At 44.4% G+C, this 141,960-nt stretch overlaps 4 protein-coding genes across 13 annotated transcripts in view; 3 read left to right on the top strand and 1 right to left on the bottom strand.

Moving 5' to 3' along the window:
* WIPF2 (WAS/WASL interacting protein family member 2) overlaps nucleotides 1-40,289 on the top strand; it is a 62,790-nt gene extending 22,501 nt beyond the window's left edge. For all 5 annotated transcript variants that reach the window (XM_051994567.1, XM_051994564.1, XM_051994566.1 and 2 more), the window contains 7 exons: nucleotides 12,348-12,470; nucleotides 14,827-14,959; nucleotides 17,187-17,303; nucleotides 17,539-18,201; nucleotides 35,556-35,768; nucleotides 36,598-36,699; nucleotides 37,029-40,289. In XM_051994567.1, the coding sequence (XP_051850527.1) occupies nucleotides 12,411-12,470; nucleotides 14,827-14,959; nucleotides 17,187-17,303; nucleotides 17,539-18,201; nucleotides 35,556-35,768; nucleotides 36,598-36,699; nucleotides 37,029-37,069 (1,329 nt within the window). In that variant the 5' untranslated portion in view covers nucleotides 12,348-12,410 and the 3' untranslated portion in view covers nucleotides 37,070-40,289. The remainder of the gene's footprint in view (nucleotides 1-12,347; nucleotides 12,471-14,826; nucleotides 14,960-17,186; nucleotides 17,304-17,538; nucleotides 18,202-35,555; nucleotides 35,769-36,597; nucleotides 36,700-37,028) is intronic.
* A 1,928-nt stretch (nucleotides 40,290-42,217) lies between these two features.
* On the top strand, nucleotides 42,218-57,318 carry CDC6 (cell division cycle 6). Its single transcript, XM_051994555.1, has 12 exons — nucleotides 42,218-43,844; nucleotides 44,499-44,680; nucleotides 46,613-46,882; nucleotides 47,010-47,209; nucleotides 47,450-47,625; nucleotides 48,271-48,377; nucleotides 49,408-49,547; nucleotides 50,020-50,120; nucleotides 51,144-51,208; nucleotides 55,184-55,395; nucleotides 55,841-55,981; nucleotides 56,327-57,318. The coding sequence occupies exons 2-12, from the start codon at nucleotides 44,518-44,520 to the stop codon at nucleotides 56,414-56,416; spliced, it is 1,665 nt and encodes a 554-aa protein (XP_051850515.1). The 5' UTR covers nucleotides 42,218-43,844; nucleotides 44,499-44,517; the 3' UTR covers nucleotides 56,417-57,318.
* Nucleotides 57,319-61,994: 4,676 nt separating this feature from the next.
* On the top strand, nucleotides 61,995-118,613 carry RARA (retinoic acid receptor alpha). 6 transcript variants are annotated; one of them, XM_051994557.1, is made up of 9 exons: nucleotides 61,995-62,110; nucleotides 88,648-89,189; nucleotides 106,455-106,603; nucleotides 108,401-108,542; nucleotides 111,191-111,351; nucleotides 113,967-114,143; nucleotides 114,522-114,726; nucleotides 116,024-116,182; nucleotides 116,475-118,613. In XM_051994557.1, exons 2-9 carry the CDS (start codon nucleotides 89,012-89,014, stop codon nucleotides 116,696-116,698), a joined length of 1,395 nt encoding a protein of 464 aa, XP_051850517.1. In that variant the 5' UTR covers nucleotides 61,995-62,110; nucleotides 88,648-89,011; the 3' UTR covers nucleotides 116,699-118,613. The 6 variants fall into 6 exon arrangements, with proteins under 6 accessions (XP_051850517.1, XP_051850516.1, XP_051850518.1 ...); XM_051994556.1 differs by lacking the exon at nucleotides 61,995-62,110 and adding an exon at nucleotides 72,337-72,558; XM_051994558.1 differs by lacking the exon at nucleotides 61,995-62,110 and adding an exon at nucleotides 86,200-86,278.
* Nucleotides 118,614-120,812: 2,199 nt separating this feature from the next.
* GJD3 (gap junction protein delta 3) lies at nucleotides 120,813-122,740 on the bottom strand. Its single transcript, XM_051994568.1, has one exon. It carries the CDS (start codon nucleotides 122,664-122,666, stop codon nucleotides 121,764-121,766), a length of 903 nt encoding a protein of 300 aa, XP_051850528.1. The 5' UTR covers nucleotides 122,667-122,740; the 3' UTR covers nucleotides 120,813-121,763.
* Nucleotides 122,741-141,960: the final 19,220 nt, after the last annotated feature.

Genomic DNA, 141,960 nt, shown 5'->3' with positions numbered 1-141,960 from the left:
AATTGGATTCAGAAGGTAAAAATAACTTGGGAAGAAAATCAAAAATGCAAATAGTTCATATTCGTTTCCCAGTGTTCTTTCTTTGGGTGTAGCTGTTTCTGTCCATCATTTATCCATTGAAACTCAGTTAGGTCTCTTTGTCAAAGAGATCCACTTCCATCAGAATACATCCTCATACAATATCATTGTCGAAGTGTATAATGATCTCCTGGTTCTGCCCATTTCACTTAGCATCAGTTCATGTGGGTCTCTCCAAGCCTCTCTGTATTCATCCTGCTGGTCATTTCTTACAGAACAATAATATTCTATAACGTTCATATACCACAATTTACCCAGCCATTCTCCAATTGATGGGCATCCATTCATTTTCCAGTTTCTAGCCACTACAAACAGGGCTGCCACAAACATTTTGGCACATACAGTTCCCTTTCCCTTCTTTAGTATCTCTTTGGGGTATAAGCCCAGTAGTAGCACTGCTGGATCAAAGGGTATGCACAGTTTGATAACTTTTTGGGCATAATTCCAGATTGCTCTCCAGAATGGTTGGATTCGTTCACAACTCCACCAACAATGCATCAGTGTCCCAGTTTTCCCGCATCCCTTCCAACATTCATCATTATTTTTTCCTGTCATCTTTGTTTTTTCTTTAAAGAAACAGTGGTGCTGTACTCTTGATTTGCTTTGTATAAACCAGACAGATATCTGTAGTTGGTAAAAAGTTCAGTAGATGCTAATTGTACTTTCTTGCTTTTCTTATGTTGGAAAGAAGTTGAATTGGATTCTACATAATTTGATATGTGTTAGTGAGGAGAACTGAACTATAATCAGTAGTTTTCTACAATTGATTTTTGTAATTGATTATCATAAAACTTAGGAACTTGTTTTCTAAGCTTTTGAAATGAGGATTGCCTGCTTTTTGGGGTCAGGTTCCTTGGCTCCCCCACAGTCTTAATTTGAGTCAGGATCCCCCTTGTTTTTGGAGGGGAATAAAGGCCTCTTGAAGAATTAAAGCAGAGATCAAAGCAAAAACAGTTGAACTAAGGACATCTAGTAAGTATAAGAAGATGGTTTTAGCTGTGTTAGGGTTTTATCTTTTAATTAACTTTATAAGCTCTTATTTTATAGACATGTTACTTGGTTAAAAGCTTAAAATTAATTATGGTATCTAAAGTACTTTCTAGTCTATTTTGGTTGATTTATATTATCAAAAAGACTCTTTGGAACCTAGCAGCATTGGGGAGTAAGCCTGGGATGAGCTGCACTTGCAAGCTAGTCCAGGAGTAATGTTACTATTGATCTTTTAGAATGAGAGAAGAGCCCTTTATTCAAGGATTCTCATGAGAAGGGGGCTTGCTCACCGGCAGGACACACAGAATACAAAAGTGGGAGCAGGCTTTATACTGTTAGTTCTGTTCTTTACCCTTCCCTTCAAGAATTGGATTGGTTGCATTTACAATCAGAGTTAGTTACAATTGGTAGGATTTACTATCAGAGTTGGTTACAATTGCTTGGATTTGCAATTAGAGTTATAATCCTCCTCAGTGCTCTGTCATTGACCCTAGCTGGTTTAGGCCTGGCCCCTTTATCAGGAACTTTGTTGTTGAGCCAGTTTCTTGCCTCACCAGGTTATTGGTTGGAGATATCTTAACAAGATATTTCACCCCTCTCTTCATCCTGTTTTGACAATATCTGTGAAAACCTAATTTTATATACTTCTTACATTTAAAATAAGTCAGGTTCTCAGTTATTTAAATACAATCAGCTTAATGCCTTTGTGTTGAGAAGCATAGAGAAAAAAGTTATGAAAAACTATTTCCCAGAACTGCGTTCTGAAAAATGAATTTATGTCAGGAATTTTGGCACAAGATATTAGGAAATTGAATTAAAGAAACAAGATTTAATAATTGGGAAGCATTTATTAGGTACCTACTAAGTACTGGGACAGTTAGATGGGACAGTTAGATGGCACAGTATATGGAGTACTAGACCTGGACTCAGGAAGATTCATCTTTCCCAGTTCAAGTCTGGTCTCAGACTTAACTAGCTATGTGACCCTAGGAAAGTCACTTAATCCTTTTAGCCTCAGTTTCTTCGTCTATCTAAGAATTGGAGAAGAAATTGACAAAACATTTCAGTGTCTTGCCAAGACGACCTCAGATGGGATCATGAAGAGTAGGACATGACTAAAAGAATTGAACATTTGCTGAGTACTGCTAGGTACTGAAGATAAAAAGACAAATATGAATAATCCCTCTCCTTAAAGACATTGTCTCTTTTGTCAGGACATTGGCTCTTTTGTGGAAGGAAGAAGGTCACTGATTAGAACTAGAGGAGATTCTTAGGAGGCCTTTTATAGATATATAGATATATATGTAGAAATAGTCTATAGAAATATAACTTTCGAAAGCTTATGTGACTTATTTTAGTCATCCAAGTAGATTGGAAGGTTAAAGGTTCAAACCAAAATCCTCTGACTCAGAATCCAGTGGGATACATTTCTCTTCAGTATGTGCCATGCTGGTTATAAGATTTCTGAAGACATGTCACAGATCAGTTAAGCAAAGCATGAGCATAAATTTATCATGCTGCACAAGAAAAATCAGAAAAAACAAGCAAGCAAACAGCAACAATAAAAAAAAAAAGTGAAAAATACTATGTTGTGATCCATATTCAGTCTTCATAGTTCTCTTTCTGGGTGCAGATGGCTCTTTCTATCTCAAGTCTTATTAGAATAATTAGAATTATATAGAATTAAAATTAGAATTGCCTTGAATCACCTCATAGTTGGAAAGAGCTATGCCTATCAGAATTGATCATTGAAGAATCTTGCTGTTGCCATGTATAATGATCTCCTGGTTCTGCTCACTTCACTTCACATATGTTTATGTATGTTTCTCCAGACCTCTCTGAAATCATCCTGCTGGTCGTTTCTTATAGAACAATAATATTCCATAACATTCATATACCATAAATTACTCACCCATTCTCCATCTGATGAGCATCTGATCAGTTTCCAGTTCCTTGCCACTACAAAAAGGGCTGCTACAAACATTTTTGCACATGTGGGTCTCTTTTCCTTTTTTATGATCTCTTTGGGGTATAGGCCCAGTACAGATACTGTATGGACAGTTTAATAGCCCTTTTGGGCACTTACTTTAAAATTCTTTAGAAGACTAACTTTTTTCCCCCTATTCTTTACAACATTGTCTATTGAGAAGGTATATTTAAATGAGGACACCCAAGAACCAGTATAGGGAATATTATTTTGTGGTCAGAATATACTGTAGGACTGAAGCAGATAAAAGGAAATAGTTGAATTCAGGGAGTAGATCGCAACCTAGGTAAAGAGGTTTAATGTAATAGTAATAGGAGAACTCAATTACACAGACATCTAATGGCACTCTCTTCTCTTTACTCTGACTTCTTGTTTTGCCTTAATGATAATTTGATCCTTCAAAAGGCAGAGGACCAACAAAAGGAAATTTTATCCTGGATCTGATTCTCACTAACTAGTTGCTTAAGTGGAAATGATAGGAAGCCTCCCTCTTAGAATCTGTGATAGAGAAGAGGAAAGCTGAGCATAGTGTTGTATGTATTCTTTATTTTTGAAAAGCATATTTCAAAGGAATGGTAGATAGGATTCCATGAACTAAAATTCCACAGGGGAAGTTTTCAGATTGAAATTTAACTAGGAAACTTAAGGGGAAAAAAATTGAAATTACAAAAGGAACAATTGAATGAGGAAAAAATGGGAATTGTCTGAAGAGACTGATGAAGATATGCAGGGAATTCACACTTATCTTATCCCCAATTTAGAGTTTAGAAAGATGAAAGCAAGTAAAAAAAAATATGAACGTGCCATTAAAAATAGTGTAGAGTGCTAAAGCTCAGAGCTGAAGCTGGCAAATAAGCTAAAAGTAACAGAAAAAGGTGTGTGTGTTTTTTAAAAACTATTGTTGGGGTGGGAGGAAGGAAGATAGAACTCAAGAAAAATGAGGCTATATCAGTAAAAATGGTAGAACTTGAGGGCAGATGGGATCATAACTGACCACAGAAAGAAGGGAGAATTTCTCTGATCTTGATTTGGTTCTGTTTTCTGTGCCAAGGAGAGTGTTATTTATTTTTTTTTAATTGTAAATGGCCATAGGGAAATGATACCCAAAATAAATAAGGAAGTAGTCAGAATTCATCTATTTAGGGTTCACTTTTTTTGTGTGTGTGTGTAAGGGACTTTTTTACTAGGTGGGTGAAGCCAGAATGATTTGTCACTTATCTTTATAATTGAAGAAAATGTTGAATTTCAATTAGAGGTTAGTTAAAATAAAGATAATAAGTTTTTCCTATCCAAGCTTTTCGACTCTCTGTAATCTATCCATGGAATTCTTAAGTAAAGAATCCTTTATCTTGGGGCAGCTAGATAGGCTCAGTGATAGAGCACCAGCCCTGAAGTCAGGAGGACCTGAATTCAAATCCGGTCTCAGACCCTTAACACTTCCTGTGTGACTCTGAGCAAGTCACTTAACTCCCAAAAAAAAAAAAATCCCTGATCTAGTTTGCTCTTGATGAATTAATTGTCCCAAATGAACTATATCCTTTGGGTATTGATAGAACTGATGGATGTGATTATTGACTTAGTGGTATTTGAAAAGTTGAAGAATTTGAGAGGTTCCATAGTACTGAAGAAAGGTCCATGCCCCAATTTTCGAAAGGAAGAGAATGGAGCATGCAAACTGTAGTTTCTGAGCTTGACTTCAACAAGAGACATTTATTATGTGTCAGTGTACTAAATGTACTAAGCACTGGGAATATACATTCATTGAAAAAGAAAGACAATCCAGCCATTCTTCATTTTTGGTACTTTAATACCATGCCTCAGCTGTTTTCTTTCTCTGATCCTTCAGCCCCCTTCAACTTGTGGGTTCCTCCTGGTACCTTCATTTTGAGAAAGAGCCTGGGCTATCCAGATTTCCCCCAACCATTATGTCATTGCCCAGCTACCAGATCCCTCTCCCCTTTTTCCTTTTCATTTCCCTTTTATGTGTCATCTCTTTGCATTCTCTAGGGCAGAGACTATCTATCCATTATTTAGTACAGTACTTGGCAAGAAAGTCAGATTCTGTCCTCAAGGAGCTTCTGTTCTAATGGGGAAGACCCTACAGAAAAGGAAGCTGCACCTTATTTGATGGGCGAGGGCATAATGAAGAGCATCCAGAGACCTGAAGAGGAATGAAGACCTGGCTGGCCTTGCATATCCTCTTAAAAATGGAGATTCTGGGAAGCAGCAGCCAGAGGAAGAAGCCACAAATGTGGAAGTGAAGTGGTTCTGGGATCTTGGACCTCCCTATGCCTTTCAAATAGATTTGTAGATAAAACTGGGTTGGAGATAATTGGATTTCAAAAAAATGCTAAAGGCTTGGATGGGATTGAATCCTCTACGATGAACTTCATGTAAGAATGTAAGCTCTTTGAAGACAAATGTATTTCCAGTGCTTATAGCAATGTTTGGCTTAAAAAGGCCAAAGTCTTCCACAATATCCAGGACCATGCTAAGCTGTATCTTGCCCCTGGATCCAGATGGTTCTTGAAGAGAAAGCGAAGCAAGTGACTTTGCACAGCTCTTCCTCATTTAAATCCATTTCATTTGCAAATAATGGTATCGAATTCCTGATGTCATGTTCCTCATTGTGAAAGGACAAAACAACAGTGTTTGGCACATAGCAGGAACTTTAATAAATTATAATATATGAGTGCAAAGGAATATTATACTCTTAAAATGATGAAAGGATAAAGTCAAAGAAACTTTAGAGGATTTAATTGAATTGATCTGGGTGAAATAAGCAGCAGCAAGAGAATTTATGCCATTACTATAGCATGGTAAAGGAAAACAACTTTAAAAGATTTAAGAATTGTAATAAATGCAGTAACCCATCATAACTATAGAAGATTTATGGATGAATCTATTGTCTCCCAAATACAATGCTTGTTTTATTCTTACTTCCTCTTTCCTTCTAAGGAAGAAATCTGTCTTTTTAGATGCAGACAAAGACCTAACTGCTTCAAGAGTAGTAGAAAATTATTGGAGGTTTTATATCCTTTACACAGATTCTGATTCTCACTACTAGACCAACATTGGGATCATTATATGAGACAAATTTTTATTTTTGGTCAGGATGTGGGGTGGTATAGGGAGGAATTGAAGGCATAATAGTAGTGATCCCAAAAAAGGATCAGTGACTTTTCAGTAAATAAATAGAAATGAGTAATTGTCATTTCAGAAGGGAACTTGAGCAGGCAGGGCAGTGGTAGAAATGGCATGTTAAATTTTAAATCTAAAACATTTAAGCTCTACTTTTGTATGGTTAGATGTTTGTATTGGTTGATACTAGGTTTTTAATAATAAAAATTAAAATTTATTTTTAAAAAGTGAGTTTTAAAAATAGCTCCTTAACTTGGGGAGAGTTTTTATATTGTTATTAAAAGTACTTGAATTATCCATATTCCAGATAACTATTTATATAGCATAGCTTATTTTCTCTGACTGAAAATGAGCTTTCATTCCAGTATGTGGAGTTTGATTCTCTGTTAAAAAGTTTTGTTGTGCTTGGAATGGAATTAACAGACTTTGGGGGGAATTTTTGAGTTTTTAATATAGTTGGTCTTGGCATCTTTTCTTGGGAACTCCACTCTCCCATTATGTCATTGTGATAAATGTTTTGCTTTCTAATTGGTACTTTAGCTTTTGAACTTGGTTGTGTTCTAGTTTCTAGTTGCAACTCAGTAGTATTAAAAAACAGACTGGAAAACAAGATATTCTTCTCTCCCCCATCTATCTTCTTGAAGAGCCTGTTCTTGCAGAAGGAGCAGCCTTTTCTGGGTTAGAATTTTGAATTGGCTATGACTTCATCATTGCCAAATTCACTGACCTTTTAAAATTCTCTGACGCTTACTAGTCATTAGAACATAGGCAAGTCACTGATTACTTCTGAGCCTCTGGTTTCTCAGTTGTGAAATAGGGGTCATAGTTTCCCCATATTACTTCTTCAGAATTGTTGGAAGGATCACAGAAGAAAGTCTGTAGAAATCAGTTGTTATTCTTGATTGTTCTGAACAGTTTTATACTCACCACCTTCTGAATGGGACACTTAATTATCTGTGTTTCTTTTCTGCCTTTACTATTTTCATTGGGAGTTGGGGTAGGAATGAGTTTGGAGGTCTGTTTAATGATTTAAATTATCAAATCAACAAAGGTCAAATTTTGTGAGTATCTGATATTGATTAAAGATTATGTATGTTGTGTGAGAAAGGAGGGGAAATTTTCTTGAGGATGGGCTTTTCTTTACTATAGGAGAACAAATGACCAGTAATTCAAAAGATGGGAATGGGAAGAGGCAAAGCAGATACAGGAAACGGCATGAAATTAAAGTCTTGGGGTTGGGAGAGAAACAGACAGGAAGAACAGGTTTATTCACTTTATTCACAAATAAATTTTTAGTCTTGTTAATTTGATAATTTCCTCAAATGATTTATATCACTGATCATGTCTGTCTGTCCAGTGATTCGTTCATCCATAATTTCCCAAGATTTCACTACAGTGAATTCACCAGTGAACTGTAGGTTTCCTCTATTTCCTCTGAAATTATGAATCTTCCAGTGGATCAGTCTTGCTGTTCACTTATCATCCCTTACTCTTTGTCTTTTCCTGTCATGTTCTTGATGATGTCCTTTATGCATCCTCTTAATAGTTCTGTGTTATTTGTATGTAGTAACCTGCTCATACCCACTATATGTTTCTCTGTTGCTTTCTTTGTGATATTCTTGATTTCTTTAGTGGCAGTGGTTGTCTGATTGCTCTGTACCAATACCAATAAAATATTAATATTGAAAAAATGACCTTTAATGGGAAGCTTGGGATTACTGAAAGAACTTTGCCATTTCCTTGAAAAATGATACAATTTGTTTTTCTCTAGCTGCTCAACTCTGAGTTCAGTTCAGTCTTCATCTGTATTGTTTCCTTCTGTTGTATATGCTGTTGGACAAGCTCTATAGGGTGTTCTTCCAATTACATATTAAATCCAGGCAATAGAAAATCTTTACTTGTTTTTTTCCTGTAAATATAGACAGGCCAAACTCCTTTGAATGGTTTTAAGACTTTTGCAGGTGATTTTGTGATTCTGCATTCTTCTGCAGTGATTATAATGTCATCAGCAAATAAGGACATACCTGTTAGCCATAGGGAATCCCTCTTTAATCTGGACTCTGTGTTGGCTTCCCTCTTTTTCCCTCTTACCCTAGCACAGTGGCTTTAGTGAGCAAATATCTTCCCTATTTTGTGCTTTGCTTTTGTGATATATGTTATCAGAGGGTTACTGAAATAAAGGTGACTGAGAGAAAATCATTAACTAATGACCTATATGTCTCTTTTTCCAGCCATATAAAATCTTTGAGAATCAGCTGTGTACAAATCAATGGCAGATCTTTTTTTTTCCGTTAAAAAACATTATTTACTTTTAACATTCTTTTTGAATTTAGAATTTCAGATTCTCCCTCCTACTTCTTCCCCGCTTAGAGAGAAAGAAAACAATATTCTATCACCTTATACATGTGAAATCATGGGAAACATTTCCATATTAGCGATATTGTGAAAAGAAGCAAAAACTAAATAAATTATGAAAATTGTTCTTGAATTTGCAGAACTCATTAGTTCTGTCTCTGGAGATGGATAGCATTTTTTCATCATGAGTTCTTTGGACTTCGCTTGGATCATTGTATTGTTTAGAGTAGCCAAGTCTTTCTTTGCTGACCATCATTACAACAAAGCTGTTAACTACTAGGCTTATACCCCAAAGAGATACTAAAGAAGGGAAAGGGACCTATATGTGCCAAAATGTTTGTGGCAGCCCTATTTGTAGTGGCTAGAAACTGGAAAATGAATGGATGCCCATCACTTGGAGAATGGCTGGGTAAATTGTGGTATATGAATGTTATGGAATATTATTATTCTGTAAGAAATGACCAGCAGGATGAATACAGAGAGGCTTGGAGAGATTTACATGAACTGATGCTAAGTGAAATGAGCAGAACCAGGAGATCATTATACACTTCGACAACGATATTGTATGAGGATGTATTCTGATGGAAGTGGATTTCTTTGACAAAGAGACCTAACTGAGTTTCAATTGATAAATGATGGACAGAAGCAGCTACACCCAAAGAAAGAACACTGGGAAACAAATGTGAACTATTTGCATTTTTGTTTTTCTTCCCGGGTTATTTTTACCTTCTGAATCCAATTCTCCCCGTGCAACAAGAGAACTGTTCGGTTCTGCAAACATATATTGTATCTAGGATATACTGCAACATATCTAACATATATAGGACTGCTTGCCGTCTGGGGTGGGGTGGAGGAAGGGAGGGGAAAAATTGGAACAGAAACAAGTGCAAGGGATAATGTTGCAAAAAAATTACCCTAGCATGGATTCTGTCAATATAAAGTTATTATAAAATAAAATAAAATATATTAAAAAAAAAAACAAAGCTGTTACTGTACAAAATGATTTTTTGGTTCTCCTTACTGTTCACTTTCATTAGTCTATGTAGGTCTTGGCATGCTTTTTTTTCCCCCTGAAATCGTCCCCTCACTATTTTCCACAGCATAATAGTATTCTATATTCTATCAGAACTTGTTCTGCCATTCCATAATAAATGAGCATCCCCTCAATTTCCAATTCTTTCCCATTACAAAAAGAATTTCTACAAATATTTTTGTATATTTAGGTTTTTTTATTTTTTTATTTCTATCTCTTTAGGATACAGACTTAGTAGTGGTACTGTAGGGTTAAAGGGTATGTATGGTTTTATAGACCTTTAAGTCTAATTTCAGGTTATTTTCCAAAATGGTCAGACCAGTTCACTGCTATACCAACAGTTCATCATTTTTTTGTCATTTTTGATAAGTGTGGTGGATACTTCAGAGTTGTTTAAATTTATCTTTCTCTAATCAATATTTATTTATATAATTTTTTTCATGAACTATAGATAGCTTTGTTTTCTTTTTCTGAAAACTGCCTATTCATATCCTTTGACCATTTATCACTTGGGGAATGGCTCTTAGCTTTTAAAATTTGATTTATTTTTCTACTCAGTATGTATTTGAGTAATGAGGCCTTCATCAGAGAAACTTGCTGTAAACATTTTTTATATTACTTCATTGTCAGTGGTTTTTGTTTTTGCTTTGTCTGAGAACATGATTGCTACCATCATAAGCAGGCTTTTTGTAAGCAATATTTTAGAGATCATGTGATGAAGACTATCATGGCCAATGCCACTCACTATCAAATGAATTATTGTTTCTATCAGGAATGGCTGAGGTAGAAGAAACACTTAAAGCAAATTCAGGGTCAAAGAGAGTCAAGAAATTGTTATGATCAGTGGAAAACATCTCATCAAAAATATCACTGACAGGATAAGAGGACAGCTAAGATAACAGGAAAAAATAATGATAAATGTTGGAAGGCATGTAGGAAGGCCAGGATACTACTACATTGTTGGAATAATTGTGAATGGATTCAACCATTCTGTAGAGTAATTTGGAACTGTGCCCAAAGGGCAATCAAACTGTGCATACCCTTTGATCCAGGAGCATCACTACTTGCTCTGTATCCCAAAGAGATCATAAAAAAGGGAAAGAGACCCACAGATGCAAAAACATTTGTAGCAGCTCTTTTTGTAGTGACAAGAAACTGGAAACTGAGTGGATGCCCATCAATTGGGAGAATGGCTGAATAAATTGTGGTATATGAGTGTTATAGAATACTATTGTTCTGTAAGAATTGACCAGCAGGATGATTTCAGAGAGACCTGGAGAAACTTACATGAATTGATGCTGAGTGAAGTGAATAGAACCAAGAGAACATTGGACACAGCAACAACATAATGTGCTAATCAACTTTGATGGATGTAGCTCTTTCCACAATGAGGTGATTCAGGCCAATTCAAACAGACTTGTGATAGAGAGAGCCATTTGCACCCAAAAAGAGGATTGTTGGGACTGAATGTAGATCACAACATAGTATTTTCACTTTTTCCCCTCCAAGGCAATTGGGGTTGAGTGACTTGCCCAGGGTTCACACAGCTAAGAAGTGTTAAGTGTCTGAGTCAAATTTGAACTCAGGTCCTCCTGACTTCAGGGCTAGTGCTCTATCCACTATGCCAACTAACTGCCCCCTATTTTCACTTTTTTTGTGGTGGTTTGATTGCTTTTTGTTTTCTTTCTAATTTTTTTCCCTTTTCAATCTGATTTTTCTTGTGCAGCATGATAAATGTGAAAATATGTGTAGAAGAATAGTGTGTGTTTAATATATATTGGATTGTTTGCTGTCTGTGGGGAGGAGTGAGGGAAGAGAAGGAGAAAAATTTGGAACACAAGATTTTACAAGGGTGAATGTTGAAAACTATCTTTAAATATATTTTGAAAATAAAAAGCTGCTAAAAAAAACAAACAAAAAACCTCATTACTGACAATTATGCCGCAGTGCAGTATGCCAGTATACTTTACAACTTAATCCTGCAGATCTAGGGCACAGCATTGATCACTTAACATTTTTCCAAACTTGCTTGAAGAAAAATGAGATTTTGGTGCTCTAGATAAAGGTTATTTTCTGATTGTGGTTAAGAATCCAGGATAATAATTTACTTTCATGATGCCAATCCCTTCCTCCCCCAATTTAATAACCCCATTTAATAAAAGAAGCATTAGTGTTAATTTTCTTTTGCCACCAAATTTTTGTGTGGAAAATAAGACCATTTCTAACTATTTTTGCAGAGGTCATGTGTCTCAAGGAATTTTCTTATCTTTCATTTACTATCTTTAGTCTTTCATGACTAGAACTAGAATCTTTAGCCATCAGTAGGACTTTCCTCTGAAATGAAGTTTGTTGGAATATGCCAAGTGGAGTCTGACTCTCCTGTGCCTAGGACGTCATACCTCAGATCCCTGAGGCCAACTACTGAATATTAAGGAAGGGTCTTGGTTTTAACTCTGTTGGGTAACTTTGCATAAATCAGTTTTTCTTTTTTCTTTCTGAATTGTAAAATGATGACTGCAATGAAGCACCAAACTAGAGGTTTTTTTTTTTTTTTTTTTTTTTAGTAAAGTTCTCTGAGATACTTTTAGTGACTAAAATTAAAATTAAAAGGTATTATTAATGCTATGGTCAGGTATCAGAGAGGTGGATGTGTTGTGTACACTGCTTTAGCTGGAATGGCACCTAACATAGTAAGTGGTTCTTTTAACTATCTAATTTTAGTGTGAAGAAGTATTTTTATGCACAGATTAATTTTATTTGCAGGTATATGAGTGGCCCAACGCTTCCAACCGTTAAAAGACAGCACCAACTGGGAGCAAGGCAAGGATGCCGATTCCGCCTCCTCCACCTCCACCTGGTCCACCTCCACCTCCCACTTTTAACCAGGTAGCTTTCTATTCACTAAAGCATTAGACTCAAAATCAAAATGCTGCTGTAAATTTCTCTCATTAATATACTTGTACAGCCACTATCTTAAGTATTTGTTTCTCTTCAAAAATTCTTGTCATTTATTCATTCAGTTCATTCCTTCAGAAATACTAATTAAGCATCTATTCTATGCATACCTGTTAGATCTGGGGTCCTTTTCCTTACTGGGCAGAAGAAATAACCACAGATATATAGTGTTATGTGACAGATGCATTAGAAAATTGTAAAACAGTACTATGCGAATTCAGACATTATGTACTTATCAAGAAAATCTTCATGTAGTAGATGGCATTTGAGTTAAGTTTTAAACAATGAATAGAAATTTAACAAAAAAAGAGAAGGACCTAAGAGGCCAACTAGTTGATCCTATACCTGATCAGGAATCTTAACATGTCTCTTTCATGTGGTCATCTACTTAGTTTTCCTTGAAGACCTTTTGTGAAGAAGCCTCTTCTACTTCTTCCTGTGACAATTCATTCCACTTTCAGTTTACTTTAATTAAGTTACAGAACTCAAATCTGTCTTTGCGCAGCTTCTATTACAGCTTTTGCCCATTGTCTGTAGTTCTTTCATCCATGGCCAAGCAGAATAAAACTAATCTTTCCACATAACAATCCTTCAGCTACTTGAAGACAGCTATTATGTCCTTCTGGATCTCCAGATTAAACCACATTTCTCTGAACTGATTTGGATGTGACTGGAGACCTTTTACTATTCTTGTTGCCCTCCTATGGACATTTTTCAGGTTGTTTATGTCCTTCCTGTAATGTGGGGTACAGAATACAGTACTCTTGACAAATCAGAGCTGGATATTTTTTCTGTTTGTGAATATTTTTGCCATTCTTGTTTTAATTGAACATCCAGTTTAGATTTTTTGATTGCCATCTCCCACGGTTGATTCAAGTTGAAGTCGTTCTCTACTGAAATTCCTAGATTTTTTTTTAATAGGATAGGGTAGGAGAAACTGTTGTTTCACTATAAAAGTATTTGTCCTACACATGTGAATGTGTCATTCCTTTGGTCATCATGAGAAAGAGGATGGGCATTCTTAGTACTTGGTAATTGTTCAGTGTGCCTCTTCTCTTTGGTCAATTCCTGTCAAAGGTAGATCTAGCCATAGTTGGCATTGCTCATATATAAAGAAAAGTATAGAAAGCTTATGGAATATATTGTTAAAAAGCAGCCACTATCGCCAAAGGTTTTGGTTGTAAACTCTTAAAGGTCCAAGACCAGGTTCTTATAACTGACTTTATGGAAATATAGATTGTTACATTTAGTGTTAATCTAGCCTGAGCTTCTCATTTTACAGATGAATAAACATAGAGATTTGCCTTAAGTTATTACACAGTTGTCTATTAGGCAACTAATAGATCAAAACCTAAGGCTTTTTGTCTTGGAGTTCAGTGTTCATTTCATCATATACTATACTGCTGTAACTAATATTTCCCAAAAGTTTTGAGGTGTTAAGTTTTAAAAGAACACTTAAGATTTTGGGGGCACCCTGTTCAGTGCTTTAAGGTTAGCAATGTGCTTTATATACATTTGATCCTTATAATTCTGTGTAGTAGATGCTATAATTCCTGTTTTAGAGATGAGAAGACTTCAGATAATTGAAGTTAAGTGACTGACCCCATGGATATAGATATATATATATGGCTCAGGTGTAGTTGGAGAATGGGTCTTCCTGCCCCAAGTCTAGTAGTGTATCACTATGTCATGCTACTGTATACCACAGAACTGTGTTTGCCTTGGGCATTGACATTTTTGGTCACTACCCAGCTATTTACCACTGACCCAGCTATTGTTTGAATCATTTTGGGTTTGACTGTTGCCAAGGCAGTGAATTCTCTTTCCTCTTGTTCTCCCTTTCCTTCCTTCTATTTCTTCCACTGGACCCCTAAACTTTAACAGTAGGTGATGGCCTACAATATCCTGACTAGGACAAATGGAAGAGAAATATGAGTGTTTGGGAACAGGTTTCTTTCTACTTACTAGCTCATTGGAAATTTCCTGAGATGAAGGTTAGTTAGCCTTTTCCACCTTTCTAGAGGATAGTTTGAAGGGAGATGAATTGAAGTGGAAGTAAATTAAATTTAAACTAGATTTCAGTAGGAAAGTTTAGAGAAAGATTGTTGAGTACTAAGAACAACCAAGAGACTGAGGAAGGCTGTGGATCTTCCCCCTTAGATGGGTGTGTGGTCTTTAAAAGTAGAGATTACAATCTGTTTCATAATATGTAGGCCAGTACAACCTGTAGGAGGGCATTTGGACCTTATTTATGGTGATGTCGACTTTCTGGTATGAACTCTTTTAGGCAAACACAGAACCGCCCAAGCTGAGTAGGGATGAACAGCGGGGCCGAGGTGCGCTATTACAGGACATCTGCAAAGGGACTCGGCTGAAAAAAGTGACTCATATCAATGATCGGAGTGCTCCAGTCCTTGAGAGTAAGTGACAAATTATATCTTCTCATCTACTGTCATAAAGACATTAATTCTTAGCCTTCCAGGACTGGCTCTGAAATTTGCCTGATGTTTCTCAATCCAGTGATAAATGTCTTAGAGTGGCTCTTAATTTCTTTTTGGCCAAGTCTGGGAAGAATTTGAGTCCTTTATGGTCAGTGCTGTCTTTTTTTCTATTTTATTTGTTGCTAACCAGAGCTGACAGGTTTCATACCAATTTTTTGGAGAGGGGTCCCAGTTTTCTTTGCCAGGATCCCATCTGCCATAGCTCTTGTGCATGCTGTACATATTAGGGACAAATCTTTGTCTTCTTCCAGAGGAAATCCCTCAATTCCCATAAATTTCTCAGATTTCATAGATGTTGCCATGGGCCAACTTTGTACACCTGTGTAAAGATCCTTCATATCTGACTCTTCTATTTGTGGTATCCTTTGACATTAGGGACTTGGAAGAGTAATGTTACTTTGAATTGAGGATGCAAGATTTTTTTTTTTAATTTAAATTTTATTTTATTTAATAATAACTTTGTATTGACAGAATCCATGCCAGGGTAATTTTTTACAACATTATCCCTTGCACTCGCTTATGCCCCGCTTTTTCCCCTTCCTCCCTCCACCCCCCCCTCCCCCAAGATGGCAAGCAGTCCTATATATGTTAAATATGTTGCAGTATATCCTAGAAACAATACATATTTGCAGGACCGAACAGTTCTGTTGCACAGGGAGAATTGGATTCAGAAGGTAAAAATAACTCGGGAAGAAAATCAAAAATGCAAATAGTTCACATTCGTTTCCCAGTGTTCCTTCTTTGGGTGTAGCTGTTTCTGTCCATCATTTATCCATTGAAACTCAGTTAGGTCTCTTTGTCATAGAAATCCACTTCCATCAGAATACATCCTCATACAATATCGTTGTCGAAGTGTATAATGATCTCCTGGTTCTGCTCATCTCACTTAGCATCAGTCCATGTAGGTCTCTCCAAGCCTCTCTGTATTCATCCTGCTGGTCATTCCTTACAGAGCAATAATATTCCATAACATTCATATACCACAATTTACCCAGCCATTCTCCAATTGATGGGCATCCATTCATTTTCCAGCTTCTAGCCACTACAAACAGGGCTGCTACAAACATTTTGGCACATACAGGTCCCTTTCCCTTTTTTAGTATCTCTTTGGGGTATAAGCCCAATAGAAACACTGCTGGATCAAAGGGTATGCACAGTTTGATAACTTTTTGGGCATAATTCCAGATTGCTCTCCAGAATGGTTGGATTCGTTCACAACTCTACCAACAATGCATCAGTGTCCCCTTTTTCCCGCATCCCCTCCAACATTCATCATTATTTTTTCCTGTCATCTTAGCCAATCTGACAGGTGTGTAGTGATATCTCAGAGTTGTCTTAATTTGCATTTCTCTGATCAATAGTGATTTGGAACACTCTTTCATGTGAGTGGTAATAGTTTCAATTTCATCATCTGAAAATTGCCTGTTCATATCCTTTGACCATTTATCAATTGGAGAATGGCTTGATTTTTTTATAAATTTGAGTCAGTTCTCTATATATTTTGGAAATGAGGTCTTTATCAGAACCTTTAAAGATGTTTTCCCAGTTTGTTGCTTCCCTACTAATCTTGTTTGCATTCGTTCTGTTTGTACAAAGGCTTTTTAATTTGATATAATCAAAATTTTCTATTTTGTGATCAGTAATGGTCTCTAGTTCATCTTTGGTCACAAATTTCTTTCTCCTCCACAAGTCTGAGAGATAAACTATCCTATGTTCCTCTAATTTATTTATAATCTCATTCTTTATGTCTAGGTCATGGACCCATTTTGATCTTATCTTGGTATATGGTGTTAAGTGTGGGTCCTTGCCTAATTTCTGCCATACTAATTTCCAGTTATCCCAGCAGTTTTTATCAAATAATGAAATCTTAGAGGATGCAAGATTAAGAGAGAGTTCTTGGATGTTCTTGAACTGGTAGGGAGCTCCTTGCCAAATCAGGAGTAGTTTTATTCCCTTTGAAAAGCTGTGAAACAAGGCCCATCCTCTGTTCCTTCAATGAGGAAAATGGATGTATTTTTTTCTTTTGCTAGGGTGTTTGCTTATTGTGGACAGGACTGAGGAAGGGGGATTCTTTCTAGGGATTGTACTTTGACATCAAGTGATCTTAGACTTGGTAATAACTTAGAAATGGTTGTATGTTTTGCAGAACCCAAAGGAGGTAGTGGGGGTTATAGTTCTGGAGTAAATGCCCTGCAGCCTAAGGGAGGTCTATTCCAAGGAGGAGTGCCAAAACTCAGACCTGTTGGAACAAAGGACATTTCAGGTATCTGGTCAGTTTCTTCTTCCCTAAATGAGGCATATAGGGGTAATGATGGTGGCTGATAGCAAATTTACTACATAATATTATTTTTTTGTAACTGATATTTCCAATTAGAGTGAATAAGAACTCTGAACTAAAATTTTCTTTCTTGTGTGTATGAAGCAATACAAATTATAAGGTCTAATATCTAGTCACATACTTGTTTTTGCTGATTCTATTATTTCTGGTTTCTTTGCAGAGAACCTAACTGGCAAGACAGTTTTACAGGTCTCTGGTTCCCGTGCTTCTGCCCCAAGGCCCCCAGTGTCCACAGGCAGTAGTCGTCCCCAAGATGATTCAGACAGTAGTCGGGCATCCCCCCCAGAGCTTCCACGGATGCAGAGACCCTCTTTACCGGACCTATCCCGACCCAACTCCACCAGCAGCACGGGCATGAAACATAGTTCTTCGGCTCCCCCGCCACCACCCCCTGGGCGGCGTGCCAATGCACCCCCTGCACCTTTGCCTATGCACAGCAACAAAGCCCCGGCTTACAACAGAGAGAAGCCTTTGCCACCAACCCCTGGGCAGAGGCCTCCTCCTGGCCGAGAGGGGCCTCCTGCTCCGCCTCCAATTAAGCCACCTCCTTCCCCTGTGAATATTAGGACAGGACCAAGTGGGCATAACCAGTCTTTGGCTCCCCCTCCACCGCCTTACCGGCAGCCCCCTGGTGTCCCCAATGGGCCCTCAAGCCCCACTAATGAGTCAGCCCCTGAGCTGCCACAGAGACACAATTCTTTACATAGGAAGACACCAGGGCTCGTTAGAGGCCTGGCACCTCCCCCACCCACCTCAGTCTCACCTTCTTTACAGAGTAATAGACCACCTCCCCCTGCTCGAGAACCTCCCAGTCGGGGAGCAGGTAAGTGCTTTTGAAAGTTTCTTTCTCACTATATTATTGTTTATCCAGAATGTCTTAGCCAGTGCCTGAAAAATGAAGATACCTGGCTTAACTTTTGAAAAAAATCTTTTCTTTCTTTTTTTTTAATAGCTTTTTATTTTTTTCAAAATGCATGCAAATAGTATTCAACATTCACCCTTGTAAAATCTTGAGTTCCAAATTTTTCTCTCTCCTTCCTTCCCTTTTCTCTTCCCTTGACTGCAAGTAAACCAATACAGGTTAAACGTGCAATTTTTCTAAACATATTTTAGGAAAATCTTCTTGACAATTGACTGAGAACACTCTTTGTAGAGACAACTAAAGATAGTTACGCAATTTCCTTTAAGGATAATTTCTAAGCAGGTTAGAAGTTGAGATATGAACTGGACAGAATCACTATTCTTGGGGCCTTTTTCAAGCAATATTGGATCTTCACATGTTGTTAGTGAACTTGTGCATAGAACTCTCCAATACCAATTCTTAAAAGAATGGCTTATGAAAGTTGGCCAAGTAATTATTGTCCTCATAAAACACTACTCATAAAATTAAAACTATTTTAGATAGGATAAATTAGTAAGCAGCGTAAGATGCTTCCTTCTAGGAGTTTATAATCTCAGGTAGATACACTGTCTTAAAGCATGCAGCAGCCTTGTTTATTCTAGATTCTGTATCTATATCTTAAATGTAAGTAGGAATTGATTTGTATGAAAGATTTTCCTTCATAAAAACCTAAGCTAAAGGGCTAAAATACCTGAGGAAGCCATGGCATATCTTGACTCGGAGTTTAAGTTTTTAAACTTTTTTAAACTTAAACTTTTCTCAGGTCTACTTTTTAAAAAATTATCTCTCTTTTTTTTTTATAAACTTACCTTTTTTTTTTTTTTTTTTTTTTTGGGGGGTTAAGTGATTTACCTAGAATCACACAAAGTTAGTTAAGTTGTCTGAGGCCAAATTTGAACTCAGGTCCTCCTGACTTCAGAGCTGGTGCTCTATCCACTACACCACCTAGCTGCCCCTTATGAACTTTTTTATGAACAAAACAAAAGATTTTCTATGAAAAGAACAGAAAAGGGAATTGTATATTAAAACTATTCCTGTTATGTACAATTTTTTAAAAATTAATTTAAAAAAACTATTAAATTTTATACACATTGGTTACAACTTTGTCCTGCATGTCTCTACCTCTTTCTGGATTTCTTTTTCCTTCCCTCTTCTGTGTTATTTTTTAATGTTAAATTGATTTTCCTTTTTTCCCCCAAATATTGTTACTAATTTCTAACTTCCTCCTTTGTCAAATAGAAATCTATTTTTGTAACCAATAAATATAATCAGGCAAGATAAAAGATTTGTAAATATATGTCTCACAATTATCCCATGACATTTCTGTTAAAAATTGGAAAGCATGCTTCATCATTAGTCTTCTAGTCTTAATTGGTTACTGCATGGATCAGAACTTTGAAATCATTTTGGTGATTTTCTTTAACATTATGTAGTCATCATGTAAATTGTTCTCCTGTTTGTGCTCATTTAACTCAGTCACTTTATATGGGTCTTCCCAGGTTTCTCTCAGTCACTCATAGTCATTGTTTTTTTATGGTACAATAATAATCTATTATCTTCATCTCAGTTTTTTAGGCATTCCTCAGTTGATTGGCATCTATTTTGCTACGACAAAAAGTGATGCTATAAATATTCCTGTACATGTGGACTCCTTCCCTCTCTCTTGACTTTTAGGGAAGGGTTATTGCCTAACTAATGGTATCACTGATTAAAGCAGTTGCTTGGTTTGGTGACTTTGGGAATAGATCCAAATTGGTACTAAAATAGACAAATTCATAGCTCCACCAAGAATGGATTAGTATGCCTTTCCTTCAGCAATTCTTTCATCAACAGTTGTAATTTTCCTCTTCTCATCTTTGGATATGAGGTAGAACTACAGTTTTAATGTGCATTTTTTATGATTAATGATTTGAATTTTTTTTCATGTGGTTATTGATAACTTTCACTTGTTTAAGAAACTATAAATCGGAACAGAAGTGAATGCAAGGGATAATGCTGTAAAAAATTACCCTGGCATGGGTTCTATCAATAAAAAGTTATTAAAAAAAAAAAAGAAACTATAAGTATATTATTCTTTGACTATTTACCTTTTGGGGGATGGAACTTGTTCTTTTAAATTTCATATCACGGTTCCATTCTCTGGACAGATTCTTTACCTTTTCTGTCAAGCTCCAGCAGTAAGTAGAAAGAGAGGAGTAGTTTCTGCAAAACTGTACCTGGTGATCAGAAATGTCTGCTTATTTTGGGGATTTTTCTTGGGAAGTTCTAGAGAAGTAATTCTCTTATTTCTATTTACTAATATTGCCAGTTAACTACTGTATAGTCTGGCAGAGACTGTAGCCTATTTTGTGTTTCAGAAGAATGGTTTCTTGTATGGTGATGGCAAAGATTTATAGGTGGTCTATGGGATAGCCTTGGATAGGCTTTGTGTTATTCATTTCTGGAATTTCCGTGTGTGTGTGTGTGTTGTGTGTGTGTGTGTGTGTGTGTGTGTGTGTGTGTAAGTAATGTCTCTTCAAAAGAACTGTGCTTTTGAGTTTTTTTGTTTTTTCCCAAAATGGCAAACAAAAAAGAAGAGTTGGTCTGTGGGGTCTTTTGTTTTCCTGTACAATCTATTGGCTAAGAAGTTTGACAACTATTGGCAGTATGAGAAATCCTCCTTTTTGCCAAACTTCCTTCCTAAAGGATCTGTATTTCCTAAATATTGACATTTGGAATAGGATTCTCCTTACTTGAAGAAGGAAAAAAAATCTGAGTACCACCTATTCTCTATGTCCCCTACCTGGGGTAGCGCTGTTGGGCAAACAAGATTCCCATTTCTTCTCAATCTGGGTTCTGACTTGAGCTGGTTCATTCTATTTTGTTTTATTTTAGTTTTAGTTTTCTTTTGAGCCAGTTTAAAAGTATATTGGACAGAATGCTAGGAAGCTTAGGTACCTGCCAGTGTGCTAGCTCAGCTCTCTTTACACTTGTTAGCTTTGGAAATTCCTTTTTGTCTTGATGATGTTATAGTTGATTGTGTTTTTCTGGAAACGTCAGTGAATAAACAGTATGTGTAAAATGCCTACTGTGTGCCATAGTGATTACTGGGTATTCAAATGCCAAGTGTAAAACAAACCCAGCTCTCAAGTAATCTTACATTCTGGTAGGAAAGACGATGAATAAATCTCTCCTAATACAGAATAAATAGAAGATGACTAAGTGCAAAGGAATTAATTTCAGAATAGTTGGAGGCGGGGGGTGTCTTTGCATTGGGAGGAGATGATTAAACATTTCAAAAGGAAGAGAAAGGTGTTTATGAAGTCGAGGTGAGCAATGAATACATTCCAGCTATGGAGGAAGACCAATGCAAAAGACATGTAGACAGGTATAAGTGACATTTTTATAGTGTTTTTAAAACTTGCTAAGCCCTTCACATATATTCGCATTTGAACTTCATAATGTAAAAACCTTATGAAGTAGGGACTACAGGTATTATAATCCCATTTTACAGATGAAGAAATTGAATTTTCTGAGCGGTTGTCCAGGACCTTATAAGTGTCAGAAGAGAGAGATTTGAATGCAGGTGTATTATTTTATCTTTTACTATGATGCCTTATATATCAGAAGAAAGGGTATTTATTCTCCCCCTCCCTCAAAGTCTATTTTTTAAAATTGTTCTTTTTTTTAGTAGTATTTTATTTTTTCCAATTACATGTAAAAACAAGTTTTAACATTTATTTTTTAAAAATTTTACTTCTAAATTTTCTCCCTCCCTCCCCAAGATGACAAGCAATTTGATAGAGGTTATTTATGTGCAATTCTATATAAGTTTCCATATTAGTCATGTTATGATTGAAGAAATAGATGACAAGGGGACAAAACATGGTAAAAATAAAGTGAGGATAGTATGTTTTGAGTCCTTTCTCTAAAAATTAATAGCATTTTTTCATCACATGTCTTTTGGAATTGTCTTGGATTTTGTATTGTTGAGAATAGCTGTCATTCATGGTTATTCATGTCATTCATTGTACAGTTTGCTGCTACCATGTATAATGTTCTTCAGGTTCTGCGTCTTTCAACTTGACGTCGTGTATCACTCGATTTAGCGGGAAATCATGCTGATATATTTGCTGTTGGGAGAAGACGGGTTATCAGTTCATTGTTATTTAACTGCAGCTTGAGGAAGGAAAATAACTTTTCTTCAGTAAGGTAGTGCTATCTGTTTCTTTCATATTAAGATTGTTTCTTCTGCAAAATATGTATGTGTTTCTTTTTTGTGAACTTAAATAGAAAGGAGGAAAAGAAAAAAAAAACATTGCCATGTACACAGCAGAATGTAAAGAGGTTTCAGAATATAAAACAATTGATTTCCATTTCAGGAAAACATATGTAATAAATATACAATGTGTTGAGAGCTATTTTGTTTTTTGGTTTTTTTGGGTTTTTTGCTTCCTTGTAAGTTTTCTTTTGTTCTCTGCAGTATACTTTTTTACTTTATTCTTTTTTTCCCTTTTCCTATTCCCCTCCATCAAGAAGCCTAGAGCTAAGTTACACGCACATACATAAGCGCACATACACACATACATATAGATAACTAGTCATATACACACATACATATCCATATGTATCTATGTAAGCTCATACTATGCTTGTTTTTCCTTTCTTTGAAGGTGGATAACTCCACTAACAATGTATTAGTGTTCCAATTTTCCCACATCCCCTCCAACATTTATCATTATCTTTTCCTGTCATCTTAGTCACTGAGAAATGGAAGGTGGTACCTCAAGAGTTGTTTTGATTTGCATTTCTCTAATCAATAGTGATTTAAGCTCCCATGAATTTAATTACCTTCTCTATGCTGATGATTCTCAAATCTACTGTCTTGTCCTAATCTCTCTGATGATGTCTCATATCTTGAACTGGATGTCCAGTAGTTATCATCAACTCAAAATGTCCAAAACTGAACTCATCTTTTCCCCTAAATCTTCCCTACCTTCTGTTTTGCCTATTACACTAGAGGGCAATACCATCTCCCAATCACTCTGGCTCGTAACTTACATGCCATGATCAACTCCCTTCTCTTGCCTTTCTCCCTTTTCTCCCCCTTCTACACCTCCCCTCCTCTGTATACCTCATCTCTTGCCAAAGCCCGTCATTTTCATCTCTGTGACATCTCTTGAATATGCTCCTTTTTCTCCTCCTATTTTCGACTTTGGATTACTCTGGTTCAGGCCCTCATCACTTCATAGACTATTTCAGTAGACTGCTGCCTTAAATCTCTCCCCCCTCTAACTCATCCTTTATTCAGCTATCAAAGTGATTTTTCTAAAGTACAGGTCCAACCATGTTACCCCTTAGTATGTACTTACTATTGCCTTCGGGAGCTAATACAAAAGTATTCTACTTGACTTTCAAAGCTTTTCTTTACCTAATCCCTTCCTAGCTTTCCAGTCTACATCTAGCACAGAAGATCCAGTGACACCAATCACCTTGCTGTACCTTAAACAAGATACTCCATCTCTCAGCCCTCATACCTGGAATACTGTCCTTTTTTTGTTTAGTGCCTTCTCTGGTTTTCTGTAAGACTCAACTAAAATTTCATCTTCTCCCCAGTTAGTGTCAAACTCAAGTGGAAGTGAGACCACTAATCTGTACATGATGATCTCTATGAGACATATTGACTTAGTTTTAAAAAATGTAATATTATCTGTGTTTTTATCAGGTATTTTACTTTGTTAAATATTTTCCAATTAACATTTTAATCTAGTTCTCCACAGTAGGGAATTTTGCACAACTTTGTGTTTGATAAACTGTGTTCTATAGGAAGTCTTTCCCAACTCATCTTAATTCTAATGTCTTCCCTCTCTTATTTAGTTCCTCTTTATCTTATATATAGGTTATTGTACATAGTTATTTGCTTGTTCTCTCTCCCTCCTTAGATTGTGAGTTCTTCGAGGGCAAGGACTGTCTTTTGCCTTTTTTTGTATTCTCAGTGCTTAATTTTTTTGAATTGCTTATTTCATGTTGCATCAGTTTCTAGAAATCTTTGCATGCTCACTTATCTTTATCTTTGTCTTTTCTTTCATTGTAGTCATAATTATCCATTAACATTCATGTAACTATTCCCCATTTGGTGAGTTCTATTTTATTTCCAGTTCTTGGCTGCTACCAAAAAAAAATGCATCTTTAAATATTCTGATATATTTAGAATCTACCTTTTCCCCTTTCTATTCCACTTTTCTTTCCCCACCATTCTTGACCTAAAGGGATCTCTCACCTCACAGGGTATAGGTATTTTAAGCACTTTATTAATTTAATTCTAAATTATTTTTCCAGATTGGCAAAATGAAGTAAACATTCATTATGTTTACTAGATGCCAGGCATTGTGCTAGTAACTAGCACAGGAATATAGAGAAAGGAAGAAATAATCTATGCTCTTCAAGGCGTTCACATTCTAAAATTCTCTAATTTATTTGGAATAGTTCACAGCTTCACCAAATTATTTGCTTGTTTTTCTTCCCATAATCTTTTCATTTTTAACCATCCCATGTTTTTTCATCATTACCAAAACTTGGTATGGGGTGAAACTTTAAAGTTTAGGTTGGCATTTAATTCTCTTCATTGTAATATGTTGATTTCATGTCACCTAATTTCTCCTTCATTCCTCCCCTCTTCCCAGGGAGCCATTCCTTATAACAAAACATTTTATTAAAAAATAATAAAAAGAGAAAGGGGGGTGGAGGGAATAAATAAAAATAATCCCTAACACGGGAAAAAATGGGATAGTATATATGTTCTATATTTTTAGAAAAAGTTGAGACAAATTCTCCAATTAATAAATGGTCAAAGGATGTGAACAATTTTCACAAAGAAATTAAAACCATTTGAAAAAAATGCTCTAAATCATTATTAATCAAAGAAATGCAAATTAAGACAACTCTTGGGGTACTACTACATATCTTTCAAATTAGCTAAAATGACAGAAAGATAATGTTGAATGTTGGAGTGGATATGGGTAAACTGGCGCACATTGTTGATGGAATTGTGAACTGATCCAACCATTCTAGAGTGCAAGATGAAATTGTCCAAAGGACTATCAAAATATGCACACTCTTTGATTTGGCAGTGTGTCTGCTGGACCTACATCCCAAGAGATCATTAAAAAAGGGAAAAGGATCCATATGCAAACATGTTTGTAGCAGATTTTTTTATAGTGGTAAAGAATTGGAAATTGAGTGAGTGTCCATCATTTGGGGAATTTGTCGTTTGTGATAAGTATGATGTGATAGTTCAGAAGTGTTTTAATTTGTCTTTCTCTAGTCACTAGTCATTTAAAGCATTTTTTTCTAGTATAGGTAGCTTTGATTTTTCAGAAAATTGCCAGTTCATATCTTGACCATTTGTCAATTGAGGTATAGGATATAACAGTGGGATATTATTTTTATAAATTTTACTCAGTTCTCTACTCAGTATGTACTTGAGTAACGAAGCCTAATTTATCAGAGAAGCTTGTTGTAAAAATGTTTTACATTACTTCATTGTCTGTGGTACCTTTTAACAAAATGTAGTTTCTTTGATTATCCCTTTTAATCAAATGTTTTTGCTTTTGCTTTGACTGAGATCATTGTTCTTACCACTGCCTTTTTTATTTTAGCTGAAGAATATTAGATTCTTCTGTAATCCTTTATTTAAATTCTTTGTGTTTCTTTCTGTTTTAAGTATGTATATTTTAAAAGTCTATTTTGCTTCTAACTGCTGCCTTTTATCATCCCTTCCCCCTTTTCTCATCCCATTCCCCTCCTATTTACCTACTGGGTTAATTATATTTCTATACGTGTGTGTGTGTGTGTGTGTGTGTGTGTGTGTGTGTGTGTATTTCCTTCTCTCTTTGAACTAATTCTGAGAACACTGAGGTTCAAGCATTGTCCACTTACCCTTCCTCTCACTTTCCCTTTTCTTGCAAAGCTGTTCTTTATTGCCCTTCTTTTAGATGAGTAAAATTTCCCCACCCTACCTCTCCTTCCCTCCCCCCCTTTCTTATTGCATCCTTCTTATTACTCCATTTTTTAAAAGATTATTCCAACATAATTGACTCATATCCATGCCTTTGTTTATGTAATAGTGATACAGTTCTTAGAAGTTATCTCATCTTCTCATATAGGAATATTTAACTTTATTGAGAACATTAAGATTATATTTACCTTTATGTATTTCCCTTGAGTATTTTTCTTTCTTTCTTTCCCACCCCTCCCATTTCCCCCTCCCCCATCACATTTTCTATTCAGCACTGGTCTTTTCATCAGCAATGCCTAAAAATTCCTCTATTTCATTAAGTGACTATTTTTCCCCCCTGGAGAATTATACTCCAAGTTTTGTTGATTAGGTTATTCTTAATTTAGAAACTGATAAGTCTTGTGTGAAACCTGATTGTAATTCCACAATATTTGAATTGTTTCTTTCCATCTGCATGAAATATTTTCTCTTTGATCTGAAATTTGGTTATAATATTCCTGGGAGTTTTTAGTTTTCTTTCAGGAATCGATAAGTTCCATTTTATTGTCTGGTTTTAAGATGTTAGAGCTTTCATGACCTTTAGGTAGCCTTACTAATTCTTTTTTTTTTTTTTTCTGAAGCATTTGGAGTTAAGTGATTTGCTCAGGGGTCACATAGCTAGGAAATATTAAGTGTCTGAGGTTAGATTTGAACTCAAGTCCTCCTGACTTCAGGACTGGTGCTCTATCCACTGTGCCACCTAACTGTCCCCAGCCTTAATAATTCTTTTTTTTTGTTTGTTTTTTAGCCTCAATAATGCTTAAGTGATTTCTCAGATCTGTTTTCTGTGTCAGTTTTTTTGTTAAAGCATTTCATGTTTTTTTTTTTCTATTTTTAAAATTATTTTGACTTGGTTTTATTGATTCTTAGTATCTCTTGAAATCATTAGCTTCTGCTGGCCCAATTCTAATTTGTAAAAAATTGTTTTCTTCAATGAGATTTTGTACTTTTTTCTATTTAGCCAATTTATTTTTTAAGTAGTTATTTTCTTTAGTGAATTTTCATACCTCATTTTCCTATTTTGTTTTTTAAGGAGGTCTTTTCATGAGTGAATTTTGTACCTCTTATTATTAGGCCGCTTTTTAAGGTGTTGTTTTCTTCATTATTTTTTGTGCCTCTTTTACGAAGCTGCAAATTTTCACAATTTTTTTTGCATTCCTCTCATTTTTTTTCCCTCTGCCACTCTGATCTGTTTCTTTAACTCTTACAGGAATTCTTGTTGTTTCAAATTTGCATTTTTTGTTTGTAGCTATTTTCACTTATTGTCTTCTTCTGACCTTTGTCTCGGTCTTCCCTGCCACCATGTAGCTTTTTATGATCAAATTCTTTTTTGTTCTTTGCTCCCTTTTCCAGCCCATTTATTGACTTTGAACTTTGTTAAAAGTTTAGGTTCTGCTCACCTGAACAATGGGAAGGTAAACTGACTTTTTTTGTGTTGCTATTTTCAAAGATAATTTTGAGAATCGGCAAATTTTTGGTTCTTACAAGGTAAATGATACTGAAAAAGGTATTGTTACCACACTTCTACTCTGAGCTCTGGTCTTTATCCAGAAGGGGCCTCTGGTCCTCTGAAATTACAGGTATTAGGCTCTCTTTGCCTTGGAACTGAGATGCTAGCCAGTTCCTTTGTGCCCATCCATCAGTGTTCCTTTGTACCCTCAAACTGTGACCCAGAACTATGTAAGGGCAGTAGAATTGCCAATCAGTGCCAGCTGTACCCAGTGCCAGCAAAGGATCTCCTGTAATCTCTATTTGACCAGTTGTCCAACCTCTTCCTGTCTCTGGACTGAGAACTTCTGAATCTGGTGCTACAGCTACTATTGTTTCCACTGTGTATGTGGGCTCCAGACAGGCTTCCACCCTGGTGTCACAAAGTTCTGCTCACCTCCCAAGTTTTCTTAGACCATAAAAATCACTCACTTTGATTCCTTGTTGGCTCTGTCACTCCAAAATTTGATTTTAGGCTTTATTTTAAAGTTGTGTGGAAGAGAGATTTGAAAGAGTTGAGTTAGATTGTATCTCATCTGCCATCTTGACTCCTCTTCAACACAGTATTAATTTTTTATTGTCTTTTAGTGTTTCTTTCCATATACATTGTTGCAGTTGTATATGTTGTTTCTTGGTTCTGCTTCATTTTGATCAGTTCATATAAGCCTTTTTTTTATTCTCTGTATTCATATTTTTCTTATAGGATAGTATCTTCCTGTCCATTTTTGTACCACAGTTGGTTTAGCCATTCCCTTTTGGATAGCATCTACTTTTGTTCTATAAGTATTTTTGGCATATATGCAGTTTTTATTTTTCTTGTTAATCAGTTACCTTCTTGAGTTATAATATCCTTGACAGTAGAATCTATCTGTATTAGAATGTGTAAACCTTTTAGCCACTTTATAATTTTATAGAATGATTGAATTAATTCATAGCTCCACTGAATAATTCATTATTTTTTTTGGTAATTTTGAAATTTGACAATGTCAGTTATTTTTTTTTATAATTACTTTATTTCAAAATATATGCAAAGATAGTTTTCAACATTCATCCTTGCAAAACCTTGTGTTGCAAATTTTTCTCCCTCCCTGACCCCAACCCCTAGACAGCAAGTAATCTAATATATGTTAAACATGTACAGTTTTTCTATATATATTTCCACAATTATACTGCACAAGAAAAATCAGATCAAAAAGGAAAAAAAGAGAAAGAAAACAAAAAGAAAGCAAACAACAACTAAAAAGGGTGAAAATACTATGTTGTGATCCACATTCAGTCCCCACTGACCTCTTTATGGATGCACATGGCTTTCTTTGTCATAAGACCATTGGAATGGACCTGAATCACCTTATTGAAAAGAGCCACATCCATCAGAATTCATTATCATGTAATCTTGTTGCTATGTACAATGTTCTCTTGGTTCTAATTACTTCATGTAACATCACTTCATATAAGTTCCTCCAGGCCTTTCTGAAATCATCCTGCTGATCATTTCTTATAGGACACATATATATTCATATACCATAACTTATTCAGCCATTTGCAACTGATGAGCATCCATTCAGTTTCCAGTTTCTTATGGTTTATGGGTTTTTAATTTATTAATTAATTTTTAAATTTAATTAAAGCTTTTTATTTACTAAATGTATGCATGGATAATTTTTCAACACTGACTCTTGCAAAATCTTCTGTTCCAAATTTTCCCCTTCCTCCCCTCACCCCCTCTCCTAGATGGCAGGTAGTCTAATACATATTAAATATGTTAAAATATATGTTAAATCCAATATATGTATACATAGTTATACAGTTATCTTGCTGCACAAGAAAAATTGGATTAAGAAGAAAAAAAACTGAGAAAGAAAACAAAATGCAAGAAAACAACAACAATAAAAGTGAAAATGCTATTTTATGGTCCACACTCTGTTCCCACAGTCCTCTCTCTGGGTGTAGATGGCTCTCCTCATCACTGAACAATTGGAACTGGTTTGAATCATCTCATTGTTGAAGAGAGCCGTGTTATGGCTTGTATTCTTATAAGTTTGAGTCAGTTCTCTATATTTTAGAAATAAGACCTTTATCAGAACCTTTGGATGTAAAATTTTTTTCCCCAATTTTCTGCTTCCCTCCTAATCTTGGCTGCATTGATTTTATTTGTACAAAATCTTTTTAATTCAGTAATTCATTATTAATGTCCTTTCTTAATATGTTTTCCTTAATCCTTCCAATATTGACTATTCCCATATTTTGTTATCTTTGCTGATTTTCTGGATATTAGATGACATTTCAGGTTTATAAGTAGTGATTTGAAACATTCTTTCATATGATTGTTAATAGTTTGCCATTTTTATTCTGACAACTCTTTTAATATCCTTTGAACATTTATCTGGTTTTATTTCTTACAAATTCCTTCAAGTCTTATTAGAGATATTTGATACAAAGATTTTCTTTCTCCCAGTTGACTATATTTCTTCTCTAATTTCATCAATTTTGTTCACAGAAAAGTTTTTAATTTTCTGTGACCTTTTTGTGATTGCCTTTATTCCTTTGGAGGAATGGAAAATATCTAATCTGATTCTCTAATTTTTTAATAGTATGGTAATATTTTATGATATTCAGGTTATATCAAATTTGAGCTTAGCATAGCATGTGGTATAAGGCTAAACCCTTTGTGGAGGTTTTGGATGCAGGAGCTTTGACTTTGTTGTCTTAGTGTGTATTTTGATCTTGTCACCACAGTAATTTTCTATGGTCATAATCTTTTTCTGTTGTTTGTTCATTTTGTCCCAGCCCTATTACTTGACTTTTAACTGTTCAAGTAGTGCTCTGCTTCTAGAGTGATGGTACACTGTTCCAAACATAAGGGGCTTGGTTATTTTCAGAGATACTTCTAGGGAGCTGTAAGTTTTCAGTTCTTCCTATGTGGTATAATCTTAGGAGAGATATGTTTATTACTTTCTTGACTTTTGCTCTGATTTGTGAGCAACCACAAGCAGTGTTTTCTGCCTGGAAACTGTGAGGAGGGTCCTTGCTCCACTGTGGCTGGAAGCTCTGGTATTCTGGTGCTGCTTTTTCTTCGCCTTAGGATTGCCACGCAGCACTGAGACCAGGATCAGAATACGGGCAAAACAAGAGTCCCGTCTCAGTGCCAGCAAAGTGACATCTGTCATCTCCTTCTGACCAGTTACAGTCTGTGGACTGAGAGCTCGGAAAACTGCTGCTGATGATTCAGTGGCTCCCAAGATCTGCTCCTGGTTTCCTGGAGCTGGAGCCAGGCTGGCACAGTGGAACTGTGCTCCCCTATTAGCTAGGTGCGACAAATCTTTCCTGCTAACTTTCTGAGTAGACTTTGGCATCTGTGAGTTGAGTGATCTAGAACCCATTATTGATTCAATCACCCTAAGGCCTGTTCCTGGTCTGCTGGGCCTTGGGGCTGTGCTGGCATGACCTGGTTCACACTGTTCTCCACTCTCACCCCTGTGTGACAGACCTTGTCTCCTGACCTTCCAAGCTCCTGGACTGGAAAGTTTTATCTAATTCCATCTTTTTATGGGTTTTGACATTTTTATTTAGCATTATTATTTAAAGGTATTTGGAGGGATTTGGGGGAGAGCTCAAGAGAGACCCTGCCTTTACTCTGCCATTTCCTAAAGATTAAACCCAATTTTTACCCAAGTGCTTTCCAATTTTCCAGCAACTTTTATTGAATAGTAGGGAGTTCTTATCAAACACTGGAATTCTAAGTTCACTTTCTGATTCTTTTTTGGCTCTTTGATCTGCTTCCATTTTTTAACCAGAACCAAATAGTTTGGATGATTTTGCTTTTTACTATAAATTGAAGTCCCGAAGAATTATTCCTTCTTGATGCCAACTTTGTTTTTTCACTTTGAGGTGTTAGATTTTTTTATTCCTTTAAATTAAGCTTGTTTTTGTTTTCTTTTGTTCTATATTAGCTCCTTTGTTAAATCACTAAATGTCTTAATTTAGGCAGAAGAGTAATTGTTAGCATGTTGGCATGACCTACTCATGAGCAGTGAATATTTCTCTAGTTAAGTTTTTTAATTTTGAAGAAAAAATTTTTAATTGTACCCATACAGATCTTGAGTATGCCTTTGGTGTAGATTGATTCCCACATATTTTATGCATTTTGTAGTTATTTTGAATGAGATTTCCCTTTCTGTTATATCTTGCTTTTTATGCATGTCATAGAGAAATGTTGATCTTTGCCAATTTATTTTTTATAGTGCTACTATTCTGTAGTTACTGTTTTAGTAAGGTATTAGTAAGTTTGTTACTGTTATTGTTTTGTTGATTCAATAGGATTTTCTGAGTAAAGTGTCATGTCAACAAATAGGAATAGTTTTGTCTACTCTACCTCCCTTTTAGCCTACTGCAAATATTTACAGAATGTGTACTTTATTCATAGCTCTGCACTAAGCCCTGTAAATTTTTTCTATGTAGAAATTTACAGTCTACTTGATATAAAAGCACATTTATGTGAAATTATGTTAGTTTAGGCAAACTATATTTTTGGAGGTATTCTTCTATTTCATTTAAGTTGTCGAATTTATTGGCGTAAAGTTGGGCAAAGTAACTCCTAATTATTGCTCTAATTTCCTCTTCGTTAGTGGTGAGTTCTCCCTTCTCATTTTTAAGACTAACAATTTGATTTTCCTCTTTCCTTTTTTTAATCAGATTTACTAAGGGTTTGTCTATTTTGTTGGTTTTTTCATAGAACCAACTCTTAGTTTTATTAATTAATTCAATAGTTTTTTTACTTTCAATTTTATTGATCTCTCCTTTTATTTTTTGAATTTCAAGTTTAGTGTTTGATTGGGGGTTTTTAATTTGTTCCTTTTCTAGCATTTTTAGTTGCAAGCCCAATTCATTGACCTTCTCTTTCTCTATTTTATACAAATAGGCCTCTAGAGATATGAGATTTCCCCTTATTACCGCTTTGGCTGCATCCCATACATTTTGGTATGATGTCTCATTATTGTCGTTTTCTTGGATGAAGTTATTAATTATGTCTATAATTTGCGGTTTCACCCAATCATTCTTTAGTATTTATGTGAAATTATGAAGAAAAAAATAAAATTCAACAAAGTATAAAAGTCTAGTGACCGAACTGAAAAAAGAAAATGTATACATTTTAATGATGATCTATCTCCTAGTCATCTAAGAATCTTAAGGGAAAAAAAAGAAAATCAAACAAACTCATTGCTAGCTCAAAGAGCTTACATTTTACTGAGGGAAACAATGTATATATAGATAAGTAAATACAAACTGTGTAAAACATACATATGGGATAATTTCAGATAAGAGGGCACTAACAAGTGTGGGAGGAATCTGAAGGAAGTGGGGGAAAGAGCAGGAAAAATGGCATATGAACTAAGCCTTGCAGGAAGCTAGGATTTCTACAAGGTAGAAGTAAGGAGAGGATAGGCATTTCAAGAATTCTGAAACCTGTACAAAAGCAGGAAATAGTATGTGGAAATGAAGGAAGAGTTGATATTCAGTCTTATTTTGATAGATTAGACAATGAGTGGTATAGGAGAGAGAATACAGAGACATAATGTGAACTATAATTGGAAAAATAATAAAAGTGAGATTGAAATTTCAGGCCGAAAATTTTGTATTGAATTACAGAGAGGAGGTATTGTGAATGAAGATGTGCTGGAAGTGACAGAATGTTGGAGAAGGCATACTCTTAAAAAATGACTTCCCCAAAACAAAATAGAAAACCAAATTTCATTATTTTAGGTATTCTTCTTGTGCTCCAGTGTTAAAACAAGTCTTAGTGCAAGTAGAAATGAAAGGGGAGTCAGTTTGAGATCCATTTGTGCTTCTCAGACATGTGGGAGTTGGTCCTTAAAATATCGTTATGAGAAGAAAAGTGTCATCAAGAATAGGCATAGTAAATTCATGAGATATTGAACTCAGCCTAATTGGGTTTTGTAGCAGAAGAAGGGAGAAATTTAGATGCATTTTCGAGCCAAAATTTTGAAAGTCCTAAAGTGCCAAGCTGAGGTGTTTGTTTAAGGGAATGAGAAGCCTAATTTTTTTCATTGATCTCGTTTTATTGGGAAACATTTCTGTTTCCCAATTTTCCTTATCTAGAAAGCCATTTCTTATAGCAAAGAATTTAAAAAAAAAAAAGAGGGGGAAAAGAAAAGTAGTAAGAGCAAAACCAATCAAATCATCAGTACTTCCCTACATTATATGTAAATTGTTCCCACCACTCCAAAGAAGGGAGGTGAGTTATACTCCCAAATCTTTTATTTAGGACCAAGCTCTTCATCACTAAAATTTTACATCATGCAGTTCTCTGAAGATTTTGAGATAGGGACTGACAGTGGAGTGCTATCATTTTTTTACTTCATGAGCATTGGGAATAGCCTTGAACAGCCATAGCCCTTGGATTTAAATCCTGGCTCTTTTATTTAATGCCTGTGTGAATTTGGACAAATTATCTAATCACTCTGGGCTTTGTTTTTTTCACCTATAAAATGAAATGATGGACTAGGGTGCCCTTTGAAATTCCACTTTATATTGGTGACCTATGATTCCTTTGATGGGAACAAGTGTTTTAGGAATCTTATTCTGGTAATGGTGTGGGGGAAATTTAAAAGGTTTTTAAGAGACTGAAGGCAGAGAAGAGTTGGAGGCTGCAGTAGTGTTCTGGGTGAGAAGGAATAGCTTGAATAAAATTTTAGTACCAAGTGAAAATGGACAGGAAAGGACAAATTAAGATATTTTGGAGACAGAATCATCTGGACTAGATGAATGATTATTAAATGTCAAATGTCAAAAATGATGAAGACACCACAGGTTTGAGTGAATAAGTGGACTTTAGTGATGCTATTCAATCCAACAGGGAGGCCATTTTGGCTAGACTGGTGACCATATAAAGAGGATTAATGTGCAGGAAGTTTGGAAAGGTTGAGTTGGAGCCAGGTTCTGAAGTATAACAGTTTTGAATGAGATGTAGTTGGTTTGTAGAAAGATGGGTCTAGTTGGGGAAGATCCATTTTTGTCTTTTGTTGTGTTCTTTGAGACAAATTTAAAGCCATTTCTAGTCACATGAAAAACTAGTTTAAATCACTTTTGATTAGAGAAATGCATATTGAGACAACTAATTCTGAAGTACCACTATACATCTTTCAGATTGACTAAATTGACAGAAAAAGATAATAAATGTTGGAGGGGATGTGGGAAAACTGGAATACTAATGTTGGTGGAATTGTCAACGGATCCAACCACTCTGGAGAGTGTTTGTGCCTATGCCGAAGGGCTATCAAACTGTGCACACCCTTGATCTAGCAGTGTTTCTATTGGGCTTATATCCCCAAGAGATCTTAAAGGAGGGAAAAGAACAAACATGTGCAAAAACGTTTGTGGTGGCAAGAAACTGAAAACTGAGTGTATGCCCATCAATGGGGGAATGGCTAAATAAGTTATGGTGTATGAATATTATGGAATATTATTGTTCTGTAAGAATTGACCAGCAGGATGATTTCAGAGAGGCCTGGAGAGACTTACATGAACTGATGCTGAGTGAAATGAGCAGAACCGGAGATCATTATACATGCAGCAGCAAGATAATATGAGGATTGTTGTGTTCCCAGCTTAGCCTGTTTTAGAAATGCTTGGGGAGATTGTGTCTAGGTTGTATCCAAGGAAGTATTAAAACACGTCCCCAAATTTACCTACCTTTTATTAATTCAGTTTTCTAAATGTCTCTGGGTTTTTGTAGCACCTCCACCCCCACCACCCTTAATTCGAAATGGTGCCCGGGATGCCCCACCCCCACCCCCACCATACCGAATGCATGGTTCTACGGAGCCCCTGAGCAGAGGAAAGCCCCCCCCTCCACCTTCAAGGACACCAGCTGGGCCTCCTCCACCACCTCCACCACCCCTGAGGAACGGCCACAGAGATTCCATCGCAACAGTCCGATCTTTCTTGGGTATGTATGTTATCTCTTGAGAAGACCTCATTCACAAGCATGACATATCCAGCTTGCATTTCAGATTTGTTGGCCTCTTAGCAGTGTTTTGTAATCTCTCTCTCTCTCTCTCTTTCTCTCTCTCTCTCTCTCTCTCTCTCTCTCTCTCTCTCTCTCTCTTTTCTCCCAAGCTTTTGAGGAGTTTTATATGGTGAATTTTTATTGATTTTCATGGTATAACAGTTGATTGTTTTGGTATCTTCTCCAGCAAGACAGTCTATATTGGGTTACTGGTTTGTGGTTGAGATTAAACATCCTTCTCTTTCCTGATCTTTGCCTAATTGTCCTTTTATAAGATTTTGTTCCTAGTGAACTATTATGTCTTCCTTTGTTTTAGAGATGTTTCTTTGATCAGAACCAAAACAGATGCTCTAATTCCCTTTAGACCAGACTTCTTGGGAATGCTTAAGCCGTTCTATGTGGAAAGTGTGGTGGAAGGAAGTGGTATGGGCGAAGAGTCATGTGATTTTCTTCCACAACTCAATTGATAATAAGGTTCCTGGTTAGGAAAGAAAGTCTTAGGCTTAATCAGGCACTAGTTGGAGACAAAATTCCTCTTCTAGGTTAGCTTATATCAGTTTATAGATCCGGTTTACTTGTCCTCTATCTGGATCCTAGAGGACCTAAGATAATTTTGTCCTTGGAACATAAGAGTAGTATTTCTCTGTACTACAGAATAGTAATGAAAACCAAGCTGTAATACTTTATTAGTAGGTTTGGTTTTTTTTTTTTTTTAGTTCTCTGGAAAATGTAAAGAAGTAGTTTAAAGTCACTTATTTTTTCTCTGCAGATGATTTTGAGTCCAAGTATTCCTTCCATCCAGTTGAAGACTTCCCTGCTCCAGAAGAATATAAACATTTTCAGAGGATTTACCCTAGCAAAACAAACCGAGGTGAGGAAAGTATTTTTATACTTTGCACAGATTATAGAAATTTAGCTAAATGGGCATTATTGGGGCAGCCAGTTGGCGCAGTGGATAGAGTACCAGCCCTGAACTCAGGAGGACCTGAGTTCAAATCTGGCGAACAGTTCACGCTTCTTAGCTGTGTAACCCTGGGCAAGTCACTTAACCCCAATTGCCCCAGCTAAATAAATAAATAAATGGGCATTATTTTTTACGTTTCATTTTCGGACCAATTATGAAATATCCAACATGTAATAAATGACTTCAGATTTACTGATTGACATTTGCTTTCTGGTTGTGTTTTTTTTTTTCCCCAGCCACCCGTGGGGCTCCACCCCTGCCACCTGTCCTCAGGTGAAGCCCAAGTGGATCCTGTTCCTCAACAAAAGGATGGATCTCCTCCAGTTCTCAAATGGTCCCTACTGCTTTCTCAAAACTTGCATGAGAGTTCTCATTGTGTTCTTCCAGTGCGACCAGTCACTCAGAATTCAGCATCCCTCCCAGCTCATCTTCATCTATGCATCTCCTCACTGGACTTGATTGGACTGTCTTATTTTGGCAGTGGGTTCCCTGTTTCTTCATTTCCCTTTGTTTAGTGAACCCTGCTAGCTGTTCAAGGAAATAGCTTCTGTCTCCTGTTCTCTCTTTGGAGAGAGGTGCCTTGTAATGAATTCAATAATCATAACAGGGTGAAGAGAGAGTATCCTTCTTGTTTCCACATAAAATCCTTTTCTCCCCTCCTCCCCCCCACTCCTGGGAAATCAAATGGGTGTATAATGGACTTCAAGCCATTAGGGAGCTTGACATAGCCATTACCACTTCTGTTTTTTGTGGGGAGAGTGCCATCTTCAGTAAAATAGGAAAGAATTATTCAGAGATGTTATCTGCTTCAAAGGTCACAGTTGCAGAGTGGGACAGGAAAGGGATATGCTTTCTTCTTAGAGTATCTTTTTTTTTTAAATACAGGGTTAAAGTTCTAGATTACCTTTGGGTTTAAATACTACATACTAATCAGTTAAGCTTAAAGCATATACTAAATGGCAGAATGGGCTCAAGCTAAGGGCTTCTCAGCTCTAGTCAATTTCTCTATAACAAAGGGACCAAAAGAGAATTGAGTCCTCAAGGCCTCAATTACCCAAGATTCTGGGTGGCCATGTAGGCTCATTTGAAGAACCCTTCTAATCTCTTGGATCACATGCTAAGGAACTGTAACTGATGCAGTTCCATAGTAGTCCTTGTGAGAAAAGATGGAACTGAATTGCATATGTGTATATGACCAGAACTTCCTTGATATACCCCAGACCAAACCTAGTGCTGGTCATTTGTAGGTAAACTTTTTCTAACTATTCTTATTTTAAAACCTGGTAGGGGTTATCCTCCATAGATGCCCTCAGCATCTGGGATTGGGAAGAAATGGAAAGGCTTCCCTGGCAAGGAGCTGTAGACTGGGGAAGGGAAGGAGGAAAGCTTGATATTTAATCATACTGATCATTTACTTAGTCCTGACTGTGAAGTCTTCAGATCATTGTTGAAATGGAAATTGGCAACTTTTACACAATGTTCTGTGATGGTGTTTTTCTTTAAATTATTCAAACATAGAAAAGCCAAATCTTACCTTTCTTGTGGGGTTGGCACCTTTCTTCCCATTACTTCCTCCTTTGGATTTTGGATAGTCACATTGGCATCCATTGTACTTTTACTGTTTTGCCTCCTGAAAGATGGTTAAACTCAAATCAGATGGATTTTTCTTTGGAGTCTGTTGATAATCCATCATGTATTTGAACGTCTGCCTTATACACTACTCTGTCCCATTGGTGGTACTAGATTTATTATCATGACACAACCAGAACAGTAATTCATTCAACAAATTTATTAAGAGCCTATTCTTGAGTAAAGGGAATGTGATTCATAGTTACTGATCTATTTTGTATGTTAAAAAAAAAAACACAAAAACTTGTAATATAGGTTTAAGGTGGGCTGGCTGCAACGGCACTAAAACTTCTCACCTTTGAACTCCTCTTTTCTCTGCTTGTGGGAATGTTGTTACCTCTTTAGTTAAAAGATTGGGTGGGTCTCATGTTGAGGCTATTCCCAGTCACCAAACCCTTATGTCCCCTCTCTGAAGGAAGAGACAATGCCCAGCTCTGCTCATCAAAAAGCTGAGTTCAAAGCCCCCTGGTTGGGTTTGTTTTTTTTTTCCCTAATGGGAAAAACTTAATATTTTTTTCCTATTGCCCTGGCTGCAAAGCAGATGGGTACTCTCAGGCCTAAATGAGCGCAGTGCCCCTCTACTTCTGCCAATCTCCCCAGATCAGAGCACTTTGACATAGTGTGTGATTCTGTGTATTGTGGGTTGGAATGCTGCTCAAGCTTCAAACCCTTACTTTTCCCGAAACCAGGTCTCTTGGGCTACTAGAGTGGCTGTAGGATTCCCTAGGAATACATCCCAGCCCTCTTCATTTGGCAACAGGCAAGGGAGGACCTGCTTTGGCCTTCCAACTTGAAGCTCTCTCTTCTAGGGAGAGGTGAGAAGAAAAAAGTGTAAATAGATTTAAGCATTGCTACAGAGTAACTCAGGGCTGGGGTATATTTTAATTATCCTGATCACTTGAAATAACTCATAGATTAAGTGAATTTTGGAATGGGGGAGGAGATGTGTCCCCATAGTTCTTGAATCCTGAGGGGCTGAAGGGGAGGTAAATAAGGGTCGTCTGAGGCTCTTTTTATTTTTAATGGCACTACACTGAGTTGTCTGTACTGGAAACCCAACCTGGGATCAATGGCAAACCAAATTCCTCACATTCCAGTCTTGGTCTTTCTTTCCCAGTTACATCCCAGCCCCTGGCTCTAAGGTCAGGGTGGCTCCCTGCCAGTCGCTCCTTGGAATTGGGAATGTGGGAGAGTTGGCCCACTGCAACATTGCCTTTGAAATTCATCTGCTTTAAAACAACAAAAGCAAGAATGTGCAAAAACAAAACATGTAAACTGTTTTTAATAGAAGGAAGTATTTGGATCCATTCAACTCCACATTCATTGTGCCTTTACCCTATGTCAGGCATCTGTGCTCCGTATTCCTCTTGGACTGAAGCAGTTTAAATCTTCCTTGTCTACTGCTGTTCCCTTCTTCCTCTGCACATCTTTGTAGACCTGGTAGGCTTCTTTTCTAATTCTCCTCTCATTCCACCAGTGGCAGAGGATAGCTTCTCTTTCTTCCCCAGAGTGACAAGCATGGTTGTCACAGTAATCAACACTGTATAAATACACCCAGAAAGATGAGAGAGGATATGTGCACAAGTACACTTGTGAGAGAGAGCGTGTGTGTGTGTGCGCGTGTGTATGCGTGTGTGTGTGTGGGTAGTCTGCATGTAGGTGGATTTTTAAAAATAATTTATTGTATGAATATACGGATGTTTTTGTTTTAATCCATGATTCTTCTTACCTAGTTGTATTGACTTTCTCCCCTTCTCCTAAGATGTACAGTCTGGTCTCAGGTTGGATTCTTTGGTACACTTCTCCCTTCTGGGTGCCATGCAGCTATTTAATTAAACCTCATTTTACAAACCAAATCAAACTGAAAATCTGTGTGCTATGTCTGGAATCCCACTCCAGGGCAATGGATTTGGGGGAGGGCAGGGAGGAAGATCTTCCCACCTCTTGAATTTCTGGTTTTGTCTATAGAATGGACAGAGGCACCTGCAGCTCTCCAAGGATCTTCTACTTTTCCCTTAAGTCAGTATGCTAATGTGAAAAGAACATAGAAAAAAAGTTACTGAAAAAGTTGAATCTTGAATCAGAAAATCTGTTATTTGAGTCTTAGCTCTGCCTCCTAGCCATTAGGCCTGAGTGGAGCAAATCATTTTAACCTCATGTGAAATAGGATATGATGACGTACCTTAGCTATCTCATAGAATTGTGAGTCAAAAGAGCTCATGTATGTGTAAGTTGTGATTTAGTAAGGCTCGGATATTGATAGGAGGTATGTATTATTATTCCTTCCCCTCCTCCTTTTGACTAAATCATGTTCTAAAGTTGTACACTGGCTTAGTGTAACCTGATATTTGAGACCTTTGTTAATTCCTACTTGCACCTGACTGCCATTTTCGGACTTTAGGAACTTTTTAGTTCTTTTAAATCTGTCTCCTAAGATCCTGGTGTGAGCCCTTAAAACATTTCTTGGTTCTCCAGGTTGTGTTTGATGGCAGAATACTTAGGGAATGAAAGAAAGTTAAGTGGGGGGGAAAAGTATGTAATCTTTTTGTATGTGCATAATATGTGGGGGATGTAGTTCTCAGGTTTTAGTTCAAATAAGATGTGACCTGAAATTTGATTTAAGGCATGAAAATTTAATTAAATTAGACCTGTACCAGATAGTCTAAACCAAAGTATATTTTCTGAACAAAAGCCAAGATTTGAAGGATGAATTTTAGTCATTCACTGTGTGGTATGTATATGAGTCACTTACATATAAAAATCTATTAAGTGTGAGTGGAAGGAGCAGAGCTGAAGAACAGGCCTGTTTGGGTTATGAGGCAGAATCTCTAGTTCCTTAAGCCTTTTAACCTGAATAAGCAACTTGCAACATATTTCCTGCCTCTGGTCCTTTCTAGTTGACCTCATACAGTCCACCAAAAGAGGCTTGCTGAAATACTCCCTAACTTGTTAACCCTAGGAGTTCCTTTGTCTAGAGGAAATGGTCTTCTCTCCTGGTGGGTCCAAAAGGATTCAGACAGGTCCTTCCTGTATGATTTTATTCTCTCATGATGCCATGCAGGAGGCATTAGGAGATGGGCCACAAGTCTGCTTACTGTAATTATGATTGAGGCACAGCTGCTAGGAGCCAAAGATAGCTTTTTTTTTTTTTTTTTTTTTAAAGTCCAGGTATTCTATTAACTGTGAAACACCTTTCCTGAACAAACTCCTTTTCTCTGGTATCCTGCCTTTGAGTAAGGAATTGCTTTTTCAGCACCTTTTAGGCAAAAATTTTGGAAACCTGAACACCTACTTCATGTCTGCCTTCTCCAGAGGAAAGTTGTAGAGGAATGCCTTTTTATTTTGTTTTCTTTTTTCCAATTACATGCAAAAATAGTTTTTAGCATTTATTTTTGTAAGATTTTGAGTTTCATATTTTTCCTCCCTCTTTAACCTCCCTCCTCCCCAAAATGGCAGACAAGCATTTAAAATATGTTGTGAAAGAAAAATCAGAACAAAAGGGAAGAAATATGAGAAAAAACACCAAAAAATGAAAGAAGTATGCTTTGATCTGTTCTTTCTCCAGATATGGATGGCATTTTCAAACCCAAGTCTATTGTCTTAGATCATTGTATTGCTGCTAAGGACTAAATTTATTATAGTTGAATCACATAATCTTGCTGTTCCTGTGCACAGTGGTTCTGCTCACTTCATTCAGCATCAATTCACATTTGTATTCTATTACGTTCATATACCATAACTTTTTCAGCCATTCACCAATGGATGGGCATTCATTCAGTAGGAGTATCTTTTCTTTAGTAGGTCATTGATTTGGATAGTCTCACATCTGTGTTTATCCTAAGTTTCAGGGCCTGAGGTAGAAGTATTGGGATGTTTTTAAGAATCTTGTATATTTTTGTGGTGATCTTTTAGACTATGGGTGAAGAACATCCAACCCAAGGGCAGTTCAAGATCAGTGAAATCAGTTGGTATGGCCCTGCCAAGGTAAGTGCAGGTGATGATGAGTTAGGTACAACAGTCTCCTGCTACTTTAATTTTAAATGTGCTCATTTTGAATGGCTCTCAAATGATGATATAAATATCCAAAGAGTCCTTGCACCCTCTCCCTCCAAAAAAGGTTGCTCATCCTTGCTTTAGACATTTAGACATGCTCAGTCCTTGCATTTAGACAGAGGCCTTCATTTACACATTGGTTGGCCCATGATTTTTCCATTTGATGGCTGGTTGAAACATATCCATTGGTCGAACGATTCATTTGAAAAGCTAGTTTATCACCTCCTCACTCATTGGGTTTTGCCCATCTACTTCCCCAAACTAAATGCAGACCCCTCTTTGGGAGGCTGTGCAAGTAACTCCCTTAGTTCTTCACTCCTCTTTAGAGGGGCACATTATTGAGATTTGTGTTTTACTCTTTGTCCTCTCAATACTAGCTACAGTCACAATCTGGATTTCTTGTGACAGTTTTCAACTTTCTCAGAGTTCAAGGGTTGAAAGATCATTCTGGCTGTTGATGATTAAACGGAACCTGCCCATGGGTTTTGGTCTTACTGGAACCCATGGGTCTGTGTGGGATGATTCTTGGGTGTTCCAGAGTTAGCCTGTAGAGCTGGGTGTTACCCGTTTATACCTATTACAAGCTTAATATATACGGGGAAAAAAAGACTAATAAATAGTGTCCAAACCACCCTGATGTTTGGTATAGATGTTCGGAAAACGGAACTTTCCTTAAAAGGAAAAGAAATTGACTTCCCTCCTAACTAGAGGTTCAGGGGAATTCTGGGGCCACTTCAGAAAATCCCTCCGTTCTTGCCTTTAGGCTGAGGGGAGACTTTTTGTTTACGAGTCTGTCGTTTCCTGGAGGAAGAGATTTGAGATTTTGCAGTACAAAAAATAAAATCTTATGTGCATTTCCTCGCATACCTTACATCCTAATAAAGGTAGCTGATGTCCACATTCGGGGTAATTTTCCTTAAGGGGAGAATTCTTAATATTTAGAAACCGAATTGTGAGCAGACTTTCAGTGGGGAGATGGGTTGTGTTCATCGTAGTTAGACTACGATTCCCAGAGACCTTTGCGGCCCCTCCCGACTACCGTAGTCTGCCGACCCTCTACGTCCATGACTTTCCGTTTAGAAGCCGGATGTTGATATGGCCCACACCCAGAGGATGCGGCCTTGCGGCGCGCCGGAAACTTGGGGATTTTCTATTGGTTCAATGACGGTAGGTGTGGAGCGGGGGGAAAGAGCCTCAGCTAGGAAGCCTTTCCCCGCCCCCCTCAGGACACCAACCAATCAGCGGTGAAATCCGACTCTGGCGGGAAACGGGAAGCTCCCAGCTGAGAGGAATTGGCGCGAGCTGCGCAGAGAGCTTGCGAGCTGTGTGGCGGGAGTAACTGAGTTGAGCTGATTCTTACGTGAGGAGAGGTGAGGAGGCTAGCAAAGAGAGGAACCGGAGCGGGCGGAGGGCGACCACAGCTCAGGCTCCTGTCCAGATTTGGGGGGTGGTGGTGACGAGAATAGTTCTAGGGGCGCGGGGCAAAAGCCGGGCACACCTAGAAATAGGGGTGAATTAGAGTCTTTAAACCCGGGTTGGGAGTGGAAGGCGTGTGTGTGTGTGTGTGTGTGTGTGTGTGTGTGTGTGTGTGTGTGTGTGTGTGTGTGTGTGTGTCACCCTTCAGCTGACAATTACTATACGTAAAGGCCTTCGCCAACCTTAAAAGTGCTATTATTGTTAATTCTCAGGCTATCTTGTATTTAAGTTTAAATGGTGCATCTCCTAGTACAGCGGCTCTCAAACTTTTTGGTCTAAGGACTTTTATTCGCAGAAAAGTTATCAGACCTCTCCCAAATAATTTTTATTTATGGTTCATGTCTCTAGCTATTCACCCTATTCGAAATTGAAAGTCTTAGCCTTTTAGTTTTGACTGGGTAACTCCCGAGAATTTTGAGAACCAACCGCCTTAATAGAACAGAAGCTCCTTGAGAGCAGACTCCTTTTCTCCCCTTATTTGTCCTTTCACCCATCTTGTTCCACTCCGGGCACTTATTAAATGTTTGTCGAATCTATTTACTTTCCAGCCTTGAGTGAATTGCCACCATGCCCAGCACCAGATCCCAATCGCAGGCCACTATTGACTTTCCCAAGAAGAAAACGTGCAAGACCTCCAGCAGAGGAAAAATCCGGGGAGATATCCGGTCGCCGAATGTGCCGACCCCCACCAAGGTTAAAATCCTGCCTCTCAGTCCCAGGAAGCGGCTAGGTAACTGTAAATGCAACTCTTTGACTTGCATGTGACTTTTCCCTTCTTTTTTACTTCCAGGACTTTGCAGCAGTTTCCAAAATTCAGCTGAAGTTTTCCTTAAGTGTCTGCAAAACTGCCCGAAGGGATTTTAGAGGTCATATTCTGAATTAGATTTTTTTTAATGCAATTTTTCCCAATTAACTATAGTTTACATTCTTCCTGTCCAACTTTCCCTATCCAATTTAAAAAAGGAAGAAAAACAAAGTCCTTGTAAATACATGGATATAATGAAACATGCATTAATCATGTCCCAAAATGTATATGTATTTGCACTGATGAGCCTGTCATCTTTGTCCTGAAGTGAGTAGCATATTTCATCATGAGTCCTCTGGAATAATGGAGCGTTTAGGTGATCAGTTTTTCTTTAAGTCTTTCAGAGTTGTTGTTTTTGTTGTTGTTTTTACAATATTGTTATTATATAAAATTTTAAACCAGATGGAATACTTGAGCCCTGACTTCTAGTTCTCCAGAATCTCACTAGTTCTTGAGATTAATTTTAGTGTTAAATAACCTTGTGATTATTATTACAGAAAAGAACAAGTGGATTCTTTCTAATGAACACACTTTTAGAATAGCTCTCCTCACCAACTTTTATATTTTGTATAACCCTTCTGAGAGTTACAGTAGGTTGTTAAAACAAGATGATGAACTGGCGCCATCTGGTGGGGCAGAGTGTGACAGGTAGTTACCTTGCTTAAAACATTTTTAGCTTTAGGGTGGGTAAGCAATCTGTTTCCTAAGTAGTGATTTCTCATTTTTTTCCATGGATTTTAAATCTGCTTTTTAGTAAGTCCTGACAATGAAGTGGAAAATTCATCTCTTGCTGGGTTGAGCCAGATGGCAGTATGTTTCATAAATTGCTTTGGGGATCTATTTACCATTCACTGCAAGTAATTCCCTATTGCTGGTAAAATAGAATACAAATTTCCCAGCCTAGCATTTGAGATCCAACACAATCTGACTCCATCCTACCTTCTTGGAATTATCATATGATACTTTTCATTATACATTCCAATTAAGCTAACTAACTAGTTGTTTTTAAAACTTAGCATTCTAGCTCTTATCTCCATGCCTTTGCAAAGCTATCTCCTGTTACTTCCTTATTTCCACCTATATATAGAATCTTTAACTTTCTTAAATAATCAGACTTGAGGTACAATTTTTATGCAAAGTCTAATTCCCCTAATTATTAGTTCTCTCATCAAATTACTTTGTTTTACCCATCTGTTATATTTACTTTTATTCCTTAGTGATATTTAGACTTTTCTCTTTTTATTCTTTCTTTGAAATTACATTTTATTTTCAAATGCAATATGCCTACCTCCCCCATTTAGAAAACAGGAAGGACAAAACCTAATTTAAAACATGTATCATCAAACAAAAAAAATTAACTTACTGGCTATATTTAAAAAAAAAATTCTCAATCTATATTCTGAGTCCATCACTTCCCTATCAAGGAAGTGGCCAGTATGTTTCAGCATGAGTCTCTGGAACTGTAATTGATCATTGGGTTCATTTGAATTCTAAATTCCAAATTGTTTGTCTTTGTAATATTGTTGCTATTTAATAAATGTTCTGATTCTACCCACCTCACTTTTAATCAGTTGATAATTCTTTCCAGTTTTCTCGAAAATGGTCCTCTTTGTCATTTCTTACAGCATAATAATATTCCTTTACATTGACACATCATAACTTATTCATCAAAATGATGAACATGCACCCCCTCAGTTTCCAACCTTTGCCTCTATAAAAAGAAGTGCTGTAAATATTTTATACCAATAGCTCCTTTTCCTTTTTTTATTCTTTATATTCATAATATCTTACATATAAGAAGGGCTTAGTAATTATTGGATTGTGTAATAAATTTTGATCTTAATATATATGTTTCAGGAGATGACAACTTATGCAATACTCCCCATGTGCTCACCTGTTCACCTTCAAAACAGAGTAAGAAAGAGAATGGTCCTGTTCTTCCACTTGCCTTGAAGAAGCGTGGACTAGTATTTGACAATCAGTTGAAAAGTAGTTCTCCCAGCAAAAGTGATCCAGTAGTCAAGGAACTTTCTCCAGTTCAAAAAGGTCAAGGGACATCAAGGAATTCTAAACACAGTTGCCCAGTAGAGAAAGAATCTGTGTGTGTTGGGCTATTCAAGCAAGAAGGTTAGTGTCTATGACAGCTGTTAGTGCAGCCTCATAAACAAGGCTGATGACTTACTCTGAATAAAACCCAGTGGGTCTTCTCACTCACCTTCTGTTGTGTCTAATTGTTCCTTTATGTGTGGAATAGGCACTTGTTACCAACAAGCAAAGCTGGTCCTGAATACAGCTGTCCCAGATAGGCTGCCTGCCAGGGAGAAAGAGATGGATGTCATCAGGCATTTCCTAAAGGAACACATCAGTGGGAAAAAAGCTGGGAGCCTTTATGTTTCTGGTGCTCCTGGAACTGGCAAAACAGCATGCTTAAATCGGATTCTGCAGGATGTTAAGGTATTTCGTGGGTTTTTAAGATACGCCCTTCATGCCATAGTTATCAATACCTTGTAATCATTTCATTTGAATGTGGAAGATTATGAGAGTAGAAATGAATAGAGGATATTAAATTTCTCTTTATTTTGAATGCTATTGGAACCTTGGACTTATTTTTCCCATTGATTCTGTAGTTAGTGCTAAAGATATTCTGTTAAAAAAGAAAGAAAGAAAAAAGATTCTCCTGTGTTTGCATTTTAGGAAGAGCTGAAAGATATTAAAATTGTAATGCTAAATTGCATGTCCTTGAGGACCTCCCAGGCTGTATTCCCAGCTATTGCTCAGGAGATCTGTCAGGAAAGAGTATCCAAGTCATCTGGGAAAGACTTGATGAGGAAATTGGAAAAGTATATGACTTCAGAGAATACCTCCATGATGTAAGTATCACCTGGCTTTTGGTTGCTCTGTTTAAATCTGGAAATATCTCTGCACACCCACATTCTAGATTTCCATGAAGGGTATTATTTTGGTTAGTATTGCTCAACATTGAATGATATCCAAGTCTGAGTGAACAGTAATGACAGTTTTATAATTATAAATCCTTTTTATTCATAAAATAATTCATTCATGTATTGAATAAGAAATAATTTGGGGATAGGAGCCCAAGAGGGAAGGAGGAAAATAAAATGCAATGTCTTCTTGTGTAAGTTGGAAAGTAATTTCAAGAATCATTAAAATGGGGCAGCTAAGTGGTGCAGTGGAGAGTACTGACACCAGAGTCAGAAGAACCTGAGTTCAAATCCAGCTTCAGAGACTTAATAATTGTGTGTCTCTGGACAGGTCAATTAAACCTGATTGCCCCCCCCCCCAAAAAAAAAAAAATCATTAAATTTACTTTTAGAGCATCTAGATTTTGCTGATTCTTGGGAGGAAAATAAATTTTAACAGTGGTTGGATTAAAGGGCATTGTGAGCCTCCAAACAGCTTAGCCTTAAATGGATGCAGAAAGCTTGAGATTTGACTCAATTCAAAGTTTCTGTTAAAAGATTAACATAGACACTGATTTCTTTTTGTCTATGTAGCTTATTGGTGTTGGATGAAATGGATCAGTTGGACAGCAAAGGACAGGATGTGTTGTACACACTGTTTGAATGGCCTTGGCTGAAGAATTCCCGATTGGTGTTGATTGGTTAGTTGTCATTGTTTGTTAACTTTTTAGTTTACGAATTTGTGAGTGCTCTACCATTATTGTTTTAGAACAAAATCAAATTAGTTTTTCTTTTTCCAATTTTTTAACTTAATGAACAAATTAATGTGGAATGCTGGTTTGACAATATTTGATAATGGAACCTATTATATATTTCTTATAACCAATAAGCATATCTAAGACATGACATATACTATGTACACACACACACACACACACACACGTATGTTCTGCTAAAACAAACCATACATTGTCATTTTATGTATATTGCAAAAGTTTTAAATGAAAACAGGCAGAATTATAAAATACATCACCAAATCCCTTGTTTTTATTGAATGAACTCAAATACAACACTTTTATCAATTTCTTAGCTATAATCAAGCAAAAACTAACACTGCTGAACACTGTAGGATAAAGACAAAGAGCAAGGGAGTTCCTCCACTCAAAAAGCTTATCTTCTAGGCAGGAAAGAGGTGTCTTATGTACCCAGAAAAACAAATACAAAGTAAAAGAGAAAGACAACTGAGGGATTAGGCAAGCTTTATATTTTAGGTAGTATCTGATTTGAACCCTAATAAGAATATGAGTATTCCAAGAGATAGAGCCCTCTATCTTGTAGTTTGTTTCTAAGTTTCCTGCTCCTGCCTTGCCAAGAGAGTGCTCTGAGAAGGCAAGTTAATACTGATGGTAGCTTAAGTTAGCTATAATCAGGACCTAAATCTGCATAAAAATGATGTGTAATTTCAGAGATAACATAAATTATTTGGGGATTACATGATCTTTTCTAGTAGTGCAGATAATTGAGTGTCAATATTTTCTCTTATCCTACAAATAATTTCCTTTAGGGTGATGAAATCCCAGTCTTCCCAATGAATAGAAGAGACCAAGTAGGAAATTGTCACTTGAGATACTTGATTGGGAGAGTAGGTGGTACTGAATATGAAAACTTGAGGCTTTTCCGGGGTCTAGAAGTGACAACTTGACTAACTGGTACCTTTAACAACTTCTGCAGGTATTGCTAATTCTTTGGATCTTACTGATAGAATCCTGCCTAGACTTCAAGCTAAAGCAAAGTGCAGGCCACAGCTGGTGAACTTTCCACCTTACACCAAAGAACAGATAGCTACCATCTTAGAGGACCGACTTAAGCAGGTGAGCAGCAGTCTGCAGATTATTTTCTTGACAGAATTCAGGGTATTTTGATGTAACAAAAAATAGGAGCGTCTAATAAAACAGTTCTTTTTTAAACTTGTTTTTATTCTTTCTAAAATGATACTCTGGGTTATAATGAGAAGAGAATCATTGAGTCAGAGGAGAAACTAGATTCAGTCAGATATTTTCCTCATACTCATACCTTGAAAAATCAAACCTGTGGAAAACTTTCATTTAGAAGAATGGTTTGCTATGTTGTTCTCATCCCATGAAACTATATTCGGTCTTTCTGAAAAACAGTTAAATTTGTGAAAATTAGCTCTCTGGAAACCTTATTCTTTTTGACCAGAAAAAATGTTTCATAGAATACACTGGGAGACCTATCAGCTTGAGATTTCCATATGAAGATATTTGTGTAACTGGGGCCTAGAATTTAGAAGTGGCCCTAATTTGTGCTTTGTCTTATTTAAAGGTATCCAGTGATCAGGTCCTGGACAATGCTGCAATTCAGTTCTGTGCTAGAAAAATCTCTGCTGTGTCAGGAGATGCTCGCAAAGCACTAGATGTTTGCAGGTAATTTATAGCGCTGTTGGCTGCTTTTATTAAAAAAAGAAAAAAATGCTGTTAATTGTCTCTTGTAACTCAAGTGAATGTGACTTAAGAGGCTCCATTCTGCTGCTTTTTATGCTCGGAAAGGAGGACTTGTTTCTCAGTGGGGAGCTCTGCATTTCGACCGTGTTAATGTCTGAAACATTATCAGTCCATTACCTACAGAGGGAGAAACAAATGAGATGTTGCTGGCACTCCCTGTGGTGATTATAGATTGGTTAATTACATTTGTATTAAAAAAGACTCCAGTTTACTTTTCCATTAGCTGGTCTCAAGCAGGTTTATTTATGGACCTGAACATCTTTGCCTTTAGACTTTTTTTCTTCACTCAATTTTGTGAGTACCCCTTTCCTCCAGTTTGTGTTCTCTCACACTTGTGCCCTAGACCACTTTTTCTCTTTTCCCAACCCCCATTCCCTCCTGCCGGGGAAATCCTCTGTGCTGGCTGATGAAATTACTTCCTTCCCAGTAGGGACACTGGGTCCATTAAAATGATACTTGCTGAGCTGGCCCACTGGTCCAGGCTCCCCCCATTGCCATGCAAGAGGTACAGGTCTGGCTTATGGTTTCCTGTGGTCAAAGTACTTTGGAGAGAGTATTGAATAGTAAGCCCTTCATAGTACTAAATTGCATGGTCCTGAATTTGAGCATCTCCCCTAGTCAGCAAAGGTGGTAGGGTTTGGGCAGTAAAAGAGTACTGCTTTTTGATTTGCTTCTGAAACACTAGTATTGACTCATTCTTCTTGTGTATGATGACCTACTTGGCATCCATTTAAGGGAACTGCATGGTGTTGAAGTATCTCATTCCCTGGTACTTTCATTATTTCAGGTCAGGGAACACTTTGTTAGCTGAGACATAACCCAATTTTTGTCTTTCAAAAAACTGTATAAAACCCATTGTTTTCTGTTAAAGGGTTTACTTTCAAATATTTAGTGGTGTTTGGTTTGGCTCAGCAAAAATTAATTTTAGAAATATCTGTCCTACAGGAGAGCTGTTGAAATTGTAGAGTCAGATGTCAGAAACCAGACTGTCCTCAAACCACTGTCTGAATGTAAGTGGCTTATCTTCCCTGCTGTCTTCCTTCTTAACTAAAAGCTTGACTTTTCTGAGGAAGGAGGTGGGAGGGAGGATATGTTGTGCAAAGTGAAATATACGTGTGTGTGTGTGTGTGTGTGTGTGTGTGTGTGTTTTGGTCAATTTAGCCTACCCTGATTGCTGTCTTGCCTGCCAGTAGTATATTTCATGCATTACTGGAAGTAAGTTCCCTAGGGTATTACATAAATGCTTAGGATAGCCTTCCAAAACTCTGGAAATGAAAACGGCAGACAATATGGTCAGCTCTGCTTTTCTTTGGGCTTGAGCTGAGCACATTTTGTATCTCAATGTAAGTATGAGAGCAAAGGCCAGGAACTGTGGAGGGGGGTGGGAAGTTAGAAAAGGAAGTAAATTCAGTTTAGGATAATTTAAGCTAAACAAATCTAATAGAGTGAGAGTACAATGAGTATATTAGCCCGCAAAATGAAAATTGGAGCAAATCATTACCAAAATCATAATACTGAATGAATGCTTGACTTCTTCATTCCTTTCTTTCTGAGGCAGAGGTGAAATAAGGAGTAGCTGTATACCACAGTTCCTTGTTTCTGAAGTTGTTAATCTGTGTCAGTAGAACAATTTGAATTACTTGTTTCTTTCTCTTCTGTTTTTCTTTTGTACTCATTCCTTTTAGGACAACGAGTTTGCTTGGGAATAAAGGAAAATAGATAATAGTCTGAAATGTTTGTTAAACTTTTATTCCTAGGATAACTGTAGGCAACATAGGGTAACACTAATGCCACAAAGTGTCACCTGAGGGTCTTGATATTCTACAACATCCCATTGTATATACAGTTATCATTTTATGTGGTTTTTTTTTTTCTTTCAAGTTTTCTACTTTTTTCTTCACTGATTGTTTCTTTTGAGTTTGACCATAGCTTCTAGGATCCTAATGGTGCTCAGAACAAAAGTGATTGTTGATCCCCTGACCCAAACTATTAATTTGTTCCCATGTAATTACTTACTGTCTTCCCTTTTTTTTTGTTGCATATTTGCTCATATGTATGTTACAAATATTAATTTACATTCCCTTTCTACCTTCTTACCTCTTCTTGCTTTTGGAAAATTTTCAGTTTATAGATGACTCTTTAAGTAGAGGTAGTTCCAAAGGTCTCACAGTAAACAATTTGGTAGGGGTAGGCTTGGTCTCCTGAATCCTTTTTCTTGACCTTTAGGAACTGTGAAATTGTATTTCCAATAGTTATATTTAGAATGTGATCTTTGTTTATTTCTTTCACCTGCCCTGAATTAGCTCTTAACCCTCTCAGTTGCAACAATTAATTAAATAAATAACTTGAGGGGAAAAGTGAAAAATTCTCTTAATTGAATGATTTCAGGTTAATCCTGTTACAGAACAGATCTCTCCTCTGTTTCATGGCTAAATATAGAAGGGTTAGATCCCCTCAATTGCCATGGTTCTAAAGCAGTTTCTTCATAATTTCTCTATACAAACTCCAATTTTAAGATGATTACATATACCAGGGTAGATAGTGATGTTTTCACAATTATTTCTTTATGGTGAGTAGCTTGGGCAAGTAAATCAAGATGGAAAGTGGGAAGGATGTAGGCTTGATTAACTTTGTCATTCACATTCACCTACTTAATCATTTCTAAGCACTAGGGACATTTCCAATACTTATCTGAGCAAAAATTCACATTATTGTCATTCCTTACTCTTAAATAGATTGGCTGCCTTTGCCTCAGGGATTGCTTCTTTCCTTCATTAGTCAGTTCTCTGACCAATCCTTTTTCCTCTTCAGTTGTCTTTGTTCCTCTGGCACTAAATGATTTCTATAGGATTGGATTTCACCCTGTTGTGCCCAGAAGAGTGACTTCTTTTGAGGGTATTTTCCAGTCTCTTACCACTCAAAATATTTTATCTCTAATCTCATGATTTTAAGTTGGATAGTGAAACCTGTGCCCAGTCGCTGGCTACATCTATTTGAAATCACAGGAGTTGTGACTTAATACCATTTGTTAAATCTTTACCAAAAAAAAAAAAAAAAAAAATCCCTCTCCAGCACTGGTATTTAGAAGTTTCTTTGAGGTGTACTCTATCCGTCTGTATTATATCATCCACATCTAGTTGTAGAACCGACCTTCAAGTTGTTTTCCATTCTTTTTCAAAGTGTTCTCATAGTCCAACTTCTGCCTTCAAATATGAAGACTTCAGTATATACACATCAGTATCCTCTCAAGTACACTGGTCTCCCAGTCTACCTCTTCAGTTCTTATGATCTCTATTTTTGCTCTGCTTCAGCCATTATAACTGCTATTTACATGATCCAGGTGTGGAATCCCTCTCCTATCCATCTCCTAGCATTGTCATTTCTATTCCCTTCGCCTTTCCTGTTGTTATCTGTCAGCTCTGTCTGCTATGGTCTCATTTTCCTCTTTTCATGTTCTTGATTCTGGTGAACTGTTTCATGTCTTCTGCCTTTGAATCCCTTGCCCTATCTCCAGTCACACTCCAAACCTGGGGTCACCATCTGTCTTCATTTGCATTAACATACTTCTGTGGAGAGTACTACAAAAATGATAACAGGTCCTCTATAAATTTGTTCGCTAATTTTGGATCTCTCTTGCTAAACGATTCCCTGATTGATTTTCCTCCATAAACTCCACAGTAACTTTTAAAAATCTTACATGTGATATACTATTAAGTTTCTTTTCTCTACCCACTTTTTTTCATTCCTTCCTTTAAGATTCTTGATTTTTTTCATGGTGGCTTTTCCAAATCTCTTTCTTTAAGTCTCCTGTACCATCCCTCCCAACTCTCTTATTTAAGAATCTTGCCTCCTACTTCACTGAAAAATAAAGACCATCAGTCTTGAAGTACCCTACTGTATGTCTCAAAATACTTCTATATTATCCCTCTCCTTCTTTTCATTTAAGGATCTTGCCTCCTACTTCACTGAGAGAATAGAGACCATTAGTCTTAGGTACCTTATTACACACCTCAAAACACTTTTGTATAACATCTTCATTCTTAGTTTTCATACTCCCTATCTAACTACTACTCCAGTTTCTATTCTGGATCATCATCCATTTTATCCTTCCTTTTTTCATCTCATTTCATTGATTCATTTCTATGCAGATGATTTGCAAATCTCTATTTCCAGCCCTAATCGTTATCCTGAACTCAAGTCCCCTATTGCCAATTGGATCTCTTCCTCTACATCTGCCATTAGCATTTCAAATTTAACTAGTCCAAACTAGACATTATTACATTTTCCGCAAAGCCCATTCCTCTTTTGAACTTTACTCTTCCTATGAAGGGTACCAGCACCTTCCAATTATCTAGATTCTTAGTCATCTTTGACTCCCCTCTTTTCTTCCCATATTTGCTTGAAATCTCTACTCACAAGGTTACCATTCCTTCAAAGGCAGTTCAGGCCTTTATCACCTCTTACCTGGACTATTGCAGTTGCTTCTATTTAACTAATGTCCTTTCTTCAAGTCTTTTTCCCTTCTCTTACTATTCCACATAGCTGCTAAATTAATATTCTTGACTATGTCATTTACCTACTCCAAAAAACTTTAATAGTGTTCTATTATCTTTAGGATACAATACATTCCTGTCTGGCATTTAATACTCTCCACAGTCTAACTCCTAATCTACCTTTCATATCATTCTCTTTACATTCCAGCTAAACTCCCCTGCTAATTTCTCTTGAAGTCAACACGCTATCCCTTATCTCCATGCCTTTACATTACTGGTCCCCTAGGTCTAGAATGCATTCCTTTTCCTAGTCTCCCTCTCTTTTGAGATTCCTTTGAATTTACTTAGCTGTATACATTACACATAATTTTATTACTTCCATTGTAAGCTCTTTGAGAGCAGGTTGTGTGTGTGATCTTTGTATGTATGTGTATGGCACATAATAGGCTTTTAAATGTTTGTTGAATTTTAATTGAATTATTTAATTTACAGGTAAATCTTCGAAGTCATCATCCCAGTCTCCAGTTCCCAAGCGAGTTGGTCTTATTCATATATCCCAGGTCATCTCAGATACTTATGGCAGCAGAATGGCCTTGAGCCAAGAAGGAGCTCAGGATTCCTTTCCTCTTCAACAGAAGATTCTGGTTTGTTCTCTGTTGCTCTTGACCAGACAGCTGAAAGCCAAAGAGGTCACCCTGGGGAAGGTAAGTTAGAAAGCATGCAGTAGAGTTGGGGGTAAGAAGATAGGATAGTGATAACTTTCTAGTCTTTTGGGAAAATAGTAAGACAGAACTACTGTTTTAAATGTGATGTGTTGTCCCTCGTAGATAGAAATCTAAAGTGGGTTATTGCTCACAAAAGTATTTGAATAAGTGATTTGTAGATTTTTATGTAGAGAACTATGTTCTGGAAGCTGGAAGCTTGCTGACCTTATTTCCCCTGAAGATTTTAAGGGAGTTGTTCAATGGTCTTTTCTCTAATTCTTATCCTTTTATCTAATACCTAAGTACCACTGGAGGACTTGAGCTGTCCATCTTTTTTTTATCCTATTGTATGCAGTGCTTTCTCTACATGACTGTAAGCAGACAGCTTAACAAAACTCTTAAGTTATTGAGACATCTAAGAATTTTTTTCCTTGTTTCCTTCCAGTTATACGAAGCCTATAGCAAAGTCTGTCGAAAACAGCAGGTGGCAGCAGTGGACCAGTCAGAGTGTTTGTCACTTTCAGGACTTTTGGAGACCAGGGGCATTTTAGGATTGAAGAAAAGCAAGGAAATCCGACTCACAAAGGTACCATTTGTCCCTGGAGAGCTATGTCTTTGTTGCTGATGATCTTTCTAAGAAGTTTTTGTGACTACCTTATGTTTTGTTTAACTTAAAGTTTAAAAGATGTCCACAGTTATATATAGGTTTGTTTGTACGTTAGATTTCATCTGTGATGATTGGGAATTGAGGGAAGGGGAGCCATCTAACAGAAGCCACCATGGGAAATCAAGGGAAGCAGGGCTAATGGTTTGCCTTCCTTTTCTGAGAGAAGCTTAATATAGCAGAAATCTCACTTTAAGTAACGATATATGCTATTCCCTTGTTACTGTCTTTTACAACAAGAAATCCTATTGTTTCCTCCCCCCCCAGGTGTTTCTGAAGATTGAAGAAAAGGAGATGGAACATGCACTGAAGGACAGAATTTTAATTGGGACCATTTTAGCTAATGGATTGCCTTAAATTCTTCTGGTCTTTTACCTTGGGTGTCTCGCCTCAAAAGGACCTCACAACTGTGGTGATGCACTCTATTCTCTAGTCCGAGAAAAGTGACCTGTTTTTACTTGAACTAAATTAATTTATATTCATAAGAGATGTGCAGTCATGACTGTAGAACAAACATCTTTAAGTCCTTTTATTTTGATTCATCAAGGTTAAAAAGAAAACAAGCATGTGACTGAGAGGTGCTATCTCAGCTCTTGTGTATCTTTATCCCACTTATCTTACAAAGTAAAGATTCATCAAACACCTGAGGGTCTGTATGAGAACTGTGGGGACTGGTATGACCAGAACAACAGAAGTCCATCCAGAAAGCCTACCTGTTAATGTTGAATTGGAGGAAGCATTGGTCAAAGCCTCTTGTTCTTTTTGAAGTGCTGCTTTGTTCACATTTTATGGAGATTGTCATTCTTTGTGCTACTTAAGACCCATTCATATTGTTGGGCAGTTCCAAGGTTTGAGAGAAAGAATGTTTAAAGTCTGTATTATAGGGATATATTTATTGAATTGTATAATCTTAGTTGTGTGGTGTTTTTGTTTTTAAGCAGTTGTGTGTCTAATGTTCAAGTTTCTTGGATTGATAACTGAATATCCTACTATTCAATCCCTCTCTCAGGCACCAAAAGCTATTTGCTTTATTCCAGCTTAATGTGAATTTATATTTCACTTTAAGCCACCTCTTTTTCCTCTCACTTGAAATCCTTCCCTATGGTTTTTTAATGTTTGTTTCTTCCCTCTTTTGAGTTTGGTTTTCAGTCAACTACTAAAATTTCTGAGCCAAAGTATCATCTGTACACCAGAGGGCGCCATAATAACACTGTTGGGGCTTGAAAGGTGGGCTTTTTGAGAGTAAATGTGTCCTAGAAGTTTGTTTTGTTCAGCTGAGATTTTAAAATGTTCCTGTATTTCAAACAAATGTTTTAAATAGAAAGGGGGGGGGGGAGAAGGGAGGCAAGTATCAATTGATTCAAGACAGGACTGAATCTAAAGTGTTTTATTCCTACTTGGGCAATACCTGGGTACTCCTGCTGTGTCCCCTACTTTCTTCTTGACACAGAGAATCTAGACTGGGAACTTGATATAGGTACAAATGATCTGTTGGCCTCTGTTTCATTCATCCTGCCTGCTCTAAACCTGCAATGTGATCCGTGTTACAGCAGGTGGTATGGGATGGAAGAAGAACACAGAGAGAGAGCCCTCAGTGAAATGAACACTATATTCATGGTGTATGTTGTGAAATGAAGACTACATCCACAATGTTACTGTTACTACTGTAGATAGGGGTTTAAATACTATTTCCTTCCCCCACACACCTGTGTTGAAATTGCCTGTTTGAAGGTAAATGGCAGGGATGAATGCCTAGTTTCCTGCCTTAAAGGTTGGATCCTACCCAGGGTTCTAAGGGTTAACAGGAATAATTGCAAAGATTGTCCGAGAGGACTGATGGAAAGCAGAAACTGAATGGGATTGGGAACAGATGCGAGCCTTGATTTAAATTACATTTTATTGGTTGCTACAGCCTTAAGAGACATGACTGCTTTACAGTTTGTTTCCACACTGTGGGCAGCTGCTGTCTGTTCTGTGTCCACAGAAGGATTCTGCCCAAAAAGGAGCAGCCTCCCTACCACGTTGTGTTTGAGGCTTGGCGCCTTCCTCTTACTGTGAGGCTCAAGTCAGGAACATAGTTTGACTCACAGTGGGACTTCCATGTGTCCTTTGTGACTTCCAGCCAAGATCACATTTGCAGATTAAAAGGGACTAAATTTCTTAATCTTACCTCTTCTCCCCCCCCTCCAATTTCCCCTCACATTAGGATATAGGGCTATCTATATATGTAATTGGTTGTTACTTTCTTTCCCTTTAATCTTACTCCTACCACCCCCCAATCAATTTCTAGGTCATTGCTGCTCTTAAGAATCCAGCAATTGGAACAGGGTTGGTTCTGTCAATGATGCGTAAAGCAGACTTAGAGTCCCAGCTTGGCTTCAGCTACTCTTGTGGGAACAGAAGCTGATGTGTATTTGTCAGAGAAATCTTAAGTGTAACTCAGACAGCCGGTGAGCAAATTGAGTAGAGGAAGAAAGTCCTTTCCTTGCTGACTTTTCTAACTATAGTCATGGGAGCTGTTGAAGGTGGTGGGATTTTTTAGTGGTGGCTAATATTTGCCAGAATGACTTGTTCCTCTATAAGGTGATGGCAAAGATGCTGATCCACATTTGTGTGTGTGTGTGTGTGTATAGAGTAAGTTTATACCTGTTTAATTTGTACCAGGTGAATTTTCCCTGTCTTTTCTTCCCTTACAGTTTTTGTTAGAGTATTGGATCCTTTGGATTTTTGCTGGTGGAAGAACATAGGTACGGTAGTGTTAATTTGAACCAGTTTCAGCTTAAGGATTTCTGGCTTACTCAAAAAGATTTGCACATGATCTGATACCTGGCAAGAGAACCATTAAAGTTCTGGGGAAGCTGGAAATCAGAAGTTATCAGAGTCTTGTTCTCTTGCCTACTGATTCTCTTCTATGAATGTCCTTTTAAAACACTAGTGAGAAACAAGAAAGGAAAAGTTAGTTTTTTGATTCCTCCTGATAGCATTCTGTTCTATCTGTTCTAGCATAATTTGATTGCAGATGAGAGACATCCCTGAGACAAGCAAAGGTGCCTCCTCTTCATTTTTAGGAGAAACCTGGCTTGCAGAAGAGAAATGTGAATGTTACTGGTATCTTTGCCGCCATACACTGCTTGTCTCCTTCCCAGGCCCCTGCACGAGGAGGGTGCACAGTCTTTCAAAATGTATCTTGGCATGGATTGTGGGGCGTTATTGGCCTCACAGATGCGTTCCTATCCTCTCTGATTTAGTGTTTTGCTTCAGGCGACCTCCATGTTGCTCTCTTTCGGAAGCCTCTGCTGTTAAAGGGCTCCTGGTTTGGGTAGAGGCTGAAGTCTTGTGACTGGTACACCCAGAAGGTGGCAGTTGCCAAATATCAGAATCTTAAGCTTAACTTAAGTTTTTTATCTTTTGGGGGAGGGTGTCAAGTTATCTTGCCATATCACCCACCCTATTTTGTCCTCCAAAATATATCCTAGCTGAGATACCCTCATTTTCTGGGAATTTTCAAACAGTGATACTAAGAGTGATGGTGGGAGTCTATTCCTGTGCCTGTCTCCCCACTGTTTTTTAGCCCTAGCCCCAGGGCACTGGCTGTAGAAGCTAATTGGATGCAGGGGGCCTGGGTGAAGGCAGTTTGACTGCTAGCAGGGGGAGAGAAAGAGAGAGCTCCCTTTTTAAAAAGCACTAATTGAGTTCTGAATCAGCCTCAATCCCTTTGATCTCGCCTCTGTTTCCCACACAGCCTGAAAGAGCTGGATCAGCACTTTCTAACAAGGGTGCGCCACTGTGCCCCCCCCCCCCTCCCCTGACGCTCTCTACTGCCGCCATACACTGCTTGTCTCCTTCAGTTAAGATAATGAAGATGCTGAGAGATAAAATGTGTATTTAATAAGGGGGGGGGGGTGAGTAGAGAGGCAGGGAGGCGGAAGGGGGCAGCCGGGGCCTTCCCTGCAGTTTGGTGCCTGGCCAAGAGTTGAGCTGAGAGTAAAGAGTAAGACTTGGCCCCAGGGGGTGGGGGTTTCTGGGCTTAAATCCAACTGACTTCACTGCCTGCTGTTTGCCCTAAATTCCCCCACCTCCACCCTTTCACCCCCATAGTCCCTTCTTTCCTATCTTCCTATTCCTTCTGAAAGACAGGGACTTGTGCTCAGCCACTTAGACTTTGGTACAGCACCCCCATTCTACAGTCGGCTGCAAGGTCCAGTCTGGGCAGCCCCCTCTCAGCACAGGACGCCAGAAGCTGTGGGCTGCCCGTGGGGGGTGGAAAAAAAGCTGGAGTTAACTAAGAGCAGCTGTGGGTCTGGGCTCTGCCTAGAACCAGCTGGGGCCAGCCTCTGGTGGTGGCTGGGGAGTGGGGGGTGACCTCCATCTCTGGGCACAAGGATATCCTGTGGCTGAGGGTTGTACTTTTCCCCGAGCTTGGCTTTGGCCTTATTTTGCAGGGCGCTAGTCCATTCCCCCACCCCTATTCCCCCACACATTCACAGCCTCCTTTACTGGACTTACAACAGTGGTGGCCCATTTTGAGATCTGAAGATCTCCAAGCCCTTTTGTAAATACTTATTAACTTCCTGGGAAGGACTATAAGCTTTGTTTTACTGCTTGAGGAGGCCTGAGGTACATCAGGGTGAAAGGTTTGGCCCCAGATCACCCTGCTGGTTCCACCCCAGGGTCTACATCCCCACCCTGCCTTTTACTTCTTTCTTCAGTTGGCTCCTGTTAGTGGTGGGAGGTGTCCAGACCCTACAGGCTTCACTGAAGTTCCTCTCCTCTCCAGGAAAGGTCCCCGCCCTCTCCCTCGCTGAAATCTGTCCCTGGGCTCCCCTGGCCCTCCACCCCATGACACTTTCCCTGTTCACCCGCCAGCAGTTTTTCTAAGCTGAGGAGAACTATGCGACTCTACTTACAAAATGCTCCCAAGCAGCCAGCTGGGGCTCAATCTTGCCCTGCTCTGCCCCTCTTACCTACCTGGCCCCTCTCCCCTGTCCCAGCCTGAACTTTCGAATGATTGGCCACCGTAAATTAGGTCAGGAACCTTGGTGTTGATCTAATTTTCCCAGTGATCTGTTCCCCACTCCTCTCTAAAAGGTTGTCTATGAGTGTCATGTAATATCCTTCTCTTCCCTCTCCCCCCCCAAAAAAAAAAATCCTAAAGATATTGCTCATTGTCAAGAGTATAGACTGCTAATAGAGCTATGTCAGTGAGGTGAGATTGGTCTGGTTGATCTCCCTAGGAGGGATAAAATTTTTGTCTTTAGGCTCTAGTATTTCTCCAAACAGACTCTACTTAACCCATACCTTCTTTGCTCTTCATTGTAGTTCCCTAACTTCTAGCAAGAGCTCTCAAGTCATGCTGTCTTTCTCCTACGTTAGAAATCAGGTTCCTGTTTCCCTCGGTGGTCTCAAAGATTTCTAAGCAGAAGTTGAGAAGGGATGGGAGGGAGCAGCATAGTTCCACCAGGATGCTGTAGTAGGAGAGAGGACAAACCTGTCCCCTAAATTCCACCCCCTCCTCTGGTCCTGTGTTGAGAAAGCATCGAACTTTAAAGTCACAAAACCTGAGTTCAAATCTTGATTCCAGGATCTCCACAACTTTGGGAAAGCCACCCCTTTTAGACCTCTTATCTGTATGATGAGGTTAGGCTACATTTATGTTTGTTGCCATCAAAGTTCTTTTTTATTTCCAAGGGAGGAAAGACCTTGTCTGCTCAGCCCCGAGGGATTGGAGGGTGGAAGTTAATTCACTTCCATGATAGTGTGTATGGAGGTGCCCCTTAATTTTCAGTCCCATCTGTGACTCGACTTCCTTTCCTTCCCCCTCCCAATAAAAAAAAAATCAGGCTCCAACTTTTGCACCCACTGATCCAGCCACTGCTAGCAAAGGAGGGCGGGGAGAACGTGAGTCGGAGCATGGACTTTAGGACCCAACGGGAATCGGCGCCTCTTGCAGCAGCCTAATCCAGAAGCAGGGGGGAATCCTGAATCGAGCTGAGGGCTTCCCCGTATCTCCTGGGAGCCCCATCGCCCCTTTGCCAGCACACACCTGAGCAGGTAGGCTTGTGCATCCCTGCCCCCACCCACATGTCCCCAGGGCTGGCCACTTGCCTGAGTCTCAGCTCTTTTACCATCTCAGGTTATCCCCATCCCTTCCCCCAACCCTAGCCACCATAGTCTAGGGCTATTGGAATAAGAACAGCCGGGGTTCCCCCAGAAAGTTCCCAATTCTAGGCTCCCTAACCTTCCATATTTTCTCCCTGGCATTTTTTTTCTTTTTGCCCCTCATCCTTGTCCCTTGTCTTGGGTAAAGGCAGAAAGTGGAGAAGAGAGGTCTGCTCAGGCCCCACCAAACCCAGCACTAGAATAATGTCTGTTCCTCCCCAAGAAAAAAGAAGAGTCAGCAAGTTGGGGGGAAGGGGTGCGCAGAAAATATAGTTAACTGGGGAGGGAAGGGGAAATGGGGACAGAGGAATGGAGAGCATCCTAGATCCTTGTCTCTCAGCCCCTTCATGCCAGTAAGGGCAAGAAGGTAAAGTTTAATGGGAGTGGGGGGCTTTTTGGACATTAGAGGTGCAAAGGAGTTAAAATACTTCTTTCCCAGGCTCTGCCCACGTTCTCACTGTGTTGGTCAGAGGTAAAGGCTGAGGGGGAGTGGGTTGCGAGGGAATTTCATAGGCAGCTTTAAGGGTTGCTGGGTGGGCCTAAGATCGAGGCCCTGCCCTGTATTGGCCCTCTCTCTCCCAAACCTCCTGCAGGGTCCCTAAGCTTTATGTTCCTTCGGCACCTGTTCCCCTGCTTCCTTCCCCCCACAACAAACAGACAGACAAACAAAAACAACATGCACTGCAGACACGACCTTGTCCCTTCCTCGATCAGCTTTGCCTGGGATGTCTGCTTGTAGGATCTCGTGCTGTCCTAGAGGTGGCTGAATGAGCAGAAGAGGGATCCCAGAGTCTGGCCCAGGAAAGGAAGGAGGCAGGCTGAGCCCAGATGGCTGGGGAGGTGGGGGGGGGAGTTGTTGTGGGCCAGATGGAGGAGGCCACCAGGAAGTCGCCCAGCCCTGCCAACTCCCTGGGCTCCTCTCCTTCCAGAGCCCTGGGCTTCTGGTGTTACCCTGGGGCTGGGTGGCCCTGAGGCCTTTCTGCTTTCCCATGTTTACCCTTTGTTATTTTTTTCCTTCCGTGGGGAGGAGTAGCCAGATGAACTGGTCCTATCCTTAGCAGCTCTAGAGCGTGTCAATGTGTGTGACAATCTCAGTTATTCTTAATTCATGTGTATCTTGCTCCCCTTTAGAAGGGGGGAGTAGGTTGGGGAGGGAAAAAGAGGCAGAAGGAGAAATTGGGAATGACCAAGGGCAATGGTGGAGCCATTGGTGAGGCTCTTGTTTTTTCTGGGGCCACCTGAAGCTGGGTCTGGTGGGGTGTGCTCTGGTAACCCACAGTGCCACTGGCCTTTGACCTGGGGGACAGGAGCAGAGGAGAGTGGCTGACTTTAAGGTCTTTTTTTTTTTTCTGTAAAAAGATAGGAACTTAGGGGGAGGAGGGCTATGGTCTACTGGCAATAACTCATCACTAGCTTTTCTATCTTACCTTTCCCCCAATCTCCAAAAAACGTATTCTGTGACTTCAGATCATTCAGGTAGTTCGGGATGTGGGGAGGGAGAATCAATAAATGATCAGGTTTTGTTGTAGGGGGAGGGTGTTGGCTGCTTTTGAGATTTCTCTCCCTTGGTGTCTGACACAAGGGCTTGTATTCCCCCCTAGTGGTATGAAACTTGTCCCCGTGCTTAGCTCCTAACTTCAGCATTACAAAGCCCTGCCTCCTTACCAACCTCAACTCCTCCTCCTTTCCTCCATCCTTCAAATGCTGTCCTTGGCCTTGGCTCTCCCCTACCCCATGGCTTCCTTGTCTGGCTCAGTGAGCAGGAGGACTAATCAGATTGGACAGCCGAGATGCGTGGTGGCTGAGAAAGCAGTCTGGGCCTATGGGGACGGTCAAAGTGGTACCCAGAGCTCCAGCACACCTCAATTCCTCTGGGGAGGCCGGAAATAACTAGCCCAGAGGACCTGCAAGTTGGCGGGGATTTGGGCGATGGTGGGCAGAATTTACTGTGGGTTTTGCTGATATCTTGCCAGATATTTGATGTTTGCTTCTTGTGAATGTTTTTCACATCTGTTATAGAGTGACAACAAGGACCTAGATAGTGTGGGACAGGTCCAGTGAGTTCCTACAGTTGGGGTTTCCGTCTTTGGGGGATAGATATTATGTCCTTCTCACTTGCATTCCAATAAAATGTAGGCTGTTGGAGGGAAAGAACTATCGAGTTGTTTGTTTTTTTCTATCCTCAATATCTGGTACGGAGCCTGGCACATAGTAAATGCTTTGTTGTTGATGTTGTTCATGACCCCGTTTAGGGTTTTCTTGGCAAAGATACTGGAGTGGTTTGCCATTTCCTTCTCCAGCTCATTTTACAGATGAGGAAACAGGCAAATAGGGTTAAGTGACTTGTCCAGGATTACACAGCTAGTAGTGTCTGAGGCCGGACTTGAATTCAGGAAAAGGAATCTTCCTGACTCCAGGCCTGGAATTTAATCTACCCTAGTGAGGGCTTAATAAATAAATATCTGAATTGTCTTCCTAAGATCCATAGATCCTCCCAGCTGCCAATCTCTGATGTCCTTTGTCTTTTCTTGATGCCCTGGGAGGTGCTTACTTCTCAGTCCATCTATTGGAACTTCCCACTGAGCCTACTGTCTGAATTCTGCAAGAGCTATATGGGTGTTTCTGTGGCTTTTTCTCACCTCCAAGGTATTTCTCACTCAGTCTCTGGGCTGGGATCCAGGACTCCTGGGTTTGCCTCTTCACTGTGTATGTCTTCTCTGGCAGTCTGTGGAGAGTTGTTGAGCTGGTTTCCTTTTGTATGGGGTTGGGAGAATCATCTCTCTGGGCTGGGAGGTGACTGGAAATCCCAGGACACCATTAATGTAGTCATCCCAACCCCCATTCCCAACCTAAACCCTGAGCTTCCAAAGCCACTGGGATTGGGTCAAGCAGACTTGCATAGCTTAGTGGTGTGTCCAGTGAGTATCCCAGCTTCCAGCTTTATATTTAGGAAGCTGAGATTTTTTTTTTTAAGTCTCTCCATGCCCTGTTTGTCCCTTTCACATAGATGGATGATTACTAAACTATCATCTCCTGCTTTGGATCCTTTTCTTGTTAAGTTTTTAGAGCACTGACCTTTTCCAGCTAGTAGGGAGAAAGGACTATAAAACCAGAAGAGTTAAGGGGAGGGAATCTCTACTCCCCTGTCCTTCAGAATAGCCTGGGGAGCTGGTATTTCCTCACCCAACTCTCAAATCTATTCTCTCCCCTCCTGCTTCCAGTATCTCAGTCTTTTGGGGGTAGTCACCATTCTGTTTGTTGGTTGTGGTTGACCTTGATTGGCTGAGGATTGAAAGAGTCCTCAAGTCTGCCCCCTCTTTCCTTTCTTCTTTGGTGGTGGTAGGAGCTGGCTCTGAGAGTGTGGACACAAACCGCTAAAACTGCCCAAGAGGGTAGGATGCCCTCAGGATGGCCAATTTGGCACCTGCCCTAAGCCGAAGTGCTGGACATCATTCTGAGCTCAGAATGGGGGGGGGGGGGACAGGATGGCACACAGTTCTCTCCCTCCCCCCTCACTTCCTGCTCCTTGGGCAGCTGTGGGCAAGAGGCAGCAGGGACTATTTTTAGTTGGCCTGTCCCCTAGCAGGAGAGACGTGCAGAAAGGCACGGGGCAGTCCAGAAGGGGGACTGTTGGCCAAGGTGGGCGGGAGGGGGCTGAAGGAGTGAGGAGGGATCTGAAGGACTGCTGGCGGTAGGGAGGGAACTGCATAAGGATAGGGGTGGGCACTAGACTTGGGATGGATCATGGAGTCAGATCCATATAAGTATCAGAGCCAGGGGGTTGGAATGTGGCCTGACCCAGCTTGAGGGAGTAGAACTAAGGGAAAGTTAGCAGAGTAGAAGGAGAGAAAGGCAGCCCTAGCCATCTCCTCATCTCTTTCCCAAGCTCTTCTGGCTACTTGATTTAGATCTTTGTCTTGCCAAAGGTTGCCTCCTTCTCCATAACATTGCAATAGGGTCTCTTTTGTTAGACCCAGTTTGTTTGGTATCTGCTGAGGCAACCCTTTGTTGATGCAGAGCCCTACCCTGGTTGGTTTATTGATCTCTGATTTTTGGAGACAGGTTTTCCCAGCAGTTGTAATGAAGACAGCTTTGAGGTTTGGATCATATTTTGGGAGGTTGGGTTAAGACAGGAAGGGGATAGGGATTATGGAATATCAGATTTAAAAGTGACTTTAGAACAAAGAAGAGGACATTGGATTTGACAGTGGAAGACTTGAGTTCAAATGTTAACTTTTTACTTATTATGACTTTTTGGACCAATTTCCTTAGTTGAAAAATGAGTGGTTACCTCCAAGGTTACTTCTAGCTCTAAATCTCTGCTTCTCTAATTTAATCTATATACTTGACAGACACACAGAGAGAGAGTCTTTGTCTCTGTCTCTGTCTGTCTCTCTGTGTGTGTCTCTCTCCCCGCCCCCCCTTGCTAAGTAGCAAAGGCAAAACTGGGAACCAAGTGTCCTGGCTCCTGGACATCATTATTTCTTTTTTTTCATATATTTTATGAATGTATGAATAATTTCATTTCAATTATGAATAATAATAATAATACTTATCTTCCAGAACTGTTATAGATAATGTTGTAAAATGTTGTTATAGATAATGTTGTAAAAAACTTAGTACAATGCTTGGCACACAATAAGAAATTAATAAATGATTATTTACTTCATTTTACAAGTAAGGAAACTCAGGTCCAAAAAAGTTTTTACTTTGGACATCATTATTATGTAGCTCTCATTTCAAAAGAACAAGCTTATTAGGGTCCTCTGTGTCCACTCCATGACAAAACTAGGAGATGATATTAATTCCCCCATACTCCTAACATGAGGCTTCATTCAGAAAAGAGTTCTGGGTTATTTTGTCAATCTTGTACCTAGTCTTCATCCTCAAAGAGATAACAGATTTAAAGCCAGAAGGGACCTTTTAAGGTCATATGATCCAACCCTCAGAAAAGTGATCCAAGGTCACACAGCTATAAGTATTTGTACTCTGACTCCAAACCTAGGATTATTTTTTACTGTACCTCACTGCCTCCAGTATGGGACAGGGGGGCATTACTGAGGCTTCTTCTAAACTTCTGATTTCCCTCAAGTTGGAAACGGAAGGAGGAAGAGGAACAAAGATAGACATTTGAGACTTGGGACAGAGGGAAAGAGAGCTAAAATGAAATGGAGAGGAGGAAGACTGTGTTGAAGACTTTCGGGTGAGTTAAGTGTTGACTAGGATAGTTAGTGCCCCATTCTTTCAATGTTCCATCGCTGATCCTCAACCTTTCACACCAGTTTTCAATCTGACTGGAAGAATGTGTTCTCCTCTTCCCCTACCTTCAGCTGATCTCAGTTGACTTGGGCAGATATTGCCCCTCCTCCTTCCCTCTCAGTCACTGTCTGTGTCTCTGTCTCTGGGGGGCTATGTCATTCCCCCCACCCCCAACCTCTGGGCTTTCTGCCACAGTGTGTGAGAAATCGATAGTGCAAATGGATTGAGGATTGAGGCTGTCTGGCCTGCTGACTCCCCTTGGGGCTCCCCTATCCCCTCCCCCAATCTTCTGGGACTAGAGACTCTAGGCAACCGTGGAGATGGGGTGGGATTCAGGGGGAGAATTTAATCCCACTGAATTTGAACCATTAGAACTAACCTTCCTTCACCTCTTTATTGGCTAAGGGAAAGGGATTTGGAAGAAAGTATTATGGCTTGGGGGAAAGGGGGAATCAGATTGATATGGAAATTATTTTGCTGGGGATGGAGTTGGGTGGGGAAATAATTCTTATGCCTGGCAAACATTCTTGAACCTTCAATTGCTGACTGGTGATGGAGAAGGGGAGTGGAGGAGTCCAATTTTAGGACATTTTCTGCCAGACTGGCACCAGGGTGACAGTGGGAAGGAAGAATGCCATTGGGGAAACCAGGGAAAGGAACTGGATAATATCCCATCCCACCAGCCACCGGTAACCCAATCCCCCACCCACTCAGTTCTCTTGCCTGACAACTTCAGCAGCTGCTGGGATGTGGGGGTGGGGGTAACAAGGGCAGGGAGGGGGGTACTGCCAGGGCATGTTGAGCGAGACATGGCGCCTGGGTACAACTTGGGTGGCAGGAGGAGGTGGAGCTGGCAGTACTGTGTGTGATGAGTGACGGGCAGAGGGCAGATTGTCATGGGGGCAGGGTATCCCAGGGGTCTTGGATGACTTGTCTGAATTAGAGAGTAGACATTGGCAGTGAGGAGAATGGCCAATTTGAGGGGCAGAGGATGGTCTGTGACACCAAAACTCCCTGAATTGTGCCTCCACACAGGGGTGCTCATGGGCAATATGCAGGAGGTTCCAACTCTCTTCAATGCTACCACCGTCTTCCCACAGTCCTTATTCCCTGGCAATGCCGAGTAGGCACAGCAACCCCAGTGACTAAGTCACTTCTGTCCCAGAAGCTGGCACAGTGCCAATTTCAGCTCTTCTCGGCAGGTGAGTCACTGCTCTGGCATCTCTTCCGGATGCAGCTGAGTCACCCTAGTTGTGTCCAATGGGGTGGGGGGTACTGGGTCTCAGAGGCCTGTGATTTGAGTTATATTCTATCCCCAGATAGTTTCTTTGACATTGCCTGTCAAGTCTTGGTCTGTCCTGGATCTAAAGGATTTTCTGTTCTCCTTCCACCCCTTTTCCTGCTAATCTCTTCAGTCATGTCTGTGCCCATCCCAATTAGCTTTTCCTTTGTAGAAGTGGTCAGATTAGGGTGGCAGTTCCTAGACCTGGCAATCTAGGCAGGGAAGGGGATACTGTCGTGGAGTGGGAAACCTTTCAAGTATTCCAACAAAGGGGTTGAAAGCTTGTGTTGGTGACAGGAGAAATGGTTGCTTTCTCAAATGCTGACTAAAAGGTACATAGAGTTTCCTGCTTTTAACAGAAAAAAGCTTCTCTTCTTCTCTTGACTTAAAATGTGCCATTTAACATATCTGCTACTTGGAGTTGAGAATCCTCTCCCCCCTTTACCTCCAAACACTCCTTCTCCTCCCAGCACCACATTGGTACTTATCTCTCCATCCTTCACCTAAACCTCTGGCGAAATAGGGTGGTATAATGGAAAGAACTTGGAATCGGGGGTGAGGAGATGCAGGTTTGGGATTTAGATCTTGTATTAACTTGTGTGATTCTATTCCCCCAATCCTCTGACCTCTACTGTGCCTGGTCTGGATAATTTATTGTGTTTGTAATCTCTGGGGTGTGTGTGTGTGTGTGTGTATGTATGTGTAGGGGGTTGTGAGGAGAGGGAAAGGCTGGGTCTGGAAAAGACTAAAAGATCTTTGAGGGGGGGAAGGGGTGGTAGAGTTCCGTCAAAGAATAGCTTGTTTTCTGTTCATTCTCTGCTCTGAAAAGCCTCTCATTTCTCAGTATCTCCTACCATTTGTGTCTTTCCCCTGAAGCCTCCTTGGCTCTTTGGTCTGGAATTCTGCTTCTAGGTCATGGGGGGAGGGGGGAGTGGGGAGGAGAAGCAGCTTTCTCCTGCTCAGACGTGTGTGTGTCCAACACAGCTGGAGTTCAGCTGCTTCTGGAAAAAAAAAAAAAGCTGACTTTAGGGCAGTCCCTGGGGCTCCCTGTTCCTCTCCTAAGCCCCCTGTAGGCTATGGGACATCCAGGCTTCTTCCTTTCTCTCTCTTACCTTCTTTAAATCTAAAAAGTTCCTGTGTAGTTTGGAATGGGAAATAAAGGTCAACACCCCTGATTCCAAAAAAAAGGAAAAAAACACACTTGGTTGTGTGTGTGGGGGAGCTGAGAACACTCACTGGGCAGTGAGCTTGAGAAAGCTTGTAGAATATAAACTCCGGTCCATTTTCTGGGGTAGACACAGGTAAAGGATTCATTTGTCAGTCTGGTGCTACCCCCTACGTGTCTCGGCTCTTCTATATGTGAGGCTACTGTGTGTGTCTGTGAGCCTCATGCCCCTAGCAGCTCAGTCCAGCTGTGGTAGCCAAGATAGGGTGCAGGGGCTGGCTGGTGAGGTGGGTTTATGGGTTGGGGCAGGTGATTGATCTGCCCTGCTTCCACCTCCGCCCCAGCAGCACTCTGTGTTGCTGAACTGAATCAGTAGGGAGGTGGGAGGTGGGGGGGAGAAGGGGTTAAGCATTAGCATCCACATCTGGGAGCCATTGGTGCATTCCTACCCGCTGAGCACATGTTTGCGGATGGATCTGGCCTGGATGGGGTGGGAGGGGATGGGCGGCTGAAAAGGCAGACGGAAATCAAGGCGGGAGGAGGAGATAGAGCACTGATCCGACAGGAAGGAGTGGAAGGGGGGAGTGTGAGGGGGGGAGATACTCTCTCCAGAACCAGCTGGGTATACCACTATGATGCCAGGTCATAACAGTGCATCCATTTCTCTCCTCACCCCCTATCCCCAAAATAAAAACAGGATAGGTCATTCTCCAGAAGCCCAGACCCAGGAGGTCATTCTAAATTACCCTGTCTGGCAAGAGGTTGAGAGTCCAAGTAGGAAGTGGAAGAAGTTGGTTTTCTTATCGTAGCTTCCTTCAGTCAACAAATATTTAAGTACCTATTTTGTGCCATACAGGGCTAGGGGCTGGAAAGACAAAGATAAAATCACCTGCCCCCAAGGTGGATACTTTGATTTCAAAGGCCTCAGTTTCCTTCTGGTGTAAAATGAGGTTAGACCAGGCCATCTCTGGGGTACCACTGTTCTCCTGACATTCTATATATTCTAGGATTGTCTCTGCTGCATTTTATGCCCAGGCTTTTGACCCCCTTTCAAGCTAAGAAGTCCTTCAGGAGGGTCTGTGGCTCAGGACCCTGTGTCTGTCTCTCCTGATTTCCCCATGGATTTCCTACTGTCTAAGCCCCTTTCAGTCCCAAAATAAGCATAGGCCTTAGACAAGTAGCCAGCTGTCTCTGAGGAAGCTGGAGAGAAATGTGCATTTAAAAAAATAAAATGTTTGCATCGGTATGGTTGGGAGCTGGGATTCTGAAATAGGGAGACAACTCCTGCCACCTTCCCTGGGTCCATAACTTGGGGGATCCTAATGCTGTTATCTGTGATCTAGTAGAAAGCCATTTGTGCTCTGGGTTAAGCCACTTACCCATGTGACTTTGGACAAGTCATTTGACTCAGGCTCCAGCTTTCTTTTCAGTAAATTTCGAGGGGGTTGGACTCTGTTGTTCTCCAAGGCCCTTTCCAGCTCTGACATTCTTTGATTCTATTTGAGAAGAGCTGAGACCTGGCTCTTATTTCTTTCTCCTCCCGCCCCCAGCAGAGCCAAAGAAGGAAAATGAATCAGTCTGCATCTCTCCGGGGGGTGGGGGGGAGAGGTGTGCCGAAAGTGGGGGGGGGGCAGGGGAAGAAGGTTCCTAAGCTCCCCCTACTGGTTCTTTAGAGAGCTGCTGAGTTTGGGGGTTAGGGGGCGGGGCCCCTTTTAAAAAGGGGTGGTGGTGGTGGTGGTGGTGGTGGTAAAGAAAAGGGGCCTCACGCCCTCTAGCCTTGTCTGATAGTTGTTGTGGGATTATCTAGATCTGGGTCCCCTCGGTTCTGATTGGAGCTTTGGTGCCTTACTGGGGCTGATACCTGCCTCTCCTTAGGCGCTTTAGGGGAGGTGGGAGGGGTCCCCAGAGTCAGAGGCTGGGTCACTAGGATAACTTCGCCCCTAGCCTATCCCTCCCTCCAGAGGTAGCCTCGTCGCTTGATTTCCCTACGCCTGTGATGTCCCTGCGTGTTCCTGGTGTAGCTTAGCGCTTACTGGGTGATTTGGGGTCCGCCCGGGGTTCTAGGGATGTCATTCTGACCTCTCCCGATCCCGTCCTCCGCCCCTTACTCTGACCCTTTCTTTCACAGCCCCAGTAAGGTCCCGCAGCCCCCTCTCCTTGAGCCGTCTCCATGGGGGAAGGGGGAGTGGGGGTTCCCCCGGGTTCCCACGCTCCCGCCTCCCCCCACCTCCGCTGCCCTCTCGGCTCCTTCAGCACACCTCTCGGGGTGTATGCCGGGGAGGTGGGGGAGTGCTCTTGCCCCGCCCCCGCGTCCGAGGATTGGCCGGCTCGGCGGGGCGGGAGGCGGGCCCGTGGGGAGGAGGCCGGTACCCCCACCCCTTCAGCACCCCGCCCACCCCCAACCCGGGCTCCGGGTAAAGTTTCATGCTCGGCACGTGACTCGCCATGGCCGCTGTGCTCTCCCCGCGCCCCTGAGCCCAGCGGCGCGGCCCCTGTCCCGGACTCTCCCCCTCCGAGGTCCCAGACCGGAGCCCTTAGCCGAGGACTAGGAGGAGGGAGGGAGGGGCCGGGCGCGCCGCGCGCCGCTCCGCACCCAGACAGACCGACAGACGGACCCGCTTCTCCCGCTGCCAGGTACGCCCGCCGTCCTCACCCCGCCCCCAGACTTGGGGGAGACCTCACCCCAAGCCCCAGCCCTCGGGGCTCCCGCGGCGCCCCGGCTCCGCTAGCTGGCGGGGAGCGGGACAAGTCGGCGCGGGGCTGGGGATCCTGGGCTCGCTAGACTCCCAGACCGGACGTAGCCTCCGGCGTGGAAGGGGGGGGCTCCGGGGAAACCCACGGAGTGGGGGCGGCTCCGGCTGTGTGTGGGTGTGCGTGCGCGCTGGTGTGTGAGGGGCCGCTCTGCTGCCTGTTGGTGCCTTTGTATGAGTGTCTTTGTGAGGCGGGTCCGGGTGTCTGGGTGCGTGTCAGCCGCCGTGCTGTGTGCGGGCTGGGCGTGTGTCTGGCTGTCTGTGATTCCGGACGGGTGTGCGTCTGTGGCCGTGTGGCCGGGCTGTCTGGGGGGGCGTGTCTCTCGGTGTCTGTGGGAATGTGGCTGTGAATGGGTGTTTCTGGGAGGACCCAGCAATGGGAGGGGGCGTATGCAGAGGGGCCTGTGCTCCCGGGGGTCTGGGGGTCCGTGGGGGTCTGCCCGCCGGGCCTGGGTCGTTCTGGAGACCAGCAGGGACCTCGGAGCCTGGCCTGCATCCTCCTCCCTCCATCTTTTCTGCCTGTCCGCCTGCCTGTCCGTGCGTCCGTCCGACCGACGCTCGGTGTTTGGGGTGTCTGCCTGGGCTTTCCTTCTGCCTGCCTCCGTGCTGCCTGTGTCAGGAGGTCTGGGTGTGTGGGTGAGGGGGTGTCCCTTTGGTTCCGGATCTGGGCCCCTGTGGGCGCACATGCGTGTTATTTTGAGTCTGGATCTGGGAGTGTACGGGTGTTATCTCTGGGAGGGTTAGAGACACCACAGGAAACTTTTCTTTTTTACTTTTGAAAAACAAAACAAAAAGAGACTTTGAAACCTGTTTGGGGAGAGATCAGATGCCCAAAGGGCTGGCCCACTCCCTCTCTCCCTCCTGTTATCTGAGACTCTCTGTGGTTTGGGGAGAATTAGCCAGGGGCCCCTCCCCACGCAGGGGAGCCAGGCTGGGGCGAGAGCACTTGCACGGCTTTTGGGGGGGCCTTAGGTAAAGCTGGGGACAGGCTTTCCAGTGCGGAATTCTGGAGCCCGAGCTCACGGCACAGATAGCAGGCATTGTTGCAGAGTGGTGGGTTGGGGTATCTCGGGGAATCTCATTAGGAATGGTACTGACACTGGGGAGCCTATGGACTTCCTCCTTAATGGGGGGTGAGGGACGAGAAATATGGCTGTCTTATTTTGCCCAGGATTGGCTCTGCTGGGAACTGTCTGGGACCTGGTACAACCCTGATTCTTGCTGACTCCAGTACCACCCACAGAGGCTGGGAAGCTGTGGGCCAGATGTGTGTGTGTGGGGGGGGTGGTCACTGAGAAATCAGTTTTTCTTTTCCTCCTACCCATTGCCCTTATCTGCCCTGGGCACAGAACCCCTACCTGGGCAGAGGTGATGAGTTAATGGTATGTGGGGGGAGGCAGGGGAAAAACAGTGTGGAAAACCCTCCTTCTTCCTAGGCAGAGAGAAAGTTTATAGAGACCTAAGCAGAAGGATTCCCTTATCTCAGGGGTGCCTCCTCCCCTGCTCAGACAAGAACCCGAACTGTTCTTGGTATCAACACCCCTCAAAATTAGTTTTCCTCTCCCCTGCCCCCCATTATTCAAAGTGTTCGGGCTTCTGAGTTTGTTTCTGTTGGCCTGCTTTGTGTGTCTGTGATTTACTCACATGTGTGCGTGTGGAACCCCTGATGGAGCTACCCAGAGACTTTTCCTTTCTTACTTCTTTTTGGCTTCCTTGCCTCCCCTGGGATTCTTACCATCCACCCTCTCACTTCCTATCTCCCAGTTGTCCCCATCCTTCTTCCAGGGACAACGAGGAGAGGGGATCTAGAGTCTCCTTTTGTCCCTTCCTAAACTTGACCTCCATGTGTCCAAGTTGGTAACGTGTAACCCTTCCATTAGCCAATCCAAAGTCATTTCATTCCTGGGAGGAGACGGGAGTACAAACCCCAAATTCATCTCCTGTGTTGTGGGAGGATAGCGATTTTGGGGAATCCCCAAATCAGTGTGGGGGGGATGTTCTGAGCCCTGGGGCTTCCCCCGGGGGTGGGGAAGGGTCTGGAACGATTCTTCCTACCTGGGCCCGGCCTCCTCCTTCTATCTCTGGGCTCTGAGGGCCGGGCCCAGCCTAGTCTAAAGACAACATGTATTATTCACATTTTGTGGTTGGCTATTACCTTGCCCTTATATCACCAGTGAATTTGGAGGGACCACATTTTGGTGGAGTCAACTGAGCTTAGAATTCATTAGCCAGTTTGTTTGGGTGAGGGAAGTGTGAGATCAGTGTTGACTGGAATCTTGCAATGTCCTGGGCCAGAAAGGTCACTGAGGTCAGACAGAGTAGGACTTCCTAGCCATTGGGAGTCGGAGATCCCAGCTTTGGAAAGGGAATGTGTGTGAGAGAGAGAGGGGGGGGCAACTTTTTCCGAAGGGGGTCTCTCTACCCAGCTTCACTCTCTGATCTGGGGGGGCGGCCCTTTGTGGACACAGGTGGAGGGCTGAGATGCCCTCTTTAGGCTCGTAGATATCCTGTTACTTCCCCTGCATTTCAGTCTTGTACCAACTTGGAGCCAGGACTGCCCGCAGCCCCCACCCCTGTGGCACTTCTGTCTTATTCCCTGGGGGCGCCCCTTCCTTCTTGTACCAGCCTAGCAGGAAGTTGGCTGTGGGGAGTCCCATCTCACTTAGCTCATTGTCCCGTCCCCGCCCCCACCGCAACCCCCACTTTGCTTTTTTTCTAGGCACAATCACCCACACGTGCCACAACATAGTTCCTGTTACTCATGCACAGGGCCTCTAATCTGTGGGATATTGGTAGAAGGTCTTGGCAAAGATCCCTCAGGTAGGGGTGGGCAAGGGTCTGGAGAGAGACTCTTTTCCTGGACTTCCTTATCCAAAGCACTGGGCCTGTGCCCTTGGCATTCCCCTCCTTCTCGCTCCCTGCCCGGTCGTAGGGATGGTTCCCAGGAGCAGAAGGCTAGGGCCTGCCAGCCGTGCCCCTGGCACCACCACCAACATGGGCACAAGCCCCGCAGCTCTGGCCGGCTGCCCTCTGGATGGGGGGCGGCTCATACAGGACAGGATGGTCTTCAGAGCACCTGTGGAGGCGGCGGCGTCTCCAGGGAGCCTGGTTTGGACTCTCCTGCCTGCCCTCGCCACAGGCCCTTAGCCCTTCCCACCCTCCCTCTCCCCTGTAATCCCGTGCCAGGAACAAATGGATTTAGGATAAACGGGGTTAATCTCTCTTCTGCCCAACATCATCTTCCTGCACGCTCCCGGGAACCTGCTCTGACCTTGTCTAGAAAGCCCGGGGGGGGGTGCTGGGGTGAGTCTCCGAGGGAGTCGGGTCCCACTGGCTTTGGGGAGGGAGTCGGGGGCTGACTCTGGGTGAGCCTCCCTCGCCTCCTCCTCTCCTTCAGTTCCCTCTCTTTTTTAACACGGAGAGCTGCGTTCCCCCTTTACCACCCTCTCCCTCCGTGCCCCCCCCCTGCTGTGGCCCACACAGTTTGGGGGAGAAGGAGGGAGAGGCTGTTTTCTCTGTGTGTGTCCGGGTGTGTGTTGGGAATTGTATGGATTGGGTGTCTGGGTGTCAATGTGGGAGGCGAGAGCAGCGTGTGTGTGAGTGTGTGTGTGAGTGTGTTGTGTGTGTGTGTGTGTGTGTGTGTGTGTGTGTGTGTGTGTGAGAGTGTGTGTGAGTGTGAGTGTGTGTGAGTGTGTGAGTCTGTGTGAGTCTGTGTGAGTGTGTGTGAGTGTGTGTGAGTGTAGCAGGGAGGGGGCAGGGAGAGAGCTTGGGTGTCTGTCCAGGGTGTCCGTGTCTGGGGGGGCTGTCTCCCTCTCAGTCTGGGTCTCTGCCTCCCCACAGCCCCCACAGCCTGGACCGCCTGCTGCTCTTTCTGCAATTGGAGCCTCTTCTTGCTTGTTTCTGGAATTTGGAGAGGAGGAGGAGGCAGACAGACCTCCCACACTCTGGCCCGCCTGCCTGGCATCTTAGGGGGAGGGGAGGGAGGGGGCAAGCTGGGCTCCTTCCTTCCCTGGAGATAGGTACGGTAGGGAAGAGGCGCCCCGCCGCGGTCCTGCGCCCTCCCCCTGCCCCCCGGAGTGGGGACCAGGAAAGGCGGAGCCCCTATACAGACTTTCTCTGCCTCCCCTCCCTCAGCGGGGGAGGAGGGAGCCAGCCCTGGTCCATGCCCCCCAGGCACGGCTGGGCCCCCCACCCATTGTCAGGCCCAGTGGGGATTAGGCTGGGGCTGTAGCTTGGGTCCTGCACCTGTCAACCTCTCCCACTCTGCCTTGCCTTGTAACCAGAGCTCACAGGGGTGGGGGCTAACTGTGACAGGTGGAATTTCTAGGCCCTCGTCCCCGTCCTCCCTAGCAGCCTCAGCAGGTGTTCCTCCCCTTCTTCCCCGATACCTGCTCAGGTCTGCCCTCTCCTCACAGCCCACCGCGTTCCTGCCTGGAGGGACGAGTGGGACAAAGACCACGAATAGAATGGAGGAGCAGGAGCCCAGAGAGGTCCTAATCCTATTCCTCTCACACCCTCGGGTCTCCCCCTTTTCTTTCCAGGCCCTTCTGCTCCTCCTGTGATGGTTGGGAGATTTGGGGGGAGTTCTCCCTTAATGTTTTAATGGCATGAAAATTGGGAGCTCAGCTCAGGACCAGTGGGGCGTCTGGGTCTGGCTGGCCGCCCGGCCTGGGCTAAATATAGTCCAGGACATCTGCAGAGAAGGGGGAGAGAGGGGGAGGTTCCATTCCCTCCTTCGGGCCAAGGTGCCCTCTCCTGACCGGGCACCTTGGAACTGGGAGGGGTATTCCTTGGCACCGCGCGGAGGCGCAGGACAGAGAGAGCCGTGAGCGCGCTTCGGCCCTTCCTCGGCGGGGACAGACGGGGTGGGCAGGGCTCCGGGGGCTTGGGAGGGGGCGTTCAGAGGGGGCTCAGGAGGGAGTCGAGTGCTCGTCTCTAGGCTCTGCCCACTGCAGAGCCAGCTCCCCTTTCCCCTCGTTCTAGAGTCACTTAAGGACAGACACTTGGGTGTTGATGTGAGTCACTGTCACTGTGACCCACTGTGTGTGTGTGTTCTCTACCCCTCTTGTGGAGTCAGCCTGTTCTTCCTTTGAGCCCTGAGCCTGATGCATGTCACACACACACACACACACACACACACACACACACACACTCTCTCTCTCTCTCTCTCTCTCTCTCTCACACACACACACTCACTCACACACACTCTCACACACTCACACACTGTCCCTGTCCCCGGCTCTGATGTCTCTGGTCCCAAAGTGAAACCCTGCAGGCCCAGGAATCGAGACTTGAGAAGGGGAAGCTGTGGTGAGGAGTTCTCTGATCTACAGTCACGGCAGGAAGCTGCAGGGAGGGGGTCTGGGGGGGACCGGGCCCTTGAGTGGCAGAGTGGGAAGGGCCCTGACCTACCTCGCTGTGGAGGGAAGGGGAGGGGCGGAGTGGTCACTTCCACATCTTCCTCTCCTGCCCCCTCCCAGGCTCCCCTCCGGGCCGGGTGAGGGGCTCTGCCTCTCAGAAGGGTGCCAGCCCCTCCCCATCAAAAAGGCGCTTCCAATCACGTGGCCGCGGCTTCCTGTCTCACCCCTGGGCTCCTCTAGGGCCGTGTTTGTTGTGGGTTGCCATGGCTATGGCCACTGTGGGCACCACCCCTGGGGCCCTCGGGAGGTGGCTTCCCCCCCACCCTCTCCGCAGTGAGTAGGCCTGCCCCTGGGAGCGCCCGAGCAGCTTCAGGGGGCCCGTGCCCCGCGTGCGCTCGGCGCGGCGGGGGGTGGCCGGCACCTTCCGCGGCCCGTGGGCGTCTGCACGTCCGCCGTGACTGTGACCGCTTGGGAGCTAGGCGGCTAGAGCGGCGGGGCATCGGGGCTGCGAGGGGAAAGCCCGGGCGGGAGAGGTGGTTCTCCCTGTCACCCAGAGCCAGAAGCGGCCCCGGCGCGGCCCTCAGAGGCTGGTCTTGGGGCCAGCCGAGGTCTGGCTTTGAAGCGCTCCCTTAGAGGCGGCCTGGCAGTGCCATCCCGGGCACTCGAGGAAACGCTTGGAGAACCTGCCGCCGCACAGGTGGAGGCCTGCGAGGGGGGGAGTTCCCTGCCCAGGAGCCCCGCTCAGGGAAAGCTCAGGGGCGGCCCTGGCCGGAGGGCACGTTCCCGGCCCTCCCGGACGGGGTCTGTGTTTGAGAGAACCACGGGGTTTCCCATCCATGCCCCAGGCCCGTGGGAACGCTTCACTCCCCAGCCCTCTGCGCGGGGGGCTTCTCCTCCCACACCGGCCACTTGGAAAGGCTCACTTTTTCCAGGAAGCCCTCACGCCTTCCTGGCATTGCTGGGCGAGGGGAGCTTTGGGGGAGGAGGGGCCCCTAATATCCCAGGCGATGGAAAGTGTGATTGGTGGGGAGAGGGATAGGCTAATTAACACCTCCCCAGGTCCCAGCCTTCCCCGCTCCCCTGCATGTGTCTCCCTGTGTTGGACTCTTTAGGGAGGGAGGGAGGTCACTTTTCCTGTTCTGCCCTTGGTCTGAGAAGGGTGTGTGTGTGAGTGTGTGAGTGAAAGTGTGTGTGAGTGTGTGAGTGAAAATGTGTGAGTGTGACTGTGTGTGTGTGAGAGTGCGAGTGTGACTGAGTGTGTGTGAGTGTGAGTAAGTGTGTGACTGTGTGTGAGACTTTGTGTGTGTGACTTTGTGTGTATGTGTGTGACTGTGTGTGAGTGTGAGCGTATGAGTGTGAGTAAGTGTGTGACTGTGTGTGTGTGAGAGTGCGAGTGTGACTGAGTGTGTGTGAGTGTATGAGTGTAAGTGTGTGACTGTGTGTGAGACTTTGTGTGTGTGTGACTTTGTGTGTATGTGTGTGACTGTGTGGGTGAGTGTGAGCGTATGAGTGTGAGTAAGTGTGTGACTGTGTGTGAGACTCTGTGTGTGAGTGTGACTTTGTGTGTGTGTGAGTGTGACTGTGTGTGTGTGACTGAGTGTGTGAGCGTGAGTGTGTGAGTGAGTGTGAGTGTGTGAGTGTGAGAATGTATGACAGTGTAAGAGTGTGTGTGAGAGAGTGTGTGACTGTGAGTAGGACTGTGTATGAGTGTGAGTGTGACTGTGTGTGTGAGTGTGTGAGTGTGAGAGTGTGTGTGTTTAATGGAGAAGGGTGAGTGGGGAGAGACCCTGGGCTCAGCTGGGTGGGGTGTGTCTGGAGCAGGAAACTCCTGGGGGTCCTAGGGGTGGGGTGGGAGAGAGGCAGCCTGAGTCAGGCCTGGTCTGGGGTCAGCGCCAAGAGGATATCCTGAGGCAGGAGGGAGAGAAGGGGGCGTTCCCCGGCTTCCCCACGTCCTAGGTCCCTGGGGAAGGGACTGTGTGTGTGTGTGTGTGTGTGTGTGTGGATACCGTAGTGGGAGGGAATAGAAATGGGCCTTCCAGTGAAAGAGGGGTGGGTCACACCGAATCCCCGTGGTAAAGCATCTGGCTTCAGACAGAAAGTGTGACGACTCACTAGAACAAGTTGTGGGTTGGTGGGAATGAAAATCTGAGGGTGGGCGGGTGGGTGGATTCTGGTGCAGACCCAGGATGAGCTCTGCCAGGAGAATCTGGAAGGGGAGAAAGGAGCTATTTCTCTTGCCCTCTGGTTTTCTCTGTGGAGAAATGTAAGCGAATGAAAGGGTACTGAGAAGGGGCATATGCCAGTGTGGGGGTGGGGAAAGCCCTGGGCCAGGATCTGGGTGGGGAGGGGGGGTAGTTTCCATGCGGGAGGAGGGAGAGATGGGTCCCCTTGAGGGGGTATTGCCCCAGAATACCCTTCTTCCCCCCACCCCCCAGACAAAGCTGCCTTTGTATTGACCAAACAATCCTGTGGTCTAGGCCACCGACCTCGCCCGCTTCATCTTTCTCTTCCTCTTCCTGTTTTCTTCCTTCCCCTACCTTCCCTGGTCCTTCTCCTTGAGTCTTGGGGACTACCACCCTCCCCTGCCCCCCCGTTTTTTACCTATGATGTCCTCTGAAAGACAAGACCATGTGGCATCCTTTAGGCCCTGGATTTTTTTGTCTGTGGTTTTTTTGGGGGGAAGAGTTGGCACCTAAGGGAGAAGTTGTGGGCAAGTTTGCCATCTTCGTCCCCCTCCCTCCTTTCCTCCCCCATTCCCTCATGAGGCAGTCGGAAGCTTGGAGCAGGGCACTCCTGGGAAGACCCGCAGCAGAGGCTGTGTGAGAGGGGCTGCCCCCGGCGGAGCTCCCGCTTGTCTGTCTCCCTTCCACCCCGTTTGGAGACGGGCAGGGCAGCCAGGGCACTATAACCCAATTGGGCCTCCCATCTAGGGCAGGTCTGTTCTTGCCTCTCTTTGTGGGTAGGGCTGCCTAGAGTCAGTTCCTTCAGAAATATGGGGACTGAAGAGACCCCAGAGAGTAATGTTCTTGAAGGCCTCCTGGGAGCTGTGGGGTAGACAGCATGAGGGACTTCCTGGATACTTGCGTGTGCTCAATGGGAGAGAATGAGGGAAAGAAGCAAAAGCTGAGACACTCCCTCGCTTGGGCTCTCCTCCCCCTCCCCCGTCCCCCCATCCTGGGGAGGTGGACTGATTTTAGTGTACGTCCAAAGGTTCTGACTTCTGGCTCTGCTACCGAGGGCTTGAGGAAGTCATTTCACTTTGTGGGCCTCAGTTTCCTTAACTGAAACACAAAGAGATTGGACTTGATCTTTAAAGTCTCTTTAAGCTTTTATAACCAGGATGTGTGAGCCTAATTTGGGGAAGAGGCAGGTATACTCACAGATGGGATTAATGATGTCTTGAGTTTTGTTTTCTGAGGAAAGGATCTGAGTTAGTGTCACCTGGACACAGAGGAGGCTCCAAGGAAGCATTTGGGGTTCCCCTAGTAAATTAGTCAGAAGTGGGGATCAGTCAGTTCTCCAAGTCCTGTAGTTACCTTATCGTTCCCCACCCACCCACCCCAGTTCCTTGTTTTTTACTTTATTCTGCACCGCCCTCCTAGATCTCCCCTCCCCATCCCCTCTGGCCTGAGGGATCGTGAGGCCCTGTCCCCCCTGAATTGGGGGGGGGGCTGCTGGCCAAAGGCCTGGCTTGGATGCCTGGCTTCCTGCCCACCCAGCTCTTGGCAGTAGGGAAGATAAATACTGAGACTGAAGCTGCCTAGTGGATTGCCTAGTGGAGGGGTTGGGGTGGGAAGGAGCTGCCGACCAGCCTTATTCTGTCTCTCTCCGTTGCCCAGTGTCCAAGGCTGGTTGTAGAAGAGAGAAAAGAGTCCCCACTCTCCTTCTAAAGCTGATGGGGTAAAGGGAAGAGAAAGGCTGTGGCTTTTTTTCTTGGAAAGTTTATAAATAGCCCTCTCCCTTTTTTGAAATCTGCCCTGCCTGCCCCACCCCGCCCAGCCCAGCTTAGCCTGGCTCCTCTGACAGGGTCCTGGGGGGCAGCTGTTGACTTCACCCACTTAGGCTCTGACTGAGGCGATCTCAGATTTGTATTTTGTACCTCATTTGTTTATGAATCATTTATTGACTGGCAAAATGCATGGGAATCCCCTGACCCTAAATTGGGGCCCTAGCTTTCCCCTTCAGGATCTCTCTAACCCCCTTGAATGTCAGGCTTACTTATTTTAAATGGAACCATCAGAACCGGGGGTAAAGAAGGAAAGAAGAAAGGGAAAGGACTTGAGTCAAGGCTGCTGCTGGTGGAGGGGTTCCTGGGAGAGGTCAGTATCAAGAGTTGGAGGGGATCTCATGTCAAGCCGGAATCCCTTCACCAGTGCTCCTTCCAAGTGATCATCCAGCCACGAGAGACAGACAGAGACAGAGACAGAGGGAGAAAAGGTGGGAGTATGTGTCGGGGGCTCATTCCCTCTTCTCCCAAGAAGCTCCCTCAGCCTGACTGGGGCTGGAGGATGAAGGAAGTACTCTGTGGTCTCCTCCTCACAGCCCTCCCCTATTAATCCAAAGCTTTCTTCTGGTTCTGTGAAAATAGAACTGGGAGACATAGGCTGGGAATGTAGGGATCAAGAGCGAATATTCCCCCAAACACTCACATCCATACAGCCCGGTGTAATGTCAGGAATCTTCAGCTTGGAGTCAGGAGATTCAGGCTCAAGTCCCAGCTGTGCTATTTACTATGTAACCACTTGTCTCCACCTCAGTTTTCCTGTTTTGTAAAGTTAGAAGGATAAGAGTTAGACTACCTACATCACAAGGTTCTTGTGAAGAACATGATTTCTTTGCAGTTCTGTAGTAATTTGAGTTGCCATTGCTGTTACATTCGAGAGACAGAATGGTTGAAAGGTTAGACAGCTAACCTCAAAGCCAGGAAGACCCGAGTTCAAGTCTCATTTGTGATACATGCTGGCTATGTGATCTTGGGCAAGTCACTTTACTTGTTGATATCCTTTACCTCTTGATTTGCAGAGATGCAAGTTTCAGAGATAGCACCAGCCTGCATTGGTGAGGGAATTTCTTCACCTAGGAGTTCCTTATACCAGTGAAATCACAGATACAGTTCCCGTTCTTATTGCTGTTTTTATCGTGAATATACTGTTCTTCCCTTCTTTTGGGTGGGCTTTTTTTTTTTTTGCAAGGACTTGCCAGGGTTCGTACAGCTAGTCAATGTTAAGTTGGACTCAAGTCCTCATGACTCAAGGCCAGTGCTCTCTGCACTGTGCCATCGAGCTGCCCCACTTCTCTTATTTTTCAAAGAGGTTCGGATACAAATGGTCTGAAGACAACACATTATTATGTTATTATTCCCTTGCATGTACTGTTCTATGGACTGCTGAACAGATGGATAAAATAACTACTTTGTCTAATTAAATAAAACGATAAGAACAAACTCATCCTTGGTAGGTTTACTCAAAGTATCCTGAGTACAAGCGCATGAGCAGACGGGATGGTGGAGATGATTTACCCCTCATTTTGCTCCTCTGACTTTTTCTGGAAGATCTCAGAACTTTGAACACTTTTCATCCCACAGAGTGGGAAACTTTGAGTTTTTGAAATGATAATATCAATTAAAAACACTGTCTTTAAGTTTTTGATGAATCAATGTTACTTCTGGGAGATGATGAGTGACAGTTTAATCTGTGACAACAATCTAGTTCCATGATGGTTTATTGGTTGAGTTTTCCAGGATATTTTCAAGATTATCTTTCTAGTTTTTGTTATTTTGTCAAACCATGAAAGATCTAGAGCTTCTGACGTTTAATTCAGAACACATCTTGTGTATTTGGTAGATGTTAAACTTTGCTTTAACACCCTGCAGTAACATGTTGGTAGTGTCCACTGTTTCTAGGAATAGTCAAAATTGTTCATGAAATCTGGATTTCTTAATCAGTCAGCTAGAATTTATTAAGCAGATGTTGTACTGAGCATTGTGAATACTAAGGCAAAAAAAATTAGGCCCTGCTCTCAAGGATCTTATAGTCTAGTGAGGGATAGAGCACTCAGGCAATTTTGTAGAAATAGGATGGGTACACACACACAAACACTCATGGGTAAATTGAGGATGATCCTAGCAGGAAGGCACTAAGATTATGGAGGCCTGGAAAGGCACAAATATTACGGAGGCCTGGGGAAGGCGCTAAGATTATGGAGGCCTGGAGAAGTCTTATGATAGAAGGTGAGACTTGAGCTGAAATTTAAAGTGAGGGAAACCAGGAGGTGAAGATGAAGAGGGAGAAAGTTGTAGGCATGGGCTATTGAGGTGATGCTATAATATGCAAGTGAATTGGATTTAAGTGAGGGAGGTCTTTGCAAACTCAGCAGCTTCACTTTCCCCTCCAGAGTCATCTGAGTCCGGTGGAAAGACATAGATTTTCAGTTTTGCACACCTGGATGCAATGGACATCCTGTAAGGCATGGGGGACGACCAATAAGAATGCTTTTGGAGTGTTGTGTTGGAAGAACAGCAAAGAAGCCAGTTAGCGCTAGATTGGGAGAATTTGTGAGGAGGGTGAGATGTAAAATGACCAGAAGGATAGGAAGGGACCTAGTTATAAAGGTCTTCTAAAACTTTTATTTGAGCCTGGAGGTCATAGGGAATCACTGGAATTTATTGAATTGGGGCAGGGGGTGACATGGACAGAGTTGTGCTTTGGGAAGATCAGCTTAACATCTGGCTGGAAGATGGGTTAGAGAGAAAATAAGCTGGGAAAAAAGTAAAAGCCTTCAACTCCCAGCATTCTTAGATTATCTCCCATTCAAGTACTAACCAAGCCTGGCCCTGATTAGCTTCCCAGGTCCCGTGAGATCAGGGCTGTTCAGGCTGGTATGGCTGTAAATAGAAATATATAATATAATCCTCTGACAGTTTCTAGTCCTCAAGTGAAATCATAAACCTCCCTCTTTCCACAAGCAAATCCATGTGATTCAACTGTTTGTTTGAGCCTTCTTCCTCAGCATATTGTTGGCTCCGATCATGCAGGAGAACCTGTGGAGGACCTTTTGGTATCACTCTTGTATCTTAGTCATTTCATTGGCTCCATCCTGGGTCACCACTTTGGGTTACTTTCAGTGACTTCAGTGGCAGGTACCTCTTATTAACCATCATTATCGATTATTAACGTGATGGTGGCTTATTCCAAAAGTATTTGTATAGGATTTTGATATTTGTATAATTTATCACCACCATAATAATAATAATTATCTCCCTTCTCATGCTGGGGAATTAGGGAGAGAGGGAGAAGCTGCCTTGAGAACAAAGTGCTTTTATCACTCTAGTAAACCAAGTATAAGCCTAGCGGTGGGAGTGGTACAAAGGAGCCCCAGGCAGCTGAGCTTTTGAGGGAAAGGAGGAGGATCCTGCTCAATCAGTTCAGTCCTCTCAGACTCAGAGGAGGTGAACATCCTGTGGGGGACCTGTTGTAGTGCAGTGTGGGGCTTAAGCACGAGAAGGAAATCAAAGCAAGATGAGGTCTCCGCTAGCCTCTCCAGGGGGAGATGACACAGCAAACCATTCCTGGGCCTGCCACCTCTTGACGTTGCCCCCTGCGCCTCCTCCCTCATACTTGCCGCTGCCAGGTGGGGCACAAGAAGGGTTCAGGATATCCTGGCGCTGTGGGCGTGTGGTTTTCCCCGCCCCTGCTGCCCACACGGGGGGAGGGTACCCTGCGAGCAGCCCACGGGATCCAGGAGGGGGTTTGCCTTCTCTGCCTGTGCTGGGCCCTGACTCTCTGAAGGCGCCCCTCTTCCCTCAGAAGAAAGAAATGGCGCTGTGTTTCTAGGATGAGAGGGGGTGGGGCTGCAGTGCCAGGTGGGCAGAGACAAGGGGGGCACACACATCTTGCCCTTGCTTTGGAGAAGTTTTTTCTGAGGGACAAGTAAAAGTGTCTGGGCTCCCAGGAGCTCTCTCTGCCTCTGCTTCCTCAGGCCCTCCTACCTCCATCTCCACCCCCTCGCCCAGCCCTGTTCCGTTGGCATTGCCTAGGCCTCTGGCAGGATCTCGGTGACCTTTACCCCTGCCTCTGTTGCTTCCCCCTCCCCTTGGCTGGAAGTCCCTCCCTTGAGAACTCGAAGTCACTTTGCTCCAAACTTTCTAACCGAGGTCAGGTTGCACTGGAGACAGACTCAGCCCTGACATGGAGGTGGTGGGGTGGAAGGGAGAGCAGAACTGGGGGCTGTCCCCGTTCCTTCTAGGTGAGAGTGAGGGGGCTGCCTCCAACGCCTGGGCAGGACTCGGGGGGAAGTTCAGGCGGCCCGGAGTTCTCCCTCTTCTGGAGGCGGTGTGGGATCTCGGGGAGCAGAGGCCGGGCGGGACCCCCAGGACGCCAGAGCCGAGATCTCTGGGTCTCAGGGGCGTCCTGTGTCCTCGAGCCCGATGGCAGCCGGATCCCGTGAGACGGCGGGGCCCGCAGGCAGGCAAGCGCCAGCCAGCGAGTGATAAGCTCAGAATAAGTGAAGTTGGATAAGACAGGCTGTGCAGGGCTCCCCTTGTCAGGAGCCACTCCCTCGCTGTCTCAGCCTGTGCTTATCTGCGGAGGCCGGGCTCAGGCCTTGTGAGTGGCCATTTTCCGGGCCCGGGGAGGATGGGCTGGAGCGCGCATGTCAGTCCGATTGTGTGGTGGGCTTTGGGGGGTGTCGCTTTTAGGGCCTCTCTGGGCAGAAGCAGCGGCAGGAAGGGAAGAAGGTAGAGAGCCGAGAGCTGCCGTGGAACAAACTCTCTCTGTGTGTGTGTGGTGGTTGTGAGCCCGTGAGGGGAGTATGGCTGTGCAGACAAAAGTAATTGTCCATTAAATGGCACAGGGATGGGTTTTTCCTGGCCCCCCATTCCCCCCACCACGAATGTGTGTGTTTGTTGTTAACAAAAACCTGTATTGAAAACTTTTCTTTCTGCAACATCAGACAGCGCCTCAGCCTTCTCCTCGTTGAATCCCCACAACTAAAATCCCGGAAAACAGTTAAGGAAAAGAGCCCCAAAGCGTGGTTGGGGCCGAGAGGACGTGAACATGATTTCATCTTTCCCACCCAAACCCATGACTGTCTGTCTGCCTGTGGTTCTAGGTCACCGTCTCCTGTCCCGGGGGGAGCTTACCCATCGGGAGAAGTTCCACCGAGGTCCTGGGTGTGGCCGATCGGCCGCTGGCTGGGTGGGGCTCCCGGGCCTCTGATGTCAGCCTCCTTTATTGGCCTGGGAGGACCTCATCAGAGACCTGGAAGTGTGTTTCTGCAGTCAGAATTAATAATCATGGTAATTAATAGGCTAGGGCAGCAAACTCTATCCCAAGGTGGAAGGAACAAAGGCCTACATTTCTCTTTTTCCACCCCCGGGATGGAGTGGGGCTTTTTGGCTTACTGAGGAGCTGAAAACCCCTTTTCTTGTTAATGCTAGGCTTCCCAGTAACTTGGTTTTGGGGGGGTAGTTGGGGTTAAGTGCCTTGCTCAGGGTCACGCAGGTAGACCCGCTGACCCGCCTGAATACCCCCCCCAGCAATAATTTCAGACTGTGCCTCAGTTTCCCTTAATTTCTATTGTGACACTTCCCCCCTCCCCCCCATCTCCCGGCTGTCTCTTCCCAGTGCCCACTTGGCTCTTACTCCTCGCTCTCTCTCGCCCTGTCTCACACTATTCAGCCGGGACAGGGGAAAGGCTTGCCACCGGATCCCCGGCAGGCGGGCCTTCCCCATCCAGCGTGGTAACCTCCCCGGTGCCCTCTGCCTGCCAGGGCTCAGGTTGCTTCCCCTGCTGCCCGCCAGCGGGGCTCTGCCATCCATGAGCAGCCGTGTGCTAGTCCCAGACTCAGTTTCCTCGTCTGTCAGAAATCGGCTCTCCTTGACCCCGATTAAGATTTGGGAAGGAAACACCCTCCGAGTTGCAGAATTTCACAGCTGAAAGGGACCTCAGTGGCAAAAAGCACCCTCTCTGTAGCATCGCAGCCACCCGGCGGGTTCTCCTCAGCCGCTCTCTGCCTCCCACCCCCCAGGAGGCCCATCAGTCTTCTGGGCCTCTGATTGTTAATGGAGCCTTTTCCATCAAGCCCTCACTGACTGGCTTCTTGCCCCCTTCCCCATGCCGGCCTCGAAGGCCCCCGGGCTGGGCACCCCCACACGCAGCTGCGGCCTCTGGGGCACAGGGTGAGGGTCCCTGGGTCTTGGGGGTGGGCCCCAGGGCCGCTGCGACACGATTCCGAGAGCTGCCGGGCTTGAGGGAGGCAGGTTCTGTCTCCCTCCCTCCCCGGCTCCCCTCCACCATCCCAGGCTTTCTCTGTGACCTCAGGCAACCCTTCCCTGGTCCCGCAGCTCTCCCCCAGCCTCGAGGCGGCCCTCTGGCCATGTTGGGGGAGCCGGGTCTCCTCGGGATCTGGGCTCCGCTCCTTGTGGGAATATTCTCCCCCCCGCAGTGTCTGGGCCCTACTCCCGAGGTGATGTGCCAGGCAGGCACTGTGCCATCTGTCTGCTTAGCCCGGTGTCACGGGAAAACCTCCAGCTGCCCAGGTGGGGGGAGCCCCGCGGAGAAAACCCCCGTGCTCCGATCCCTGTGCCTACTCATCCCTCCTGTCTCCTTTTCAGTGTCAGAAGACATGGCTTCCCCAGCGGCGCCGGCGGCACCGGAGCTCATCTAGATGAGGATACCTGGCCCGGTACTCTGCCCAGCTGCCAGCCGTGGTGGGTGCAGGAAGCTGCCGCAGCCCCCACCGACCTGAGAGCAGCCCCCGTCCTTGCCCGCCGCGCCCCGGCCGGGCGGTGGCTCCGGAAGGCCAGGATCGCCCTGTGGGGCGCTGCCCTCTTCAGCTGCAGGACAGGAAGAGGGGGTGGGTGATCGCCCACATCCCCTCCCAACTCCCAGCCCCAATGAGCTGAGAAGGGGCAGCCAGAAGCCCCTCAAACCCTCCCAGCTGGACTCTCCGTCTGTGTCTCTGACTCTCATCGGGGCATGGCCAGCAATAGCAGCTCATGCCCGACGCCTGGGGGTGGGCACCTTAACGGGTACCCGGTGCCTCACTATGCCTTCTTCTTCCCCCCCATGCTGGGCGGACTTTCTCCACCTGGCACCTTGACAAGCATCCAGCACCAGCTTCCTGTCAGCGGGTACAGCACTCCATCACCAGCCAGTAAGTTCTGGGAGAGAGCGGGGGGCGGGGGGCTCCCCTCATCGGCCGCCAGGAGAGGGCCCGGCGTCCGTCCGTGGTAGGGGGCTGGAAAGGGGGCTTGTGACGGCTCTGCGTTGAAGGAGCTGGGGCTGCACCGGGCAGCGCTCCGGATTCCGCGTCAGGAAAGCTCAAGTGGAAATGGTGCCTTGGAGGCTTACGGCTTGTGTGATCCCCGGAAGTCCCTCCCCTTCCCCTCAGCCTCGGTTTCCCCATCTGTACAGTGGGCACAATGATAGCCTCTGGAGTGAGACTCCAGGGAGGTAAGGCACACGGAGTGCCTCGCGGGCCTTCAGCGCCCCAGAGAAGCCGCCGTGATGGGCCGGGAGTGGGACTCGGGCGCTTCCTCGAAGCTTGCGGGGGCCGCCTGCGGGGGGAGACGGGAAGCCCCCCGGGCTGCGGGGCGCTGGGCTGGAGGCCTTCGGGAAGGTGCAGGCCGCTGTGTTGTGCTCGCGGCCGCTCCCCCTCCACCTCGTCACCGAGGAGCTTATAAATAGCTCGGTTGGCAGCAGACAAAGGCCCCTGGTAGATAAACAAACCTCTCGACATTTGGCGGGAACAGCGTCGTGACCCGGAGAGGCGGCCCATGCCCTCTGCCCCCCTCGCCTCAGGGACCCCGTGCCAGGTGCCTTTGTGTGAGGAGGCCTGCGGGGGGCCACCTGCACCCCCCCCCGAGACCCCCGCTGCTCATTCCCCGTCCGAGGGGAAGGTGACGGGAGGCAGCCGAGGAGGGAGCCGGGGCGCAGAAAGGCCTGCCGTGGTCGCGGGCGGGAGTGGGCTGCGAGGAAGGGGCGGAGGCCCCCCTTTGGCTCTGTCTCTGGCTTCCCCCCATTTCCCCCTTCCTCTCTCTTTCCCAGGAGAGTCTTGGGCTGGCTGGGTGGGGGTCTCTTCCACCCTGGCCCGTCTGAAGCCAGGTAGTGGGAGGCGGCAGGAGCTGCTGCCAGCTGGCAGAGCTCAGGCCAGAGGCCTGCCAGGCCTCTTACTGTAACTCTGGCCCCTAGGGCCGAGCTGGGCACGGCGCCAAGTCAGGAGGGGGAGGGAGCTGGGGCCTGCGGGCGGGGAGAGGAGGGAACGGAGGCTGGGAGAGATGGACCGGGCAGCTGCTGACCTGGGAAATGTCCTGTTCCCCTCCTGCTTCCAGCCTCTCCCGGCCTGCCCAGGGGGACTGTCCCAGACCCCACCGCCTCGCCCGGCACCGCGGGGCACTGCCCGCTGCTCCCTTCTCTGGGCCAGGGCAGGCTCGGTGTCCCTGGGGGACCCTGGAAGGGTGCCCCCCTCTCCCTCTGGCCGGCTGCCCGCCCTCCCAAGCTCCTCCTCCGTCTGCGCCTCATCCTCCGCCCTGACCTCCCGCCGCAGCCAGGGGGCTTCCAGGTACCTCGTGCACAATGGGCGCCTAATAAATGCTTGTGTCACACCGGTCGGACTGCAGCGGGCAGATGTGGCCGCCTGCCCGCTCCCCACCGCGTTTCCTCTGTGGGCGAGGGGACACTTCTGCCGTCCCCAAGCCGGGCCCTGCTCGGGGAGGGCTGCCCGGGCCCCCCCTCGCAGCCCCTCTCCCTTGCCCGGCCCCTGTAGTTTTCACACTGTACACTGCATTGAAGCTTACAGGGCCTGCCTCGGCCCAAGGCATCTCACCCCTGCCCCCTTCAGCTTTATCGGGTTTTCCATTGTCAGTCCGGGGTGGTTGAGACCCTCGGAGGTGGCTGGGGGGGGCCTGGCCCGCTCCCTCCTTAAGTTGGCACTGCCCCCATTCCAGATGTAAGGCTTCCCCTCCTTGCCAGGTTGGCACTGCCCTTGGGCAGTGGGGCCTGTGCCCAAGTGTCTGGGGGGGACACCTTTCCTACAATGGGAAGGGCAGTAAAGTAGAGGCTTAAACCCTGGGACTGCACCATGGCGGGGTGCGGGTCTCTGGCTGGCACTGAGAGGGGCATCCCCCGTGCCCCACGACCACTCCCTTGCCAGCCTGGGAAGAGGTTTCCTCCTCACCCAGGAATGTTGCAAGCTGCTTCCTCTTTCTCGGTGCGCCCTGGGGGTTGGCTTCCGGGATCCCCGACCTCCTCCCCACCCTGGGAACCATTTCCTCCGGCTGCAGGGGAGGGGGATGAGTGGGAAGAAAGAGGTGTGGGTTCATAATTTCCTGGTAGGGCCCCTCTCTCATACTTGGGCAATACCCTTTCCTGTTAACCCCCATCCCCCCACTAATCTTGTTTTTTTCCCCAGGAGCCTCCTTCCCTCTCCCCCTCCCCCTCCCCTGCAGTAAACAATAACATCATGACCATTTCCAACCTCCCTCCTCTCTCCCCATCCCCCAAACCCCCCAGCTGTGTGTGTCTGTCACACACAGTAATGGGGAAGGATTTCATGGTGCTTTGCCAGCGAAGGTAGATTTCTCCCTAAGACCGGAGTGAGGGTCTCTGGGCGAGGAGTATGTGAAGACCCTCTTTGCAGGGGCTTACCTTTTCTGCCCCTCCCCCACTGCACCCCATCTCGCCCCACCCCGCCTTCTGATGAGAGTTTTCTAACGGGATGCATCCAAGCATGGCTGATAAAAGATTCATGCTTCCTTAGGAGGCAGCTCCTCCCTGGTGGGCTTTCTAGGGGGGCTGCAAAGCCAGCCTTCCCCTCCCTCGGGCCCAGGGCCACTTGCTGACACAGGGACCCCTCTTTCCCAGGAGCGGGGTGACCTTCAGTGGGTCCGCCTTTGAGGGGGGGAACTCCAGAAAATGGACAGATGTTTATTTTCCTCGCTCTCCTCCTTTGTCGGTGGGAAGGGGTGGGACAGAATTGGATTGGGGACATCCAACAGAGGAAGTGATCAGGTATGAAGAAGGCCCAAACCGGGCTGCTCTTCCCTACGGAAGGGTTGGAGGAAGTAGGCGTGGGGAAGGGATCTCCTTCCGCCGCCGGCGACTCCGGCAGGTGTGCTGTCCGAATCAAGGCCCCATGCCGGCCCGGGAGGGACACTGGGCAGAGCATCCAGGGCTCGGTGCCAGAGGCTCAAGGCTTTTTTTTTTTCTTTACAGATTACTGGGTCCAACCTTGTCATTTGACAAAGGAGAAAACTGAAGCCAGAGTAAGAGAGAGAGAGGAAGTTAGGGAGAAAACCAAATGGGTTTCCGGGCTGTGCTTTTTGAGATCTTTTTCTAGTTGGTTGGCGTTTGAGTATTGGGGAGGGAGGCAGGAGTTGGGGAACTGGATAAATGGGAAAGAGTTAGATGCCATATCCCTCTATCCCTGCCCAGTCTTTGTATGAGTTGGGGAAGAGGAAAAAGCACCAAGTACTCCTCTTTCTTATCTCCCGCACACTGGAGAAGCCCTATAGTTTAGTAGGGAAAAGTCTCCTGGCTTTGGGTCCGGAGAAATTTAGGTTGAAATCCTACCTCTTACACTTGCTAATTTTGTGTCCTGTAATCTCTTTGTGCCTCAGGTTAATCTTAGGGAAAATGGAGAGATAATGCCTCTGGTTCACACCTGATAGGGCTGTGTGATTTTAGGTACCTCACTTAATGGAGATAATGTTTGGTCCCTTCTTTCCGGGTTGTTGTGAGATAATTATGCAAAAAGCTTTGCCTATCTTAATGCCGCCTGTATAAATATTAGCTGTGACTGGGAGGTAGATAGAGACTGCCCTTAACTCTAGGAAGACCAAATTCAAGTTCACCACTGATGTATAATCAACTTAACCTCTCCCGCTTCTGGGAAACTCAATTGCAGAGAAGTGCAGCCCTGCGTTAGTGAAGGGAGCTCCCTCACCGGGGAGTTCTCATCTCAGGGAAATCACTAGTCCAGTCCTAATCCTGAAGTTATTATTATTATGTCTTCCAAAATTGATCTGAGAATTGATAAAAGGGATCCAAGTTCATAGTGAAAGGAAGAAAAGAGATAAGGGAGATTTTCCTTACATCTCCTTTCCTTGAGTGCCCCCCCCCTTTTGCCAATTGGAAATAACATTTGTTAATTGACTATAGTTATATATAGTTATATTCACCTGAATGGGAATAAAGAGGCCAAGGGCATATTCTTTGAGTGCAGAAGAGAGAATTCTTATGGAGAAGTTAACTTTATCTTCCCTTTAGATTTAAGGGGGAAAGAAATACCCAGCTAGGCATTCATCGGCCTCTCCCATTGTCCTGGTCCTCTTACTGATGGATTGCCGCTCCTCCCTTCCCTTGATCTCCTGGCAGGCTGGGGAGGGAGGCCCCTCTCTGCCAGGTGGAGTGAAGGGAAGAGAGGTGGGACTTGGAACCTAGGCCCCTCTCCTCCCCTCCTTCTCTTTTAGCTAGAGGCCCCCATCCCAGGAGAGAGAATTAAGGAAGAGGCCAGGGGAGGGAGAGGAGATCTACTTTCTGCTTTGAAAGCTGCAGATAAAATCTGTCCACACCTACTCCCATGCCACCAAATCTGTCCACACCTGCCCCCTTTCTCCCCCCTGGGAGTTTGTATAGCTCATCCCTTTCCTGCCCCCAGCGCACACCTCTTGCAGGGAGAAAGTTTTGAGAGTCACTGGCTTTTTTCCTTTGGGTGATGGTTGTAGTATGGAGTTGTAAACAAGAATATAGACTGTAAGCGCCTCGAGGGCAGGGACCACCCCCTTTTTTCGGCTGTCTTTGCATCCCTGGCACTTAGTGCGGTGCCTGACACCTACTAGCTACTTAATAAATGCTTGCTGGGGGGATAGAGGTACTGAGTAACAGAAGCTGAATTCTCTCTCTGCCACACCCCTTCTGTGTGGGTATCTTTTTCTCTCTGTGTGTCTATCTGTGGAGAGAATGTCCCGAATGATTTAAAGGACGCAAGTGTTAGCGGTCATGCAGAAAGGTGCCCGTCTATTCCTTCCTTCCTCCTCACCACCTCCTGCTGGACACTGCTTCTCATCCCTTTTGCTCCAGCTTGCTTTTTCCATATCTTCCCTAGTCCTCCCCTTAACCCTCTCTCCATTTTCTCAGGATAATAGGGCAAGGGGGATGGAGGGAAGTGAGGGGCCTAGACAGCTCTTCCATTCATGGGGTCCAAAATGCCCAGTCAGCCAAAAGCTGCAAAATGGGGTTTTGTGAATGAGGAGACTCTTCACCTTTCATTTCCTGGCACTGATTAACTCAGGTGGAGTCAAGAGAAGGGAGTAGGGACTTGGAATCTAGGTTCCACCCCTCCCCTCTTCTCCATTGGATGTAGGACCCCTCACCAGTCCATCAGGAACCTGACCGTATACTGGGATGAGGGGGTGGGGAGAACTCAGCTGGGATGGCTCCCATTGTGAGCTTCTCTGAAAGTCAGTGGAGCATATATCTAGGGACAAAACTGACCCATTTTGCCCTTTAAGAAGTTGGGGAATCAGGATCTGGAACAGAAAAAGCTCATTTCTGGAAAGGAAGACTTTCTCTTACTGAGAAAAGGGGGGAAGAATGTGCTTAGGTACCCTTTATTTGCTTTTCTTCTCTAAAGCTCTCTGAGACTGGAAATTAGTGTGAACTGGATTTTCTCAGGCTATAATTGAGACAGATCCTTAGATTCTAATTCCTTAAAATTGTTTTCAGTTGACATTTATTAAGGCCTACTGTGTGCCAGGTGGAGGTGGGTCAGATGCAAAGAAGAAAAAAGTTTCATTAGGTTTTTGCATCCGTTTTGTAAAGTAGGTCTAGGGAAATCGAGCCTTGGAGACTTTAATTGATTTGCCCAAGGTCACACTTTTTGGCTCTGTGACCTGAACTCCTGTTCTCCGATTCCAAATCCGGTTCTCTTTTCAGTAAACCACAGTTTCTGACACAGTCCTGCCTTCAAAGACTTTACTCTTACTGTAGCTGGAGGAGCTCTGTATGCAAATGAGAAGGTGATTTAAGTGTCTTGGAGGGGGCAGAAGAGTGCTATGAGAGATTTGGGGAAGGAGCAGGCACTCATCTGTAGCTTAGAGGGGGTCAGAAAGGGTAAGGACTTCAAAGGACATGGGGAAAGAGCTTATTTTAGGCTAGGGGACAGGATGAGCTGTGGAACAGTGAGTCTCAGGATTACAGGATAGGCCTTAGAGCGAGCCGGAAGCAACCTTGGAGATCATCCAGTCTAACTCCGCCTCTTCTTATTTTACAGAGCTGAAAACTGAGGTCCCAAGATTTACTTTTCTGAGGTAGCAAGTTCTAGATCTGGGATTTGAACCCAGTTTCTATTCTGGAACATAGAGCAGGAATGTGAAACAAGACCAGAAAGACAGGATGAAGCTAGAGTGTGAGAGACCTGAAATGCTAGCATAAGGAATATGAACTTTATCCAGCAGGTGTTGGGATTTTGAGCAGGGGAAACATCTTTCTTTAAAAAAAAAAAAAAAAACCAAAAAAACCCAAAAAAAACAACCTTAATTGATATCTTTTGTTTTTACATCATGTATATTTCCTTCCTCCCAGAGACCCATCCCTTCCCCGAAAAAAAATTAAAAAGAAGGAAATAACAGTTTAGTTGAGCAAAAGTAACCAACATATCAAAAAATTCTGACATTCTTATATAATGTACCACACCCATGATCCCCAACTTCTGCAAAGAAGCAGGGGAGGTGCTTTCTCTGAATTCTTCTTTTGGGTAAGACTTAGTCACTGCATTGTTTGTTGTTGTTTTTTAATTAAATTTTTTTTTCAAATGAAGATATGCCTTATCTTCCTTCTTCTTGGTTCCCCTTCCCTCTCTCATTGAGAAAGCAAGAAAAATAAAGCCCCTGTCCCAAATATGTACAGTCAAGCAAAACAAATGCCTGTGTTATGTCCCAAAAATGTCTCAATATACACTCTGAGACCATCACTTCTCCATCAAGAAATGGGTACCATATTTTGTCATGAGTCCTTTGTAAATGTGGTTGGTCATTGTGTTGACCAGAATTTCTAAGCCTTTCAGAGTCATTTATTTTTACATTTTTAGCTTATAAATTGTTCTCCTGGTTCTGCTCATCTCACTTTGTATTAGTTCATACAAGTCGTCTCAGATTTCTCCATTATTTCTTATGACAACAGTTTTCCATCATATTAATATATAATAACTCATTCAAGTATTCCCCAGTTGACGGTTGGGTAGCTCCTGAGTTTCCAGTTCTTTGCCACCACAAAAAGAACTGCTGTAAATATTTTTGTACATATGGTACCCTTTTCCTCTTTCTTTGATCTCTTTGCAGTATAGACCTCGTAGTAGAATTGCTAGGTCAAAGGGTATGTACAGTTTAAGAGCTGTTTTGGGCATAGTTCCAGATTGCTTTCCAGAATGGCTGGTCTAGTTCACAGGTTCACCAGCAGTACATCAATGTATTTCTTTTCCCACAGTCTCTTTAGCAGTTGTCATTTTCCTTTTTTGTCCCTCTTGCCAGTCTAATAGGTATGAGATAGATTGGTCACCATATTTCGATAGCATTTAGTTTTTCCAGGAACATTGCTGTAGTCATTGTTTTCCAAATTCTGCTGACTTCATCAGTTCATAGAATTCTTCCCAAGTTTCTCTGTATTCATACTTATAATTTCTTACAACATAGTAATATTTCATTGTTCATGTATCATAATTTGCGTAATCATTGTCTAGTAGATGAATATCTCATTTATTTCTAGTTCTTTGCTACTACAGAAAGTGCCACCATAAATATTTTGGTGTACACAGAAACTTTCCTTTTGTCACTAAGCTCCTTGGTGTATGTGCTTAGCAATGGAATCTCTGCATCAAAGAGCAAGGACATTTTAGTATATTTATTTGAATAATTTCAAATTGCTTTTTAAAATGATTGATCTATTTGCAGTTTCACCAACAATATATTAGCATGCCTTTCTTTCCATAACCCCCTCCAACACTGGCTATTATCTTTTTTTGCCATCTTTACCCATTTTTTGGATCTGAGGCAAGACCTCAGACTTTGAATTTGCGTTTCTTTTATTGGTAATCTGGAGTATTGGTTCATATTGTTCTGAATATTTTGCAATTCTTTTAAAAGAGTAAATCATCTTAAAGATATTAGGAATATTAGAATGAAGTCTAATAAAAGATGTATTGGAGAGACTAAGAAGAGATGGAGTGCAGAAACTAATTAGGAATCAGTCTAGGGATGATGTGAAGGGAACCTGAACTGAAGAGGTGAAAAAAGGAATGGATGAATTCTGAGCTGAACTCAAAACTGGGCTCCAAGGCCCAAACTGCCCAGGGCAGCGTTGTGGGAGTAGGGTAGGGCAGGTGGGCTGCGCTGGGCAAGGTCTCTGGGGAGATGGCGCCAGTGCTGACTGTGGTACCTGCTTGGAACCGCGTTGCGGTGATTTCCTTGTCTTGGCCTCTCGGGATAGAATAAGGACACAGCAGAATCCTTTCCTCTGGGAGGAGTGGTCACCCAGACTGACCAAGGTTTCCCTTTCATCACCTCATTTATTTTGGCGAAGACGATTAAGGGCAGTGTTGGGGGTGACTGGGGAGAAGGAGACTGTTCTCTGCCCCTTCCCTCCAGTGAAAGATGTTTCCTATTTGAGAAGCTAGTTAAGAGCTAGAGTTTTGATGTCCAAGGGCAAAGAGCCCCAAAGGTTTGGGGAGGGAGGGACCCCCGATGGGCCCCTTCTCCCCCTGCCCTGAGTGTCAGGTATTTCAGTGTGGGAAGGAGGGAGCATTTCCCCCTCTATGCAAATAGCATTCCCACAAATATTTTTAGGTCTCTCGGTGTCAAAGTTTAGTGTCAAAGCAGCCCACCAGTTTTCACAAGCCGGGCCCAGTGCTGCACTCCGTGGCGTACGGGGTCACGTGGGGGAAAGCCCCCGTCTGCCGCCCCCACCCCAGATACTTCCCTCTCCTTTCTCCTCCCTCCCTCCTCAGGGGACGGGTGGGAATGGCTAGAGAGCCGGGGACTGACCAAACGAACTTCTCTGACGGTGGGCAGGCCGTCTACGGGGTGCTGGCTGGTGGGTGGGTGGGTGGGTCGCGGGGATGTGAGGCGCCAGCGCTGGGCGAGTTCAGCGAGAGTTCAGCCGCATTGCATTAGGCAAATGAGTCTGGGACCCAAGCCTCTGAAGGAGAAGGGCACCGGGACCACCCCCTCGGATTCCCCCCTCCCCCCCGGCCGCCCGCACCTAGCCGCTGACCCACGGAGTTCGCCTTCCGAGGGGGTGGGGGGCCAGAGCCAGACTTGGGCTAGGGGAAGGACGGAACACCTCTGCCCTCCCCCCTGTCCTGCCCCGTCCCCCTTCTGTTCGCTCCCTTCCACCTCCTCCTCCTCCCGTCTCTGTACTGTCTGTACTCCTCCTCCCCTTGTTCCTGTTAGCCCTCCCCTCTCCTCCCCCTCCGGAGGGAGACGCTGCCCAGTCCCTTTCCTTCTCTCTCCTCGCGGTTCCCTGCTCTGGTCCGCGGCCGAGCTTCGGTGGTGCCGTGACGGCGGCCGCTGTTGTTGCCACTGCTGCTACTGCACCTACCAGACAGTCAAGGGGTTAAAGGGGCGGAACCTGGACGGGGCGGGGCTGGGAGAGCTGAGGGGGAGGGGTGTCTAGGGGGAGGAACTGGGAGTAGGGGGCGGGCTGGGGAAGGGCCCCCCCACCCCCAGCGGTGGACTGCCGCGGAGGCTCTTACAACCCCAGAGGGAGTCCCGGAGAGCGGCGGCGAGAGGGAAAGGGCTGGGGGCCCTTGCGGAGGGAGGAGTGGGAGCCAGGGTCTCCACCCCGACCGTGACCTGGGAATCCTTGGTTCTGGGAGGAGGAAGAGGAGGAGGAGGAGGAGGAGGAGACTGATTCCTGAAAGGCTGACGGACGCCCCCACCCCGGGCAGAGACAGCGAACAAGCAGGAGGAAGCGCCTAAAACGCCCGTGTTCCGCCCCCCCCCCCCGGCTGGGGAGTTGGGGAGCAGCCCGCCTCTGCTGTGACCTTCCCCCCAGTAATCCACTCGGCATCAGGAGACCGGGGGCCCTCTTGAGGTGAAATTGCTGGACTGAGTTTGGGGGCCTCCTTTGGTCATTCTGTAGAGGTACTGGGGGACGGCCCCCCATTTCCCTCTTTCCACTCAGGACTGGAGTAGCAGTAACTGCTGTTGTGGAATTTGAACTCAGGGACTTTGGGGGGAGAAGGCTGCCGGGCTCCCTGGCCCCACTCCTCGGATGGTGCCCTGGCCCGTGGAGTGAGGGGGGGTTCTCCTCGGAGTACCTCCCCGCTGGGGACTTCCCTCCTCCATCTTCCTCCTCCGCTGTTTGCTCGCCGGGGGGAAGATGTATGAGAGCGTGGATGTAGGGGTGCTCACCCCCAGCCCGAACCCCTTCCTTGTGGTGGATTTTTATAATCAGAGCCGGGCCTGTTTGCTCCCTGAGAAGGGGATTCCCGCCTCCGGCCCTTACTCCACCCCACTCCGGACTCCGATTTGGAACAACTCGAGCCGCTGTAGGTACCAACCCTCTCCTCTTCCTATTGCAGGGGGTTCCTCGGGGCTTGGGATAGGAAGCCTGAGCTTTCCTACGGACACCCCACTTTTCTGGTCTTCCCTTCAACTTGGACACCGAACGAGTCTGTCCCTGCCGCCTCAGAACCTCCTTTTGCTGAGAAACAGGCTCTCTCCCCGCTCCCGTTGCAGATCAGCTTTCACTGATTTTGCTCCCAACTAAATGGGTGATATCAACTTGGGGGAGGGCAAAGGGCTTCTGTCTGGGGGCTGTCATGCTCAGAGGAAAGGGATCTCCCCACTCCCCAACTGCACCCCCCCATGGTGACAGCTGCTGCTCCGGATTCGCAGCTCGCACTTCATTAATGTGGGTGTCAGGGGAGTATGTGGTGTGTGTATTGTTTGGAAAGATGAGAGTGTATATCAGAAAGAACTTTATTTTAATCCCCCTTCTCTGTCTTCTCCAATCCTGAGGAAGCTTGGCACCTAGTGGGGCATAGTGGGAATAAATTGAACCCCTTTAATTTGACTGGTACCTTTTGTGCTTTTGAGCATCCTTACTCCCTCCCCTCCTGTGGAAGGTGGGAGGATACCTCCAGGAGGGGAGTAGAGATTGGGGGTAGAATGGGGATTTTTCCTATAGTTGTTTTCTGTCTGAGACCTCCCCCTTCTCTACCAGGGTTTTAGGAATGTTGGTGAGAGATGGGTTAGCATGTGGCAACAAAGTGATTAGTGAAGATCTTTCAAGTTAAGGGAGATGACTCCAGTGATTTTTGTCACTGTGAGGAGTAGGTGTGGATTGTGGGGGTGTCTCTACTTTTCTTCCCAAAGGGGAAAATCAACTTGTTACCCTGACACCTCCTGCCCATAATATACTTCCTCCTGGTTATTTAGTCTTTCTCTTAGGATCTGTGCTCTATGATCCTAACACCTGGGACTTCAGAGGACGTCTCATTCAACCCCTTGGGGCCCTATTATGGGACCCTTCTGATCAGGAGTTCTTAATCTAGGGTTCTTGGAAAAGGGTCAGGGTGACCTGAACTTGGGACTTTTAGTATTTTGGTAACTATTTCAATATAATTCGTTTCCATTATATTTTATTTTGTAATTTGAAAACAATCTGAAAAGATCCATAAACTTCACCAGACTGATGACACAAAAATGGCTAAGAGCCCTTAGTAGTGTGTATGTGATGCAGGCTGTGTATTGTATATACACCTGTGTGTGTATGTTGTGCCCAGCTGTGTGTGTGTGTGTACAAAGTACCTGGGTGTGAAGGACCTCTCTGGGGGTTTTTGCTAGATGGGCTCAGATTTCTCCCTCCTCAGGCTTCTTAGGTTTCCCTAGAGGACTGACTGCCTCTCAGTTCCAATCCACCCTCCCTTCCTGCCCACCTCCCCTCCCCTTTCTTTCTTTCTTAGGCTGGAGAGTGGATCCTTTCCTCCAGAGACAGGCATTCCTGGATAGGGAAGGAGGGGCAGGACTTTGCAAATTGGAAAAGGAGTGAGAAAGTCCTCGCTCTCCATATCAGAGACCCACCAGGTGGAGATAATGTGGTTTGGCTTGACCCTGGCCATCCTGATCTCCTGTGGATATCCACACCCCACCTATCTCTTCCCATTGTTCTGGCCCCTGACCTTTGATTCTTATCCAGGAATCCAGTGGAGAGGAGGGCTTTGCTTTGGGGAAGGGGAGATTGCTTATTGACTTTAGCTGGTTAATGGGAGTAGGGTGGGGACTGGACTCAAGCAGAGGAAGAAGTGAGAACTCAAGATGAAGTTTCTTTACCTCCTCCATTCCCAATTTAGGGAAGGCGGTGACTCTGCTGGACAATCTGGCTGTTTAAAGTTATTTTTCCCTGAGAGCGCTTTCCCACTCCAATCCGCCCCCACTCCCTATCACCAAGGAATCCCTTCCGAAATTGTTGGGTTCTGAGTGTCTGGCTTCTCATTGTCATCCATCTTCACTGAATGCCAAGGTTGAGTCCTGGGCTATATCCGATTCTTCCCCTTTCCTTAGTGCCCACTAGGTAGAGAGGTAGATGTCTCCAAATGAGTTCTGGACTGCCCCAAGCTTGGGAATGTTATCCTCTGCCCCTGGAATCCCAGACCGTGGTGTGTGCCATTCATCTGGGGGACCAGACCAGACTTGGACTTAGCCTTCCTAGACTCACAATGCTCTTCCTCCTCCACTTTCCCAGTTGGAAGAAAGGCTGTGGTCAGCTATGAGCAGAAAGTTGAGGTCAGGAGGATTAGGGATATGGGGGCAGATGCCCTTCACAGGAAGGGCACAATGTGTGCCCACAACAACAGACACAAAACTTAGAAGACTGGGCAGCTCCTGTTATTATAATCTGTTCTCCTACCCCTTTGATAACTGAGTTCTCTTCTCCCCCTGATGGGGCAGTGGGAGGAGTCATCTAGACTGGGGTTTGATGAAGACTCTTGAATTCTTACTTTGCCAAAGGGAATAGATTTGGGGTCAAGAGTCTTGGGGACCCCTTCCTTACTCCACCCCTGTTGGGGAGTAGAGATGTTGTAGGGGCAGGATGTTTTTCCCCTCTCCTTTGCCTTAATACTCAGGACTGTTTTACGCCTCTGCCTGCTCCCAGACATCCAAGAATGTGGAGCACGTGGGAGCCCCAGGGAGTAGGGGGGGGAGTGTTGAGGGGGGGAGATGCTTATCTGAGTTAGGCCAGTCAGGCCAGACCTCTTCCGTCCTCCTCCCCCTTCCTCCTCCTTTGCCCCTTTCTGGTGCACATTTTCACACTTCACCCCCTTCTCTGTCTGTGGGCTAGGAAATCTGGGGAAGGGGCTTGTCCTTGGAGATCTTTTCCTTCTCTTTTGGGGGGATGCTGAGGGTGGGGAATAGCAAAGGAGCCAGACGTAGGATGGGGGAGGGAAAGGGAGGTTCTGGCCAAGGGCCCATCTGATTTCCTGCTGATCTTCAGGAAACTGGCCCCTTAGAGGGTTGGTAGGGAGGTAGTGGAGAGAGGGGCCAGTCCAGGGAGTTTTTTTCCCTCCAAAATGGAATGAGGAGATGCCCCCTTTCTCCACAGCCTAAGCTATCCTTGGCTGGGAATCAAGACACCTTAGTTTTCTGTTGAGTTCTGGACTTTGATCTAGGTACTATTTCTCCTTTAATCTCTTTTTCCTTCTCTTGTTGGGGCTGTGTGCCCTTTGATGGGTAGTGAGAGAGTCAGATAGTAAACTCTTTCTTCCCTGGGGCTGACAGCTCTATGATGTTTCCAGCAGGGAAGTGGTCTCCTGGGTGGACCAAGATATATTTAAGGATGGAGTGGCCGTCAGGTCAGACGGAGGCAGGTTCTCTCTCCTCTTTTCAGATATACTTGGAGAGAAGAGAGGATGGGGCCCTTTAGTCCCCTCTACCACCCACCAACCTCTCCCTCCCCCCCAGTCAGATCCTCATTTTTCCCCTCCGTGGATAGCAATAAACTTGGGGAGAAAAGGGGATGGAATGTCAGGAACCAAGCCTTCAGATTCAGAGCAGAGGTGGTGGCTGTGGCAGGAACAGGGCTGGTCTTATCTGGGTGACTAGGCAAGAGTTTGTGTGTGTGTGTGTCTGAGTGTGTCTCTGTGTCTGTATGTGTTTGTGTGTCTGTATGTCTGTGTGTAGGTCTCTGTGAGTGTGTGTCTGTGAATGTCTCAGGTTTCTGTGTGTGTGTGTCTCTGTGTGTGTCTCTGAGTGTTTCTCTGTGTGTTTCTGTGTGTGTGTCTCTCTGTCTGTGTGTGTCTCTGTGTGTCTGTGTGTGTCTCTGTGTCTGTGTGTTTCCATCTGTCTTTATGTGTCTATGTATATGTGTCTCTGTGTCTAAGTGTTTCTGTCTTTGTGTAAAGTCTGTGTGTCTGTGTGTGTCTGTGTGTGTCTCTGAGTTTCTCTGTGTGTGTGTCTCTGTGTGTCTGTGTGTGTCTCTGTGTCTGTGTGTTTCCATCTGTCTTTATGTGTCTATGTATATGTGTCTCTGTGTCTAAGTGTTTCTGTCTTTGTGTAAAGTCTGTGTGTGTCTGAGTGTATCTCTGAGTTTCTCTGTGTGTGTGTGTGTGTCTCTGTGTGTTTCCGTCTGTCTTTGTGTAAAGTCTGTGTGTGTCTGAGTGTGTCTCTGAGTTTCTCTGTGTGTGTGTGTGTGTCTCTGTGTCTCTGTGTGTTAACGTCTGTCTTTGTGTAAAGTCTGTGTGTGTCTGAGTGTCTCTGAGTTTCTCTCTCTGTGTGTGTGTCTCTGTGTCTCTGTGTGTTTCCGTCTGTCTTTGTGTAAAGTCTGTGTGTGTCTTTGTGGGGATCTGTATCTGTGTGTGTGTGACCAAGACTGAGACAGAGAATGCCCATGTGGGGAAGCTGCTCAAGCAGGGGAAGTGGGTTAAAGAAGTAGTTGGAAGCAAATCTCTCTCCCATTTAGTTGTCGCTTTCTCTGGCTTGTCCATCCATATCTCTCCTCACCCCTCCTTTCTGCAAAGCAATTTTTTTCTTTTCTACCAACACCCTCTGGACTTTGCCTCTGCTGCATATTTGTGCTTGGCCTTTGCTTTCCACATTTCCCCTTCCCCCATCACTTTTCTCTTCCTCGGCTCATAACCCCCCACTTTCATCAGTTTCTCCCTCCCTAGCTTCCTCTGCCCCCTCCTCTGTTTCCTCAACTCTCTGTTGCCTCCTCATCCTTTTTCATCTCCTTCCCTCTGCTCCCCAAGGTCTCTGTCTCTCTCTCTCTGTCTTTTCTCCCCTTAGAGAAGTGACCGTTTTCAATCCTCTGCAGAAAGTGGCACTTGGGGGTGGGGTCCCCTAGGGAAGGCGGGGCCAGGAGGCCAAAGGCCAGGTGGGGTAGGAGGGAAGGGGTCACCGCCTTTGTCCCTCAGCTTGTTGGAATGCCAGGCTCCTGGTCAGGCACTGGGGACCCACACCCCCTTGTCCTTGATATCGCTTCTCTCCCTGCCCCCCCAACCTTCTCCAGCCTGGATTGTCTATTGTTGCTGGTTTGCGTCTTGGAAAAAGTTAGCACAACAAAGGACTCCTTTGTCCAGATCCCCTCCCCCCCAGCCTCGTCCTGGCCCCTCACCCCCCTTCCAGTTACCACCCCCCACCCCAGCAGCTGTTCTCAGGCCTCCCTGTCTGTCTGATTTACTTGTCTAGGGAAGCAGGGTATAGGACACTTTTGTGGGATGAAGGCCCCCAGGAGATCTAAGTTTTATGTGCTTTCCTGCATTGAATTCCACTTTGTAGGAGAAACTGAGGTCAGGATGGAGAGATTGAACTGCAACCATTAACATTCCAGGTTGGGGTATGGGGAGGGGTTGAGATGATGGTAGGCCCTAGCCAATTAGGCTGGCACAGTGCCTTCTCTCCATCCTCCTGGCAACCCCCAGAGAGAAAGTGGTCTATCATTGGTGGAGTTGAGGTGGGGGAAGGAGAACGGGCTAGTATCTTCCCTCTCCTACTATTCAGTTCCTTCTCTTGTCATCAAGCAGGAAGTTTTGGGAGTCTGAAGAAGAGCTGTGTGTGTATGTGTGACATTTGGTGATGGTTAAGGGGGTGCTTTCGACTTTGGACATTGTTATAAGTTCACAGAGTTGTTCTTGCTAGATCTTGGTAGATAATGGTTAGTGGAAGAAAGAATCCATTTTGAGGGGCTGGAATTCCCTTTACGTCATCATATAGGCAAATCCCTTCAGAACTTCACTGACTTGGCTGGAGGTCAGAGAGGGCAGAGAGGAAGCAGATTGGAAGCTATGGCTATTGGATGGTGGTTGTGATGGTTTGAGAGCTGTGTGGGGAATGACACCTAAGAAGGTGTCTTAGCAGTGGGGTGATCTCCTAACCTCTCCTCAACTCTGCCCCCAACTCCTAGGAAGACAGTGTGACTGTGGAGAATCTGGCCTGGGTTGTATACCCAGCTGCCACCCTACCAGGTCACTCACCTTCCCGTTTGCTGGAAACCCAATAGTAGGAGGGGTGGAGTGAGTCCTAAACAGTAAGAAGGCTGGGACAGACTGACCATTGAGTAGAAACAAGCCTCTTTTGTGCCCCCCCACTTTGGCTGAGGGACAACACCCCAACACATCCCTTCAGTAACACAAATCCACTCATGACTGGCTGGCTGGTAGAGAACACCAAGGAGATTCCCAATCTCTGACCCCTGGGAAGGGGCACCCCTAGTGTCAATATTAGGGGACCTCTATCCTTCTCCTGTTTGGTAGCCCAAGAGCTGAGAGGGTAGAAAATTAGCAGTGTCTCTGCCCTCCTGCTTTACCCCTTAGTTTCCTGACCAGAGGAGGGGGAGGGAATGGTTTGGTGGGGGAGGAGCCATGACTGCTTCAGGGTTGGGGGGGCAAAGAACGGAAGCAGAGAAAGGAGGGGGAGTGGACTGCCTTTGAACATCCTGTTGACCCCAGTTTCCTCTGGTCCAGACTCAGGCCCTCCCTTCTCTTCCCATCTTGCTTTAACTCCTTCCTAGCTATTTGTAAGGAAAGAAGAATTAGTGAGAAAGGGTTTCAGTGGGTGATCACTGTGACCCATTGAGTCGATATTTTATCTAAGTGATGACATTGTGTAAGGTAGTGTCTCTTTGGCTGGTCTGGGTCTGCCTAGTGCCTCCTATAATCATATGGCCACGGGGGAGAGTTTGGAAGGTGGGATTCATAAGTGATTGATTCTGGGTTGCACGTTATAGCCCACTGAGAAGACATTCTTCCTCACAGGAGGTAATAAGAAGAATCAGAATTTGAACTCACATCTTTTTCTTTCTAATCCCATACTTTACCCCAATCATATTGCCTATGAGAATTATTGGGCGGTGTTTTCAGGAATCAGGATTGGAGTTTAGGATTGCTAACCTGTGTTTTTTCATTTTCACTTGCCAACCCTTTCAGCCATTGAAACTCAGAGCAGCAGCTCGGAGGAGATTGTGCCCAGCCCCCCCTCGCCACCTCCTCTCCCCCGAATCTACAAGCCGTGTTTTGTCTGCCAGGACAAGTCCTCGGGGTACCACTATGGGGTCAGTGCCTGTGAAGGATGTAAGGTGAGTTAGGTGTCTTGAACAGCCCATTGCTGAAAATGAGGGGAGGAGATAACTTTGAAATGTCAAAGATATCTACGGGTTTCCCCTTCTTTCCTGGCCACAATCTGTGATTTTGATAATTTGATTTGTGTGAAGGGGAGGAGGTTGGTTGTTTTTGCCTTTATTCTGTCTGTATTCCTTGAGAGAGGATGAGGGGACGAGGAGCAAGCAGGGATGTGTGATCTTTAAGAAGGAAGGGGTGTGTGGTTATGATTGCAGAGAGTCTGTGCTAACTTCTCAGGCTGTCTCCTGCTCTCCCCTGGGTAGAGCCCCCCTAATCCAAGGTGTGGGTTCCCTCTCCCCATTACAGTCTGCATTCTCAAGGTTGATGTCTCTGGCTGGCAGGGTGAATACCCGCCACTGCTGCTGCTGGGGTTACCATGGTGAGCTGGCATCTGACCTGCTCTTGGCGAGAGACCCAGGAGGCCTCCCCCAGCAGCCCTGCCTGAACCCTATTGGAATAACCTGGCAGGAGGAGTGCCCGGTGAGAGGAGGTGCACAGCGGCCCTTGGGAGTTGCTTACCCCGCTCTCAGAGGGGGCCCAAGCCCAGGACCCCTCCCCAAGGCCGGCGCATCCTTCGGTCCCACAGCCACCCACTCAGGCCTGCTCCTACGCCATTATCGACGGCCTTGGGAGGAGGAGAGGGTTGATCAGAAGTAGCCAATGTGGCACAGTCCTTCCCACTCCCCTCCCCGGGGCCTCGGCTCCCACAGCTGAGTTCTCTAACTCTGGGCTTCTCTAACCTGGAGCAAATTGTCTTGTGAACTTGGGAACAGAGCTCAGGGGCAGGGCCCAGGGCCTCCGCCCGCCTCTCTGTGCTTGTGTGCCAGTGTGTGTGCACGTGTGGTGGGATGGTCCACCTGTGTGGGCGCTGCCCGCCCGTCTATGCCTTCTTTCCCAACCTCTCTTCGTTCCCGCCTTTCTCTCTGTCCGTCTGTCTGTCTTTGCCTTCCTTCTCTACTTCAGTGCCTTCTCTGTCTTTGTGCCTTAGTGTATCCTTCTTCCTGCCTGCCTCTTGGCTTCTCCTAACCTTCTGTCTTCCTCTCAACCCATCTTTCTACCTCTGTGCCCGTCTGCCCACCTTTCTGCCTGTCTGTTCACCTCTGTGCCCACTTCTCTGCCCATTGGCCCACCTCTGCCTGTTTACCATTGTGCCCACTTCTCTGCCTGTCTGCCCACCTCTGCCCGTCTGTTCACCTCTGTGCCCGCCTCCGTGCCCTCCTGTCCGTCTCTCTGCCTCTGCCTGTCTGGCCCTCTTCCTGTCTGCCTCTGTTGGTCTGCCTGCCAGCCCGCTGGTTCGTCTCTGCCTGCTGGCCTTTGTGCCTGTATATCCCCTTACTGTGCGTCAGCCTGTGCCTGTGCCTGCTTGCCAGCGTGTTCTCAGCCCCTGCGATTGTGGGCTCTGCCTCCCCCCATCTTACCCCTCCACACCCCTCCCTGACTCATTAGTTTCCCTGGGGCTACTTCCTCAGAGGAGAAGCAGCTAAGGATGCCAGAGGCTGGAGGGGCCGGGGCGGAAGCAGCAGCCTCAGCAGGCAGCCATTGGGATTCTCCTCTGGGACTTCCCTTTCTTGTTGCTGAATCACATTCTCCTGAGCCAGGGTCTCACCAGGAAGGTGCTGAGGAGACTGAGTAGGGATGAAATGCCATCTCTTCTTCACCCAAGCCCCCGAGGGGGATCTGCCCCTCTTTCCCGCCCCTGTTCTGTGACCGCTGACCTTTGCATCTCCCCAACCCGCCTCTTCTTCCAATCGTAGGGCTTCTTTCGTCGAAGCATCCAGAAAAACATGGTGTACACGTGTCACCGAGACAAGAACTGCATCATCAACAAGGTGACGAGGAACCGCTGTCAGTACTGCCGGCTACAGAAATGCTTCGAAGTGGGCATGTCCAAGGAGTGTGAGTGCCGCCCCTCGCCACCCTCCCTTGGCACGGCTGGGAATCCCGGGAGGACATAGTGCCGTGTACAGTCTGTGACCTGGGTTTCCCTTTTAGTCCTTCAGCAATAGGAGGAATTGTTGGGGTCGTGGGGGAAAGCGGAGGAAAAAGCCCAGCATTTCATGGAGTTGGCGCTGAAGGAAGGAGAGAGAGAGAGAAGGGGAAAGAGCAGAGAGAGACAAAGAGAGGGAGGGAGAGAGAGATATAGAAGCTGTTTTCTTGGACCTGCTTATATTCTCTGTTTAGCATATGGTGAGATCTGGGAGGGACACCTGGGTTCCCTCTGACCTTGAGGGGGAAGGGAAAAGGACTGATTCCATTTAGCACACTTCCCTTCAGAGGACTTGTGATCCTAGAATCTTAAGAGTTCTAGGGAATCCCTGGGGAAGAAGGGCAGTAGGAGAGAATTGAAAAACCCATCTCTTCTCTATCCCCCACTCCATTCCACACCATCTCAAATCTGGGGCTCCCAGTCTGACTGGCAAGAACACAGATTTTGAATTTGGGCTGAGCCTCTGCTCAGGGGCCAGCTAGAAGGAGGCAGGACCTAGGCTGGGGGGAACCCTCTTGTGTTTGAATCATGGGTGTTGTTATGGCAACCGATGATTGATGATGTCAGAGATAAATGACGCTGACAGAAGCCTCCGTCTGCGTTGGCCGTTGTCATGGAGCCGGAACCTTCAGACTTGGGGGAGGTGGGCAGCGGCAGCAGGGCTCCCCTTCCCTGCCCCCAATCCATGGCCCAGTATAGCATGGGGGTGTGGAAGAAATATGAATGTACACATGTGTGTAGAGCCTCAGACACATGAAGATAGAGGCCCTAGATATATGGCGCCCTGTCCACTTCCCATCCCTTTTCCTAGTGGGAGGTACATGAGTTCTGAGGGAGGAAGCAGGTCTAGTCTACAGCTTTTGGGAAGCCCAGAGTTTCCCAGTCTCCAGTGTGCCCCAGCCTTAGTGACAGACACTGTAGTGTGGGCTTCTGTCTGGGACTGAGCATGCGCTGCCTTCCTCCTCCACTCCCTCTGCCTCCCCCTCCCCCACGTCCCCCCCAGCTTGGGCTGGTGCTGGCTCACTGCAGGAGGTAGAGGATGAGATTTGCTACCCCTGTTATCTAAGGACCCCCCTACACATACACATATACACACACATGCAGGAGTTTTCCCAGGCTCCCTTCATGGAGGACAGATGTAGGGAGCTTTGAATCCCTAGAGGGAATCCACCTCTGAACTGATCCTCCCTCACCTTAAGGCTTTCCTCAACTCTACCTCAGTGTGTGTATGTGCTCGGAGAAAAGGAATAGGTTGGGGACAGACAGCCAAGGGGACCCCCCCTTCCCTCCTAGGCCCTTCCTCCCTCCCTGCCTTCCCAGAGCTCTGTGCCCTGGAGCTGAGCAGCTGCCATTTCAATAGAATTAAAGCTTCCGAATGATAAACGTCTTGTCACAGCTGCAATTTTCTCTTCCCAAATTATCCCCCCGCTTTCTCTTCCTCTCCCTCACCCTCGCCCTCTCTCTCTCCTGCACTTTATTGAATTTGCAGAGTCGACATGAGTGATCTCCAAATTATGCCAGCTCCTCTCTCTCTCTCTCTCCCTCTCTCTCCCCCTCTCTTTTTCTCTCTCTCCCCCTTCTCTCCTCTCCCTCTCCCTCTCTTCCTTTCCCCACCTTCCTTCTACCCCCCTTGACTGACAACCCCCCATCCCCCTCACTCTCCCAGATCTCCTCCTCAGCCATCCCCCCCTTCCCCCACCCAGCATCGGCTGAGTCCCTGCCCTGTGAGTGATTGTGTGTCGGGGATAATCGGCTGGTAACGACCCCATCGCTTCTTTAAAGGCGAGTGGTGTGTGCGGCTCAGCGCCCACGGTGATTTGTCAGCTCCCTGGCTAATGGGCCGAGAGATCCCCCCCATTCCCACCCTCCTGCCCGATTCCCTTTCCTTTGGGGGGGCCTTGAGAGCACTGTTCCTCCCGACCCCTCCCAGTCCCAACTTGAGGTGCTCTCCTCAGATGCAGGGGTAGAGGGACTCTTTGCATCATGCAGTAAGAGGTTCAAGGCTCAGGGAGTGCAAGGGCCCTGAAGGAGGAAGATGAGGAAAGGAAAAAGAAAAGGGAGTTTGGGGGAGCAGACCTGGTGACATGAATGTGCACAGACAAATGCACGCAGCCCAGGGAGCGGGGACATAGAAGCCCCCGTGTACCCATGCCCCTTGGCAGTGCCTGGGGCCTATTCCTAGCCAAGCTGCAGGCCCGCAGATGTGGTGGAAACATTGTTACATGTAGTGTGTGTGTATGTGGGTCTTGCTTCCTGACTAAAGTGAGGGAGGGAGCATTGAGGCTAGAGGACCAGTTTTCTCCCCCTTCGTAGGGGAGTGTGTGTGTGTGTGTGTGTGAGTGTGTGTGTGTGTGTGTGTGTGTGTGTGTTTTCACAAAAATGACTTTGCTGAGGAGATAACAGCTCTGGCTGGCCTAGATGTGCTGCTGGCCTGGGGAGGAAATCCCACCCTTTTAAGATAGGAGGGGCCCCCCGGGGTGGGGACCCAGGGCCTCAGGAAAGGACCTCGCCCATCACACTCTTTCGCTCCCCTTCTCCCCTGCCCTCCCTTCTCCAGCTGTGAGGAACGATCGGAATAAGAAAAAGAAAGAGACGCCTAAAGCCGAGTGTTCCGAGAGCTACACGCTGACCCCTGAGGTGGAGGAGTTGATTGAGAAGGTTCGAAAAGCCCATCAGGAAACCTTCCCCGCCCTCTGCCAGCTCGGGAAATACACTACGGTATGGGAGCAGAGGAGGAGGGCCGAGGGGCATGGGGAGATGGCGGGGTGCGGGGGGTGGTGAATGGGCTGGGGAGCTGGGTATTGGGAGCAAGGCTCCGGGATGGGGATGCTGAAGGCATTGATGGGATTCCCTGATCGTGCTGCTGCCCTGCCTTCCTTGGCGCTGGAGTTCTGGTTCTGGGGGTGTGTGTATAAAAAAATCCACAACTTTCCTAGTCGTGTGGCCAGGGGCAGCGAGGCGGTGGCCCTCCTGGAGCCTCAGTTTCCTGATCTGTAAAAGTGTTGCAGTGAAGATCAAAAGTCATCGTTGTCAGTGAAGGTTTACCTGTATTTACAGAAGCTTCCTTACTGGGAGATCCCGCTGTGGAAATCACAGGGCAGGGCTGGGGGGAAACCCAGTAATAGCAACTGACATTTATACAGGGTGTCCCACAAATCTCAGCGAAGTTTAACCTTTAACCAAAGAAGGGAAGGAAACATTCATTAAGCATGTACCAGGCACGGTGTTAAGCCCTTTACCAATATTATCCTTACAAACAAACATAATCCCCACAACAACAACACGGGGAGGTGTCTGCCCTTATCATCCCCATTTTACAGATGAGAAAATAAGCTGAAGGAGGTTAAGCAGTTTACCCAGAATCATATGTATTTGAACTCAGATCTTCCTGGTTCCAGGCCCAGAACTATTGACTATTGACTATTCTATCTAATCACTTTAATAAAATTGAATTGATAAACACACACACACACACACACACGCACACACACAGCCACACACATACCTGTTTTGTTGTTGTTTTTTGAACATTTTAAAACTTTGGAATTAAAAATTCTTTCTTACCCTCCGGCCCTTCCCCCACCCAGTGAGAAGGCAAGCAATATGATATCAATTATACATGTGAAGTCATACAAAGCATATTTCCACATTAGCCGTGGGGGTGGGTGGGAGGGAGCAAGAAAAATAAAGTGAAAAAAAGTATCCTTTTATCTGCAGGCAGGTTCTCTTTGGAGGTGGATGGGTCCTTTGGAATTGTGGAGCATTGTATCTATCAGAGTAGCTGAGTCTTTCACAGTTGAGCATTGTTACAATATTGCTGTTACCATGTACTAGTTCTCCCAGTTCTGCTCACTTCACTTTGCATCAGTTCATGAAGGACTTGCCCTATTTTTCTAAAATCACCCCATTTCCCACCATCATTTCCCACAACACAGTGGGAATCACAATCACAGATCACAACTTGTTTAGCCATTTCCCAATTGATGGGCATCCTCTCAATTTCTAATTCATTGCCCCCACAAAAAGAGCTACTACAAATATTTTTGTACATATATTTCTTTGATCTCTTTATCTACTTTACTATCTACTAGTGGTGTAACTGGGTCAAAGGCTATGCACAGTTTTGTAGTCTTTTGGGCCTCCTTGCAGATTTGAACTAGAATTGTTGGGATATCCTGAAGAACAAATTATTTAGGCTCTGCAAAGGTTTTGCTTATGTTACCATCTTCTTTGATTTTTTGATCATTCTGAGAAGTTGGTACTGCAGGTATTTCAAATTATTTAAAAAGATCTATTGATGGCTTCTGAGTACAGTCAGTTTGTAATATACCCCACACTGAGCCAAGAAAAACAGTTAGCTAGACCACCTGACACACTGACCCCAGTATATGCAGCATCCTGCATCTCTGCCCCCTCAGGGCACCTTGTTTCTCTATTAGGAAGGACAAGGGAAGTATTAAGGGACATATCCATACTCAAATAGCTAGGATGGAACAAAGGTGTGATAGAATCCCAGATACCTCCTGTTTCCAGGTCCAGTGTATTTTCTAAAGCACCACACTTCCTTCCCATTTTCCTACAGGATGTCTTTCCAAGTCCCTGCTTCTCTTAGTACATCCCTTCTGTTCATTATTTTCTGTTTTCCTTTTCTATAGCTTGTTTGCACATATTTATTTGCTTGTTATCTCCCCTGTTCTATGAGGGCAGAGACTTTGGCTTCTTTCTGTATCTCCAATACTTAGCGCCTGATACATAATAGATGCTTAATAAGTATTTACTGACTGACTGACCTCTTAGAGTCTCATCTGGAGGGATAATAGTAACAAATAACATTTACATGTTGATTTAAAGCTTGCAAAGCACTTGATGATATGTTACTCTTTTGATCCTCAAAATAACTCTGTAAGGTAGGTCAGTATTGTTATGTCAGTTTACAGATGAGAAAACTGAAGCTGAATAAGGTTAAGTGATGCTATTCTAGATCATACAATAATGTGTCAAATCAGGATTCAAACTCAAGTCTTATTGATTCCAAGTCTAGCACTTTTTCCACTTCCCTTAACTAATTACCTAAAGCTAATGAAGCATTATCTGCTTCTAGGATGGGGAGGAAAGTGCTTTGTTAGGATAGAAACAGGCTCTGAGTGGATTGCATTGTGGGCAGGGTCTCAGCTGTCATCAGTAATATGGTGTTGAGTCAGGGGCAAAGGTTGGTGGATGCTGAGGCAGTTGAGAGAACAAGCCCAGGAAGAGAAGAGTCATCATTAGGTGAGCCACAGGGGACAATTCACTGGTATCTGTCACAAGCCTTCTTTTTCCTTCTTTTCCCATAGAACAACAGCTCAGAACAAAGGGTCTCCCTGGATATTGACCTCTGGGACAAGTTCAGTGAACTCTCCACGAAATGCATCATCAAGACTGTGGAGTTTGCCAAGCAGCTTCCTGGCTTCACCACTCTTACCATTGCTGATCAGATCACCCTTCTCAAAGCTGCCTGCCTGGACATCCTGGTGAGGGGCTCTAGAACCGCTTGACCCAGTGTTTGCTCCCTCCTTGCCTATTGCCCTTCCTTTTGCATCCTTTGCTATAATCCTCTTTTCCCCACTTCCCAGTGGGGAGACAGACTACTTTCAGTGCTAGTCAATTTTCTATTTATTTTCCTTTCCCACGAAAGAAAATACTAGCTGAAATTATCTTAGATTCTGGCTGAAACTTCTCTAGGAAAACAGACATAGGAGATATTGGGTTGGGGCTGGGATTTATTTGGCATGGAAATAAGGGATGACCAAGATGACCTCCCTTGATGAATTCCTCAGGGCTAACGGGTGCCTACATGTCCAGAAAGTAATGCACCAATTTGACCTTTTCCTGCTCTGAACCTCTTCCAGATTCTTCGGATCTGCACGAGGTACACACCAGAACAGGACACAATGACCTTCTCAGATGGGTTGACCCTCAACCGAACGCAGATGCACAATGCAGGTTTTGGGCCCCTCACCGACCTGGTCTTTGCCTTTGCCAACCAGCTGCTGCCATTGGAGATGGATGATGCTGAGACTGGGCTCCTCAGTGCCATCTGCCTCATCTGTGGAGGTGGGTGGGTTTTAGGAACCCAAGGGGGAACTGTGGGGATGTGGAGTGGAAGTGGAGCTGAGGGCAGTGTGGGCAGTTTCATGGCAGCTCCCCGAGCCTCTCTTAGGGTCTCTCATCAGGAAAGAGTTTGTGAAACTATAAAATAGAAGATACCATGAAGGGGCCAAGGAAAGGGAGATACTACCATAAGGCTTTTCAGATGAAGACAGGATGACCCTTTATGTCACTTTTAATATAGCCTCTTGAGCTTCCAGCAGAATGCTGCCGTCCAAGCCCTAGGCTCAGGAGATTCCCAGAGGAAGGGATGGCTCTTTAGTCCCTGTCACTTCCTCTTGATCAATCCAGATAAGGAGTTCTTAACTTTTTTGTGGGCTCTTGGTCTGGTCAATCCAAGGGACCCCTTTCAGAATAATGTTATGCATAAAATGCATAGTGTTCCAGAAGAAACCAATTATATCAAGATCAGAAAGTTAAAGCCTGCCCAAGTTGTGCCTGCTGTAAGACTCATGGCGTCAGTAGTATTCTAAGAAGAGGCCCGTGGGCTTTACTAGATTACCAAAGAGATCTAGGACACAAAAAGAGGCTGAGAATCTCCAATCTAGAAGAATCTAAGCTAAGAGGGATGGGTTTCCTCTCTGCTATCCCCCCCTGCTAAGCCACCGCTCTTCCCACTTCCTCGGCCCACTGAATTTTGTCAGGCCGAGGACGGCGGGTGCAGAGCCTAGCTCCTTAAACCAAATGTGGGGAGTCTGAAGTTATGGCTCCTTATCAGCAAACGTTTGATTTGCGGATCTGTTTTATGGCCTATAAGCCAGGAGTCGTGTAAGAATCTCTGGGCCGAAAGAGCGGGAAAAGTCTGAGAGCCCCGTAGGAGAAGAGAGGGCTAGCCTTGGAGTCGGGTCGGAGGTCGGAGTCCCGGCTCCAGCCCCGACCCTGAGCAGGTCTCAGAGGCCCAAGGCCAGAATCAGCCCGATAAGCCGCAGAAAAGCTGCGGGTCGGCACAGCTCGCCCTGATAAAGTCACAGGTCGGGGTGGGGGGAGGAAGATCCCGGGTTAAGGCTTCAGCGAGGAGGGAGGGGAGCCGGAGTGACAGAGCCGCAGATAAGGCGCGGTCTCCTGCGTTAGATAAATGGTAAAGGGAGCCCCGTGCTCACCTGCGCCAGGACTCCGCCCGGAGACTGGGCAGCAGTGCCCCCCAGTGGCCACGGCCGGAACTGCACCGCCTGATGGCTAGGCACCTGAGGGGGGGGGGGGAGAGTGGGCGCTCACCTCGTCCCCCCCCTCCCCCCCTTCTTAGACCGGCAGGACCTGGAGCAGCCGGACAAGGTGGACACGCTGCAGGAGCCACTGTTGGAGGCCCTCAAGGTCTACGTGAGGAAACGGCGACCCAGTCGACCTCACATGTTCCCCAAAATGCTGATGAAGATCACGGACCTTCGAAGCATTAGCGCCAAGGGTACGTGAAGCCCCCGTGCCTCCCCTCCCGTGGGGCCCCTTCCCTGCAGTCTCTGTCCCCCCGCCCCCGCTCCAGAAGGGCCGGGCCCCGCCCCCTTCCCCTCCCCCTCACAGAGCGCCCCCGGCTGGAGCGACGCCTTTTAAAACATTTATTGTAACCTTAAAATGTTTATTGTAACCATCGACCAAAACAAACATTGAAACATACAAACGAGAAGGAGGGAGGGAGGGAGGTCACGTCAGTGGGGCGGGCCGCTGGTGACCTCCCTCCCTCCCTCTGGCCTCCCCTCCAGGAGCCGAGCGAGTGATCACGCTGAAGATGGAGATCCCAGGTTCTATGCCCCCTCTCATCCAGGAGATGCTGGAGAATTCAGAGGGACTGGACACTCTGAGTGGACAGCCGGGGGGCGGCGGGAGGGAAGGGGGCGGGAGCAGTCTGGACCCGCCGCCAGGCAGCTGCAGCCCCAGCCTCTCCCCCAGCTCCAACAGAAGCAGCCCCGCCACCCACTCTCCCTGACCCGACCCCGGCCCCCCCTGCGGAAACACGGACACAGCCCTCACCCCACAACTTTCTCGGCCGTCAGAAAGAAACCACCACGAAACACGGCTCCCCTCTCCCTTCGCCGCCCCCCAGGACTGAAGGAGGTCCCTGCACCTCGAGGGGGCCTGGGGTCGGGATGGAAGGATGGAGCCGAGTCTCCCCCTTTCCCGACAGTGGACTTACTTAACCGCAGCCTGAACTGGACGGACCTCCTTGACACGGTGGGGGGTTGGGGTGAGGAACCAAGGGCGGAGGGTGCCCTCTTCCCAAATCCCAGGCCGGGGTGTGGTGGGAGCGGGTGGAGAGAATGCCATGGTCATGGAAGCGCCTCTTTGCTCACCACTCCCCTACTCTCCACTCCGCTCCCTCCCCAAGCCTCATGTTCATCACCAGCAAACTCCGGGGGCTTCCGGCCCCACCATTCTCAAAACTAGCAAGCCATCTGCTTCCCCTCCCCCTCCCCGGGCTGGGGGAAAGTCTGGGGGCTGAGGGGGGGGTTGGGTAGAGGCCCCCATGCTGTGGAATCCCCTCAGGTTGGTGATGGGGGGCAGGGCTTCTCCCCTGTATATACTCCGCTGAGTCCCGCCCTGCCCCCCTTCCCTTTCCTCCCAGATATTACCACCTCCCCCGCTGGTTTTGTTTTTATTTTAATTTTTTTGTTTTGATTTTTTTTTTAAATAAGAAGTTTCATTTTAAGCACATTTGTACTGAAGGAATCTGTGCTGTGCATTGGGGGGAGGGGGCGCTGCCCTGGGGGCAGCTGGGCTCAGAGCCTGGGGAGGGGGAGGGGAGATTAATGGGGGAGAGAAGAATACCTAACCCCAAGGGAACTCCCTCCCTACTTATTTCCTTTGCCCATCCTTTCCCCTCTTCTTCCCTTCCCCTCCCCCTCAGGCCCATTTCTCCTCAGTTTTCTCTCTAAAACTGTGAAATACTGCTCTAAAGCCAACCCCTCTCTCTACACCCCCCAACATCCCCTCCATCACTGGGGAAGAGGGGGCCAGGCCCCCACACCGCTTCTCTACTCCTAACCACTGGGTGTGGGCTTTCCTAGAGAGCAGGGGAGAAAGGAGGCTCTTTGTAGGGGACAGGGAAGGGGCTTATTGTTTCTCTCCCCAGCTCCTATAGTGTGGTGCTCCCCTCTTTCCTCCCCCACCAAGGGTTGGAGGGTACTGGTCTGAGAGACTGGGGGAAAGGGAGAGGAGCTAGGCGAGATGCACTCCCCACTCCCCTCCCCAGGCTTACAAAGTAAGCTCCGTCCCTTCCTCCACCATAGCAGAGAGCTGATGCCTTCCCCCCACCCCCACCACATCAGGTCTAGCCTCCCCTTTCCCTGGGGACCCTGCCCTGAACCCACTGTGAATGGGATAGCCACGGGGGGGAAGGGGAGTGGGGGGCTCAGAGACGCTGACCTCTCTTGCTCCTACCCCAGCCTCACAGCCACCAGCAATCCCTTTTTTCCCCATCCTGGGCTGGGGCAGTGGCCACCTTACATTCCCCCTCACACACACACACACACACTCACACACACTGCAGACAGACAAAGACACCTGAGTTCCTGAGTCATCATCTCTCTTACAAACTGGCCTCTTCTGCTCACCCCCACTTGCATCTCCCCCTCCCCTTATTCCTGTCCCCTCCTGCAGGGCGGGCATCTGCTGGGGTGGGGTGTCCTTCCCTCTCCCTCCCAGGATTGGGAGAGCTGGCCCTGCCTGCCTCTCCACAGGGGTCTGGGGGATGGTTTGGGGAGAGGGTGGGGACCCCTCCAATGCTCTCCTCACTTCCGGGCAGGCTCCCTCCTCTCCCCCAGGGAGCCCAACCTGGTGCAGCTGTTACTGTTGAACTTTCCATTGAGATCTACTGGATAAAGAATAAAATTATATTTATTCTATACATGCCTCAGAGCCTTGCTCCCTACAGCCTGTATCCACAAAAGTCCTTTGGGGACTGGGTCCCCGGAATTCAGGCTCAGGCTGTGCTACATGTTTGATTTTCCATTAAGTTTCTGGCCTGAATGTGGGAGTTCATGATTTAATGGGGCCAGGTCCCTATGTGAAGTACTTCACCTTCGATGTGGAGTAAGTCTATATCCTTTCAACTCTTCCTGCCTCTCCCTTTCACGTGGTTGGGATCCTGGATTAGGGAGAATTGGGAGGACTCAGAGAAACAGGGTGATAGGGGCAGCTAGTGGCACCAAACAGATCATGGGCCTTGCAGCCAGCAGAATCTGAGTTCGAGTCCAGCCTCAAGACACTAGCAGTGTGACCCTGGGCGGATCACTTAACTCCTTTTGCCTCAAAAAAAAAAAAAGGAAAAGGGGGGGGGCAGTACATGTTCTCCCAGAGTTTCCTGGGGAAGCGCCCTTTCATGGATACCCTGCACTGGGTCTGGAATCTCTCAGTCTGATGAAAAGACACCATTGGGAAGTAGGGGCATGGAGCTTGGGCTCCTGATTATACCTGAGCAGAGAAGGGGGGGAGATGTATGTAAAATGATTATTTTGTGCAAGGAAACTGTGAGAAGGAGAAAGTTTAGGGTCAGTGTCTGTTCTTGGAATGGGTTTAAGGAAGAGGAAGAAGCCCTTGGGGTGGCAGGAGCAAGTTTTAAGAGGAGGATCTTGTCAGTCCTCGGTAGAACTCTGCCCTTTACCAGGGGCCTGTCTCCACCTTAGGCCCTGCCCTTCTGGATTCTCCAGGACCAGGTCTGACTTTCCTTGTGTCCTTTAGGGGCCTTTCAGGGGATGGAGGTACCCAGAGATCAGATGGAGGGGAGTATTTATCTTTGAGGCACATTGCTTGATGTGGCTCCTCTGGATTCCCTCCGAGGAATGATGCCCTGGGAATTGGGAGTGATCCTGGAATGAGAGAGACTTTTCATTTTACAGAGGAAGAAACCAAGGGAAAAGAGGCATTGTGTAACTTAGTCACTTAGGGACTTGGGGGACCTTGAGTCTCTGCACTCATTGCAGCAGCCGGCTGGTCTGAGACGCTGAGATGGAGCCTTAAAGAGAGTGGATGTTTTGGGTGGCTCTCCTTGCTGTGTTCTTGGAGAAAAGGGGAGGGAGCAGCAGTGAGGGGCCTGCTAGTCCCCCCAGGCCCTCAGGGGCAGAGAAGGGCAGGCTCTCGAGGCCGTTCAAGGCCTGCCTGCAGGGGCTGCTCCCTTACCCATTGCAGCCGCCGGATGGCAGCAGCGGCCCGCCAGCCAGCATCCGTCCCGCCTCTGATGTCTTCCCTCCCTCTCTGCATGCTGGCCATCCTGAGCTAGTCACTGCATCCCCCAGACCCGCAGCACATTGTCCCCAACTTCTCCTCCCACCTTGTCACCTTGCCCCTTACTCACTCAGAGGAAAGGGCTCAGTCTTTGCCCACTGCACTAGGCCAGAAGGTGAGGGAGCAGATGATTTCCTGTTGTGGCTCTCCCCCCTGAGGTTAGTGTTGTCCTGGGAGAGTCAGCATCCCCCACCCCCTCCACCCTCCACCTCAGTTATTCTTCTTCCCCTCCCTTCCTGTTTGGACCCTTATCTGCACAGGGCAGCTGGGGAGGGGCGCCCTTTCCTGCTGTGACTGGGTAACCTGATTTTGGTCACAGGTGGGTAGGAGGAGTTGGGATCTGGGTCATATAGCATGCTCACACGCAAGTGTGACCAACGATAGATTCAGAGCTGAAAAAGACCTCACTCAGAAGCCATCTAGAAGGCACCCCCCTCATTTTGTAGATGAAAAACTTGAGGGTTAGAGAGGCGAAGGGTCACGTAGCTAGTGAGTGTCTAAGGTGGGGCTTGAATCCAGCTTTTCCTGGCTCCCATGTCCAGTGCCCTATTATGCCATGCTGCCTCCTGATGCCCCAAATGACTTGCCCCCACAGGTGGGAATGATTAGAGCTGGGATTTGAAGATATCCTGTGGTTCCAGCCAGTGGGCACCTCAGTGACACCATAGAGTACAGAGTGCTGAACCTGGCATTCAATGCTGTGTGACCTTAGCCGACTCACTTAACCCAGTTTGCCTCAGTTTCCTCATCTGTCAGATGATCTGGAGGAAGACATAGTTAACCATTCTGAGACAGACACAGGTGAAAGCATTGAACACACCTTTGTCTCCAAACATAGCCCTCTATTGACTGTAACAATTCAGGAGGGAGGAGAAAACATGGAACTGAACCCACAGAGAGAAGAGCAAATGCATTTGCAACTGAGAAAGGAGCCGGTAGAGTGGGGTTGCAAAGAGAGGAACAATACTGTGAGTTTCCCTTCCCTGTGTGTGTAAGAGAGACTGGGTTTCAGTAAATGGGCACCCTCCACAGGGCACATACAGTGTGCGGTGGGACATGTCCTAACTCTTTCCAGCTCTGCCCGCTTTGCTAATAGGAGAAGAGGGTGATTTGATGTATTTGGGTCTTTGGGGCTGAATGAAAGCTGGCAGTCACATCGTCCTGCTCTGCTTGAGGCCCTGAGTACATTAAAGACATGTGCCGGGTACCAGGCGCAAGCCCACACGATAACCCTACGGTCACCTAACACGGAATGCAGAGTCCAGGAACACTGACCACAAATCACCCTTATTGCTGTGATCGACAAGATAACAAGCAGCCTGCTCCTCCCCCTTCCACACTTGCAGTCGTCCTCCCACACATGATCCCCAGGGTAAGCAGACTTCTTGCCTTCTGTCTCTGGAGCTACCTGCGCAGACAATGGGGAGTGTCAGTGTTTCCCTCTAAGCTTTCTCTCCCATTGACCTCAGAGTTCTTGGCGGAGGGGAGATGGATAGTTACAACCATAGATTGGCTGAGCCAGAAAGAACCTTAAATACCCTTCCCCATCATTAGATAGAGGAGGAAGCTCGCACTCAGATCGGAAAGTGAATGGCTCAAGATCACACACACGGGAGACAAGATCTGAACTAAATGCAGATTTCCTGGCTTTGTATCCAGGATCCTTTCTACCCAGCCACGTGCTTCCTGCTTTTGATCTTCCAGAGCAGAGGTTGGCCTGTTCCCACATCTTCACTCCCCTGCCCCCCAGGTTCCCCCATCTAAGAGTGTCTTTAGATGGCGAGGTCCTCTCTGACCATGGACAGTGAGGGCTTGCTCCTGCTGCTGCCGCCCTCGCTGCCGGCCCCCTGCGGCAGCTTGTGGGCATAGGCAGGTGGGGCATCCAGAGCAGGACCCAGGGTAGAGGCCCTTCGGGGTGGGGAGAGTGGCAGCAGAAGCTTCTGGGCTTCTTCCTGCTCCTGGTTACAATGGTTGTCTTTCTCAAGTGTGCCCCCCTTGCCTGACCACAGGAGACTTTTGTCCCGGCTCCGTCGCCCCTTCCAGAAGAGGTGGAGCAGCTCGACCACGCTGAGCAGGGTCGAGAGAAGCCCCACTGCAAAGTAGAAGACCACAAAGACCGTCTTTTCTGTGGGCCGGCTGACAAAGCAGTCCACGGTGTGGGGGCACGGGGTCTGGGTGCACAGAAAGTGGGGTGCCACCTGGAAGCCGTACAGCAGCGTCTGCCCCGTCAGGAAGCCGAGCTCGGCCAGCAGGCGCAGCGCTACGCTCAGCAGGTAGCAGTGGCAGGCCCGGGGCCCCGCCAGGTGCTGCCCGTGGCCGCCATCCCCTTCCTCCTGCTCCCTCTCGCCATCCCCTGGGGGTCCCGGGCACTTGCTGGCTTGGTGCATGGAGTATATGACAAACAGCACGGGGGGAGCAGAGAGCAGCAGGATGTGGAAGAGCCAGAAGCGGTAATGGGAGATGGGGAAGGCCCGGTCGTAGCAAGCCTGGCGGCACCCGGGCTGCAGCGTGTTGCACACGAACTCCTCCTGCTCATCCTCGAACACGGCACCTCCCACCGTGGCCAAGACCAGGATTCGGAAAATCAGCATCACCACCAGCCACAGGCGGCCCACCAGGGGAGACTGCAGCTGCACCGAGTCCAGCAGAGAGCCCAGGAAAGCCCATTCCCCCATGGCGGCACCGGCACCCTGAGGGGCAGAGGGAGGGAGAGTGCTCAGAGCGGCTGGAGCGGAGACTTTGTCCCTGAGAGTCCGCCCCCCCCCCCTCCCACGGTGAGACTTCGTCCCTGAGAGCCCCCCGCTCCCACGGTGAGACTTTGTCCCTGAGAGCCCCCGCTCCCACGGGGACACCATCCCTGAGAGCCCCCGCTCCCACGGTGAGACTTCGTCCCTGAGAGCCCCCGCTCCCATGGGGAGACTTTGTCCCTGAGAGCCCCCGCTCCCACGGTGAGACTTCGTCCCTGAGAGCCCCCCACTCCCACGGTGAGACTTCGTCCCTGAGAGCCCCCGCTCCCACGGGGACACCGTCCCCGAGAGCCCCCGCTCCCACGGTGAGACTTTGTCCCTGAGAGCCCCCGCTCCCACGGGGACACCATCCCTGAGAGCCCCCGCTCCCACGGTGAGACTTTGTCCCTGAGAGCCCCCGCTCCCACGGGGACACCATCCCTGAGAGCCCCCGCTCCCACGGTGAGACTTCGTCCCTGAGAGCCCCCGCTCCCATGGGGAGACTTTGTCCCTGAGAGCCCCCGCTCCCACGGTGAGACTTCGTCCCTGAGATCCCCCGCTCCCACGGTGAGACTTCGTCCCTGAGAGCCCCCGCTCCCACGGGGACACCGTCCCCGAGAGCCCCCGCTCCCACGGTGAGACTTCGTCCCTGAGAGCCCCCGCTCCCACGGGGACACCGTCCCCGAGAGCCCCCGCTCCCACGGTGAGACTTCGTCCCTGAGAGCCCCCGCTCCCACGGGGACACCGTCCCCGAGAGCCCCCGCTCCCACGGTGAGACTTCGTCCCTGAGAGCCCCCGCTCCCAAGGTGAGACTTCATCCCTGAGAGCCCCCGCTCCCACGGTGACACCGTCCCTGAGAGCCCCCACTCCCACAGTGACACTTCCCAAGCCCGGCCCTCTCCCACAAGCCCGACGGACCAGTCAGTTCTCTCAGGTGTTTTTAGGCTGGGTTTACCACCTCGCCCCAGAATCCCTTTCTCTTTCACTCCTATTCCCTTTCCCCGATCCAGCAGTGCTAAGAACAAAAATCCCAGCCCAGGATTGGAGGGTAGAGGGACGATGCCGTTGACAGATGGTGACACTGACACTTGTCCCAACCAGGACGCCCTTCACCGCCCCGGCTCCAGCCCTGCCCCAGTGTCCCCGGTCCCCCAGTCTCTCTTCCTGGAATCTCTCTCCTAGTTAGAATGTGTCCTCTCCATTCCCCCTATTCTCACTTCCCCTTCTCCCTCAACTCCGGCTTCCTTATCCCCATTTGCCCAACTCTCCCAGTGCCTGGCCAGGGGTCCTGGTCACCAAGCTCTCCATCTCTTCTTGGGCTCCATCCCACACGTTCAGATTTATTTTCCTGGACTTTCATCAAGCCCTTCCCCATCTAACCCTGCACCTCCATGCCCGCTTCTGCTTACCAGGCAGCTGTAGCTCCCTGAGCCAAGGCAGTCAGGGCCCTGGGGAGCAGGAGCCCGGGAGAAGGACGGGACCTGCTTGGGTTTTCATTTTCCCTTTCACTCTTTCATCTTTCCCTTCCGATTGGGGTTTGGCCAGCATGAGGGGGAGAACACAGTAGTGAGGATGGACTGGAGTGCTCTTCTCTCTTAAAGGGACAGAGGTAGCCTGTCCAGTTGGCTCCTCCCCCCTAGGAGGATGGAGGGGAATGGTTGGGAGGGGGCCAGAGATACAGTCCAACTTCTGTGGGAGACACAGTCCAACTTCTGCTTGGCTTTTCAGGACTAAACTATGCATGGTCTCTCTGCTCCCCCCCCCCCACTTTTGGTGCTCTGTTTCCAGGTGGGAAATGGGGGAGAGTGTGGTTGTCCATCTTACAAGGGAGTTGCAGGGAAGGAAGATACCCTCCCACCCAACCTGAAAACTAGGAGACAGGATAGTAACTTTCTCCTCTGTCAAACAAACATCAAGTCTTTCACCTTTCTTCCCTCCCCAGCCATTTCTGAATAAGAGCATCAGGCTCCAAGAGTGGAACCCCAAGCCACATTTCCAGACTGACAGCTCTCGGATCAATACTACAAGCAAGGAGTCAGATATAGGAAAATGTCCTGAGCCCAGCACAGCAGCAGAGAAAAAGTCTTACATTTTAAAGAACTGATATGATTTGTTTTTATATCCATATATGTGCTTATCCCATTCCCTACTCCATGAATCATCATTGAATAAATCAAGAAAGAGGATTAAAGCAGCTCAGCAAAACTAAACAATCCATCGATGGAATCTGACAGTGTATGCAATGTTTCATACCCATAGGCCCCCACTTTTGCAAAGAAGGGAGGAAGGTACATTTGCTTGCCCCTTTTCGAGGTCAACGTTGAAAATTAGAATTGCACAGCATTGTTTCAGTTCCTCTGTTCTTTCCATTTAGATGGCTGCAATCGTTGGGTATATTTGTCTTCCTGAATCCTGATCTTCTCATATTGCACATAATTCTTCCCACTTTCCTCAATGATTTTTAATTAACTTTTCCTTTTTTATTGTGAAATTAATAGTTCATCACAAACACAAACATTTTAGTTTACAAAGAATAAGAAGGCTTATGTAGGAAACAGAATTTCTGATATATATATATATATATGGTTTGGTTTTTAAGGAGCATATGGAAAGCATTTATTAAGCACTTACCACATGCCAAACGCTGCACTATCTGGGGATAAGAGTATAAGAACAAAGACTGTCATTCCCTGAAAGAGTTTACTTCCTGTATAGGTAGACACCCCTACAGGGGAATATTTCTCTGGGAGGGACGATTTCAATGGTCTGCACAGTTATAGGGATAATGAATGGGGCCGCAGGAGCATAGCTTGACATCCAGTTCAAGAATGGTGGTTGCAGATCTGATTTAATTGTGGTTCATGGTTCCAGAAGTGGAGGGGATTGGGAATAGCTCATGAGTAAGGTGGTAATGGAGGAGGATGCTCCAGGGGAGGTGATGACTGAAAGGAGTAAAGTGAATCTAATAGTTTAAGAATTATATGATATAATATAGTAATGTAATGAAATATAATAACGTGTGCAAATATACAATACATCCATGTATATATACACATTTACACATGCACACACGTATATAAAGCATAGAAGTGGCTAGATGAGAATGGAACTATGGGCCCAGAATTAGGAAGATAAATTCAAATCCAACTTTGGAAACTTATTAGCCAGAAAGTCATTTAACACTGTTTGTTTTAATCCACAAATCCAGTGGTTTGTATCTTTTTCAAGAAAACCTCATGGACAATATTGGCAGGCTGTGATGGGGTTGAATATGACTAAAGAACAACATATATATATATGTGTGTGTGTGTGTGTGTGTGTTTATATACTATAGAACACACATATATACACTATATATAATATACATATGTTCATATGGGTGAGGGTATAAACATACATGAATGTATACATACAAAGTAATAATACAACTGTTTTATTTTGGGATCTCTTTCTATGTGATTATTTTCTTCTGCTTATTTAAAATGTTTTATTGATACTTGGATCCCTTTCCTGAATTCTTCTTATTCCTCATTTCTTTTAACTCAGTGACATTCCATTTACCATAATTTATTTAGTCAGTCCCCAGTGCATGGGTATCTATTTGGCTCCAAACTCTCAGCAACCACAAAAAAAGCACCGCCATGAATATTTTGACACCCATGGGACCCTTCTCTCTGTTTTTGATTTCTCTGGGGTATTTGTCTAGCTGTTGGAGCTCTAGGTTAAAGGGGCAAAAGATTCTTAAGTAAAGGGTCGTGGGATGGAGCTCCAAGCTAAGTTGCTGATGAATGGGAAAAAACACAGGATTGGAAGCAAACTAAGATCTGGGTTCTCGGCCTTGCTCTATCTAACAGATGAGGTTTGATAAGACACTTCTGCTCTGTGTGCCTCAGTTTCCCCATCAATAATTAGGTAATTAGACTAGATGGCTTCTAAGGTGTAGCTTTGAATCTATGAACTCTAAACTCCCACAGTTTGTGATTTTGTGGAATACTCTGTTTTTACATTTTTTAAATGTTTCTTGAGCCCATAGGCATTGTCCTGTTGCCTAATATTCAGGGCTAGGGTGGCTACCCAAGTGATCTAGAATGGGGTGGGGCTGGTATTTCCTTTCAGCTGTTATTCCCCATTTGGGTGGAAGTTGATTTATTACTCAGCTGTCCCTTCCATCCTTGGTGCTCCTGCCTTCTGTTCAGGAATTCATTTTCTAGGCAGAATTCCCTAGCAAGAATCCCAGCCTGACCTCCCACAGAATCAAGGAAAATGTCCTTAGCCTGGGCTAGGTCACTTCCTCTCCTACTGGAAAGGTGCCATCATACAGTGGAAGAAGACCTGGGGGCAGCTAGTTGGTGCAATGGATAGAATACCTGTCCAGGAGAACCTGTGTTCAAATCCACCTCAGGCCCTTGACACTCAATAACTATGTGACCCTAAAGCTCACATTGTCCCTAAAGGGGGAAAAAAAGGAAAAAGGCCTGGATTTGCTGTCAGAAAGCCAGGCTTTGAATCCTGACCTTGACCCTGAGTATCTGAGGAATCTTGGGCAACTCATTAATTACAATCTTATAGACCTCAATTTCCTCAATTAGAAAAAGAAGAAGTTGCATTAAATCATAGATTTTAGTTAGAAATGACTTTAGAGATCATATAATCTACCAGGGTTTCTTAATAATTTTTGTGTATCATGACTCTCTTTGGTAATCTGGTGAAACCTATGGACCTGTTCCCAGAAAAATATTTTAAAATATATATAATAAAATGCACAGGATTGCCACAAATTCTATTGAAATCAACATTAAAAAAAAGTTCATGGACCTCAGCTTAGGAATTCTGGACCCAGGTCATTCCATTTGTTTTACAGATGAGAACTCTAAGGTACAGACATCAGTGACTTGATTAAGATCTCACTGGTAGAGGGTAGGAAATCTGGGATTCAGGCCCAGATCTTCTGATCCCTTAAAATTGTTCTGATTCTGCCACTTTTCCCACTGCATCCTGTAATTTCTGAGGTTCCCTTTTCAGTTCTGACTCTCTCATCTTGTGTTTTGCTGATCCAGGATCATCCCGCTCTCAATCCTACTATTATAAACTGCTAGTCTATAATGGGCTGGCTTTTTGGATCCTTTTGGATGATTCTGTGACCTTTCTGCTGCCCCTGCATTGGGCTGTGGAGGAAGGAGATGGGAGCAGAGGGAGAGTCTGGACCTGTATGAAATCCAGACATGGAAATCAAGGGCTGGAACTTACTACAGAAATAGGAAATGAGGGTGGGAGGGACTGCTGTCCCCCAGTCCCCATCCCCATCAGCCTCAATAGACCTGGCCTGCCACTTGCTGTCATACATGTGATTTATATGGGGTCAATTTTAAACGGTTCAGAAATGTCCTGTGCCCTCTTTCCACCCTAGGGCCCAACCCCTCCTACTCCCCCTTGCCATTTCCTGCTATCTTGTGTCAGGTTGAACTGGCCCAGCCTGGAAAAACTCCTGACCAGACCCCACCCTTGGCTTCAGATAGAGGGGACTGGAAAGTGAAGGTGATGCTGGGGGCAGTGGTGGTGAGTGATGTTGAAGGTGTGACTATATAAATATTTTTACTATTTTAAAAATTATTTTATTTTATTTTTAACTTATAAAATTTGTGATAATTTTGAATGTGTTATAAATAATAAATAAAATAGAAATGATTAAATAAATTTATATAAATTGTATAATTGATATAATTATGTAAAATACAAAGTTTATATCATTTCTACAAAATTTTATTTTACATTTTATTGTTTTTAATTATTATTTTCAATTAGCAACATTTTCTCTCCGTTCTCCCTGTTGCCCCCTGAAAGAGATATGTATAACCAGGCAAAACTAGTTCCCGATTTGGCTGTATCCAAAAATGTGTGCCTCATTCCATATCTTGAGTCTATCACCCTCTGTCAGGAGGTGGACAGCATTCTTCTCTGTGTATAACTTTGTGAGAATTCTGTCTCCCTCCTCATGCCTCCGCATTGCCTTTCCCGGTCCCCTATAATCTCTCATGTACAGAGACATCTCTAGGGCAGGAGACACTACAATCTTTAGGCAGGAAAGAAGCTGGGGCACCCCCAGGATCCCAGATTAGCTCAGACCTGGAGAGTGGGGGAGGTGTTGCTGACACTGGCCAGAGCCAGACTGGAGTTGGAGAGGACCAGCCCAGTGTCTCATCTGGCAAGTACTTGGACTTGGTCGAGAAGTTCCCAGTCTGTCCTGTACTTCTTTTCAATCCCCAGTCCCAGATACTCTCCCCCATCACCTCCTCACACAGGCTGAGGAAACGCTTTCCCCTCTGACATACTCATGGACACATTTATATAGATTCAAATAAATACTCTTAGTCACAACACTGTCTCTAATGTTGATTTAACTAACCTAGTCTTCTGGGTTAGGGACATATATTACTTCAGTAGGGAGGAGAGAAATAAAGAGAAATTACAATTCTGTAACTATATTTGTGACAATCTCCAGATGGACCTTCTTTAGATTCATTTTAAGATAGGGGATCTGAACCTTTTTTAGTCCCTTTTGGTGGTCTGGCAAAAGATTCCTCCTTTGAATAATATATATATACACATATATGTAAAGATATATATATATGTGTGTGTGTGTATTATAATATGTGAATGAATACAAGGGATTACAAAGGAAACCAATCAAAGTTAAATTCAGGGTTTTTTTTTTAATTAAGTTATGTATTTTTTGTGTCATGGTTCCCTTGTTGGTCTGGCAAAGGATTTCTCCTCTGAATAACATATACATATACATAGATAGATAGATAGTATACACACACACACATATATATGATAAAATACAATGGATTACAAAGGAAATCAATAACTGAAATAGTTCAATTATAAAAAAATTATAATTAAGATCATACCTGGTTCTTTTCCACAATGCAATGATTCAAGACAATTCCAATAAACTTGGTATGGAAAAGGCCATCTGAATCTAGGAAGAGAACTATGGAGACCCAATGTGGATTAAAGCACAGTATTTTCATGTCTGTTTGCTTTTTCTTTCTTGTGTATTTTTCTCCTTTTGGTCTGATTTTTCTTGTATGATGTGGCAAATATGGAGATATTTTAAAAAGGATTATATATGTTTAACCTATATGAGATTACTTGCTATCTTGGAGAGGGACGGGGGAGAGGAGGCAGAAAAAATTTGGAATTCAAAATATTACAAAAATGAGCGTTGGAAACTATCTTTACGTGTATTTAGAAAAATAAAATACTATTGAAGAAAAAAAAGAAAGAAAATGAAGGTCACAGATCCCAGGTTCAGAATGCCTAAAGAAGTCACTTCTAGATCTCTCCCTCCCACCTGCCCTGATTTTGCTGATCATAATGTAGATGGGCTTCAGTTCTCTCTTTGTTCTCTGTTTTTCCTTTTAAAGCTGCCAGGATCTGGGTCTGCCTACTTTCCTCTGACTATTGCCATCCATTCTTTATTTTTGACTAGGATTTTTCTCCCTGTTGGCTAACTTCAGGACAGAACTGAGATCCTGGGGTGATTGTTTCTGTCTCCACTTATGAGTTCATTGGGAGAAAATTCCTTACTTAAAGATCTTATATTGCTTGCCTTCTCAATGGGTAGGAAAGGAGCAGGAGGAAAGGAGAGAATTTGAAAATCAAAATGCTAAAAATTAATGTTAAAATACATTAATTAATTTTAAAAAACCAACTATGTACAAATAAACTTAATACAGGATAAATAGGATGTAATCAGCAGAGGGAATTTAGTAGAATTAAGATAGATTGGGAAAGACCCAGAAATGAACTGCATCTAAGGACCAATCTAGCTAAGTTTAGAGAAGCTCCACTCAGGCTTCTCATAGAGTAATTAAACTTCTAACAAAAAAGTTTTTTGTTAGATTAACTCTTTTTTTTTTTAAATTTTTTATTTAATAATTACATTATATTGACACTCGTTTCTGTTCCGATTTTTTTTTTCCCCTCCCTCCCTCCACCCCCTCCCCTAGATGGCAAGCAGTCCTTTATATGTTGGATATGTTGCAGTATATCCTAGATACAATATATGTTTGCAGAACCGAACAGTTCTCTTGTTGCGTAGGGAGAATTGGATTCAGAAGGTATAAATAATCCGGGAAGAAAAACAAAAATGCAGATAGTTTACATTCGTTTCCCAGTGTTCTTTCTTTGGGTGTAGCTGCTTTTGTCCGTCATTTATCAATTGAAACTTAGTTAGGTCTCTTTGTCAAAGAAATCCACTTCCATCAAAATATGTCCTCATACAATATCGTTGTCGAAGTGTATAATGATCTTCTGGTTCTGCTCATTTCACTTAGCATCAGTTCATGTAAGTCTCGCCAGTCCTTTCTGTATTCATCCTGCTGGTCATTTCTTACAGAACAATAATATTCCATAACATTCATATACCACAATTTACCCAGCCATTCTCCAATTGATGGGCATCCATTCATTTTCCAGTTTCTAGCCACTACAAACAGGGCTGCTACAAACATTTTGGCACATACAGGTCCCTTTCCCTTCTTTAGTATTTCTTTGGGAGTTAGATTAACTCTTGAAGATTCTCTATGAAGTTTAAGATGAGTTAAGCTCTATATAATAATAATCTCACTTAAAGAGCAGGAGGGTGGGTTGGATTTTTCTATCTGGGGATGCTGCATGGGTTCACACACCCAGGGAACTAAACCTGCCATTGTGAAACTCCTCTCTGCATTTCTTTCTATGACCTCTTTCTCTCCAACTCTTGGAGTTTGTCAAGCTCAAGTAGAATTAGATGGTTCAAGCCAACTAACTGGATCCAGAACCAGATCAAAAGTCTTTTCATTGAGGAGACACAGGAAGGAGAGACTTCTTACCTACTCATGGGGATGTCAAGTTTGGTAGTTCAGAAAAAATCTGTGTTATTTTTTTTCTTTCAGGACTGGTCTTTCTCTGACTGTGGTGGAAAAAGGTTCCTTCTTCCTGTCTGGGATCCCTTTCTCTGGAACCCTCCTATCAGGAATCTTCTTTACTGGAAACATCTGTTTCCCCCTCCTCAGTCTCTTGTTACTTTGTTGATTGGTTCCTTTCTTTCATATCAGGGATAGGAAACCAATCAGAAGCACCTCAGTAATATATCATCAATACCTATAGTATATAAATTATATCCATACCTCTGGTCCTCTTCTGCATCCCTGCATAATCTTGGTGCCAGATATTCTGTGTTTTTTGCTCTGAAGTGCTGAGAACATCACCTAACCTGGGTGCTAGGACAGGAGATTTCTTTCCCTTTGTATCATCGATCCCCTTCCTTCTGCTAAGAAGTTGAAGAGAATTGCTTGAGATCCGGGTTCATTAGAGATCTGGTTGTATTTTTGGCAAGATCCCATGTTATTACGAGCTACAATACTTCAAGAATACATAATTTTACTGATGTAGGGGATCCATTATTATTATTATTATTATTATTATTATTATTATTATTATTATTATATAGAGCTCAACTCATCTTAAACTTCATAGAGTCTTCAAGAGTTAATCTAACAAAAGAGTTTAATTACTCTATGAGAAGCCTGAGTGGAGCTTCTCTAAACTTAGCTAGATTGGTCCTTTGATGCAGTTCATTTCTGGGCCTTTCCCAATCTATCTTAATTCTACTAAATTCCCTCTGCTGATTACATCCTATTTATCCTGTATTAAGTTTATTTGTACATAGTTGGTTTTTAAAATTAATTAATGTATTTTAACATTAATTTTTAGCATTTTGATTTTCAAATTCTCTCCTTTCCTCCTGCTGCTTTCCTACCCATTGAGAAGGCAAGCAATATAAGATCAATTACTTGTATATGAAGTTATGCAAAATATCCATATTAGCCAATATGTAGTTGTTTGCATGTTGTCTGTCCCCTTAGATTGTGTACTTAAAGGATTTTGCCTTTTTTTGCATCCCCAAGAACTCTGTGCATGCTGCCTGGTACATAATGGGTACTTAATAAATGCTTATTAACTGGCCGACTGAATTTTTTCAATTTGGTGAAACCTGTGGAACATGCCTTTAAGAATCTAGAGTCATTCCCATGTCACATTGAGACTCCAGTGAAATAATATTATTCCGTGCACATTATGGGATGCTATGTTCTCTAAAGAATTAAAATTGTTTATTTTGATCAACGGACAATAAAGAGAGGGATGATGGGGGTAAATGAGCTCTCACTATATTACTAATGAGCTGCACACAGGAAATAGCATAAAACATTGTCATTCATTATACAATGGGAAAAGGAAGTGGAAAAGAAGGTGACAAACCATAGTTTTGGTATCTACACCATGGTATCTGTAGCATATCAAAAGATATGCTGGGAGAAAGACTCTCAGGGTATTCAGTAGACTCTCATGGAGAAGATTGTTGGGAATTCACAGACAAAAGTTGCACAAGGATGAGTTGTAATCTGCAGTGTTGGAGGTATTCCTAGTAGAATGAGATTAAGGAGCTATTGAAACATTAATATTAATAATTCAGACTTGTATTTAGCTTAATCCTCACCCCCAAAGTCCCTTATACATGTTATTTCTCTGTAGGGAAATAGGCAGCTAGGTATTGAAATAGCTAGAGTGCTAAGGGCTGGGATCAGGATGACTAGAATTCAAATTTGGGAAAGTCATGTAAATCTCAGTCTGCCTCATTTTCCTCATCTGTAGAATGGGCATAACAATAACGGAGGTTGTTATGAGAATAAAATGAGATTTTTTATATATATGCAACTTTAAAGTGGTATATAGATGCTGGCTGTTATTGTTATTAATTACGTAATTTATTTCATAGTGAACTGCTATTTTTCCCATTGCATAAATGGAGAAAAAGAAAATCTGTAGTGATGAAGTGACTGTAAATGAGTGACCCGGGCTAAGTGCTTATCAGGGTTGTTCTAGCACTTGGCTGTCCATGGTAAACCTTAAAGTTAGAAGAAGGGGAGGTGTGATTAGAATGGTTTTGATTAGATAAAGGTGTTAGATAAAGTTAGATATGGCGAATTAGTATTGTAAAGAAAACTATGGACCAAAGGGCTCAGGGAAAACTTTGGAGGGAAAATGCAACTGAAGTTCATTAGGTATAGAGCCAGAAAGGATCTTGGGAATTGTTCAGCTCCCTCAAGGGGAAACTGAGACCCAGAGGGACTCAGCTGAATTTGAACTTCAAACACTAATTCTAAATCTATCACTTTTTCCATTACAAGCGCCCCACCATATTGGAAATTTAAATAGGATTTGGATGTGGTTTTAATTTCATTATAACATTGCTGGGCTAAACACCATTTTGATTTTAAGCACTTACAGCATTTATTACAGCGCTTGGCACATTAAACACTTAATGCTTGTTGATTTGACTTGACTTTTAATGGGATGATCTGATTTTGGGGACTGGAAGGCTGGTAGAACTGACTAATCATGGTAAAGACTTTGTTCTAAAAGTTGAGTTCTTGGAAGGAAGGGAGGGGAAAAGTGAAGTGCCATTATATCTCAGTGTCTGTTCAAATACTGGAAATGATTTTGTCATTCTGGGGCTTAGGTGCCTGTTAAGGAAGGTTACCCAAGGAAGCCAAATAGATTCTTTCATTGGCCATGGCCCCAAAAGTATCTCATTTTCTACCCCTAGTCCATCACCTCTCTGTCAAGATGGTGATTAGTATATTTTATTGTCAGACCTCTGGAATTATTCTCTGAGAGTTGTTAAATGAAACTGAGGAAGGCCCTCAGTTAATTCCCTTTGACAAACTCATGGGAGGACGTGGCAAGGGTAGCCAGGAGGGGTAGGTGTGGTTGGGGTGGGATCAACATTATTTGAAAGAATGTCGAAATTGATGAGATCATAGATTCACTGAAGAACTTTGAGTTTCCAGCCTGTTCTCTCAGCATGAGGAAAAACTATATTTAGTTGTCTTAGGAGTTTATCATTAAACTTGACCATGTAGTGAAGCAAAAGAAGTGATTTACTAGTAGATCTAAGTTAAATAATTTTGAAACTAAGTGACTGCTCTTACCTCACAAGAACTTCACTTTTTCCATTTCATCTGGACCCAAGCACAGAAGGTTTGGATCAGTCCTGGGGAATCTGGCCTCCAATAAGCCATGTTAGGCTCCCATTACTTAAACTTTTCAGTTTGTAACTCCTAGACATGGGTGCTATGAGTTGATTTGCCTGTGCTTAGGAAATGGATCACATCGAAGATTTCCCAAAAGGAGGGAGGTAATAGAAACAATACACAGTTTGCAATATAAATCACTTATGGGACAGATCTTAATTTCTTACACAAAAGAAATGCTGAACATAAAATATCGATAACGCACATTAACAGAACAACTAACTTAAAACAGGATTCAGAAAATTAACTATTGTTAGACTCTGCTGGGAGATTGATACTTAGATCTTGTTGGAACATAAAGCTGTTGGTAAGATGGTTGAATGAACATTTTACAATTCACTTCTGTTCTGTATTAATAACCCTTTGTATATGTCTTTAGGTATAATGGCTAAGAGTAGGTCAATCCTCTGGCTGATGTCTGTTTTCTCCAAGAGTGATGGAACCTGGAGACTGTTTCCCTTACTCTCACCCATTGGGATCCAGGATACGCAGGTCTCTCAGATTCACAAGATACATCTACCTCAGGATATTTGTCTGTTCACCTGAGGTCAGTAAAGAACAGTCATAAAAGATGCAGATCAAACTACATTCAGGGTAACCTAGGCAGAACATATTTTTTACATCCCACCTGCTTATAGATGCATGAAAGTCAGGGATGGGTGTGGAAAGGTCAAATTACTTTTTCTCCCACTCCATAGAAAGTATCTCAAAACAATCCTGATTTGAAGCAGAAAGGAAGAAAGAACTGAGTTCGGGGTCACACTCCCTTTATCTGATTTTTTTTTTTTTTTTGGTTGAGACAATTGGGATTGTGATTAGCCACATTCAGCAGCTATTAAGTGTTAAGTGTCTGAAGTCAAATTTGAACTCAGGTCTTCCTGACTTCAGGGTCCTGCTCTATCCACTGCACCATCTAGCTACCCAAAGGATCATTCTCTTTTAAATACCCATTAAGTTGTCAGCAATACTAAGTTTGTAGCCATCTTGAAACATAAGCCCTTCAGTGATGATCTTTGTTGTTCAGTTTTTTAATCCAACTCTTGACCCCATTTGGGGTTTTCCTGGCAAAGACACAGTCGTGGTTTGCCATTTTCTTTTCCAGCTTATTTTACAGCTGAGGAAACTGAGGCAAACTTAACAAGGTTAAGTGACTTGCCCAGAATCACACAGAAAATAAATTTCTGAGATTGGATATGAACTCATGAATATAAGTATTCCTGATTCCAAGTCCAGTGCACAATGTAAAACAAAAGACATTTAATGAAACAGCGTAGCAAAATAGACGACAAAGAAAAGTCTTTCAATACACATAGGAATATCCTTTCTCTCAGGGAAAGCACAACAGGGAGCATGAATAAAGAGAATTCATGTGGCTGGCAAAAATTTAGCCAGAACAGTTCTTGCTCTTAAATTGGCATCTTTAATGGAAACCTCTGTCTTTGAAGCAACATCTTGCTCCTCTGGGGGCCATCTCCAGTTTGTCCTGACCTGTCTTGCTCAAATGACCCTGGAGAAGGGATGAGGTTGATGGCTTTGCACAGCCCTGCCTCACTTAAATTCAATTTACTTGTAAGTCAGAGACTTACGCCCTCCTGATGTCATTGGTTCTCTCTTAGAAGGAGGACAAACAAAAACCACCTTGCTTTTTCACAGAGCCTCTAATTTCACAATAGTGGGTCTGTAAATGTTTAATGACTGTTTCTCCCAAAATTTTAAAAAATGTATTCAGAATGCACTTTAAAGCTAATCTGCATTATTAACATCTTTGCCATCAATTTTCTTAAGTCTAGACAATCAAAAAATCACTTAATCAAGTTTGATTTGTAAGGTTTGTAGCACTTAGAATTTCTGAAGTGAAAATACTCATGCACAATTTTGCAACCTGCTCTTGCAAGCCGGTTCCTGCTGATTCCGGCATACTCTTGGTTGCAGTCTGTGAATCATCTCCCCTAGTATCTACCTGTCTTTTCTGATATGCTGCCATCTGCCAATTTTATCATAGGCTCTACAGCATCTTCCTGTATAGGGGACTTAAAAAAATAGTCATAAGGGCTATTTCAACTATTTTTTGTGATATAGAGCCCCCCACTTCCACCTTAACCAGAGGCATCTAGACAGCTAGCTCAATAAAATTTTAGGTATTCCAATCCATCTTTTAAATTATTCTTCTTCCTACCCCATCCAGTCCCACTTTGTCTCTTGGGCACTCAATCAAAAATTTCTTTCTGAGCTAGGGACCTAAAATTCCTTTAACTCATATCATATTTCTGAGTCAGTTGCCTGATTTCTTCAAATCATAAAAACCCTATATTTAGCAAAAATACAAAAGAAGCTGGCTGGAATATAATGAGGAGATTCCTTTTAAACCATTCATGCCCCTGCTTACTGGAATTTAACTGGGGGAACTAAAAGAAGAGTAGTTATACTGGTGACCCTTGCCATGATCAAATTGCTGTCTCTCTTCTAATAGAATAATTTAAAAAGTGGCTTTTAAAGAATATTTTATATTTTCTTTTTTCCTAATTACATGTAAAAAGAATTTAAACATTTGTTATTTTAAATTTTGAGTTTCAAATTCTCTCTCTTTCTTGAGAAGACAAGCAATTGGTTATAGATTATATATGTATAGTCATGCAAATCCTATGTTGGCCATATCACAAAAGGAAACACAGACCAAGCCAAAAAAAAAAAAAGAATAAAGGATGTTTTTTTTAATGTATGCTTTAATATGCATTCAGACACCATGAGTTCTTGCTCTGGAGGTAAATAACATTTTTCATCATAAGTCCTTCAGAATTGTCTTGGATCATTATATTTCTGAGAATAGCTAAGTCATTCACAGTTGATCACTGTATAATATTGTTGTTAATGTTTACAATGTTTTCCTGGTTCTGTTCACTTCAGTTTGTATCAGTTCATCTAAGTCTTCCCAGATTTTTCTGAAAATTTCTTTTTTTATAATAGCTTTTTATTTTTCAACATAAATGCAAAGATAATTTTCAACATTCATCCTTGCAAAATCTTGTGTTCCATATTTTTCTCCTTACCTCCCCCATCCCCAAGACATTGAATAATCCAATATAAGTTCAACATGTGAAATTCTTCTAAACATATTTCCACATTTATCATTCTGCACAAGAAAAATCAGATCAAAAAGGGGAAAAAAATGAGAAAGAAAAAACAAACACACAAATAACAACAAAAAAGGTGAAAATACTATGTTGTGATCCACAATGAGTACTCATAGTTCTCTCTTTGGAGGCAGATGGCTCTCTTCATCATAAGTCTATTAGAATTGACCTGCCTCATCTCATTGTTGAAAAAAGCCAAGTCCATCACAATTATTGGTCATCATGTCTTATAGCACAGTAATATTCCATCACAATAAATCTGTTCAACTATTTCTCAATTAATGGGTATTTCCTCAATTTCCAATTCTTTGCCACTACCAAAAGAGCTATTATACATATTTTTGTATATAGGTCTTTTTCCCTCTTTTGAAAGTTTAAATCTTTTTGGGTTACAGATTAAATAGTACTATTGCTGGGTCAAAGAGTATACATAGTTTTATAGCTCTTTAGACATAGTTCCAAATTGCTCTTTAAAATGTTTGCATCAGTTCACAATTCCACCAGCAATAAATTAGTATCCCAATTTTTCCACATTCTCTCCAGTATTTGTTATTTTCTTTTTCTGCATTTTTAACCAATCTGATAGTTCTAAGGTGGTACCTCAAAGTTGTTTTAACTTATATTTCTCTGATGAATAGATATTTAGAGCATTTTTTATGTGACTATATTTAGCTTTAGTTTCTTCTTTTGAAAACCATCTTTGACTATTTATCAACTGAGGAATGACATATTCTTATAAATTTGGCTCAGTTCCCTATGTATTTGAGAGATGAGGTCTTTATCAGAAACTTGCAGTAAAAAAAAAATTCTCCCAGTTTTCTGCTTTCCTTTTAATCTTGGCAGCATTAGTTTTGTTTGTGCAAAACTATTTTACTGCAGTGTGATCAAAATTACCCATTTTAAGTCTCCTAATGCTCTCTTATCTCGTTTGGTCATACATTCTTCTTATAAAAGAATCATGGATCTGAAAGTAAAATATTCCACGCTCCCTAGTTTGCTTATGATATCACCCTTTAATGTTTAAATCATGTACCCATTTTGATCTTAATATACAGCATGAGATATTGGTCTATACTTAATTTCTGTTAAATTGCTGTTCAATTTCCCCAGAAAATTTTGTCAAATAATGATGTCTTGTCCCCAAAGCTTTGATCTTTGCATCAATCAAACACTAGCTTACTATGGTTATATTCTTTATATTGTATATTTAATTTGTTCCACTGATTTACCACTGTATTTCTCAGCCAGTGATTGTTTTGATGAGATTGTTTCATAATATAACTTGAGATTTTCTCCTGCCAGGCTACCTTCCTTTACACTTATTTTTTCATTGATTCCCTTGATTTTTTGTTCTTCCAGGTGAATTTTAAGTTATTTACTAGCTGTATAAAATAATTTTTTTGGCTGTTTGATTAGTATGACTCTAAATAAGTACATTTATTTAGATAGAATTGTCATTTTTATTGTATTGACTTGGCATACCCATGAATAATTGACATCTCTCCAACTGTTTAGATCTGACTTTATTCGTGTGAAAAGCATTTTGTAATTGTGTTCATATAATTCCTGGATTTGTCTTGGCAGATAGACTTCTAAGTATTTTGTATTCATAATTTAAAAAGTGACTTTTTAAAGCCATATTTGATGGAAGAGGAGAACAAAGGAGGACAATGGACTGCTAATTGTGGTAGATATGACAATATATAAATAATGGAGAGAAAGTAGAACTGTTTATCTCATTTTGCTTGTTTTTTCTTTCAAAGACAATGGTCTTTGGAGTGGGAAAAATAGGAGAAAATTGTTGGCAATGGCTAAAGCAGAAGATAAATGAGGCGATATCAAGAAAGCTCTTAGCTATCCTAAGTTAGTTCAAGTCATCAGGTAGAGTCAAACTTATACGTGAAAGACCTAAAACAAGCAAACAAACAAAAAATTCTTGCCACAAAAATCCTTGCAAGGATCAAACACAAGGTTTTGCAAGGATGAATGTTGAAAACTATCTTAGCATGTATTTTGAAAAACAAAAAGAGAGAATTGTACATGAAATTTGTGAATCTCCATTACACAAAACTTACTTTTAAAATAGGTATAATGGAGATTAGCCAATAAAGGGTCCAGTTTTTACATTTGCTTTTTATACTCTGTATGATTGATATTAGCTTGCACAGAAGTTTGGTGAACCTGATTCTGGAAATGATCCTTATTCCTGTTTTAGAGCATGCACAGGTATTTTGTTTCCTTTTGGTATATCACATTGCCATGGAAAATTTTTTAATTGGCTTTCACAAGAGCTGCGTGTGTGTATAAAAAGATACATGAAAGCTTTTTCTACATGGAGCCTTTTAAGTGAAGGGTAAGAAAAGCTGTGGACTTGAGGGTGGAAAGAGAGAGAGGATCAGTAGCAATGGCAGTCACTGTTACAGTACCTTAGCTCCCCTGTAATGTGGTCATAAAGACACAAGTTCTATCTTTTTTTGTGTTACTATTGGGTCTATTCTTTCCTGATCTTAGATGAATGAATATCAGAAAGAGAATGGATTAAATTATGTTGTTGTAAGTTTCAAAAGCAGAGGATTGACCCAGCAGCCTACAAAGCAAGGTTGTGACTTAATAATTGACTACGCCACCCTTAGGAATTTCTTTGGTGAAAGGAATACAGTCACCAGTTAGAGTCCACTCTCCTCAGGGACAAAGTTGGTAGAACAGTGTGCTTCTGGTCTGGGATGCTTTTGTACTTTGGGTCTTGTTTTATTTTCTCAGTAAAATCTCTTTCTAAAAATTAATCAGTGTTAATCAATTAATTAATATTGGAAAGAAATTAGTCAGTTGATTCTATGATGTTGGAATTATATTAATTGGGGAGAACATCCTAGATGGGGGATTATGAAAAATATTACTAGAAAGGAATCTCTAAATTTTCAGGGTTAAATTGTAGAACTCTTAGGGGTGGGAATCTTGCTCTGATAGCCTACTAGTTGAAATGTGTGTTGGGAGAGTGAGTCCACAGCTTTTATGTACTTACATATAAAATAAATTCAACACATAGTCTTTAAAATTGTCCTGTTTATTTTTGATTCTTTCTGGTTCTCTCTCTCTATATTTTATTATCCAGCAATACAATTTTTAAGATACCCAAATACCCAAAAGCTAAGGAAACGGGTGGAGTTCACAGTGTACCTTAAAGATGCAGCTTCCTAAAAGGGTAGTAAAGGGGAAGGGAACAAATTCATATTTGTGCTATTGTTTGACTTTAGAGAGAGATTTGATCAAGAATTCATCAACTTAAGTTGGTTAGTTGTCATTGAGTTAAAGAGTTCACTCCTGGTATTTAGAACTGTGTACCCCCATATTAACCTTAACATGAGAAAGTAAATCAACCTGAGTTGGTTTTAACGAGTGCCTGGGCTGAGTGTCTATACTATGTAACCTTGAGATTTCCTCATTCTGAATTATATATATATATATATATTATATATATATATATATATATATATATATATATATATATATTTTACACATAATGGTCAAGGGAAAGTGTATTATAGGAATGATCCACTACCCAAAAGGATTGCTAGAAGAAAACATGGTAGAGTTTAGAGTAGACTATCCCATTTATAAGTTTTAGTGTATATATATAATTCCTTTCCTCAATATTACTGATTTATAAAGAATATATTCTGCTATTTCCTCATAAAAGACCAAATAGTATTAATTAATTAATTAACCCTTAACATTCCACTGTAGTTTCTTATATATTGCTGTTGTTGAATCATTCCAATTCTGTACAATACTTTGTGATCTCATTTGGGGTTTTCTTGGCAAAGAAACTAGAGTGGTTTGTTATTTCCTTCTCTGGCTCATTTTACGGATGAGGAAACTGAGGCAAATAGAGTTAAGTGCCTTGTTCAGGATCACAGAGCTAGTAAGTATGTGAGGCCATGAAGAGGAATTTTCCTGATTCCAAATACA

This window comes from Antechinus flavipes, chromosome 4, assembly GCF_016432865.1.
Source record: "Antechinus flavipes isolate AdamAnt ecotype Samford, QLD, Australia chromosome 4, AdamAnt_v2, whole genome shotgun sequence".
NCBI classification, from domain to species: Eukaryota; Metazoa; Chordata; class Mammalia; order Dasyuromorphia; family Dasyuridae; genus Antechinus; species Antechinus flavipes.
This window is presented reverse-complemented; position numbering and strand designations above follow the sequence as displayed.

Bases quoted from the DNA above. Each gene is read 5' to 3' on its own strand.
- CDC6 (XM_051994555.1), top strand. From the start codon at position 44,518: ATGCCCAGCACCAGATCCCAATCGCAGGCCACTATTGACTTTCCCAAG. The intron at 49,548-50,019 runs GTGAGCAGCAGT...TCTTATTTAAAG, and splicing joins TAGAGGACCGACTTAAGCAG to GTATCCAGTGATCAGGTCCT. The intron at 55,982-56,326 runs GTACCATTTGTC...CTCCCCCCCCAG, and splicing joins AGGAAATCCGACTCACAAAG to GTGTTTCTGAAGATTGAAGA.
- RARA (XM_051994557.1), top strand. From the start codon at position 89,012: ATGGCCAGCAATAGCAGCTCATGCCCGACGCCTGGGGGTGGGCACCTT. The intron at 89,190-106,454 runs GTAAGTTCTGGG...CAACCCTTTCAG, and splicing joins CAGCACTCCATCACCAGCCA to CCATTGAAACTCAGAGCAGC. The intron at 116,183-116,474 runs GTACGTGAAGCC...CCTCCCCTCCAG, and splicing joins TCGAAGCATTAGCGCCAAGG to GAGCCGAGCGAGTGATCACG.
- GJD3 (XM_051994568.1), bottom strand. From the start codon at position 122,666: ATGGGGGAATGGGCTTTCCTGGGCTCTCTGCTGGACTCGGTGCAGCTG.